We start from the raw sequence: 144,179 nt of genomic DNA, 5'->3' as shown, positions 1-144,179 counted from the left end.
TTTTTTAAAACGAAACTACACTGGAATTGTAGCATGACTATAGTTTCAATAAAAGCCCGTCCCACTCCTTTTAGGTTGGGGTTGTGTCACGGTGAACCTTGCTATTTGTTAATCTTGAGTACAAAATGCTAGCAACGTCAATGAAACTTTTAAATGAAAAGAAAAACCTTCAGGGGCAAGGTATAAACATTTGCCCCTATTAAAAGATCGAATGAAAAAAATCCTGGCAAGCATAAACAACTTTGCCACCATCGTCATGGCCGAGGTTATTGCTTCTGGGTCAAAGCTTCCATCATGGCGGAAATATCATAGATATGTCATAATTTTGGATACCTTGAGAAGAAATATCGATTCTGCACTGCCTGAAGATTTAGAAAATACCTCCTCTTGATATTTTACAGTGTTGAGCTAGACTTTCGAAGCGCCGCGCTTAGCCGCAGCAAAACTAGAAACGAACAAAACGAAGGAGATATTTGTAGAGCAAGCATAATGTATAGCGTAGCGGCGCAATTTCATCGTCGCGTAGAACACTGCTGGCTGGAACACATTTTTGCCTAGGAGAAGGGGGTGCTGAAGCATATTCCAGCACCCCAATCTAAAAAGTTGGGGGTGCTGCAGCATCCACAGCACCCCCGTTCCCGGGGGCTTGAAACTTGACTGTTATTATTCAGAAACTTAGACCATGCTTCCAGAAGAAGCATTAGGCTATGCCCATACGGAAGATTATGGAAAACAACATGGTCAGTAAAAACCATTGGCCAGAGGTTTTTTTATGGAAGTCGGCCTAGTGGCCCAAGTGCCATTTTGTTACATATTTTCAGAAGCTGTCAAAGAAACAGAAAATAAGTAGGAGAAAAACACCTTCCTTCATATTACTGTTCCACAAAATTGAGCTTAAATACATAAACTATTTGTTATTCAAAAACAGCTTCATCGTGTGTACTTAACGAAAAGTTAAAACCACAAACGTGCGACTGCAAGGCGAAATAACTTTTGACGTTTTAAGAAAACCCCGAACTGATGACTAATAAACACATAAATCTCATATTGGGTATAAACTTCTCTAAGTCATAGATGCAATTTGTATAATTATATGTTTGAGTACTATTAGGCTGACATTACAGTGCTTTTTAATCGGTTTTTTTGTTGTTGCGAAGACTATTGTTTTGTACTGCGGAAAAGAAATTGTATGAATGTTCAATCAACCAACCAAGAGATAATGAACTGACTTGTATGGGTTGTTAGTTTTTCGTTGACTGAATTGAGTGGCGATTACTTGAGTACAAAATGAGTACAAAAATTGTTTTGAGTACACCTACTTCTGAATATTCAAAACACTCTGTAAAAAGGATGACATATCACCTAACTATTGGATATTTGTCCAGATTTTATTTGAACATAGGCCCTGTGAAGTGTTGCATATTTCCAGAGTGATTCAGTCATCGGATTTCTTTTGAAAAATAAATTAGAGCTTACTTTGATCATAGCTCAATGCTTTGATTCACCTTCCCACTATAAGGGGAGAAATTCTGTTGACAATTTAAAGCTTATTTTAATCGGCGCTCTTCATAAGGGGCGGATTTAAAATGTTGACAATTTAGAGCTTAATTACTTTGATTCGCCCTCTCAACAAAGGGACGGATTTCAATTTAACGTTGAGAGCTGACTTTGATTCGCCCTCTCAATATTAGGGTCGATTTCTGTTGCCAATTTAGAGCACTCTTTGATTCACCCTCTCAATAATAAGGTGCTGATTTCTGTGGACAACTTAGAGGTTAAACTCACCGTCCCAGTTAAGGTGGCGGATTTCTGATGACAATTAAACTGAGGAGTAATTACTTTGATTCGCCCTCCAAAAATTGGGGGCGGATTTTTAAAGTTAGGGGGCCTATATTGATTCGCATTCCCAATAAGGGTGCACATTTCTGTTGACAATATAAAGCTCATTTTGACCCCCCCCCCCCCAATTTAAAAGTTAAACATATTCAGAAACAAAATCCTTTAAAGACCCATCTTAAAAACAAGAAAAAAAGATTTTATAAATCGTATTGTTTGGCTAACCAGGATTGTAAATAAAGACATTGTATACTACAGTTGTTGGCAGTTGTTGGAACAAGTATTCTGAGTCAATTTCTTTGTTGTTCCAAACAGTCAGAATACACAATAAATTGTCTTTTTGTGTGTGTGATGAAACAGGTTTTAGGGTCATTGCGTTAAAATGTTGATATTCTCTGAACGGATTGAGCAAATTCAGTATTTTTTCATCTAACAATAGCTTATGAAATTGGCTTTCCAGTCATTATTATTTTGGTACTACATATTGTTTTAAATATGAAATTTATTTTGGGGGTTTGCCTCCGCCTTTTTTTTACTCACCCATTAATAGCATTTGGTTGGCCAATTATAAAGTGTTCAGACAAGCCTACGCGAAAAGTAATCCCAAGGTTCATATAATTTCACGTCAAAGTCGTCTCGATCTTGATTATATTGTCCTAACCAATGCTAACCATGATCGCTATCCTTGCTCCAAGCATCCAAGAATGCTCCAAGTAAAATTGTTCCTTGCTCTTTGCTTCAGCCACCTGAATCACACAGCTGCATTGTACATACACAATGTACATGCTATCCTACAATCTAGCTCCATGATAATAGCATCATATGGATGGTCACACACTGGCATGGGTAACGCCTATACTGACCACGGCCTGCAAGTCACTGCTCTTAGCTAGTGGATCAGTTACAACTGACCAAAAGTAGGCTCTTATCAGTCTAAACATGCTAAAACATCAGGTAATCCGCTGCAGGGTCTGCATGCTTCATTAGGCTTGAACCTCAGAAACTGAGGTTTGAGAAAATGCATTAGATTGGGCTCAGTTCTGTAATGGTAGCGAAAATGAAACGCGTGTTCAGAGCGATTCTCAATTTCAGACGAAAATGATTGACCGATTTTCAGAAGTGATTGAACATTTTAGGAAATTGGCCGGGAAAACCTGTATTAAACAAATTCGATGGAAATATTATTTAACATTTTAATTAACATTAGATTTATAAGCTCCATGATGACTGGAAAGAAGCTGGAGTATCTCTGCGAATCTGTTTGCTACTAGAATCTGTTTGCTACGAGTGTTAAATTAATCGGGAAAACCGATACATTTCATGTGGAAATTCAATGAAGTTGAAATCGTTGTTTTTCAATGTTTTTTAATACAACCTGCCAGTAACGTGTACAGCAACGCCAGTTGCAGAGAGTTCTCGACGAACGATCCGGCAATGGCCGCTGCACTCATCATCACGCCACACGTCATCATGACGTAACCAGCCCCAAAGCGCCTGCTCACTAATCCTCCGAAAGGAGCTGTGGAGACGTAAAATATTTGATTTTGAGTTGATCAAAGGATGGAACATCCTTGTTTCTAGATGCGAATGAAGTTGGATAACAATTAAGTAGGATAACAATTGAGTAGGATACCATACAGTGAAAATTCTGTTCGGCTATGTTGCGTTTTGGGCACAATGATGATGTCTGTAGTAAATTAAGAGTAATATAATCAACTTGTCATGATAGTAAATCATGTTCTGACCAGACCACCGAAGAAATAATAATGATCGTGCAGTTTATTTTCCGCACGTATATCAGTTCACACAATGTCAACATTTATGTGTATTTGATTTTAAAATAATGACTGTGAAATAGAATGAAAATGGTATTGCTGAAGGGACCCATTTGAAACCGATGCATGGAGAAAATTAAAATCCTAATTATATTTTTAAAGTATCATATTCACATGTAGTCTGGGTTGCATTACAACCAACAATTATTACATTTAGATAGTGGCTTACAGTCATGCATTCATTCATTCATTCATTCTTCATTATTTTTACCACATCTCTTTCATTAAGTGACAAGGCATCAATACATACATGTAGTTTTGGGTATTATAAAGTTCGAGCTTGTTTTACAAAATATATTTATATACACTTTGGGCGCATTATTTTCTAATTAGAGATGGTGGAAGGGGATCCCCAAAAAGCGGAGCTTGTCGAGTAGGGATCCCCTTAACATGGATTAATACAAACATTTAATGAAAAACAAATGAAAAACAATTGAACGTATACATTTTAAATTGTACATAACACACGGAAAAACATAATATTGCTGATCAGAAAAAAAGAAATACAGAGTAGTAACCCAGTAAGAAGATTAATCTGAGCTATTATAATTTGATAGTAAATTCGATTTAAGTTTGGATTTAAATAATGGAAGGCTACGAGTGCCCTGGAGTGATTTATGTAAGGACTTCCAGTACTTAGGGCCTTCATGCCTAATTGTCTTTTTGTAAACAGTTGTTCTTGCAAATGAAAAGTGAAATTATCTACGTTGTCGGGTAAAATGGTGATGTATAGTTTCGTTTCTGCAGAACATTTGTGCAATGGGATTTGGAAGTAAATTATTGTTCAAACGATGCATGAAGGCTCCAAGCTGAAGTGAATAAATGTCATTGACCTTGAGTGTTTTATGTTTACAGAAAAGAGGATTTGAATGTTCTAGTCTGTCGACAGAATTAATAACTCTCAATGCCCGTTTTTGTAGGTTAAGAAAACTATTCAAATAACTAGCTGCACAATTCCCCCATGCTAGGATACCATAGTTCAAATAAGGCAAAATCAATGTATTATACAGCATAAACAGTACTTCCTGTGGGAAAAAGGCTTTGAGCTTACTAATGACACCTATATTTCTAGAGATAATAGAACAAATGTTGTTAACTTGAATTTTCCAAGAGAGAGTAGGATCAATATATAATCCAAAAAATTTACACAATCAGAATAGGGCAATTTTATGTTATCGATATATATATCAGGTAAATGGAACATGTTTTAGCGGAAAATAGCATGCAGGTTGTTTTCTTGATATTAAGGGATAATTTGTTTGCTTTAAACCATTCAGAAATTTTAAGTAATTCTTGGTTAACTAAATCAGCAAGTATATCAATGTTGTTATGACTAAGAAATAACTTACTGTCATCAGCAAACATAATGAAGGAAAATAGATCTGATGATTTGTTAAAATCATAAATAGAGAACAGTAAAGGTCCAAGTATTGATCCTTGAGGAACTCCATGGGATATTTGTTTAAGAGATAATGTAATTGATATGATGAGTAATTGATATACGCATGAGTAATTGATATACGCATGAAAACGCTCAGTCAATTGTAATACAGTACAACACCCATGCATGCGCTTCTTCGCAACGCCATAAATATAATACACACAGTTGAATTAAATTCCAGTTTAGAAAAATACTGTCAGTGTTACCTACGAATCCACTTGTTGCGGTTGTCAGTGACGCTATCCAGCCGATAATCCACATTTGGGAGGTCAGTTGGATTTGCAAAATCGGCAGCATTATCCCGAGACCTTTGGTAATGCCGGTCACCATGAGGTTTCTGGTCCAGAGCGCGAGGACCGCTACCCAGCCGGGCCTTCCGCCGTCCGGCCCCTCCAGACTGTTGCTCACCACCCCGCTCATAGTCCAGGGACTATTTTGGTGAAGGAACAGTGTGCGCGGTGGTTGACTTTCTTGCTCAAAGGTTTTAGAAGGGGTACCGGGTGGGCATGGACATGATATATACATAACACATCTCGCAGTTACGTGACACCGCCATCACGTGAATATTATGTATGGAAATAACTTATGAGTGAGATAGTCCTACATCTAAATTGCCATGGGATATTCAATAAGGTTGCAGACCAGTAAATAGGCCCCAAATTGCCTACGCCGGCCAGATCACGATTTGCATGCCCTCAAAATCTTCAGTATTTGAGAGCACTGTGGGCCATGAACTTGAGGGTTTGTTAAAAATATGGGTGGAAGTCGTGCACAGGACTGGGAGCTTGCAGTTGTGTGTAATTTGAATAAATTGGGACCCTAAAAGCGCTCTATTTTGCATTGGAGTGTAGCCATCGTTTTTCAAAATGGCGATGGGCTTCAGGACTATTTTTTAGGGGTGATCATCTTTGGATAGAAATTTCTCCTAAAAGTCATCAGTTGACCCCCCAAAAATTGAAAAGAAAATGAAAAATGATGAAATAAGCTTTAATTTGATGTGTGTCTTGAACACCTTGGAGAGTTGTAGGTATGTTTCCCAAATTTCCGAAGTGGGAGCATTATCATTGGGGTCTATGGAAGTTCATTTACTGGTCTGCTACCCTAAGATTAATAAGGAATAGTTAGAATCTTTTGGCCTGGGAACCAGACTACGAAAAATGTTGATTATATTTTCCCCCGTGATGTTGATGCATGTAGGTCTACATCGAGCTAATTAACATTAATAACCGAATAGATAATTAGTATGATTTAAAGGCTGTGAAGGTAACAGATGGCTAGGCGTCTGGATGCAGATGTTTCCCTCGTAATTGTGGATCTTTGTTTGAATGAATTTTGTGCATACTGGATTTAAAAAAAACCAGTGCCCCATTTTGGGGCGATGGCTTCGGAGAGAGTGAGGGCCCCGTCTCCCCCCCCCCCAAGAAATCCCTCGAGTTCGAGTCCGAAAGGGAGGCTTTTTAAAAGGTTACGAAAATTAAGAGAAATTGAAGATCAAGATGCCTCAAAGTTTTATACGCGACCGATAGGCATTCGGGCTATTTCGCAAACATGTATTATCTTCAAATCAGCAACGGCTTGTTTCATACACTTTTTCTCAAAACAAATACAGGCAAGAGTACGGAAACACTCAACATCCTAGTAATCTATCGATAATGATCTACCACTGGGATATATATACGAATGAGTTGTTATGGGCATGGTGTATTTTCATATATGGCAGACAAACGTCGCCTGCACCGTAGCGCAAACTTGCGATGCGCTTGGCAGCAATAGGATCTTCTAGACGAAATTATATAGGGCCTTATGCTAAGGCCAGATTAAAAATACAATACATTCAATGATGAGGATGAGATTGCAAGTGATGATAATGCATTCCAGTCCTTGAAGGTTGGAGGGGGACAATATTTCCTAAGAAGGCTTAGGATTAATCACGACTTTTGACGATATTGTTTTCGGTGTATTCTTTCAAGTGCAATTCTTGTGTGTTGGTCCCATGCTGCAGTGTCGCACCCAAGGGGGGGGGGGGGTCGGGGGGCTTAAGCCCCCCCCCCCAAAAAAAGGTTGTCAATTTTTAATTTTTTTTCGATTCGTATTTTTTTTCCTTTTAGTCCCACTATTCAACCTAGTCCCCAGTGCTTACTTTATTTCCAGCCTCGTTTCCAATAGTGGGCCCTGGATAGGAAACTTTCTTCCTGTATCCTGATTCAATACCGAGATTTGCTAGTAATGGATTTTTACCGTGTAGTTGGTGTTGTTATTTCCAACGTGCATTACGTGTTTTCACGATCATTGTAATTAAAACATCCACGCCTTCTCAAAAATACTCCTTTCCTTTCCAGTTTGCTTTTATTAATCTGAAATGTAATACTGCAAATTGGCGGGCCAGATCGTAACAATTTAACTTTAAAACAAAATTGTGTTTTCATGACTTACGGCGCGACGAATTGATACAAAAACCGCATACAAAAACAAACGCTAATGTAACGCACGTGTAGGCGCCAGACTATTCCTCATTTGCATACGTGTTCAAAAATCTTGCACATGCAAATGATCCAATACCAGGGTGAGAGAGCAGGTAGTGGTGGGCACGTACTGCTCGACACCCTGGGGGCGAGGTTGCCCACGATTGGACCTTGGTGATAATGTGACCTATTTTCGAGTAGTATAATAGGGGTGTAAGTGGCGCCACCAACGTCAAAATAGTCCGCCCCCAAAACAAAACCCCAATTTTTTTCTGCGGCCAAAAATTGTGGGCACAATTTTTTGACAAAAATTTAACTTCTAAAAATTTTGAACAAAAAATGTGAGCCCCCCCCCCCCAAGCCATATATCCTGGGTGCGCCACTGCCATTCTGCATTATCATAATCGGATGAATGTTGTTCACACGAGGTATGGCAAGATTGCCACACCCATAGAAATCGCAACAACACCAGACACAAACCAAAAGGCATAAAGCCAGAAAAAGGCATAAAGCCAGGAAAAGGCATAAAGCCAGGATTGCGTGCAACTAATCTTTAATTGATCAAAACACACTTGTTCAATGTACATTATGTTCTTATGCTTCTGTTTCAACTCCGATCGACTCACAGTCAATTATGAAACCCTCCAATGCAAGAAACTCTCCGAGGTTCTACCGTTGAGAATATCTTAGCATCAGCAAAGGCACCAGTGGTACAGCCTGCACGCTGCCTATCAGTAGAAAGGCTGCTGTGTAACTTCCGGTCAAGTCGTAAACCAAACCTTAAAACAGAGACAGAAGGTAAAATTGAAATCGCGAAGTTTCGTAGAATGGTTTGACATTGTTGATCTTTTATGCTATTGCATGGTGTGATGCACATTGCCAGTGATGCCACACAAGTAACACCATGAATTAAAGTACTTCCTAATAATTATTACTTATATGTTGAAACTACATACTAGACTACTGCAGTGAAGAAAGTGGCGTAAGGAAACGACATTCATTTATAAGGCTTATACGTACCAGGCAGAAATCCCAAAGCGACTAATAATAACGTCACCTTTAGCCCGATCCAGCCAAAAGCACCCGCCAATAGCTCGACACCAAGAACCTGCTTGACGAGAACATCCGTCTGGCAGGACAAGACCCCGTCACTGAACAAAATCAGCACCGCTGACGTCATCATTGGCCAAAAAGAAGTCAGCAAAGAGGAGGCAAGGTACGAGACGGAACTCATAACGATGCAAACGGCAACCAGAGTCCACGAGGACATCACTCCGCGGTCGGTGATCAGTCCCTGACTGATTTTACCAAACAGGTTCGCAATGCCCGCGATGGTCACGAAAGACCCCGCCTCCTCCAAAGTGAACCCGTTGGACTGCGCCTGCGACACGAAATACACAATCCACATGAGGTACGCGTAGATCGTGCAGCAAGATATGACGGCCACCAACCAGAAGCGCGCATTGAGAAGTAGTCCCGCCTCGAAGTTCTTAGAGACGAACTTCCTCAGCGAACTACGGTGAGAACGGAGAGTGCTCTCATGTGCTGATGACGAATTGGTGCGTTCGGTCTGGGGGAGCGTTTGGTATGCGTTTGACTGATCCAGCTCAGGCTGCCTCGTTGCTACCATAACGGCGCCACTCGCAACAAAATGCATGGTGATGGCTCCCACTAGTAACATGGTTCCTCTCCAGCCGTAGGTGTTTAAGAAAAGCTGGACCAGGGGCGCGAAGACGATCAGTCCCACGGAGTAGCCGGTCCGTGCGATGCCATTGGCTGTGGCGTAGTTCTTGGTAAAACAGCGTCCGACAGCCTCCTTTGCAACGACACTCGATATACCTATTGCAGTACCTTCAAAGATATAATATAAACAGTATACATCAAAGACAGGTTTTGGCAATGTGTATAGTTTTCATCATCTGTTGTGTAGACATGGGTCCCCTATTTGATCTACCTTGCCAAAAACTAGAAACTAATATCTCACATATATTAATGTCTCATTGTAACCCCGATATATACATTGCTTTATACATAGGTTTTCCTGCACATTTTGAAACTTAATTCATTCCAATTCATAAACGGTTAACTTCAATTTCGTCTCCAGAAGACTGGAACGCGTTTGTCGTTGGTCATTCCAATTGATCAATTTCAACATTTATCCATTCGATGTCGTCAAATTTCAATGGAATTCGTCTCACCTGATGACCATGTACATAATGTAAGGATAGAATTCGTCTTTGTTCAATCGATTTCAAGAACTGTTCGATCAAATTCATCAGACAATGCGCACGCTGGTATACCATACACAGACGTATTTGGCATGGTGTATTGCAAGACAATAAATTGTAGGTTTAACAACCAATCCAAAGAACAAGAAGAAGAACTGAATGACTGTTTTCGAAGATGTGAAAATATGAATGCAGTTTTCTTTTCATAATTAATAATTACAGGCCTACTTATTTCTTGCATAAAATGGTAAATACGCAATTTTATTTGACTGTGTATACCCTATTTCTTTCAGTTGTTGACGCTTAAAATTGTCAAAGAACTAAATAAATATTGAAAAAGATTATAATTTTGCATAATAATTGTTACATGACAAATGCTTATTGAAGGTTTAAAGACCTACGTTACACAAGGAGACTAACAGACACAAAAATAAAGTAAATATGTAGAAATGAACAGATGAAAACGTAAAAATATGGAAGATGGCCTACAATTATGAGGTGAGTTTGAATGAAATTTATATAACATTGATTGCGAAATGACAGAACCGATTCATCTATCGCACGTTCAGCAATTGCAGACGACGAAATTTAATTGTCTTTCACGAAAAAGTATGGCAAAAATGAGCGACCAAAGACGAAATTGAAAATGGGGTATGCAGGATCATGAATTTTCAAGACGAAAAACGAAAATTAAACGCGTGTTCAGAGCGAGTCTCAATTTCAGACGAAAATGATTGACCGATTATTAGAAGTGATTGAACATTTTAGGAAATTGGCCGGGAAAACCTATATTGAAGGGAAAATACAGCATTTGCAAACATCACAAAAATTAAACTACCAAATCATTTTGAAATACCTTGCTGGACTAATAGGGAATGACAGTGTAAAGCATCCTGTAAAATCATGGCACCTGGTATACTTTCATTTTCAAGAAAAGTGGTATTTTTATATCAATTTCCAACGCTGATCGGCCGATCAGCGTTGGAAAAAACTGGGTTTTTTTCAAATACTGGCCCCAATTGACCATCGCACTTGTTTGCAATCGATTACAAACCTATGAACGGGTACGAGCCAGCTAGACTTGTTCCCTGACCTTACAATTACCCAATATATGTAAACTGCTCTGTTTCTTCTTATATGGAGTCAGGGAACCAGACTACAGGAAAATGATTGTTTTTCTTGGTTTTTATAGCATTTTCGAACCCAAAACCTCAAAAAAGTCAGTGTAACTATATTTGCTATATATTTGCAACCCCTTAATTCCATCCATTTCTGAAAAATAACAGTAAAAGCAAATGATGTATATTCCCTTTAAACAAATTCGATGGAAATATTATTTAACATTTTAATTAACTGATTAGATTGATAAGCTCATTGATGACTGGAAAGAAGCTGGAGTATCTCTGGGATAGAATCTGTTTGCTACGAGTGTTAAATTAATCGGGAAAACCGATACATTTCATGTGGAAATTCAATGAAGTTGAAATCATTGTTTTTCAATGTTTTTGAATACAACCTGCCAGTAACGTGTACAGCAACGCCAGTTGCAGAGAGTTCTCGACGAACGATCCGGCAATGGCCGCTGCACTCATCATCACGCCACACGTCATCATGACGTAACCAGCCCCAAAGCGCCTGCTCACTAATCCTCCGAAAGGAGCTGTGGAGACGTAAAATATTTGATTTTGAGTTGATCAAAGGATGGAACTTCCTTGTTTCTAGATGCGAATGAAGTTGGATAACAATTAAGTAGGATAACAATTAAGTAGGATACCATACAGTGACAATTCTGTTCGGCTATATTGCGTTTTGGGCACAATGATGATGTCTGTAGTAAATTAAGAGTAATATAATCAACTTATCATAATAGTAAATTATGTTGTGACCAGACCACCGAAAAAATAATAATGATCGTGCAGTTTACTCTCCGCACGTATATCAGTTCACACAATTTCAACATTTATGTGTATTTAATTTAAAATGATGACTGTGAAATAGAATGAAAATGGTATTGCTGAAGGGACCCATTTGAAACCGATGCATGGAGAAAATTAAAATCATAATTATGTTTTTAAAGTATCATATTCACATGTAGTCTGGGTTGCATTACAACCAACAATTATTACATTTAAATAGTGGCTTACAGTCATGCAGATCAGTAATTGATATACGCATGAAAACGCTCAGTCAATTTTAATACAGTACAACAGCCATGCATGCGCTTCTTCGCAACGCCATAAATATAATACACACAGTTGAATTAAATTGCAGTTTCGAAAAAATACTGTCAGTGTTACCTACGAATCCACTTGTTGCGATCGTCAGTGACGCTATCCAGCCGATAATCCACATTTGGGAGGTCAGTTGGATTTGCAAAATCGGCAGCATTATCCCGAGACCTTTGGTAATGCCGGTCTCCATGAGGTTTTCGGTCCAGAGCGCGAGGACCGCGACCCAGCCGGGCCTTCCGCCGTCCGGCCCCTCTAGACTGTTGCTCACCACCCCGCTCATAGTCCAGGGACTATTTTGGTGAAGGAACAGGGTGCGTGGTGGTTGACTTTCTTGCTCTAAGGTTTTAGAAGAGGTACTGGGTGGGCATGGACATGATATATACATAACACAACTCGCAGTCACGTGACATCGCCATCACGTGAATATTATGGAAATAACTTATGAGTGAGATAGTCCTACATCTAAATTGCCATGGGAGATTCAATACGGTTGCAGACCAGTAAATAGGCCCCAAATTGCCTACGCCGGCCAAATCACGATTTGCATGCCCTCAAAATCTTCAGTATTTGAGAGTATTGTGGACCATGAACTTGAGGGTTTGTGAAAAAAATGGATGGAAGCCGTGCACAGGACTGGGAGCTTGCAGTTGTGTGTAATTTGGATGTAATTTGGACCCTAAAAGCGCTCTATTTTGCAATGGAGTGTAGCCATCGTTAGTCAAAATGGCGATGGGCTTCAGGACTATTTTTAGGGGTGATCATCTTCGGATGGAAATTTCTCCTAAAAGTCATCAGTTAACCCCAAAAAATTGAAAATAAAATAAAAGGTGATGAAATAAGCTTTATTTTGATGTGTGTCTCGAACACCTTGGAGAGTTGTTAGTATTTTTCCCGAATTTCTGAAGTGGGAGCATTTACCATTGGGGTCTATGGAAGTTCATTTACTGGTCTGCTACCTATAATTTCAAAATGGCGGCGTCCGCGTTGTGATGAAAGTGGGATTGAAAAGGGGCAATTGCTGTCTAAAATTGTTGATTACAAAATGAAATAAACACCAAAAAAGTTTTAATGACAATTTCTTGACACATTTTTCTGAAGTTCTTATTTTTGGTTGTGTTTTATTGAAAAACAATTCATGCAACATCATTCTTGTGGATTGTTATGTAAACACGAGAGTACACACTGCTCCATTCACCACAGTCTTAAGGTGCTTCGAATAGTTTCTTTTCATTTGTTAAATTTTCCTTTTCTGGCTTAAACAGGTCTCATTTTGTGATGTTTGTACTCTTACTATTTTGACATTTGGATCTTGAAACGGCATTTATAGTGAATTGACTTGCCAGAAACAGTAATCAGGTTCATATTTGTACAGAAATTCTTTTCTTTAATTCGTTAAAGTAGAAGTTAGGAGCAGTTATCATTTCATTCCGATTATTTCGTATTCTTTTGTTAGTGGAAGTGTTATGAGACTACTGTGGGAACTCATACTCTCAGTACCATTTGACCATGCTTAGATTAGTTTCTTTAGGCAGAAAACTGAGCGTTGTGTAATTGTCATAGTTTATCAATTTGTTGCTTTAGTTGTATCACTTTAAAGACTAGTATCGATGATATCGATATTGTGGTGCTAGTGCTGAGTAGCTATACAGTGTATGCACACTAGACACTAATTGATATGCGGTCACTGCACCATTGCCAGCCCTGGGTGGGACAGCCACAAATTCCAAGTTTGGGGTAGAGTGATTAACTCCACATGTCACTTTTGTTTCAGGGGTCAAACAAGATTTGTTATAATTAATTTCAAATCCAAGATTTTGGAGTATGTTTATCACGAAATTAGTGTTTGTGGTGCTTTCTTCTTTTGAAGAAGACATGATGAGGATGTCATCTAAATAAATGACCAAGCGAATACATGTACCTCGACTGCTCGCTGATGCTACTATAGGTTTCATAACCTTAGTAAAAATTCTAGGGGCTGATGATAAGCCAAATGGTAGGCAAATAAAGCAAACACATTTTTACCGCCCAAGAGAATCAAAGATAAGGTTGATCCTTCTCACACATTGGAATAGAAAAATAAGCATATTTCAGGTCAATTGACGTGAGAAAGTCATTAACTTGAATTAGGTTTTTCACGAGCTTGATATTTTCCATTTTGAAGTGCTCGTACGACACAAATTTGTTAAGATCTTTCAAATTAATAAATGGTCTCAATCCACCTGTCTTTTTCACTATCAGAAAAGTCTTCGACAGAAACTGGCATTCCGCCAGAGAAACTTCTCTGATTGCACCTTTGTGCAGTTCACTTATCTCAGTATTGATCACAAGTGATTCTTGATCACAGAAGGATTTCTTTTGAGGTTTTGAATAGGACAGCTCAAGAAATCAATTTTACAACCTGATATGGTGTTTAGAATCCACCTATCAGAAGTCATTTGAGACCAATCGCCCTTGTGTAATTTTAGTCTCCCGGCTTGCCAATGGAGAGGATAGTAGGTCTGATTTTACATACCCGTTTTTTTTGCGGACGAGCCTTTGCCTGTTCTCTGCTGGTTATAAGGCACATAACGGCGATAGGAAGACTGATTTTTCCTCTCGTCTGAGGTCAATTTTTTGCCTGCTTTGTAGGCTTCATCAGCTACCTGTTTCATTGTATTATTCATGTCTTTCCCAAACAACATTTCTGAGACGGGAGTATTGCGGGAACACAGTTCATAAGAGGCGTTCCCTGCAAGGGTAATGCCATCTAAAGCAAGTTCCTTTAACTTGTCAATGTTCACAACTTAGCCTGACTTTGTTGCATCACGCAATTCAGTCAACATTTTGCAGTAAGGAAGCAAACCTTTGATAACTTGTTTTTGGATTTTCTGTAAGATCACGTCCTTGGATCTAGCTGAGGCGGGGATGGTTCCCCAAAGTTCACTGTCTATTCTGGGTGCCGACACAGCTACCGCATTTGACGGTGTAACGTATTTTTCTGCAATTTTTGCATACGTCTCTTTCTTGATTGGCAAAGTTACCGCTTTTACAGCTCTTTCTGCTAGGTTGCTAAATATCTCGGGGCTAATTAGCCTCACTGTCATTGTAAATATCTTCACTTGGAAGAACGTCAAAATCAGCTTGCGCTGTAATGGCTTGGTTATCCGCCAGTACACTGGTCAGGTCAAACTCAGATTAGCTGGGTCGTATGCCACAGCTTCCTGGCTTAGTAGCTCGTCTACAAACTCTTTGTCGTATTGATCAATAGTCCACCTCAGTTTGAGGTCTCGGCTCATGAGCCGAGACCTCAAACTGGGGTGGACTACCAGCGGAGTTGCTGGGGCCGGCGTGCTTCGCACGTCCGGATAAGTCACGGGAATGAACCACTGATGCCAGCATCTCTTGCATGGCATTAACAGAAGTCGATAACTTCTGGATACCGTCGGCATTGGCCTGTAACCGAGCATCGATGTCCCGGCGAGAACTAGGCTTACCTTGGCCTGGTTGGGGTGATTTAATGTCGTCTTCGGACGAGTCAGTATTCATTATTGCAATGAACAAGGAGCTGAACTGTTCAGCTCTTTTCGCTATGCCTATCACACGAAGAAAAGAAAAGGGGTTTATATACCCATGCTACACTACCTCATTTGAATTACTATAGATTCATTGAATGTATTGTGTGATCCGCATGCCTGGCACCTGAAAGGAATGCATACCCTCTGAAGACTTGTACGAAGTGTTATGTAATAGAATTTAGATGTAGGACTACATCTTTATATATAAGAGAGAGTTTAACTCGGCCTCCGAGACGATGTTTGCTCATGAAAGGATCCGAGACCGCGGGCTCCCGCGGCGCCAAAATCGCTCCACGTCCGTGGAAAAATACGGAGGGTGTCTTCCGCCGGGTCGGACACTTCGGGTCGTCCTGATTTTCCCGTACGGACCGGCGATCCTTTTCGTCTATTTTTCGTGACTGCATTTTGCACAGGAATTTTCCGTCGTGTGCGCTTTCACGTTGACTGCCTGGCCGCCCCCTGTGCTGGCTTTTCTGCGAGTCTAGACTGTGCGAGGTCAGCGAGGTCAACGTAGGGGTTTTGTTTACGTGTTCTACTCGGCCGTTCTGCCAAAGCGTTCACCAAATTGTGGTATGGGGTGACCTTGGTAAAATATTTTTTCACCATGGTGCGTGGCCACCGAGTGCCCCTATTCTTTCATATGCTTCGCTTGCCGCCCCTGCGCCGAGTGCAACGAATACTCAGAAGGACTACACATTAAGTATGCCTTGCGCGGTCTGACCAATCGAAAGTCTACACTGCGTAGTATTTCCGGGCTATGCAAAACTGTCGATGGCAACGCGTACTGCGGCCTGCTCCACACCCTGGAAACGAGGTTGGGTCTACGTGCTCGCTATTTGCATGATTTGAAGCACAAGCATGTGAGTGACGTGTATAGTGCTCTGTTGCTTCCATCGTGTGTTAATACAGCTCCATGCTTCCACCAAGGCTGAGCGTTGTGAGTTCGCTGCCCGCCACATGTGTTGCGTTATAATTTCGGGGGCCTGTCTGGGATCAACGAAGGATCGATGCATTGCTTCAAACATCGCGATCTCAAACGCAGTCACACAAAAAATCAACGAAAATGTGTCCGATCCGGCGGAAGACACCCTCCACATTTTCCCACGGACGTGGAGCGATTTTGGCGTCGCGAAAGACCGCGGTCTCAGATCGTTTTCAGGAGCACACATTTCTCGGAGGCCGAGTAAAATTTGCTCTTATATAGATGGTTGACCCAAGTTGAATAACAGTTGACTCGCCAAGTTCCTCGCAGACAGTCTCGCAAATTGTAAGACGTTCAAGTTTACGTTTGTTGAAGAGTCCAATATACTGAAACTTAATTATGACCTTCTTAATCAGCCTTCGCCTGTGTACTACGGCAAGCCTTTCAAGTACGTTTTCTCACAAATGCCACTGCCTCACAAAATGCCAATTTAACAGACCAACGGGAACATTTACAGACTGTTGCCATGGTACATAATTATCATGGGCGTCAATCGGTGGGGGACGGGGAACCCCTCCACCCCCCCCCCCCCATTTTAAAGTGGTGGAGACTTTTTGGGTCCCCTCCCCCCCCCCCCCCCCCCCCCACTTTTCTTCCCCAAATAACAATTGTAGCTACTACATGTATAATGATTCTATTAGTACTCAGAATAGCTGATTCAATGACACCAAACTCGAAAATGATGTTTAAAAGATGATCTTTTGCTAAAAAAAAAATTGTTTTAGTGGTCAGAAATTGCCTCAGATCACACCACAGAAATTGCTTTTCTATAACTGCATGTCTTCTCAACTAAATCCCCCAATTACATTCATCTCCCCACATTTTCATCCCCAACTCTACGCCCTATCCGATCTATGATCGGGTAAATCAACGAGGTATGGATGCATTGCTTCAAATATTGTGATCTTTGAACTATGTTGGGTTGGAATAACGATGAGTGCATAAATAATAATATTGGCGGTTGTTGGCTGTTTGGCCTTGCTTATATTATGGTTGAACCATGCCAACTTGAATAAAATAGTTAAATCGACTTTTTCCTCGCAGGTCTCGCAAATTGTAAGAAGTTCAAGTTTACGTTTGTTGAAGAGTCCAATACTGTACCTTCATAATGACCTTCCTCCATGATTCAGACTATGTAATTTTATGGTAACACACTCAACATTTCTATTGCAAATGCCACCTTCACGTTTTATTCCATTATGATTTATTGTCAAAACAGTACAATCAGCCTTCGCCTGTGTACTATACGGTAAGTCTTTCAACTCAGTTTTCCCACATTAACAAACGCGACTGCCTCACAAAATGCAACAGACCAACGGGAAAATTTACAGACAGTTATACATGCCATGGTACATAATTATCATGGGCGCGGCGTCAATCGGTGGGGGACGGGGGACCCCCACCCCAACATTTAAAAGCGGGCACTGAATATCGTTTGGTTCCCTACCGCCACTTTTTCTTCCCCGAATAAAAATTGTAGCCTACAATAATATTCTTTTGCTCAGAACAGCTGATTCAATGACTCCAAACTCGAAAATGATGTTTAAAAGATGATCTTTTGTTTTACTATATCATACGTGGTCAGAAATTGCCTCAGATCGCGTCACCGTAAATTGCTTTTCTATAGCTACATGTCTTCTCAACTAAATCCCCCATTAACATTTAACTCCCCACACTTTCAACCCCAACACAAATACGCCCTACCCGATCTATGATCGGGTAAATCAGCTTGTGTATACATAATATTCACGTGATGGCGGTGTCACGTAACTGCGAGATGTGTTATGTATATATCATGTCCATGCCCACCCGGTACCCCTTCTAAAACCTTTGAGCAAGAAAGTCAACCACCGCGCACCCTGTTCCTAAACCAAAATAGTCCCGGACTATGAGCGGGGCGGTGAGCAACAGTCTGGAGGGGCCGGACGGCGGAAGGCCCGGCTGGGTCGCGGTCCTCGCGCTCTGGACCAACAACCTCATGGTGATCGGCATTACCAAAGGTCTCGGGATAATGCTGCCGATTTTGCAAATCCAACTGACCTCCCAAATGTGGATTCTCGGCTGGATAGCGTCACTGACGATCGCAACAAGTGGATTCGTAGGTAACACTGACAGTATTTTTCTAAACTGCAATTTAATTCAACTGTGTGTATTATATTTATGGCGTTGCGAAGAAGCGCATGCATGGCTGTTGTACTGTATTAAAATTGACTGAGCGTTTTCATGCGTATATCAATTACTCATCTGCATGACTGTAAGCCACTATTTAAATGTTATAATTGTTGGTTGTAATGCAACCCAGACTACATGTGAATATGATACTTTGAAAATATAATTATGATTTTAATTTTCTCCATGCATCGTTTCAAATGGGTCCCTTCAGCAATACCATTTTCATTTTATTTCACAGTCATTATTTTACAATTGAATTCACATAAATGTTGAAATTGTGTGAACTGATATACGTGCGGAAAGTAAACTGCAAGATTATTATTATTTCTTCGGTGATCTGGTCACAACATAATTTACTATTATGACAAGTTGATAATATTACTCTTAATTTACTACAGACATCATCATTGTGCCCAAAACGCAATATAGCCGAACAGAATTTTCACTGTATGGTATCCTACTTCATTGTTATCCTACTTATTATAATTGTTATCCAACTTCATTCGCATCTAGAAACAAGGATGTTCCATCCTTTGATCAACTCAAAATCAAATATTTTACGTCTCCACAGCTCCTTTCGGAGGATTAGTGAGCAGGCGCTTTGGGGCTGGTTACGCCATGATGACGTGTGGCGTGATGATGAGTGCAGCGGCCATTGCCGGATCGTTCGTCGAGAACTCTCTGCAACTGGCGTTGCTGTATACGTTACTGGCAGGTTGTATTCAAAAACATTGAAAAACAACGATTTCAACTTCATTGAATTTCAACATGAAATGTATCGGTTTTCCCGATTAATTTAACACTCGTAGCAAACAGATTCTATCGCAGAGATACTCCAGCTTCTTTCCAGTCATCATTGAGCTTATCAATCTAATGTTAATTAAAATGTTAAATAATATTTCCATCGAATTTGTTTAATATAGGTTTTCCCGGCCAATTTCCTAAAATGTTCAATCACTTCTGAAAATCGGTCAACCATTTTCGTCTGAAATTGAGAATCGCTCTGAACTCGCTCTGTTTAATTTTCGTATTTCGTCTTGAAAATTCATGATCCTGCATACCCCATTTTCAATTACGTCTTTGGCCGCTCATTTTCGCCGCTCATTTTCGCCATACTTTTTCGTGAAAGACAATTCAATTTCGTCGTCTGCAATTGCTGAACGTGCGATAGATGAATCGGTTCCGTCAATTTGCAGTCAATGTTATATAAATTTCATTCAAATTCATCTCATAATTGAAGGCCATCCTCCGTATTTTTACGTTTTCATCTGTTCATTTCTACATATTTACTTTATTTTTTGTGTGTCTGTTAGTCTCCTTGTGTAACGTAGGTCTTTCAACCTTAAATAAGCATTTTTTCATGTAACAAATATTATGCAAAACTGTAATCTTTTTCAATAATTATTTAGTACGTTGACAATTTTATGTGTCAACAACTGAAAGAAATAGGGTATACACAGTCAAATAAAATTGCGTATTTTCCATATCATGCAAGAAATAAGTAGGCCTATAATTATTTATTATGAAAAGCAAACTTCTTTCATTTTTCACATCTTCGAAAACAGTCATTCAAGTTCTTCTTCTTGTTCTTTGGATTGGTTGTTAAAACCTACAATTTATTGTCTTGCAATACACCTTGCCAAAAACGTCTGTGTGTGGTATACCAGCGTGCGCATTGTCTGATGAATTTGATCGAACATTTCTTGAAATCGATTGAACAAAGACGAATTCAATCCTTACATTATGTACATGGTCATCAGGTGACACGAATTTCATTGAAATTTGACATCGAATGGACAAATGTTCAAATTGATCAATTGGAAAGACCAACGACAAACGCGTTCCAGTCTTCAGGAGACGAAATTGAGGTTAACCGTTTATGAATTGGAATGAATTAAGTTTCAAAATGTGCACGAAAACCTATGTATAAAGCAATGTACATAATCGGGGTTACAATGAGACATTTGTATATGTGAGATATTAGTTTCTAGTTTTTGGCAATTAACGTAGATCAAGTAAAGGGCCCATGTCTTCACAACAGATGAGGAAAACTATAGACATTGCCAAAACTTGTCTTTGATGTATACTTTTTATATTATATCTTTGAAGGTACTGCCATAGGTATATCGAGTGTCGTTGCAAAGGAGGCTGTCGGACGCTGTTTTACCAAGAACTACGCCACAGCCAATGGCATCGCACGGACCGGCTTCTCCGTGGGACTGATCGTCTTCGCGCCCCTGATCCAGCTTTTCTTAGACACCTACGGCTGGAGAGGAACCATGTTACTAGTCGGAGCCATCACCATGCATTTTGTTGCGAGTGGCGCCGTTATGGTAGCAACGAGGCAGCCTGAGCTCGATCAGTCAAACGCATACCAAACGCTCCCCCAGACCGAACACACTAATTCGTCATCAGCACATGAGAGCACTCTCCGTTCTCACTGTGGTTCGCTGTGGAAGTTCGTCTCTAAGAACTTCGAGGTGGGACTACTTCTCAATTCGCACTACTGGTTGGTGGCCGTCATATCTTGCTGCACGATCTACGCGTACCTCATGTGGATTGTGTATTTCGTGTCCCAGGCGCAGTCCAACGGGTTCACTTTGGAGGAGGCGGGGTCTTTCGTGACCATCGCGGGCATTGCGAACCTGTTTGGTACAATCAGTCAGGGACTGATCACCGACCGCGGAGTGATGTCCTCGTGGACTCTGGTTGCCGTTTGCCTCGTTATGAGTTCCGTCTCGTACCTTGCCTCCTCTTTGCTGACTTCTTATTGGGCAATGATGACGTCAGCGGTGCTGATTTTGTTCATCGAGGGGGTCTTGTCCTGCCAGACGGATGTTCTCGTCAAGCAGGTTCTTGGTGTCGAGCTATTGGCGGGTGCTTTTGGCTGGATCGCGCTAAAGGTGACGCTATTATTAGTCGCTTTGGGATTTCTGCCTGGTACGTATAAGCCTAATAATCATATGAGTGTCGTTTCCTTACGCCACTTTCTTTACTGCATGGAGTAGTCTAGTATGTAGTTTCAACATACAAGTAATAATTATTAGGAAGTACTTTAATTCATGGTGTTACTTGTGTGGCATCACTGGCAATGTGCATCACACCATGCAGTACCATAAAAGATCAACAATGTCAAACCATTCTCCCGATTTCAATTTTACCTTCTGTCTCTGTTTTAAGGTTTGGTTTACGACTTGACCGGAAGTTACACAGCAGCCTTTCTACTGATAGGCAGCGTGCAGGCTGTACCACTGGTGCCTTTGCTGATGCTAAGATATTCTCAACGGTAGAACCTCGGAAAGTTTTTTACATTGGAGGGTTTCATAATTGACTGTGAGTCGATCGGAGTTGAAACAGAAGCATAAGGACATAATGTACATTGTATAAGTGTGTTTTGATCAATTAAAGATTAGTTGTACGCAATCCTGGCTTTATGCCTTTTCCTGGCTTTATGCCTTTTCCTGGCTGTATGCCTTTTCCTGGCATTATGCCTTTTGGTTTGTGTCTGGTGTTGTTGCGATTTCTATGGGTGTGCCAATCTTGCCATACCTCGTGTGAACAACATTCATCCGATTATGATAATGCAGCATGGCAGTGGCGCACCCAGGATGGCTTGGGGGGGGGGGGGGGAACTATTTTGACGTTGGTGGCGCCACTTACACCCCTATTATACTACTCGAAAATAAGCAACTTTATCACCAAGGTCCAATCGTGGGCAACCTCGTCCCCAGGGTGTCGAGCAGTACGTGCCCACCACTACCTGCTCTCTCACCCTGGTATTGGATCATTTGCATGTGCAAGATTTTTGAACACGTATGCAAATGAGGAATAGTCTGGCGCCTACACGTGCGTTACATTAGCGTTTGTTTTTTTATGCGGTGTCTGGGGTAAAAACAACATCAATTCGTCGCGCCGTAAGTCATGAAAACACAATTTTTTTAAGTTAAGATGTTACGATCTGGCCCGCCAATTTACATTTCAGATTAATAAAAGTAAACTGATAAGGAAAGGAGTATTTTTGAGAAGGCGTGGATGTTTTAATTACAAAAGAGAGTTTCCTATCCAGGGCTTATTATTGGAAACAAGGTTGGAAATAAAGTAGGCGCTGGGGACGAGATTGAAAAGTGGGACTTAAAGAAAAAAAATACAAATAGAAAAAAAATAAAAATTGACAACCTTTTGGGGGGTGGAGGCTCAAGCCCCCGAGGCCTCCCCCCTTGGGTGCGACACTGCAGCATGGGACCAACATACAAGAATTGCACTTGAAAGAATACACCGAAAACAATATCGTCAAAAGTCGTGATTAATCCAAAGCCTTCTTAGGAAATATTGTCCCCCTCCAACCTTCAAGGACTGGAATGCATTATCATCACTTGCAATCTCATCTTCATCATTGAATGTATTGTATTTTCAATCTGGCCTTAGCAAGTACAGTACAAGCTTAAACAGTAGGCCCTATATAATTTCGTCTAGAAGATCCTATTGCTGCCAAGCGCATTGCACGTTTGCGCTACGGTGCAGGCGACGTTTGTCTGCCATATATGAAAATACACCATGCCCATAACAAATCGTTCATTTATATATCCCGGTGGTAAATCATCATCGATAGATTACTAGGATGTTGAGTGTTTCCGTACTCTTGCCTGTATTTGTTTTGAAAAAAAGTGTATGAAACAAGCCGTTGCTGATTTGAAGATAATACATGTTTGCGAAATAGCCCGAATGCCTATCGGTCGCGTATAAAACTTTGAGGCATCTTGATCTTCAATTTCTCTTAACTTTCGTAACCTTTTAAAAAGCCTCCCTTTTGGACTCGAACTCGAGGGATTTCTTGGGGGGGGGAGACGGGGCCCTCACTCTCTCCGAAGCCATCGCCCCAAAATGGGGCACTGGTTTTATTTTAAATCCAGTATGCACAAAATTCATTCAAACCATGATCCACAATTACGAGGGAAACATCTGCATCCAGACGCCTAGCCATCTGTTACCTTCACAGCCTTTAAATCATACTAATTATCTATTCGGTTATTAATGTTAATTAACTCGATGTAGACCTACATGCATCAACATCACGGGGGAAAATATAATCAACATTTTTCGTAGTCTGGTTCCCAGGCCAAAAGATTCTAACTATTCCTGATGAATCTTAGGGTAGCAGACCAGTAAATAAACTTCCATAGACCCCAATGATAATGCTCCCACTTCGGAAATTTGGGAAACATACCTACAACTCTCCAAGGTGTTCAAGACACACATCAAATTAAAGCTTATTTCATCATCTTTCATTTTCTTTTCAATTTTTGGGGAGTCAACTGATGACTTTTAGGAGAAATTTCCATCCAAAGATGATCACCCCTAAAAATAGTCCTGAAGCCCATCGCCATTTTGAAAAACGATGGCTACACTCCAATGCAAAATAGAGCGCTTTGAAGGTCCCAATTTATCCAAATTACACACAACTGCAAGCTCCCAGTCCTGTGCACGGCTTCCACCCATATTTTTTACAAACCCTCAAGTTCATGGCCCACAGTGCTCTCAAATACTGAAGATTTTGAGGGCATGCAAATCGTGTTCTGGCCGGCGTAGGCAATTTGGGGCCTATTTACTGGTCTGCAACCTTATTGAATCTCCCATGGCAATTTAGATGTAGTACTATCTCACTCATAAGTTATTTCCATACATAATATTCACGTGATGGCGGTGTCACGTAACTGCGAGATGTGTTATGTATATATCACATCCATGCCCACCCGGTACCCCTTCTAAAACCTTTGAACAAGAAAGTCAACCACCATGCACCCTGTTGCTACACCAAAATAGTCCCCGGACTATGAGCGGGGCGGTGAGCAAAAGTCTGGAGGGGCCGGACGGCGGAAGGCCCGGCTGGGTAGCGGTCCTCGCACTCTGGACCAGAAACCTCATGGAGATCGGCATTACCAAAGGTCTCGGGATAATGCTGCCGACTTTGCAAATCCAACTGACCTCCCAAATGTGGATTCTCGGCTGGATAGCGTCACTGACATCCGCAACAGGTGGATTCGTAGGTAACACTGATAATATTTTTCTAAACTGCAATGTAATTCAACTGTGTGTATTATATTTATGGCGTTGCGAAGAAGCGCATGCATGGCTGTTGTACTGTATTAAAATTGACTGAGCGTTTTCATGCGTATATCAATTACTCATCTGCATGACTGTAAGCTACTATTTATATGTAATAATTGTTGGTTGTAATGCAAACCCAGACTACATTTGAATATGATACTTTAAAAATATAATTCAATCAATCAATCAATCTTGTTTATTTCATAACTTCATAATAAAAAACATATAGATTACGTAACTTAATAGATAAACAAAACATAAAAGTAAATGACAAAGATAAGTAACAAAGATAAATGAAAAGCAGAGAAGTTATAAGGAAGTTGTAAGAAGTCCAAGGACTTATGAAACACTCACTTTTAAACCCCCTCCACCCCCCCCCGAGAGAAAATCCCAAGTGTTCCCGTTACACCCAACTACCCCACCCCAACCTAAGATGTTCCATTAGCTTAATAAAGACAATAATGTATGTATAAAACAATGTACAATGTAAACACTGTGAGAGTGGTACAGTAGTAATAAACAAAATAAACAAAATCAATTTCCTTGCAAGTAGTTTCTAGGTGATGTTTTGAAAACAGTTAAAGACTTCGCTTCAGAAATGAAAGATGGCAATCCGTTCCAGAGTTTGCAGCCTTGATAGCGAATGCTGTGTTGGAGAGCTGTGGTTTTACATTTAACTTGAGTGTATTTATGTTTCGACGACCGAGTATTATAATTATAATTATGATTTTAATTTTCTCCATGCATCGGTTTTAAATGGGTCCCTTCAGCAATACCATTTTCATTTTATTTCACAGTCATTATTTTAAAATTAAATACACATAAATGTTGAAATTGTGTGAATTGATATACGTGCGGAGAGTAAACTGCACGATCATTATTATTTCTTCGGTGGTCTGGTCACAACATAATTGACTATTATGACAAGTTGATTATATTACTCTTAATTTACTACAGACATCATCATTGAGCCCAAAACCCAATACAAATGTATAGCAAAACATAATTTTCACTGTATGGTATCCTACTTCATTGTTATCCTACTTCATTGTTATCCAACTTCATTCGCATCTAGAAACAAGGATGTTCCATCTTTGATCAACTCAAAATCAAATATTTTACTTCTCCACAGCTCCTTTCGGAGGATTAGTGAGCAGGCGCTTTGGGGCTGGTTACGTCATGCTGACGTGTGGCGTTATGATGGGTGCAGCGGCCATTGCCGGATCGTTCGTCGAGAACTCTCTGCAACTGGCGTTGCTGTACACGTTACTGGCAGGTTGTATTCAAAAACATTGAAAAACAACGATTTCAACTTTATTGAATTTCCGCATGAAATGTATCGGTTTTCCCGATTAATTTAACACTCGTAGCAAACAGATTCTATCGTAGAGATACTCCAGCTTCTTTCCAGTCATCATTGAGCTTATCAATCTAATGTTAACTAAAATGTTAAATAATATTTCCATCGAATTTGTTTAATATAGGTTTTCCCGGCCAATTTCCTAAAATGTTCCATCACTTCTGAAAATCGGTCAATCATGTTCGTCTGAAATTGAGAATCGCTCTGAACACGCGTTTCATTTTCGCTCAATTTTGTCTAGAAAATTCATGATCCTGCATACATCATTTTCAATTTCGTCTTTGGTCGCTCATTTTCGCCATACTTTTTCGTGAAAGACAATTCAATTTGAATCAATTCCGTCATTTTGCAATCAATGTTATATAAATTTCATTCAAATTCATCTCATAATTGTAGGCCATCTTCCGTATTTTTACGTGTTCATTTCTACATATTTACTTTATTTTTTTTGTGTCTGTTAGTCTCCTTGTGTAACATAGGTCTTTAAACCTTAAATATGCATTTTTCATGTAACAATTATTATGCAAAATTGTAATCTTTTTCAATATTTATTTAGTTCCTTGACAATTTTATGCGTCAACAACTGAAAGAAATAGGGTATACACAGGCAAATGAAATTGCGTATTTTCCATTTCACGCAAGAAATAAGTAGGCCTATAATTATTTATTATGGAAAGCAAACTAATTTTCAAAATTAAGTTTCAAAATGTGCAAGAAAACCTATGAAAAAAGCAATGTACATAATCGGGTTACAATGAGACATTTGTATATGTGAGATATTAGTTGCTTGTTTTTGGCAATTAACGTAGATCAAGTAGGGGACCCATGTCTTCACAACAGATGAGGAAAACTATACACGTTGCTAAAACTTGTCTTTGATGTATACTTTTTTATATTATTTCTTTGAAGGTACTGCCAAAGGTATATCTAATGTCGTTGCAAAGGAGGCTGTCGGACGCTGTTTTACCAAGAACTACGCCACAGCCAATGGCATCGCACGGACCGGCTCCTCCGTGAGACTGATCGTCTTCGCGCCCCTGGTCCAGCTTTTCTTAGACACCTACGGCTGGAGAGGAACCATGTTACTAGTGGGAGCCCTCATCATGCATTCTGTTGCGAGTGGCGCCGTTATGGTAGCAACGAGGCAGCCTGAGCTCGATCAGTCAAACGCATACCAAACGCTCCCCCAGACCGAACACACTAATTCGTCATCAGCACATGAGAGCACTCTCCATTCTCACTGTGGTTCGCTGTGGAAGTTCGTCTCTAAGAACTTCGACGCGGGACTACTTCTCAATTCGCGCTACTGGTTGGTGGCCGTCATATCTTGCTGCACGATCTACGCGTACCTCATGTGGATTGTGTATTTCGTGTCCCAGGCGCAGTCCAACGGATTCACTTTGGAGGAGGCGGGGTCTTTCCTTTCGTGACCATCGCGGGCATTGCGAACCTGTTTGGTAAAATCAGTCAGGGACCGATCACCGACCGCGGAGTGATGTCCTCGTGGACTCTGGTTGCCGTTTGCCTCGCTATGAGTTCCGTCTCGTACCTTGCCTCCTCTTTGCTGACTTCTTATTGGCCAATGATGACGTCAGCGGTGCTGATTTTGTTCAGTGACGGGGTCTTGTCCTGCCAGATGGATGTTCTCATCAAGCAGGTTCTTGGTGTCGAGCTATTGGCGGGTGCTTTTGGCTGGATCGGGCTAAAGGTGACGCTATTACTAGTCACTTTGGGATTTCTGCCTGGTACGTATAAGCCTAATAAATGAGTGTCGTTTCCTTACGCCAGTTTCTTCACTGCATGGAGTAGTCTAGTATGTAGTTTCAATATACAAGTAATAATTATAAGGAAGTACTTTAATTCATGGTGTTACTTGTGTGGCATCACTGGCAATGTGCATCACACCATGCAATAGCATAAAAGATCAACAATGTCAAACCATTCTACGAGACTTCCCGATTTCAATTTTACCTTCTGTCTCTGTTTTAAGGTTTGGTTTACGACTTGACCGGAAGTTACACAGCAGCCTTTCTACTGATAGGCAGCGTGCAGGCTGTACCACTGGTGCCTTTGCTGATGCTAAGATATTCTCAACGGTAGAACCTCGGACAGGTTTTTGCGTTGGAGGGTTTCATAATTGACTGTGAGTCAATCGGAGTTGAAACAGAAGCATAAGGACATAATGTACATTGAACAAGTGTGCTTTGATCAATTAAAGATTAGTTGCACGCAATCCTGGCTTTATGCCTTTTCCTGGCTTTATGCCTTTTCCTGGCTTTATGCCTTTTGGTTTGTGTCTGGTGTTGTTGCGATTTCTATGGGTGTGGCAATCTTGCCATATCTCGTGTGAACAACATTCATCCGAGTATGATAATGCAGCGTGGCAGTGGCGCACCCAGGATATGGCTTTTGGAGGGGGGGGGGGCTCACAATATTTTGTTCAACATTTTTAGAAGGTAAAGTTTTGTCAAACAATTTTGCCCACAATTTTTGGCCGCAGAAAAAAATTGGGGTTTTGTTTTTGGGGGCGGACTATTTTGACGTTGGTGGCGCCACTTACACCCCTATTATACTACTCGAAAATATAGGCCACATTATCACCAAGGTCCAATCGTGGCAAACCTCGTCCCCGGGGTGTCGAGCAGTACGCGCCCACCACTACCTGCTCTCTCACCCTGGTATTGGATTATTTGCATGTGCAAGTTTTTTTAACACGTATGCAAATTAGGAATAGTCTGGCGCCTACTTGGGGGGGGGGGGGGACGGGGCCCTCACTCTTGTCGAAGCCCCAAAATGGGACACTGTTTTTTTGAAAATCCTGTATGCACAAAATTCATTCAAACGAAGATCCACAATTACGAGGGAAACATCTGCAGCCAGACGCCTAGCCAGCTGTCACCTTCACAGCCTTTAAATCATACTAATTATCTATTTGGTTATTAGTTTTAATTAGCTCGATGTAGACCTACATGCATCAACATCACCAGGGAAAAAATAACTAGAGGTTCGCGTTTGTTGTTACAAACGCAGAGTGGTCGGGTAGACAACTATTTTATGAAACACTGTCCAGTTAACGGGAACATGTAATAGGATTTATATGACTTAAATACATTTAAAACAGCTTTCTTGCCATGTAACTATGAAGTTTCCACCTTCTTGGTAGCAGTAAAAGAGAGAAATTTCAACATTTTAAGTTTCAAAGTTTTTATGCTAATAAAAATTTCCATATTCATGAGCCAAAGCGTGATGTCATTCAAGGCAGAATCGTAGTGTCTCCATAGCTTTGTGTATACAAATGTATATCAAAGTTTTCTTCATTTTCTTGGAGTAAATTCCACTTTTTATTATTTATCATGTAAAACAGCTTATTTGGACAATCGTAGTGGCAAATATTTCTTCAAAAAAATTGTTTGTGGGTAATTTTGAAGGACTAATTTTTGTACTGTTCATAACGCACCTTTGGCAAGGAGTACCTTGTGTGACAAAAGCAAAATAGCGCCCTCTTGTATATTGATGAAAGGATTTACTAATAATTTAAAAACTACCACTTTCTTGTCACTTCCAATGAAAACAAGTATTAATATCTTGTATGTAGTAATGTGCATGAAAACAAGATGAGCTGAATTTCCACTGCATGTTTCCTTTAGGTTTTATGAATATTTTTATGTAAGAATACCTGCTCTCTCACCCTGGTATTGGATCATTTGCATGAGCAAGATTTTTGAACACGTATGCAAATGAGAAATAGTCTGGTGCCTACACGTGCGTTACATTAGCGTTTGTTTTTGTATGCGGTGTCTGGGGTAAAAACAACATCAATTCGTCGCGCTGTAAGTCATGAAAACACTTCTTCTTCTTTTAAGTTAAAATGGTATTTTCTGGCCCGCCAATTTGCAGTATAACATTTCAGGTTAATAAAAGCAAACTTGAAAGGAAAGGAGTATTTTTGAGAAGGCGTGGATGTTTTAATTACAATGATCATGTAAACACGTAATGCACGTTGGATATAACAACACCAATTACACGGTAAAAATCCATTACTAGCAAAATGCGGTATCGAATCAGGATATGGGGGGAAAGTTTCCTATCCAGAGCTCACTATTGGAAACGAGGTTGGAAATAAAGTAAGCACTGCGGACGAGGTTGATTAGTGGGACTAAAAGAAAAAAAATTACAAATAGAAAAACAACCTGCAAATTGCACGTGAAAGAATACACCGAAAACAATATCGTCAAAGGTCGCGATTAATCCTAAGCCTTCTTAGGAAATATTGTCCCCCTCCAACCTTCAAGGACTGAAATGCATTATCACGGCAATCTCATCCTCATCATTGTATTGTAGTTTTAATCTGGCCTTAGCAAGTACAGTACAAGCTTAAACAGTAGGCCCTATATAATTACGTCTAAAAGATCCTATTGCTGCCAAGCGCATCGCACGTTTGCGCGACGGTGCAGGCGACGTTTGTCTGCCATATATGAAAATGCACCATGCCCATAACAAATCATTCATCTATATATCCCGGTGGTAGATCATCATCGATAGATTACTAGGATGATGAGTGTTTCCGTAAGTTTGCCTGTATTTGTTTTGAAAAAAAGTGGATGAAACAAGCCGTTGCTGATTTGAAGATAATACATGTTTGCGAAATAGCCCGAATGCCTATCGGTCGCGTAAAAAGTTTGAGGCATCTTGATCTTCGCAAAAAAGGCAGCACTTTCTGATTAGCATATTCAGGAGGGAATATTGACTCTACACATTTTTATGTTTTATATTGTCCTGGCCACGTGGTAAACACACCCGGGGGTAGTATGGACCATAGTACCTCCTTCAGAGGGGGTGTCAGTCTTGTGATCCTACTGGAGGGGTTGAAAATTGGCGGGAAAACCCTGTGTGCTTGTGCACATTTACATAGGCTTGTGTACAAATGCACTATATACATTGGGATTATTTCGATCACCCCTGTGACCAAAATGGAATGTCAAATGGGGTTATGTCTGTGGTTTTAACGGCTGTTTGGGGCCTGAGAGATACTCCAGACATGCCAGAGGTAAATCAGGGGTGAATGGGCTGGTTGTGAGGGTCGGGTGGCTCAAATTACATTTTGTAGAAACCACATTCCATACAGTCATTGGATAGTAAACATTAAAGGTGCGCGCTCCAGCAACTGTTAAAGAGGGTGAGTATGCTTCTAAAGCAAGAAAAACCTACAAACTAAGCCTAAATGTGAAAATCAAAATTTGACAAAGTTCGACACGTTTCTATACATGTGGAAGTGTGGCCTATGTTTACGGAGGTAGTCCAGTAAATTGGCCACATTTATGGGGCTAGCCCTAGGCCTACTGAGCGCTAGTTGCAGGCCTATTCAGCGACATGTGTATCAATACATGCAGCCTCAATAGCGAATATCAGGAAATACTAACCACCTATTGTCGAATGCCATTGAAATATGATCTTGGAAACCTCTAGTCAAAAACGTGCCGGAGTCACGTCACGGCCGGATGCACACACAAACAACTCTCACTGTAAGAGCCAGAGGCTTAGCAAGGTCATTTTTTTTATTGGGGGACGAAAGTTCGCAGGGTGAGCCAATCTCGACTAAATTTGACAGAATTTTCGGGGGAAAAAAACGAGTTTGACAGAAAATTTAGCCGAATGAATTTTTCAGCGGATTTCTCGCTGATTTTCTGTAAAATTGGTGATCTGACAGAAAAATATGGCAGATTTGGAAAAAAAATAGGCTTATAGCTGATTAATGTTGAAAAAGAGCTTCAGTTTTTTGTTTTTTTTTCCTGACGTGTATTAGTACACAGTAAAGTAATTTAGACCATTGCAAGACAGGCTAGACATGTGCAAATTAAAAAAAAAATCAAATTAAACTTTTTTTGAAGGAAATTTTATGATTCTTGTTTTGGTTATAAAATAAGGACATTTTTATAACATTTGCATTTGAGTATGAATATTTATAATGTATTTCGTGTAGTAATAAAAGGTGATTTAGCACATTTTTGTTAAATCTAGCAGATTTTTTTTTAAGCGGGGGGGGGGGGGCACGGACATCCGCTGGGTGGGGGGAGTTGTTACGCCACTGGCCAGAGCAGCAAAGGCTGTATTGGTACGAAGCAGAACTAGAGTCAAAAAGGCTCAGACATAATAGAAAAAACGGAATGTGTGAACGTCTCTGGTCAAACGCTGGTCAAAATGTCATCGCAAAACTTCTGGATCCTGGCTCTCTGCTTGCGTTATGAATGTGACCGGCTATTGGTTACCAGCGAAGCAACCAACCCCCAGTAGGCTGGTTCCAAATAGTCGACTAGCGTAGTCAACCACCGTTGACTAGACAGAGTTCGGGTCAACTATAGTCCTTGCGCGAACTTGGCCTCAGTGTGCGTGTGCAACTAGCCTTGACCAAGGCGTTGCGGGCTTATCGATTCGCCGATAAAAAAAAAAATCGCCGATAACAAAATCCCTAATCAACTTGGCAAGGCATAATTGCGTGCACATATCGATGCCCGTACGCTGCTAGTGAGAAAGTAACTTGTACCATACAGCAAGGCTATGCTTGTACATGTACAATGTACATGTACGTACGCACGTACATCACACACGTACTCGTACAACAGCCATGCACACACAGTACATGTACATGTACATGTACAAGTACATGTACATGCATGAGCTAGTCCGCGTAAATGTCCACTCAAATGGATTCATTACACGAGCCGAAAAACTCGAATTAATGTCAAATTGTTGAAAAAGTGACGAACATTTCGCTCTCGCTAAAATGACATGGAAGACGCCATGATGACTAATGCATTATGCATGCCGCGCGACGTCACAATATTCTTGTGAAGCTTACGATTGGTCAGCTTAAAAATGAATTAATCATACTATTGGGAAGGTTGTTTCATGTGATTGGTCCAAGACGAACCTACATAATCATCATGGCATACCCGCATACCTGAAGCCCGCCCATTTTTTTCCAAAACTGGACGAAAAAGTAAAGAAAGACATTAAACCCGGAAGTTGCAGACCCAACAAGGCGGTCGTTCGACAGGCCACGCGGCGCGTATATCCCCCACACGTACGTACGTACACCCACACGCAGAACATAGTAGGCCTACATTTACTGTCTTATTACACCATGCGTACAGTCCGTACTCACGTGTGTGTGCTTGCTGGTTGTGTTAGTACCGAACCGTTCGTACGGACAAGGGTCGGTGGTACACGCACGGACAAGGGTCGGTGATCCACGCACGTAACCGCGTTGATTGTGGGTGCTAGGGCCCGATTATCTCCCTTCGACAAAAAGCCGAGAGACCGCATTGAACAAGGCTAGTGTGCAACCGGCCTTGACAGCCGCGTTTAAGCACGGATTCAATTACTTCAATGGAATTTGACAATGGGTGGTTTGCATTTTCTGGTGTTCGCTATTTATTGAGGCTGCATACGGTGTACACGTACATGTCGCTTATTGAATCTCCCATGGCAATTTAGATGTAGGACTATCTCACCCATAAGTTATTTCCATACATAATATTCACGTGATGGCGGTGTCACATAACTGCGAGATGTGTTATGTATATATCATGTCCATGCCCACCCGGTACCCCTTCTAAAACCTTTGAGCAAGAAAGGCAACCACCGCGCACACTGTTCCTTCACCAAAATAGTCCCCGAACTATGAGCGGGGCGGTGAGCAACAGTCTGGAGGGGCCGGACGGCGGAAGACCCGGCTGGGTAGCGGTCCTCGCGCTCTGGACCAGAAACCTCATGGTGACCGGCATTACCAAAGGTCTCGGGATAATGCTGCCGACTTTGCAAATCCAACTGACCTCCCAAATGTGGATTATCGGCTGGATAGCGTCACTGACAACCGCAACAAGTGGATTAGTAGGTAACACTGACAGTATTTTTCTAAACTGCAATTTAATTCAACTGTGTGTATTATATTTATGGCGTTGCGAAGAAGCGCATGCATGGCTGTTGTAATGTATTAAAATTGACTGAGCGTTTTCATGCGTATATCAATTACTCATCTGCATGACTGTAAGCCACTTTTTAAATGTAATAATCGTTGGTTGTAAACCAACCCAGACTACATGTGAATATGATACTTTAAAAATATAATTATGATTTTAATTTTCTCCATGCATCAGTTTCAAATGGGTCCCTTCAGCAATACCATTTTCATTCTATTTTACAGTCATTATTTTAAAATTAAATACACATAAAATGTTGAAATTGTGTGAACTGATATACGTGCGGAGAGTAAACTGCACGATCATTATTATTTCTTCGGTTGTCTGGTCACAACATAATTTACTATTATGACAAGTTGATAATATTACTTTTAATTTACTACAGACATCATCATTGTGCCCAAAACGCAATATAGCCAAACATAATTTTCACTGTATGGTATCCTACTTAACTGTTATCCCACTTAATTGTTATCCAACTCCATTTGCATCTAGAAACAAGAATGTTCCATCCTTTGATCAACTCAAAATCAAATATTGTACGTCTCCACAGCTCCTTTCGGAGGATTAGTGAGCAGGCGCTTTGGGGCTGGTTACGTCATGATGACGTGTGGCGTGATGATGAGTGCAGCGGTCATTGCCGGATCGTTCGTCGAGAACTCTCTGCAACTGGCGTTGCTGTACACGTTACTGGCAGGTTGTATTCAAAAACATTGAAAAACAACGATTTCAACTTCATTGAATTTCCACATGAAATGTATTGGTTTTCCCGATTAATTTAACACTCGTAGCAAACAGATTCTATCGCAGAGATACTCCAGCTTCTTTCCAGTCATCATTGATCTTATCAATCTAATGTTAATTAAAATGTTAAATAATATGTCCATCGTATTTGTTTAATGTAGGTTTTCCCGGCCAATTTCCTGAAATGTTCAATAACTTCTGAAAATCGGTCAATCATTTTCGTCTGAAATTGAGAATCGCTCTGAACGCGCTTTGTTTAATTTTCGTATTTCGTCTTGAAAATTCATGATCCTGCATACATCATTTTTAATTTCGTCTTTGGTCGCTCATTTTCGCCATACTTTTTTCGTGAAAGACAATTTAATTTCGTCGTCTGCAATTGCTGAACGTGCGATAGGTGAATCAATTCCGTCATTTTGCAATCAATGTTATATAAATTTCATTCAAATTCATCTCATAATTGTAGGCCATCCTCCGTATTTTTACGTTTTCATCTGTTCATTTCTACATATTTACTTTTTTATGCCCCGCGGCGAAGCCGAAGGGGCATACTGTTTCCGCCTTGTCCTTCCGTGGGTGGGTGGGTGTGTGGGTGGGTGGGTGGGTGTGTGTGTGGGTGTGTGTGTCCGGACAAATCTTGTCAGCGCGATAACTTGAGAAATACTTAACATATGAACTTCAAATTTGGTTTGTGGATTGTCCTTGGTAATCCTAAGAAGCCTTTTGCATTTGGGGCCGAAAGGTCAAGGGTCAAGGTCACAGTGGCTGAAACAATAGAAACTTTGTCAGCGCGATAACTTGAGAAATACTTTACATTTGAACTTCAAATTTGGTTTGTGGATTGTCCTTGGCAATTCTAAGAAGCCTTTTGCATTTGGGGCCGAAAGGTAAAGGGTCAAGGTCACAGTGACTAAAACAAAAGAAATTTTGTCAGCGCGATAACTTGAGAAATACTTTACATATGAACTTCAAATTTGGTTTGTGTATTGTTCTTGGTAATCCTAAGAAGCCTATTGCATTTGGGGCCGAAAGGTCAAGGGTCAAGGTCACAGTGGCTGAAACAATAGAAATTTTGTCAGCGCGATAACTGGAGATATACTTTACATATGAACTTCAAATTTGGTTTGTGGATTGTCCTTGGCAATCCTAAGAAGCCTTTTGCATTTGGGGCCAAAAGGTCAAGGGTCAAGGTCACAGTGGCAAAAACAAAAGAAATTTTGTCAGCGTGATAACTTGAGATATACTTTACATATGAACTTCAAATTTGGTTTGTGGATTGTCCTTGGCAATCCTAAGGAGCCTATTGCATTGGGGGGTCGAAGGTCAAGGGTCAAGGTCACAGTGGCTAAAACAATAGAAATCTTGTATTTATTCTGAGATCATAGGGATTAGGGATTAATTCATATAAAACCTACAGAAGACACTAATGCTGTCAATGAACGTTCCATTTGACCAAGGTACATGTAAGTTGATGTTAGAGTGGTGTTATGTCATGGAAACAGTCACGGTTGCGGGGCATTTGTGTTTGTAAACACACCTGACTTGTTTGTGTCTGTTATTCTCCGTGTAACGTTGGTCTTTAAACCTAAATAATCATTTTTCATGTAACAATTACTATGCAAAATTGTAATCTTTTTCAATATTTGTTTAGTTCGTAGACAATTTTATGCGTCAACAACTGAAAGAAATAGGGTATACACAGGCAAATGAAATTGCGTATTTTCCATTTCACCCAAGAAATAAGTAGGCCTATTATTATTTATTATGAAAAGCAAACTGCATTCATATTTTCACATCTTCGGAAACAGTCATTCAGTTCTTCTTCTTGTTCTTTGGATTGGTTGTTAAACCTACAATTTATTGTCTTGCAATACACTATGCCAAATACGTCTGTGTATGGTATACCAGCGTGCGCATTGTCTGATGAATTTGATCGAACATTTCTTGAAATCGATTGAACAAAGACGAATTCAATCCTTACATTATGTACATGGTCATCAGGTGAGACAAATTCCATTGAAATTTGACATCGAATAGATTAATGTTCAAATTGATCAATTGGAAAGACCAACGACAAACGCGTTCCAGTCTTTTGGAGACGAAATTGAAGTTAACCGTTTATGAATTGGAATGAATTCAGTTTCTAAATGTGCAGGAAAACCTATGTATAAAGCAATGTACATATATCGGGGTTACAATAAGACATTTGTATATGTGAGATATTAGTTTCTAGTTAGTTTTACAATTAACGTAGATCAAGTAGGGGACCCATGTCTTCACAACAGATGAGGAAAACTACACACATTGCCAAAACTTGTCTTTGATGTATACTTTTTTATATTATATCTTTGAAGGTACTGCCATAGGTATATCTAATGTCGTTGCAAAGGAGGCTGTCGGACGTTGTTTTACCAAGAACTACGCCACAGCCAATGGCATCGCACGGACCGGCTTCTCCGTGGGACTGATCGTCTTCGCGCCCCTGGTCCAGCTTTTCTTAGACACCTACGGCTGGAGAGGAACCATGTTACTAGTCGGAGCCATCACCATGCATTTTGTTGCGAGTGGCGCCGTTATGGTAGCAACGAGGCAGCCTGAGCTCGATCAGTCAAACGCATACCAAACGCTCCCCCAGACCGAACACACTAATTCGTCATCAGCACATGAGAGCACTCTCCGTTCTCACTGTGGTTCGCTGAGGAAGTTCGTCTCTAAGAACTTCGAGGTGGAACTACTTATCAATGCGCGCTACTGGTTGTTGGCCGTCATATCTTGCTGCACGATCTACGCGTACCTCATGTGGATTGTGTATTTCGTGTCCCAGGCGCAGTCCAACGGGTTCACTTTGGAGGAGGCGGGGTCTTTCGTGACCATCGCAGGCATTGCGAACCTGTTTGGTAAAATCAGTCAGGGACTGATCACCGACCGCGGAGTGATGTCCTCGTGGACTCTGGTTGCCGTTTGCCTCGTTATGAGTTCCGTCTCGTACCTTGCCTCCTCTTTGCTGACTTCTTATTGGCCAATGATGACGTCAGCGGTGCTGATTTTGTTCAGTGATGGGGTCTTGTCCTGCCAGACGGATGTTCTCGTCAAGCAGGTTCTTGGTGTCGAGCTATTGGCGGGTGCTTTTGGCTGGATCGCGCTAAAGGTGACGCTATTATTAGTGGCTTTGGGATTTCTGCCTGGTACGTATAAGCCTAATAAATGAGTGTCGTTTCCTTACGCGACTTTCTTCACTGCAGTAGTCTAGTATGTAGTTTCAACGTACAAGCAATAATTATTAGGAAGTACTTTAATTCATGGTGTTACTTGTGTGGCATCACTGGCAATGTGCATCACACCATGCAATAGCATAAAAGATCAACAATGTCAAACCATTCTACGAGACTTTCCGATTTCAATTTTACCTTCTGTCTCTGTTTTAAGGTTTGGTTTACGACTTGACCGGAAGTTACACAGCAGCCTTTCTACTGATAGGCAGCGTGCAGGCTGTACCACTGGTGCCTTTGCTGATGCTAAGATATTCTCAACGGTAGAACCTCGGAAAGTTTTTTTGCATCGGAGGGTTTCAAAATTACTTTTATAACACCTCACCCACAGATAATTCTGTGTCTTGATTGGCCGAGAGCGAGTCACATGTTACTTTCTAATTTTGCTATCTTTCTGTGCACGGCCAAAAGTACTATGCGCATAGCAACCAAAGTACTATACCATTAGCAACCAAAGTACTATTTCCACGGCGCGGTATTTGTGTGCAAAGCATGCTGGTGTGCGCGTTGCGCGTTGTGCGTAGCGCGTATTATTCCAAAGAGAGCGCGCCGCAGACTTTGGTTCAAACATTTCGTGAAGGGGTAGTTTTTAAGAGAGAAATACATTTTCCACCAATTTTGTATTGAAATTGAAGTTTATTTCAACTGTGTTCAGATTTAAATAATGTAAAATATTACAATCAAGCAGAATCTGTGGGTGAAGTGTTATAAAACAAATACATGTATTGAATGCTTTATCTCGTGGTGAAGTAAAACTAGCCTCCCTCAGTGATCCATGGACCATTCTATTTTCCCTCGGCTTCGCCTCGGGAAAATAGAATGGTACATGGATCACCTCGGGAGACTAGTTTTACTACACCACTCGAAGCATTGAATATTTGTATAATATAACTGACATACAGATCCTAGTCATTTGATTGGTGGAACTCACATCACATGACATTCGTTATCGCTCCCATTCACGCCGCGGCTCAAAAAGTACTATCCGCCCATGGGGAATGGGAAATACTATAGACCGCTTGCAGACGCGTTCGATAATTGACGCGCTAAGGAGAGCGACGCCATGTTATGGGACAAAATGTGCGTGAATTGATATACGCCTGTCCCACAACATGGCGTCGCGCGCCTTCGCGCGTCGATTATCGAACGCGTCTGCAAGCGGTCTATTCAACAGTTAGGATCATGACGCGGTATTTGTGTGCAAAATGAATGTTGGTGTGCGCGTTCAGCGTTGCGCGTAGCGCGTATTGTTCCAAAGCGCCAGCGCTATAGCGTTAGGTTCAAACATTTTCGTGAAGGGTGATTTGGAAGAGAGAAATAGATTTTCCTTCAGTTTTGTATTGAAAACAAAAGTTCAAATATATCAAATGACAAGGATCTATTTGTCAGTTATATAAAACAAATATTGAGTGGCTTTAAATTGTGAAATGGGAGGAATATCATCGCTCGGTAAAATCTGGTCTTTTCCAGTTCACTCGGCTTCGCCTCGTGAAATGGAAAAGTCCAGATTTTACCTTGCGATAATATTCCTCCCATTCCACGCTGAGCCACTCAATATTTGTATACTGTGAGTCGATCGGAGTTGGAACAGAAGCATAAGGACATCATGTACATTGAACAAGTGTGTTTTGATCAATTAAAGATTAGTTGCACGCAATCCTGGCTTTATGCCTTTTCCTGGCTTTATGCCTTTTGGTTTGTGTCTGGTGTTGTTGCGATTTCTATGGGTGTGGCAATCTTGCCATACCTCGTGTGAACAACATTCATCCGAGTATGATAATGCAGCATGGCAGTGGCGCACCCAGGATATGGCTTTGGGAGGGGGGGCTCACAATTTTTTGTTCAACATTTTTAGAAGGTAAAGTTTTGTCAAACAATTTTGCTCACAATTTTTGGCCGCAGAAAAAAATTGGGGTTTTGTTTTAGGGCGGACTATTTTGACGTTGGTGGCGCCACTTACACCACTATTATACTACTCGAAAATAGGCCACATTATCACCAAGGTCCAATCGTGGGCAACCTCGTCCCCAGGGTGTCGAGCAGTCCCTTACAGAAATGTCCCATGAGCATCCCATGGGATTCCCATGGGATTCCCATGGGACCCCATGGGAAACCCATGGGGTCATCAAGAACACCATGTAAGTTAAAATGATCATCATGGGAAACCCATGGGAACACCATGGAGATTGCATGGACAACATGGGAACACCATGGGGATTTTACGAGCTCCATGGGAACACCATGGGGATTTTATGAGCTCCATGGGAACAGCATGGGGATTTTACGGACACCATGGGAACACCATGGGGATTTTATGGACATCATGGGAACACCATGTGGAATTAATGAACACCATGGGAACATCATGGGAATTTATGGACACCATGGGAACACCATGGGAACCCCATGGCGATTTTATGGACACCATGGGAACACCATGGGGATTTTATGGACACCATGGGAACACCATTGGGATTGTATGTCACCATGGGAACACCATGGGGATTTACTGGACACCATGGGAACATCATGGGGATTTTAGACACATGGGTACACCATGAGGATATGGGGATTTTAGACACATGGGTACACCATGAGGATTCGGACGCCATGGGAACACCATAATGTGGGTGATATAAATTATGGATACAATGGGAACACCATGGAGATTTAAAAGGCAGCACGGGGACACTGCCGGGTTATACTGGAGAACATGCATTTGCCATGAAAAACCATCATAGACCCAATTGCACTCCCAAGTTATAGGCAAACCTTTCTTTGATTTAATTACTTATTTGCCTAGCTGTAAATTTGAATTCAATTAAAAATATTTCCCTTGTGGCCATAGAGGTTATCAAGAATTCTATTTGTTAAGCTGACCATGGGAAACTCCTGTGGATGTTCACCAATTGAACACAATGAGATAAACACCATGGGACACCATGGGAACACCATGGGAACACCATGGGACACCATGGGACCACCATGGGACATTTTTGTGAGAATCTCTTACAATAACGAGTGTTGTAATTGCATATTTTTGAATTTTTCTGTTGATAAGTGAAGTTAAATGATGCATACAGTATTTTTTATGTGGACAATGTGTCATTCAAACTTTGGATAATATTGATTCATTTATTATTATGGTTCGAAACATTTATGAGAAAATAAATTGGGAACACTGTGATAATATGGTACAACTTGACAAGTGGTATGGGAGCAATAATGTGGACTTTAGTCATAGAGTGCACAAGCCACTCCTAATGCGTGGAATAACCCCCATCGGAGTTCTGTGAAGTGCTTTATATTTGGTGAATAGCACTTAACACACAGGGTTAAAATGTATAGGAAGTTGTTAATGAAAAATACCATGGAGCAATAATTTTTTTGAGAAATGAAAGGAAACCATACATGGGAAAAAGCCCATACAAAATTTCCCATGGGAAAAAGCCAATTGGAAAAATCCCATGCTACATGGTGTCCAATTCACCATGCAATTCCCATGGGGTCGCATGGGAAAATTTTCCATGGGAATTACATGGGACATTTCTGTAAGGGGTACGTGCCCACCACTACCTGCTCTCTCACCCTGGTATTGGATCATTTGCATGTGCAAGATTTTTGAACACGTATGCAAATGAGGAATAGTCTGGTACCTACACGTGCGTTACATTAGCGTTTGTTTTTGTATGCGGTTTCGGGGGTAAAAACAACATCAATTCGTCGCGCCGTAAGTCATGAAAACACAATTTTGTTTTAAAGTTAAAATGTTACGATCTAGCCCGCCAATTTGCAGTATCACATTTCAGATTAATAAAATAGACTGTAAAGGAAATGAGTATTTTTGAGAAGGCGTGGATGTTTTAATTACAATGATCGTGAAAACACTCAATGCACGTTGGATATAACAACACCAACTACATGGTAAAAATCCATTACTAGCAACTTGCGGTATCGAATCAGGATACAGGGAGAAAGTTTCCTATGCAGGGCTTACTATTGGAAACGAGGTTGGAAATAAAGTAAGCAATGGGGACGAGGTTGAATCGTGGGACTTCAAAAAAAAATTACTAATATTTTTTATTTTAACCTTTTTTTGGGGGGGGGGGCTCATGCTCCCCGAGCTCCCCCCCCCCCCCCCCTTGGGTGCGACACTGCAGCATGGGACCAACACACAAGAATTGCACATGAAAGAATACACCGAAAACAATATCGTCAAAAGTCGTAAGTAATCCTAAGCCTTCTTCGGAAATATTGTCCCCCTCCAACCTTCAAGGACTGAAATGCATTATCATCACTTGCAATCTCATCCTCATCATGGATCGCAAGACTTGTGGTTCGAAATCCACCTCTATGTGCCCATTTTTTATCAACTAGTACGTGTGTTCTCCAATTTAATCGTTGGGATAATTTTTAATATAAGGAAAATTTGTGTAAGGGAAAATAAATGTGTCTTCGACACTGTGTGATAAATATCCATGTCAAGGAGAGTGCGTGATATTGTGATTGGTTAACTTTTCTAGGGTCACTGATACATGTACATGATGCCGTTGCGGCGAACGGCAACCAGCACGTCTGTTGGGCTTTCTAAGTGAAAAATAACTTGGACTACATCCAAAGGATTTTCATTTTTTGCCTGCAATCTTAGGGAAAGCCATTAATTGCCACATTTTTCGACTGCTGGTTAAAGTTCGTGCATCGAAAGATACGATACCAGTGAAAGTGTGTCATATTTTAGGATGCATACCTTGCAACATAAAACTTAAAGGCGAGTGCGCAAAAATTGGAGCGCGTAGCTTTAGGGGGTCTGACGATACCTTTAATAATTATGTGCATTACCCCCAACCGCCTCGTGGTGGCGCTATCACCACATTACAACAACAATGCGGAGAGATCATCATTGATGAGCACTTCACAGTCGCTCTTGTTTTTTATCCCAGGAAAATATCTCGCTCTTCTGCTGGTAAGTTAGTTCGCGAATCGCGATGCAACTCAAATACAATATTTGAATCTTGGATTTTTTAACAAATGTGATTTGTGAAACCATAATAATAAACGTGTGATTTGGAAGTTTATTGTGCACATCCGTCATGTCCGTGGGACTCCGATGAGTGCGGAATTTGGAGTTTAGCGCAGTCGGCGTGATCGTAGAGTGTACAAATTACAATGGTGTAGGGCCCCGTTCCTAGTACAGTAGGATACCGTCATGACCGTACATATATGAGAGAACAAAATCCATTGTTTAATTTTTTTGACTAACCAAGTTTTATTAGTTGGACTTGGAGACATTTAGCCCCATAAATGTGGCCTATTTACTGGACTGCCTCCGTAAACATACAATGTAGGCCACATGTACATGATGTACAAACACGTGTCGCACTTTGCCAAATTTTGATTTTCACATTTAGGCTTAGTTTGTTGGGTTTTTTTGCTTTAGAAGCGTACTCACCCTCTTTATAGGCTAATCTGTAATCAGAAAGTGCTGCCTTTTTCAGATGTCTACTTTTCGTGAAAGTTCCAGATTCATTTGCACACGTTTGTGTATTAAAATTTCAACATGAAATTTAACAAATATTAGACATCTGAAAAAGGCAGCACTTTCTGAATAGCCTATAAAGAGGGTGAGTATGCTTCTAAAGCAAAAAAAAACCCTACAAACTAAGCCTAAATGTGAAAATCAAAATTTGGCAAAGTGCGACACGTTTTTGTACATATGGATGTGTGGCCTATGTTTACGGAGGCAGTCCAGTAAATAGGCCACATTTATGGGGCTAGGAGACATTAAGAACAAACAGGTATGTCATCATTAGACATCAATAGAGAGCAGGGTTTTGAATTTTTGAGGGAAATTTTGGGGTAGACGACGACAAAACACAAACATTTAATAAAAATGGCGATCACCGCGATGTACCATGAACGCGCAATACCACGATGAATCGCACGGCACCAACCTTAACATGCTTAAATCGCATACAAACATCGCAAATTCTAATATCTCTTCTACCCCAAGAAACTGTTCTGTGTTCAAAATTACACAAAAGGTGTCATTAGAATTGAGAGAAGTCTGCTTTAGTTAGGTTGAAAAGGTCGTTTCTGAATGATAGAAACACCCTTGACTTTAATTTGATCAAAACTAAAGAGGCGCCTTACACTATAGGATCGCTGAGTTAAGGACCCCGTTCCTACGAGAGAGTGAAAACCCAATTTTATTTAAACTTTTTGGACTCGTCAAAAAGACGTCAAAGTAGATGACGATGACACCATGTTGAATATCTGCCGGATTAATTTTGTGGAAAGAGGGCAGGGTTTTGATTTTTGAGGGAAATTATTGGGTGAAAATGACAACGGCGACTATGCAGCGACAAATGCGAGTCAATTTAAATCTAAAATGGTGACAGATATGTGAGTGTGTCAATTCGCACGGCTGCTACTTGAATTTCAGGCATGTCAGGTAAGAAAAGTTGCATTTTCTCTCAAAACTACAAAAACGAATAGGGTTAACATAATTAAGAGAAGATTGCCTTAGGTTGCAAATGTCACTTTGGAGCGACAAAATCTTGTTAAGAATAAAAAAAGTCTGAGAACTTTGTCCTAAACTCCACAATCCTCGCAGGAGTATACGTATGGGGCGATATGACCATGTAACTAGCGTAAAAGATTGTTTGTTTGTTTGGTTGTTTGTTTTTTCAAGAGAGCTTAAAATCAATTTTAAAAATGACTTTCAGCCTCATTTCATCTTTTAATTGTAATACTTTGATATTATGAAAAGTATGACTCTGTTCTTACCCTTTTTCCTCAGTTGAACTTGAGTTTGTAGTGCTGATCGATAAGCTGGCATAGGCTAGCTTGGGAAATAACTGTGGTCTCGGAGCAATACAGTCCATTCACAATTGTGGAACTGTATGCCTGTTTGCCTGTCAAATAATAAATCTAGGTATCAATTTTACGTAATGGCTATTTTCCATTAATTTACATTTTAGTGTATAAATCGAGTTTATATTGTTGATGTCCTGTAACGTGGCGCGGCCCCCAACTTGGCGCACTTTGATGTTTCTTCTCTAGTGCCTTGCTAGAGCAAAAGTTTTACCTCAAATGTCACAGTAAGTGTTACACCATCAAGCTCTACACTACTTCCAGATCTGTAAGTTTTTACAAAACTTACAGTTCTAGAAGTAGCTCTACACATTTCTTATCATAGACCTTGAGTTCACCAACCCGTTACAAAGTTAACAGATATATTTTACTTTGGTGCGGCTTGTTTTGAAGTGTGCAGCGAACCCTTTCAAATTGCACTCCAAAACACAACATGTAGTTTGACATGATGCGAGTACAGAAAATAATGTTTTATCAGAATTTATCAACCTTAAAGCTACAGTCCATCATTTGCAGCTATCCAATAAGTAACTGACGTAATTATTGTTGAAAAACATACTTGGTTGAAAGATAGTAAGGGGACTAAACTGCTGTGAAATTATTCTTTCCGACAAGCTGTCATTTTGAAGAAATCAACGAAAGAAGGCCTTTCCAACGGTGCGTCTTAAGATGCACCGTTGGAAATTTCCGTTAGTAGTTTGTTTTTTTATTCGGCGAAGTGCCCACAAGCGTTGACACGACGCACCCGCGTGCGGTTGCTATAATTTGTCGGATCAGTGCGCGACATCGCGTAGCTGCAATCGGCTCAGTGAAAACGTGTCAAGGACGCTGAATTCAGGCCCAATTCAAAAACATGATTCAGCAACTTTGGATTTGAAATCGAGATCCTAGAATGCTGTTTTTCTCGAAATATACAGCTGAGCTGAAGCTGAGCTGAAATTTCATCAAGTAAGTTGTTCAGCATCCTTCTTTAAATTTTGAGCACGTTTGTTGCTTCAAACGAACAAAATGCACAAATTACAAATGATGGACTATACCTTTAAAGAAATTCTTTAAAATGTTCGCTTGGGAATTTTTTTAGATTTGCCCAAGTGCGCCAAGTTAGGGAACACTCCGTCAATTTTGTGCCCAATTTCCGGACGCCACTGACTAAAAATAGCCACAGCGAAAAATTTTAGCATAGAAACTGACACAGAAAAACTTACCATGTACTCAAGTACACTGTGCATACCAAATGTACTACTGTTATGCCTGTTATGCCCCAACAACCGGTACAGTCCCAACTGCAGTAAAAATCGTCCCAACTATAGTTAGGAATTCCCCAACTATTGCATAGCGGCCATCTTAGAGAGCATCTACAGGTTCTCTCTGCATGTCCCAGCAAAACAATAGCATTGTCCTCTAAGATGGCTGCTACGCATAAAGTCTATTGTTGGGACCATCCCAACTGTAATTGGGACCATTGCCGTAGTTGGGGCGTAACTTCCCTGCAATATAGCATCGTTCCAACTGGTATAGTTCAGAGGCATAGGCCTACCTATTGTTGGGATCATTTCATTATTGTTGAGATCGTACAAAGTCTACACGAGCAAAGTTGTTTGAAAAACAAAAGTTTCTTGTGCAATAGATGAAAGATGTAGTCTATGTAATAGACCCTGGCCCTGGCCAAGCTGACCATGGTCTGTTATACGTAAACAGATTTGGCGATTAATTATGCAACTGGACTGCGTATGACCTCGAGAAGCTGACCAATCAGCAGGCGCCTTCTATATGCGCGTAATGCAAGCTCCCCACGTACGTAAACATGATGCCCACGATGAGTAGCATTTTTGTATAGGTTGAGGTTGTATTGCAAAAATGCGGCATCGAAATTGACCAATCACATTCTTAGTCCTGATTTTGGAATAAAATGACGTCACGCATGCTTTAATATCAGACGTTAGACAGGAGACTGGGCTCCGTGGATAACGGGTGATACTCAGACTATGAAAGATGATGCAACACCACAAATTTTATTTTTTAATGTTTTGATATAAGAAAAAAATATATATATTTTTTTCTTGCAGATCTCTGCATCCGTTATCGATAGACTACACATGTGTACTTGATGATTCTGGAAATGGCCTGACGCGGCAACTTGAGTTTATTTTTGGCTCCTCTCATCAGCCTTGGGTTTAAAGAGTATGCATGCGCCTTACTGGAAATTCATTCACTGGAATGCCAGATCTGTGATACCCATATGATGGAGTAGGCTTCTGCAGAACGCACTTTACAATCTTGTGAACTTGGTGTCAGGGTGGCAGATTGTGTTCATATGCAGAACGCATGAAGACGCTTGCTGTGGTGACATGAACGTGGTTCGCATGAACAAGAAATTGTTGGGCGCTGCCCTGGTCCTGTGTGTCGTGGTGGTGCTTGGTGCCAAGTATCTACTGGGCAGTCGAGATGGTGAGCTTTTATTTCTTTATTTTTCTGATAGCCATAATTTAACCTTAAACTCCCCAGGCATTTTTGCTAGGATGTAAACTCAATCCTGCCAAATCCTCCAACTGGCTCCATGTTAAGATAGCATATAGCTTCAATCCTGTAAATTCCTCCATGGTTTCTTGAATCTGGTCATTGGAGGGGTGACCACTGCCTCAATCCTGCAACATCCTCTGGCAAGTGGCAGTCACTGTCAATATATTGAGGCAGAGCCGCTGACATCCTGGAGCAGTGCAGAGGATTTCAAGTATGATCTAGGTCTAAATTTATGCACAGCTGAGCACACAAGGTCTGGCCCAAGACCTTGACACAGTGCATACTCTGAAATCAGCAACACACTTTTGTCATGTAACCTCAATCCTGCAAAATCCTCCATTTTGCAAAGAGCATTGTGGAGGATTTGGGAGCGGAGAGTGTGTCCTAGTAGTTAAGGCTTGTGACTTATTTTCAGAGGGTCAGGGGTTCGAATCCAGCTGCTAGCCATATGCTGTGTCCTTGGGCAAGCCACTTCACCCCACTTGCCTCTCTCCACCCAGAAGTATAAATGGGAAACTCAGTGAAATGGGAAACCTAAATGGGAAACCCAGCGGAATAGTCAGGACCTAATATTTGGAATATAAAGTATATTACATCTAGATATTTTTTGGGGTCACGGTTTTTGTGCTCCATAATTCTACAAAATCTAACTATTTCCAACATTTACAATGTACATTTGCAGTCCTTCTGATTTGAGGCGTGCGATCACACCCCCACGCCATAGCACGCCTAAAAGCCTCCCAAGAAGTGCGAATAATTTCACCCCTGAATTTCCCTGAACCACAGAATCACACACCTAGAAAATCACACACCTAGAAAAACCACACGCCTGGAAAAATCCAGGTGTGCCTTTTTCCACACGCCTGTGATTTTCAAATCAGAAGGACTGCATTTACATAAACGTAGTACAGTATATAAACAAATGAATATCATCGTTTACCACTGCTGCCTGCTTGTGTCATAAATTATTAGTTAACTGCATTAGCATACTGTGGAATACATTACCCTGATACCAAATGGAATCCATCAGAACAGCAATAAAGCACACTAGTCAATCTATCACAGCAGAGATGGAACATTCCCTAGCCTGGGCAGCAGTGATAAAATGAACAGATGTTATTGTCATCCATCAACAAGTTAAGGTTGGATACAATTTGTGTATACATGTATCTGTTTGGTATCTGGGTTATGTGCATTACTGTACATGTACTGATACATGTACATGTGTATGTTTACGTTATTATGTAGAACACTGCTGATCATATTTGTTTTAAGTGGTCCCTCTCTTTATTGTGTCACCTAAACAAAGTTTTGGGAGACTCTAACGAGTCCTAAATTCTGTAGGACTGTATATATCTGTAGACCCACATGTTAAAGTTTTGAAAAAATAATGATTAACTTTCACATGCTTTCATGGATTTTTGAAGAAGCTTGGATGCAGTGACCCTTGAGTGGGAGCACACAATTCTTCATCGGATTACTGAGGTCAAAGGTCATTTAGGGGTCATTAGAGGTCATTGTTCAAATATGCTTCAAATGTTTCTTTGTCTTCAGAATTTGATGGATTTTAATGTAACTTGGCTGGAGTGATCCTTTGGAAGGGGTTCATCACAAGTCTTCCAAAATTGAAGGTCAAAGGTCATCTAGGGTCATATGAGGTCGTCATCTAAAAATGCACAATATTTGACCTTTTTTTATAAGAACAAGCAACGTATAGGGATCCACCGCGTAAAATGGCGACACATGCGGTCCACAGACCACTTGTATTGAGACTGATGTTATTGTAAGGTTTAATTTCGTCTGTTGGACAGAACGAGATCCAGTTGTACATGTATGGTTGCCACACCTGCCATCTGTTTTAAAGGGACACTGGGTCCTGGAACAGCCCAATTGGGCTACAAAACGCGCTTTGAACGAGATGATGATAATCGGAAATAACTTTTTAAATTAGGATATAAACATCCACACAAATATCCTTTCAAAACTGGGTGTATTTGTGTTATTCCTGTATTATGCGTGCGAGAACCAATTTCGGGGTCCACTTTTGCGACCCCATAAATTCGAGCTGTTTGGATGCTAGTTGTGATTTCATTCGTACGCGTAAAGTGTTCGCCTTTTGCGGACGTTGAAGAAACCACAATTTTTTGCATTGGTGATTGGTCACCGCGCGCTGTTCCCGAGACACACAACGTGAATAGCATACATGAGAACGACACGAAAAACGTATTCGTACTCCGTCATGTCCGATGTAAACAAGCGGGTTTTTTCCGTCTTTTCTCGGGAACGGTAAGACATTAGGTTGGTTAGCCGGAGTTTACTGCCATCTGTCATATCTGTCAACTTCGGTTGCGATCATGCACTGTTTAATATTTGACACACTTTACTCAGTCCGGGATCCGTTTCTGATAAATCTGCTTTCCCCATCATCAGGTCCGAGTGAGCCCGTGGAGGATGTGTTGGATTTCAAGAAGCGAGAGACCATGGCGGACAGACTGCAGGAGATGGAACGAGAGAACCAGATGCTCAAGAAACAGCTCAGGTATGTTGATGTATTAAGAGCCCCTCCCCCGAAATGGAAGTGAATGTTTTGGAAGCAGTGATTTTTTCAGTACTTTTGCATGAGTCACCTAATGACCAATTCTATATTTAGGCGAACAAGACGCCTAGAATTTCAAATTGTTTTCCAGAACTTTGTTATCACTACAAATTGTTGGACCTCTATTTTTCCATTTCATAAATGTTTGTTTTTCATATTTTTTTTCTCCAAAAAAAAATTGTTTTCCAAATTCCATTTCAAATATAGAACTATGCAAGAAAAATGGTTCCCGCACTTTCCTTCCTGTTATGTAGTGGGTGTGAAACGGAAACAACTGAACAACATTGTTGTATTTAGAGCATTTCACCTGGAGTAACATTTACAATTGTTACAGGAGATGTCATATGATTGAAGATTATGTTAGGGAGATTTTAATTTAAATTTTCCCCGTTTGCTATTTGTCAGATGCATACTCAGTAATATACGATAACTTTTGTTAACATCACAAGCTGGCTTGGGTGGCACTTGAACCCACGACCTCCTGTTAGGAGGAATACAAGCTCATATTTGATCGGGTGCCTTGAGTACCTTTAATCTTATTCATATAATGAGTAAACCATGAATACAAATTAATGATACTAAAATAATCCTTCTGTTGATTGAATTTTGTTGGACAGCATCTCCCAAGCTCAGCTGCAGCAGACCTACGAGACCTACCAGAATGTCAACTTCAGTGCAAGCGATGGCGCACGCCGCAACCAATCGGCTGACGGGATGGGCTGCAAGAATGCGCAGCCGGCCGTGCCCAAGTGTGAGGTCATCCAAATCGCAGTGGTCTGCGCGGGCCACAACGCTAGCCGAGAGGTGACCAATTTGATCAAGTCCATTTTGTTCTACCGCAAGAATCCGCTGCACTTCCACTTCTTGTCGGACGAGGTGGCCCAGGTTATCCTTGAGACGCTGTTCCGGACGTGGGACGTGCCCGGAGGTAGGTGAAACCTGTTAGGAGAAGCTTTTTCATTTCCACCAATGAAGGTGTACATTTGTATTTGAACTAAGAAGCTGAAGGAATGGACTGTTTTGGATTTGGCCATAAGCCCAAAGCTTGTCGGACTTTTTGACAGAATTTTCGTCTTGCACTCATGGCTGTTATCAGTCAAATTTTCATTGTGAAAGGGAGTTGCCGAACATTCATAATAACAACTCACTGTTTCTTTTGTTCTTTCTTCCAGTTAAAGTTAGTTTCTACCTCGCAGAAGACTTCAAGGTAAGATTCATGAAAATATATGATCTTCAAACAGAAATGGTGTATAAACAAGTATAAACAAAATGTTAACACATTTGCAGTTTTGTCAACTTTGTTTTACAATGGCTCACTTTCATATCTCTGTTTACTGATTTGTATATGTCATAATTTTGCTTTGTTTAAAATGTTACACGGTGTGGCAAAATGGAAACACAGTCACATATTTTCATCAAGTCAAAAGATTGAAAGTAGAACTGACTAAAGAGAAATTCTGGATCCTAGCAAAAACAAAGTTTGAAAACTTGTTCCAGATGTTCACCTTTTGACCTCTTGTTCTGATGTAGCGATGGGAAATGCCCTAAGGCTGTGAGTTGTGCCTCAGTCATATACAGTTGCTAGTCATTAGTGTGCAAATTTTTCAATTGTTACCATGCCTGTATGCACTCAGTTGTTCACCTACGTGACCCAACTTTTTTTCTTGTTTTTATTTTATTTCGGCAGAGTGATGTGTCGTGGATACCCAACAAGCATTACTCCGGTCTCTTTGGTCTCATGAAGCTACTTATAACCAAGATCCTACCAGAGGATATTGAAAAGGTAATAAACACCTCAAAAAAAGAAAGTCCACACCCATTGAAGGGTTCATAATTTTTAATCTAATCGTCTTATGATGACGCCATTCATATAGACCTTTGGGGAATTTTGTTGGCTACATTTTGGTACCCTGTTTGCTACCAAAGACTGTAAATGGTCCATGATTGACAACGGTTTATGAAAAATGATGCATTTTGAAAAGTTGCAAATGTTAAGATTACGCGAGGAGAAATTGCTAAGCGTAACCACACATGCCCGTAATAGGCCCTTATCGACTGCACAGTGCCTGAACAAATCGCGGATAATTCAAATCGCGTGCTCCCATGCATGCAAGCACTGTGCGATCGGTGTTCCCTGCCGTTCGTTTTGGGCAGTGTCACATTGTCACGTAGCAATTTCCACTTGTGTACTCTTTCAATTTGCAATTTTTGAAACTGCATAATTTTTCATAAACCGTTGTCATGGTTGGACGATTCGAATCAAATTCGAATGAATTGAATGAAGCCAAGGTCTCTTCAAACCCCTTTGTCTGTATTTTTATCAAAAAGACCATAGTTTTGGACATCGATGTGACTTTTGCCACGGACATTGCTGAGCTGTGGAGGATCTTCGTTCATCTGACCGGCAAGAAGGCCATAGGTCTGGTGGAGAACCAGAGCGACTGGTATCTGGGGACAATCTGGAAGAAGCATAAACCATGGCCAGCACTGGTGAGATAAAATTATGGAATTCTTTGATGTTTTGCTGTTTGGGGCAATTTTGCCATGGTCAAAGGCAAAGCATGATCAGTACAGGTGTAATTTTTTTAATAATAGATTTTCATAATATTATTATTTCGTGATTTTGAGGGGAAAAGAAACAATATGCATCACAAACTTAACTTTAAGTAGTTATGTTAGGCCAAAAAAAAAAATATTCGGTCTCTGGTCAGACCAAAGTTCCGGAATTGACGCGGCCACGCGGCTTTTTTTTTTTTTTCTTCAAGCTTGGATTGTACAGTCAAGGTGGGGTACTATTTTGCTTTTTTGGTGTCCTCATGTACATTGGTGTCCTCCATAATTTGCCTTGGTGCTTTCGATCATTTGCCTTGGTGCAATTTCCCATTCCTTGATGCTCTTTGGTAAAAAAAATTGAGGAGGTGCAGAAATAGAGGGCGCTGTTGGAGCTACCGCAGAACATTTTGGAAAAAAAAAAGACCGGCGTGCATGATTAAAATCGACGCGCGCGCTGACCAGAGACCGACTTATTTTTTTTTTTGGCCTTAGCTGTATGACATGAATGCATTGTTTGAAATATTCTTTCATGCGTGTACATGTACGTTCTTCACATTGTGTGCTTCGTGTATATTGGGTGTTATTTTTCAAATGTTAAAAAAAAAGCTGCCGTTAATTGTATTAATTTTCATTTCCGCAATACTTTTTTAAACAGTTAATTTTTTTTCATAGTAATTATTACAAGTTGGGTTGTCCAGAAATTCAGATTTCCAATGCCTGAAGTTTTTTTTATCTTTTTTGAAGTTTCTTCACATCCAAGTGTTACGATACAAATTCCCTCATTTTGATACACTATATGCTTGTGATATCTACCCAACCCCTATCAATATTGACATGAAAGTAAAATGGATTAGTTTGTTAATGATTGATGAAATCTCTTTGCAGGGGCGAGGCTTCAACACAGGGGTCATGCTCTTTGACCTCAAGAAGCTCAGGGAGTTGAACTGGATGCACATGTGGCGACTGACAGCAGAGAAGGAACTCATGAGTCTTCTGTCTGTGTCACTCGCCGACCAGGTGAGCGAAGAACTCATTTTGCATATATGTGCTAAAACTCAGTAGGAGAATGAAGCAATACTTTTGTGTGTTCTACTGACTAGTACAATTATTTGTAAATTAATACATCGTTTGTTAATTTTGTGACGACTGCTGACTGAACTGAAATTCACAAAATACTTACAAATGGCCAGGTTTTTTTTTTAATTCTGTGAGTTTTTTTAAGGAATGCATTCACAATTTAAGGTTTTAAAATTTGATGACACTGTTCAGAATATTGAAAAAAAAGAGAACATTTTAATGTTTGTGATTTGTGTGATAATTCCATTTGAATAAAAAGTCAGAGAATTTGGTGGTAATGCTCTGTGCATACAGCTTTAGGTACATGTACTGTTATTATCTGAAGTTCATTTGGTTACATTTCAGGACATCATCAATGCAGTCATCAAGCAGCATCCTTACATCGTACACAATCTGCCATGTGCGTGGAACCTGCAGTTGAGTGACCACACACGCAGCGAGGTATGTCAATACAATCATCCAACGCTGAATCTTTTGCTTCAAATCAAATCAGCTGTCGTTGGTCAGTGTATGAACTACAGTCAACCAATCTTCTTTTAGGCTTTTGTCATGTTCTATGCGCAGTGTGGATAACAAAGATTGTGCCTTGCTGAACTTGACATTTCAATATCTCGTATGATGGTATAGCCTACTATATCAGACTCAAACTGGCCAGCCAACCCAGCAAGCTAGCTAGTCGAGGAGTCAAGAAGTCTGCACTAGTAAGCAGGAGGTGGTGGTTCGATTCCCACCTGAGCCTACTAACAGCACTTAGTATACAGTGCTATTTCAATTATGTTGGTGATTTCAAAACCCAATATTAAATATTAAACTAGAAAGCGCTCGGAGAGCACACACCTCCGCCTAGGCTAAACAAAATCTAATCAATTTGTACTTGTACCAAGGACCACCACTCCCCCATTGTATAAAATGGTCTAGTCCATTGACCTGTGTGGTTAGGTTAGGTGGGTGATAAGGCATACAGGGTCACCGGGTCAGTGCCACGCACACGCAGCTGGTCACACAGAGCGATCTGGTGTAAGTTTTCATATGATGGGTGAAAAATCCTTTAAAAAATCCTGCATCCAGACGCAGATCTGGATCACTTCCAAAATCTAATCAATATGTACTTCTACCAAGGACCACCCCTAAAAAAATTTTATGAGAATCCGTCCAGAACTTTTTGAGTTATCCTGTTCACAGACAAACACACTAACCAACCAACCAACCAACACACAAACCAACGCAGGTGAAAACATAAATTTCTATATCAAATTTTCTCACATAAAAAGCTGTGCTATGCTGAGGTCACAGACCTGAAGGTCATCCACTGGAACTCCCCAAAGAAGCTCCGCGTCAAGAACAAACACGTGGAGTTCTTCCGCAACCTGTACCTGACTTTCCTGGAGTATGACGGCAACTTGTTGAGGAGAGAGCTGTTTGGCTGCGCGGACGGAAAAGGGAACATGTCCCTGGAAGAAAAGGTGGGCTGTTGGTTGAACTTCAAGTTTATGGTGTGGTTGTGGGTAGTACAGTTCTTCCATTGGTAACGGCCAGTCCAAACGCAGAATAAATGGAAATTTGAATTTGTGATGTTGGGGCAAGTATTCATGCTGTGATGTGAATTTTGAAAAATTTGGAAGCATGTGACCTTTTGGGACTGTTGGTCTAACAGGTTTCAGGACATCAAAATTGGTTTAGATTTCCATTTCCATTTGTATTACATGTAGTAACTGGTCTAAGATTTAAGATTTTCATCTATTGTGGGTTAAGCCCGGCGCACACCTTCCCGTTTTACTGGTTTCCTGGATCACCCTATCATCGATACGGTTTTTCCACTGTTAGGCCACTACGTTACCCGCACACATGCCCGATTCTGTCCTATGATCGGTCACATGATGAACAGTCACACAATGACCAGTCACATGATGACCAGTCACGTGATGACAACCATGCGACTTTCTTTGTGAATCCGATTGGTTAACATAAATATAAATAGTGAAATCAGATCTGGTAAAATCGGATGCAAAAAAAATTGAACATGATTGATTTCATCCGGTCGCCGGTATGCGGTCAGATCGGTCCAAATTTTCAGCGCTCACCTCTGTACGATGGCTCGATGATCCAATGAACCGGTAAAATTGGAAAGATGTGCGCTAGCCTTAACACAAATGCATAACTTAATGCCACTGGAGTTACCAAACATTAGCACTGGTTCTTATTTGTGAAGGATTCTTGTTACAGAGGCGTTGCATGATGATTGTAAATTTTTGTTTCATTTTATCCTACAGTTTAGTAAATTAGACGAAGATGACCAGTGCTACGAGTTCAGAAGAGAGAAAATCCTCACCCACAGAACACACCTGTACTACTTGGACTACCAGTACACACCAGTAAGTAAACTTGTATTCAGTTGTCAAAGTGAATGTGATTAAGTATTTAGCTTATATTGAGTGACATGTGGAATCTTTTGGAAAGTTTTGGATTCTTGATGGTGTTCCTCAGCAAGGCATTTTATCAAAACCACTTTGTCTCCAGCATGAACAAATGTTCTTTGTGGAAGCACTGTTGGTCATTTTTTGCTGACATTACTCAGAAAACTTCAGGCACTACCCTAGAATTTACATAGACGTACCCCTGGTTAATCCACATTGACAGGGCTGGACCAACATGTTAAGGGTTTGGTGTAGTTTGTGTTATTGGTCTTTTAGGCAATTGGAAATAATTGCTAAATGCTTGATTGATTCAAAGTTGTCTTTTTTGTGTGCACAGAAACCGGATGGCAACGATGTGACTCTTGTAGCACAGCTGTCTATGGACAGGCTTCAGATGCTGGAATCTATATGTAAACACTGGGACGGTGAGGCAAATTTGAGATATTGTGTTATTTTTTTTTGTTAATTAAAATAAGCTTGCTGCATAAGCAAAGGCTGAATGTGTTAAGTACCTACCTCACTCAATGCAGGAGACGTGAACTTTAATAATTTCTGACGTTGGACTGTCACCGTTATTATTTGTGCAATGAAACCACAGATTGTTCTAAAGTACCTTAGGTGCTTAGACCGGAGACCTGACCTCATAACACACTTGTATACGAGGACAGGCAACTGACTTGTGCTTCTGATATCTTATTGGTTGCTCTGTGTCTTGGTTGTGCCGCCTCCCCTTTAGTTTGATTGGCCTACTTCTCCTGCACACTCGTGCATCAAACGGTACGCGCATAGATATTTAATTAGGTTGACCCCTACATCATAGGTCAACCTGACAATTGATGCACTGGTCGTTATCAGACTTTAAATGGCTGCCCACAATAGTCCGCCATTTTGAGTCAGAGTTCAGTCTACTATAAAAGCACTGTTCGTCACCAGCCTGAGGAAACATGTGGAGAGAAGACAATGAAGAAATGTTTAGAAGTGGGGGAAACCCTAGATTAATATCCTAAAAAAAGTTACGGGATCAGGTAGGGTTTGAAAACCCAATCCACTTCTCTGCTTGCGATGGACTTGAATCCTGGTCACAGAGGTGGAAGGCGAGGAAAGGACCACTGAACTAACCTGACTTCACCTTCTTTCATTCTTTCTTCTTTTCTTTTCAGGCCCCATCAGTCTGGCCCTGTACATGTCTGATGCGGAGGCCCAGCAGTTTCTGCGCTTCACTCTCAGCTCGGAAGTACTGATGAAACGCAAGAACGTGGGCTATCATATAGTCTATAAAGAAGGGGTATGGAAAAAAACTTGTTTTGTTTTTTACCTTGTAAAGGCCCGTTCATGGTTTATGTGAACAATGGCTGCTTTAGTTAATTTGAACAACCATGCAAATTTGATGTTGTAAAAGAACATTTGCCACAAAATATCCGGCGTAATGTTGAAAATTTATGTTGGCATGAACCTAACCAAATACATGATTTTGTTGCTTGTTGCAAACCTTCAAGTTACCAACAAAAAACAATTTAACAAAAAATTCATCAAGTTCTCCAAATTGGAATTTTTTTTGAGCGGCAAAAAAAATCATCAAATAATCCACTGAGGGAAACTGACTAGGTTTTCTTTTAAAAAAAACCCCAACAACAACATAACATTGATTGACAAACTGTTGCTTTTGCTTGATATGATTTTTGCTTGTAGCAATTCTACCCTGTGAATTACCTGCGCAACACAGCCCTGAAGCAGGTCAGCACGCCCTACGTCTTTTTGTCCGATATCGACTTTCTGCCTATGTACGGATTGTATGCATACCTCAGGAAGGCTGTGGATATGATGGACATGAAGACATCCAAAAAGGTCAGGTTGTTGCTTTTACCAATGAAGAAATCCAATATCTTTACCTCTATTTATTATCAAATGTTTGTTACATGTTTTCAGAACGTTTGCAGCACCATACTACCTCATCAAAACATATTTTGTTCAGTTTGTCGTACTTATTTACGATCAGAACTACTCATGGTTAAGCATGAAAATAGAAAGCTACATTGTAGTGCTCTAGCCCACATTTATTTTTGGTTTAGACAAATGAACAAGAAAAGACTCTGTTAGGATGACAAAAAATCTGACTCTTCTAAGTTTCATAATTGTTGTATTTCAGGTCGCAGTAGTTGGCCAGCAGTTTGCAGGTTTTGTACATTTTTAAAGTTTTTATAAAGGTCCTTCTATAAATTCAGGGTCCAAAATGTGACATTTTCCTGTACCTATAATCTTGGTACTTTGGGAATTTATCATTTAAGTATCATTAAGAATGACTTCAAATATTTATTTTATTTGTTGGGTAGTTTGCTGTTCATAATCACTCTTGGAGGATGACTGCATTAAGGAGTGCATCAGAATTATAAAATCATAGATGTCAGATGTAACAGGGACAGAAAAAATAGTGGACCCCAAATGTATAGAATGACCCATAGTGAAATTAACAATAAAGGTAACTGAGTAGGTTATAATTCATTCGATACAAGGCTGAATGAAGCAATTGACTGGAGAGGGGTTTGAACCTGGGACCTTCGGAACACCACACCTTTGCTCTACCAACTGAGTTATCCAGCTGTACGTATGCTGATGGTCTCCCAAGATACAGTGACAAACTGGGAGACCTCCAATAAAGAGTTCAATAGCTCAGTTGGTAAAGCACCGGTGCGATGATCTGAGGGTTGCAGGTTCAATTCCCACTTGTGTCAATGTGGCCTTTCAACTCTTGTGTGTTGTGCCCGACAGGCGTTAGTGGTGCCAGCCTTTGAGACGCTGCGCTATCGCCTGGCCTTTCCCAAATCCAAGGCGGAACTGCTGCACATGCTGGACATGGGCACCCTGTTCACATTCCGCTACCACGTCTGGCAGAAGGGCCACGCTCCCACCAACTTTGCCAAGTGGCGGACGGCCACCACTCCCTACCAGGTAAAACATTCATTGGATCTGTTGAGGTGTTTATGCTCGGTGAATGCTGTATATTCCGAGAAAACAATATTCTAGGATCTCAATTTCAAATCAAAAGTTGCTGAGTCATGTTTGGAATTGGGCCTGAATTCAGCGTCCGAGACATGTTCTCACTGAGCCGATTGTAGCTACGCGATGTCGCGCACTGAACCGACGAATTATAGCAAGTGCGAGCGTCATGTCAAAGCTTGCGCTCGCTTCGCCGAATAAAAAAACGAACTACTAACGGAAATTTACAACGATACGTCTTAATAGACAAATCATTGGAAAGACCTTCTTTCATTGATTTCTTCAAAATGACAGCTTGCCAGAAAGAATAATTTCACAGGGAGTTTAGTACCATTACTATCTTTAAACCAAGTATGCTTTTCAACAATAATTACGTCAGTTACTTTTTGGATAGCTGCAAATGATGGAATGTACCTTAAAGCACACATAAATCAATTTATGCCAACAATGCATTTTTCTAACTGTTCCTTAAAACATGTATTCTTCTGCTAGAGGGCACATTTTTATAAGACATATATCCAAAGTCGTATTGCTGTTTAATTTTAGCATTTTGTGAATTTCTTTTGCCTGAATGAAACTAGGAGTTATGGGTTACATTGATACATTTTAAGCAATTCCCAATTTCCTGGTGTTGAAAAATTGTGTCCTGTATTTTTCCTAACAAACCCCTCAAGAATGGATAACTTTGTACACCCTTCGATTGTTCCTATGTCACCCACAGGTACAATGGGAGCCTGATTTTGAGCCCTACATAGTCATGAGAAAGGACTGCCCGACCTATGACCTGAGATTTGTGGGCTTTGGCTGGAACAAAGTCTCCCAGATCATGGAGGTCGATGCGCAAGGGTGAGTGTTATCTCAATGGAGACAGCTAGGAGTTTATTTGAGTGCATCACAAATCAATCACAAGTCAATTACAAGTCAATCACAAGTCAATCACAAGTCAATCGCAAGTCAATTACAAGTCAATCACAAGTCAATCGCAAGTCAATTACAAGTCAATCACAAATCAAGCTAGTCAATTACAAGTCAATCGCTAGTCAATTACAAGTCAATCACAAGTCAATCGCTAGTCAATTACAAGTCAATCACAAGTCAATCGCTAATCAATTACAAGTCAATCACAAGTTAAGCACAAGTCAATCACAAGTCAAGCGCAAGTCAAGCGCAAGTCAATCACAAGTCAATCATAAGTCAATCGCAAGTCAATCGCAAGTCAATCACAAGTCAATTACAAGTCAATCAAAAGTCCTCCATTCCAAGGTAAAGTCACAGGGCTATTCAAGTCATCTGTGCCAAAGTAATCAAACTTGAGAATTGACGTGATTTACTTGTGACTGGGCTTGTGATGAACTTGTAAAAAAAAAGACTATAGACTACAACACTGGCACTACAGCACTGCAATACCCGTAGTGCCTTGTGTGGCCCTAGTATGGTGTAACATAATATTGTGACCCGCTCTGCAAAAATGAGTCGGATGTCGAATAGTTTGAATTCAAGCTTTTGCAACTTTGAAACTACGATCAAAATTTAGATTGTTTGTTTTTGTTTTATTTTTCGTTGTTTGATAGTTTTAGCTTAAATTTGTTTTACAACGAAATTCAGCATTGTACGAAAAAGACAAGTGCTTTTCTTGGTTAGTTACAGTGTATTTGTCATTTTTTAAACCCTTTTTTCTCCATTGAGACGTTTCTAGTTTTGTAAAAAACTTGACTGAATGAAACAAGCACAACAATGCAACCAAATGTCCTAGGGAGGTCCATGATAATCAAATGAAAGCTTATTTCATTCCCATTTCATTATTGTAGTTAACTAGTTTAACCCAATCAGACTCTTTTTTGCAAAGTGGATCACATTTTGTGGAGTGTCATGGCCTAGCGGTTAAGAACACCGGACTCATGCTATGGTGTTTCAGAGGCAACAGTGGCATGGGTTCGAGCCCGCCAGGTGGACACTTGTGCCCTTGAGCAAGGCACTTAACCATTATTGCTTCGTCCTTTGGATGGGACGTAAAGCCGTAGGTCCCGTGTGTTGTGTAATCCAATGCACGTAAAAGAACCCAGTGACACTTATCGCTAAGAGAAGGGGTTTGCCCCGGTGTTTCTGGTCTCCTGTATAAACTCCCACGCGGAGTATTTAGGAGATGAACCAACCAAGAACCAAGAACCACATTTACATATAACTTCTTGACAACACTTATCAAGATTTTTTTGTGCATTTCTTTCCCAGTTTTGAATTCATTGTTCTACCCAACGCTTTCATCATTCACATGCCGCACACGCCAAGCTTTGACATTGCAAAATTTCGTTCCAGCGACGTGTATCGGGCGTGAGTATTTCAAAACTGTTTTGGAACATTACAATTGTGGCCTAAAACTGGCTGTTCTAATATTTATCATGGCCTGATGAACAGGGGTAATAATCTTGAAGTGCTTTGATACATTTGAATGAAGCATTGTGTAGACTTCTTGCATGGTAGCTATCTTGGGGGTTAGTGGTTTTGTGTTTTGCAGGGACAGGCATGAGTACATGTTTTAGTAGACAGTCGTTCCTGTACTCCCAAAACCGCCCAGCCTGTTACCCCCTGCATTGCCCTAAAACCACTTCAGCACTGAATGGCTTTTTGGATTTATCAGAGAAGAAATAAAACTATGTGCTAATGGATTGAAATAACAAAAAACACTGAACAGTGTTCAACTCATGTGCCAGGGGACATGGGTTTAAACCCTGTTGGGAACATGGTGCTTGTGTTCTTGGGCAAGACACTTTACTTCAACTGCCTCTCTCCACCAAGGAGTATAAATGGGCACCTGTAAAGGATCTCAAGCTGCTGCAGAAAAAAAAACTGGTCTCATGGCCTGATGAACAGGAATTATCAGTGTGAAGCAATTTGAAATCTTTGCTATAAAATGCTATATAAAGCCCAGTTCATACTCGGCGCGAAAGTGAAAGCAAATGCAAATTTGTGACGTCGTGGCAGGTATTTGCGCTGCGAATTCGTAAAAGTTGAACATATTTCATCTCAGGCGAATTTCACAGCGAATGTCAAATTCGATTCGCATTTGCGTGAAGTATGAACCTGGCTTAAGAACCACATTATTTATTATTCAATTGTTGTATGCAATTAACCTGTCGTACGGTAGAATTGCATCAACGCAGCTTGTAAAATATTGGACGCGAAATGCACAAAATCTGAGACAAACAAAACGTAACGTACTAAATTCCATAGGGTTGTCTAAGGGGCCTGGCTAACTAACAAACGGAGATAGGCCAATTGGTCTATTAGCTTCATATTATTACTGCTATTATGAAATAGCCATGCTTCACCTAGTTTTGCCAACCTCTGCCTTGATCCAGTTAATGCATCAGCGGTTAATCCACTTTTAATCCGCTTCACCGGATTATACCCCAGTCTGGTGCACATTTGACTGTTCGAGTGCAGATGATTTAATATAGTTAATCAATCTTGTTAACCATTAAACTGGTTTAAGCTCCATCTCTTTAAGTGATAAGTTAAAGCTTTTTAGATGAATATTTTATGTCTCCAGCATTTTTTGAGTTGTAGATATTTCTTTCATTAAATTTTCTTCTTCTTTTTTTTCTTTTCACAGGTGTCTGCAAGTTTTAAAGGAGGAATTTCAGAAGGATCTCTCCAGGAAATACGGGTTTGCAGCTTTGAAATATGTGGCAGTGGAAACATGATATTCGGTGTCTTTAGATACAGCATTTGTATTTTTTAACATTAATGTAATCGTTGACGTGCCATTGCATTTTTGGCCAAATCTTGATCCTCAAAATTTAGTAATTCCGTCGACAAAGTAAATATTTAACTGTTTAACTGTTGTTTAAAAAAATTTGCTATGCACGGACCTTTTTCACCTCGCATTGGGAATTTCAAAACAGAGTTTGTCCTGTTCAAAAAATCAACGCATTCCAACTATACTAATCTTACTATTCACAAGATGGAATTTGCGTCGGGTGATGTAAATTCAATATTGGGTTTTCACCAACGGATTTTTATAAACACTACATACTCAGTGTTGTCCCAAGTGATTGTGAGAAAAAAATCGCTTGGTGGAACTCGAACCCACGACCTCCTGCTTACTAGTTTGGTTACCAGTTTGGTTTCGGTACCTGCTGCTATATCAGACTCGTACCAGCCAACCGACCTTGGCAAGCTCGGTGATCGAGTGGTAAGACAGTCTGCAGGATGTCGTGGGTTCGAGTCCCACCCCAGTGAATTTTTTCTCCCAATCACAGATGCTGAAATTTGTATCCTTGTGGAGACATGTCTTTGTTCTCGTGTAGTAAAGTTTTCGAGTTTGCCAAAGTGAAGTTTCAAAATGCTCTTATTTTAACCAGAATCAATTTCCTTGGCTGAAATTCAGACTTTATATCCCTTTTCTAAAACTCTTCCATTTGCGACGGATCATCCCACCTTGGAAATTCCTAGTTTTTTTTAGTAAAATCCATATATATATGTTTTGTGAATATCTTGTGGAGACGTATTCATCTATAGAAATTGCCCTGTGGAGACTTATACAATCTTTTGTACCCTATTGTGTGCACGTCTCCAGAGGGATCGGATCACTCGGGGACAAGGCTGAGTATACAGTGTTGATACAAATACATCGGTAAAGGGCAAAACCCATTGAATAAACTTATCTTGAAACTACCCCGTAGGTTACATTTCGTACACAAATATGTTCCATATAAATGGACAACTGTGACTTATTTTCAGATCATCTTCATCGTCAAGTCGGCCACAGCCTTTTTTTCAGAGGCAACCTTTTAATATTTTGCTGTTTGATGCTTTAGTATCCTTTGCTGTAGTTTCCATGGCCAAAAGTGCAGTGACATGTCGAGGCATTTGCCAACCATGCCATTTTTTAAATAAACATTTTGTATATATTTGAAGAAAGGAAAAAAAAGGCCGTCCGCCAAAAACTGACCCGTTGTACATGGTGCTTTTTAAGGTTATTTATTTTCAGGCTAATTTTTTAACCTTTGGATTTGCTTTTAAAATTAATCAAGTTCTAGAAAGGTAAAATTTGTTGTAGTACATTATTATGCTGATTGCTTGAGGGCGCCCTTTGTTTTAGTGGGACAGTTAAGAAAGGGGGTGGACATGGCTACGGCTTACGGTTACACATAATAGTATGGGAGTGGCTTTAACCACATCCATTAGCAAACAAGCCAAGACACAGCCATAGGCCGCATCTGAATTACTGGCTAAGGCTTGGAGTTACACGTGCGCCAGCAACTTCCCATATGCCCGTACTGTGTTGATGCTGACCATAGCCAAGTAATTGAGCCCAAGCCATATCCACAGTCACAGCTTAAACTGACACAATGTCACCTCTGGAGGGCCTTGCATGCAAGATGGTTATAGCTTTTATCCGAAAATCCACAGACAGAAACTTTTAATTCTTTACTTTAGAGAAAGGGGGCAAGCGGCTGTAAATAACAGCTTTATTTGTTGGTGTCATTTACAAATCCGATTCCAGTAATTTTTTTTTGTCTTTGTCTCATTAACGAGACTTGCAAAGTCTTGTGACCTGTTTACTAATTACTACTTACTAGAATAAATAAGATAATTGGAATGTAGGTAATACTGGCATAAGTATTTTATTTATTGGAAACCCAGGTGCATTTTTTTTTTGCTGAATCCTGCGAAAAATGCATTAATTGGAGTATTCAGAGGGAACAAAACAAAAATGGTAAACATGTGTTGCCAATAGCAACCATTATTATCAGTTTTGGCAGGGTCTCAATTAGAGACAGTCGGGAGACTGTTTTTCCCTTAATGAGGGAAACATGGTATTTGGTTTCATAACAATTAGTATCGGTCGCTCATTACTGTGAGTGCAATTCACATGTTTCCTCTGTCGGGTTTCAAAACAGCTGGGGGCGGGCTGACGTCATCCAATTCATTAGCACACCATTTTTCATCGATTGCTTTGCAGGGGGCGCCACCCCCCAGTTGCTCCAACCCACACTGAAAATTTGGCATCCGGAGAAAAGTACGACCATTTGAGTTACCACGATTAGCTGGAAGAACGTAAAGTCCCCTTTTTAACGATTTTGTGCGTATTTTTCACCCAAATCCTTGGGTTTTTTCGCAAGTGGCTGTTTATTGTAACGTCCCTTCGAAAGCGAATAGGTTTTTGCCTGATGTAGCCATGATATATGTTTCGAACAGCGCCCCCATGAGAAGATGATGTCCCCCCCCCCCCCCCAACCCCCTCTCTCCCCAACTATTTGATTTCACGGAGGGCGGGTGTCCGGTGAAAAAACCTGTCTACCTTTCAAAACGATGAATTTTTTTGGGCGCCCCTCCATTGTAGCCCCCCCCCCCCCCCCCCCCAGGATGAGAACCCTGGCTACGCTGCTGTTGCTATGGGTTACCATTCAGCACACCAGACTCAAGAACCATTGAGTTTTAAATAAGTACGTCTGGGAGCTAGATAAGCCAATGTAAAGAAACACAAAAAAACACGGGATGTTCGTGCCAACCTATGATACAAGCAACAATGGTCACAATCAGAATTAGAAACCTGCTTGTAAGATTTCACATCTTATGAAACGATGCATTCATTATGTTCCTAAAACTAATAAAAACTGATAATGATCCAACTCAACCCCTCTTTACATATTTTAGTTGATTGTTAAGGTAGGGAATACTTACAAAAGGATTAACGTGTGTTACCAATATAGTAACCATTTTCGTCAGTTTTGACCGAGCTTAATAAAATGTGGACGAACTTTTTGACCCTATGGGACTTATGAGGGATTTGGTACATATCTTTGGCTTCTAAAACAATTCACATTCTTGTAAGTTTAAAGGCATATGGGATCATTTGAAATTAAATTTATCCCAAAGTAACCTACTGACCTATTATGAAAAAGCTTACTGGAATATACTGGCTGATATTAACACCTTGTGAAATTATTTCGTCTGGCTTGCTGCTGTCATATGGAAGAAATCGCGTCAATCGACTGATTTTGGGGAATAAAAGAGTGCTACTGACGAAATCGTGTTTCGTGTTCAAAAGGTCGTGCATTGTTTTTTCACTGTTTACTCGAAAAGTGTTATTCATGTATCCACAATAGCTGAAACTTATGCACCCCTACAATTTTGTTGCTTCAAGCAAAAAAAAAAAAATCAACCAAAAAAACAACAACAGAAACCCAAATAATCATACTCCCGTTGATATAGGTTTTCCCGGCTATTTTAAAAACATTTTTCATTCAATTTACCAATTCTAATTTTCACATTTGTCAGAGAAGAACACTTCACATGCTTTTAGCAAAATCAATTTTAGTCATTTATCATTCAAATTCAAAGTTTGGTCAACCTATGTAAGTGAACTTGGTCAAAAATATTCGTCAATACAGATTGAATTCGTCTCGGCTATTGCCAAATGAGTTCATTATCCTTGCGTTCTGGAGCAATCCAGCACATTCGTTCGCATGATGTAATCGGACCAAATAAGTGTGCTGAACTCCGACAGAGAATAACCACCAAGAGAAAAATGTGAAGGTTACCAAGAACAACAAACCATAAAGTAAATGTAAATTAAACGAAAAGAATATGTGTTAAAATGAAGGGGGGGGGAAGAAAATGTCAAAAACCACAATGACCATTAACCCCCCTTCTAAAACTAATGCTGTGTGTACCCAAAATTCAGTCAAACCAATTTTTAAGACGATAAAACCAACAGAACGCACTTTATAATGAAACAAGGATAGAAAAACGGAAAAATTAGTGTTATCAGCGGACTATAGTCTGACGGAAAAACCTGCAAAACAGAACGACTTTCGGCTCAAGCAAAATTTTCTCAGAAAATCTGACGGTCCTGTTTCAGAGCTGGGAGCCTTCTTTGTTTTGGTGTGTGTGAAAACTTGTGGCAACCAAAACTATAGCATACAAAAATATAACAGCATAAAAACAATCAGGATTTGGTAAACGCATCGAAGCTAATCAACTGGCCTACAACCTATACCCAATAAGGAATCAAAACTCTGGCTACCCCCCCCCCCCCCCACCCCTTCCCTAACCCTGCGGCCCGGCCTTTCCGAGCCACGTTTTCTACGACTGTTGTTGAGTAAAGTTCGTGTGTTCAGAACCAATATTCCCTTGTTTGTCAGCCATATTTTAATCTCAGCGGCTTATATTGTGTGTGAGATCCAATCAAACTTTAGGTTGGACAACACCACCTGCTGACGATATTTTTTTTTAAGAAAGTAATCATTTATATGTCCTTCACCACGCTACCAAAAGGTAAAATAATTTTGTTTTCCAATTTGCAAGGTAGATTACAGCCAATACATGCATATCCTTTCCCTTGAAAGAAAGGGAAAAATCACCAACTACATTTCTCTGCTTTAATTCGTTTTCCAAAATGTTGTTGCCGTTGTGCACAGCAAGCAAGGACAAATGTTAATACGGAGAAATATGAGAAGGAGCTGGACGATCCAGGCTGTAAATTGGAAACGCCTTTTTCAATCTGTAATCGCCATCCGTCTGGTTTCGTCCGATGTATCATTGAAAAATGATATGTTTTTCCCATTTATTTTCAGGGTGAACGTACCCCCCCCCCAAAAAAAAGTTAGGAAGTAAGCTTTATGGCGAATCGCCTTGTAACAACTAAACAATTTGAAGGGCAAAACCTAATTTGATTTAAACAATTTTGTTGCGATTCTGACGATTATGACGCGAAGATGCGTTTTCTTAACATTATGCGGATTTAGGCTTAGCAGAATATTACTTGCAAATCCTTTTAGGCGAACAAAAAGTCACGCTTAAATGGAACAAATATTCTCTTGGGAGAACTGATAAATCAGATAATAAAATTTGATGTCTCTGTTGAGTTTCGAAATTAATATGTTTTTGCGTGAAAATGATGTATATATTAAAAGTTCACAAGGCTTACGGCGTTGAGTTTTTGCAAACGGTTGAGGGATTGTTCCGAGTGTATTAATTGGAAAACAGCAGTGCCCGGTTTTTTTTTTCAAGGATAACTTCCAGTGAATTTGTCTAAAAGTTGCAGCTATAATTAACGATTTATGAGAGAATTAATATTTATACATACGGAGGATTTCAAGGTGTTGCTATTACATGGACGTACATGTATCTGTTTAAGAAGTCCGAAATATCTAAAAGGATATAACGTGGGGTTTTTTGGTTTTTGTTTTTTGGGTGTTTTTTTAAATATAATTGGGATGGTCTCTTCGAATGGAAATAATCACACAATGTATACAAGCGGTGTCTTTCGTAAAGATTAAAACGAGTTGCAAACTTGTTGTGATCGTTGAAACCGATTTTCAAATCAAAACCGATTTATAGGCCTAAAAGCACCAAAATAACCGCAGTTGAAATTGAACCAAAAAAAGGTAACCGCAATATACATCAGGTGTACCTCTTGTTATGTTTCTCGTTGGTTTAGCGAAAGTTTTCCCCAGGGTTACGCAATGATAAGATCGAGAAAATGCTTCCCATTTTTTTCTCTCACGATCATCATTTTAATAATGCACATCGAGCTGTTGCTAAAATAAGCTTTGCCTTGGGTGGACAAAATCTCATCTCGAAGATAGTAACATCGGAATGAAAAAAAAAATTCGCTTGAAGACATTCCGTATAAATTGTTGAAGGAATGAATGAGTAAAGAGGGATTAACACGGCTGATCAGAAAAGCCGACCCGTCGGGACTGGTAAAAAAAAAAAGATTCGTTGCATATTAAAAGTAATGAATGTGAAAGATTTGCTGGTCTGCTCCCATGGGATCATAAAATCGTTATCACGCTGTTAATAGGCGCCTCTCAGAGGACTATACGTGGTGTCACTGTGCGGTTGCAGCCTGTTAACAAACCGAAAAAATAATACTTCTGCAACAAAACAAATCTCGCTTTGTATAATGGGCCATTCCAGCTAACGAAAGGAATTGTAATGTCCGTGACAGAGCCAAGTAACCATGTCTTATTAATGATTCATAGAAAGGATCATAAACTCCTCCTAAACTTTAATCTCCTCGAACATTACTAGATGATGGATATATAACATTTGAAAAATACCTCACCAGGTTTATTCAGTGAGCTCTTAACCACTTCGCGCCGGGATTATTTTGACATTTACCGGACCCAGGCCAAGACTGTATTTTCACGAACCTCTATGCCAGACGGGATCAGGGCGTCATCTGCGGGTAGCATGCACACACTGATATTTCCGGCTTCGCTGTCTGCGAGCGGGTCGCAGGCATATATTTCCGGCCCCGCTCGTTACGTGCTTATCCGTCATCCGTTCCGCATACCGCAAAGACTTTGCGTGTGAACACGTCATCCGAAGTTAACTGGTTAAAAGCTCTGTCATGGACACTAGCAATGCTGGAATTACCAAAAAATGACCTCAACTTCTCTCTTAGTAGAAGGGCTCCAGATTTGAACAGGACTTTTGTATTTTCTGGGCAATTTGGGTAAAATTAGCCCCAAAATTTTGCAAGTCGATGTACTTTGCAATGGAGGGGTGAGATAATTCTTCAAAACTGCTAATTGTTCGGGACGATCATCTTTGGAGGGAAATGTCATGTACGTAATTGGATTCATATCATGATCAGAAAGACGTTTCAATAAGATGTGATTCTTTTGATCTTTGTCTAGAATACTTTGGAGAGTGTTGGACTTGTCCATGGGCAATTTATTTACCAGTCTGCACCCAACCACGTGACCCAATTCGGTATTCAACTGCGCACGCGCACATCAAGACACGACGAGGGATCAGCACAAACTATGTAATGAATATTCATCACCCTCTCAATAACCAAGCACAAAAAAGTTCAAGTCAAGAATTGATGCGCATATCGCAAAAAGATTTTATTCAATCACGGTAATTTCAATTTCATAAACACCTCACATGTCATAAAGGTTAAACACGATCTTCACTGAGCGCGAAATTTATATAATTTATAACTTAATGTATTGTACATTTTAATGAAATACACCTTCCTTTTTCTTGATTTCTTTGATTTTCTATGCATACATGGTATGTATGAAAAAGGTCACAATTTACAACCCTTAAAAATACAAACTTATGTCTGGTATTGTCTTCTCGTCACTGGTCTAAGCTAATACACAAGTTTGGTTAAAATGTAATGAAGAAGAAAGGTGTTAACGAGATGATCAAGATGTAAGGTTTTGCTTAAATTAAAAATATGAAACATGGTTAGTCTTTCGAATAATGCAGCAATATTGTAAAATTAAAATATTAACTTGATAACGATATTGGACGGGGCTACTATTTTCTCAGTCTCGTGGAAAAGCTTGTAGTCAGGTCCTATGTCAATCACAAGGCCATCACAAGTTCATCACCTTTACAAGTCATAAGTCAAATCGCAAGGTCACAAATAAGTCACAGGGTTTTTTTTGACAGCTTACGACTTGAGTTTAGACTTAATGTCTAGTTAAAGACTTGAGACGGACATGCGAGGCCTTTGTTACGACTCATCTTCAACTTTTGACAAATTGCGATAACATATCAGTCATAATCGTGAACACATGGATACTATACTGCGAGCAACAGAGTACCAAATGTCACCAGTAAACCTACGGGCTATGCTTGTTCCTATGGGAAATTGATCGATCGGGTGATTTTGGGTACAGAGCGATCATGAATAACAGTAGTACACTCTAAAAAAAAAAAATTAAAAAGTGTAAATTTATGTTGTGTAAAACTGTTGTGTAAAAAAATTGTCATTTCTGCCAATTAAGCAAAATGACTTTCGCTTGTACTTCCTATTTGTGTCAAATGTGTTACACAATGAAAAGGGTAAAATAGTACCAATAATTTTGACTACAAGTCCCAGCAGCACAGGCAAAAAGTTAAAATCATGGTATTTTTACCCAAGTGATGGGTTAAAGAAACTGGATTTACCCCACCACTGTGTAACAATTCTTTCATTGTACACGTCGAAGAGTAGAATTTACCACGACATTAGTAAAATGTTAGCACTGTGTGGGGTAAACCGACGCACGTGACAAAGTTTACCCAATATTGTGCACGCGTATCACTCATGTACAAGATGGCCGCCGCCTGTGAGACCTTCAACAATTTGGGGATTTTGAAGACGTGATTTCTTTGTTCCAGGTAAGTCAGTGAAATGAATTTCAGTGCTGTTTCCTCCGAATGCGATGCTGATGTATGAGGATTAATATCGGGGAGATTGGAGAAGTGACAAGCTTATTATTTAGACATTTATTTGCAACTTGGACGTCACGGCTCTGCCAATCACGATTCCATGCACATGTTGCATGCGTTTCATGCACCGTATAGTGAGTGTTATTAGATATAGAAACACGGAGTAAAGTGACCTACATTTAGGGAATTGTTTTTGAATGCGTTGATTGAGGGAAATTCTAACACCCCTGCCCATCATTTAGCCCACGCTCCTCGTAATAGTCCTTATGCATCAGCACCATACTTGGGGAAATATCATCTTATTCATTTTACTGACTTTCCAACCCTGGCCTCATTTATTGAAATCCCTCTCGATTGCTGTCTCTAGCATGCAATTCACATTGCAGAGTTCAAAGTTGAATAAAACCGCAAGGATCAATAACAAAGGTACACAACAACTAATTTAAAAACAACCCAAGTGATGGGTAAATTTAGAACCCAACAGTGCAGGGTAAAAATTAGAACCCAATATCTGGGTAAGAAACTGACACAACATTTGGGTAAAAGGAGGGTTGGGTAAAGTTTACCCAATAATTGAGTAAAAATGGAACATGGTCGTCACATGGGTAAACTTTCTTACCCAACTTTGTTTGTGCCAACACGTAACACTTGAGCTGTTGTGTAAAAAAAAACTACACAAGTTGACGACCATGTTCCCTTTTTACTCTCGAAAAGGTAGTAATTTTACCCAATATTGAGCAACTATTTTTTAGAGTGTACTGTTGTAAGTTGCAAACTGCAGCGCTTGGGGATATACATGACGTGAATGTTGCATCACAAAGTGTGATGTAACCATAGTAGTTACAAGTTAAGGTTCTGTGTCTGCATCCTCGTTATAGCCAGGGTAGTCTTACGTTGTGTAAGACGGCCTGGAAAACCGAGTCCCAATCTTTTGTTGATGCGTATCGTCAGCCAATCAGATTCTCTGCGTAGACTTCGTGGCGTTGTCCTATATACGTAATGAATATTCAGGTTTGGAAAACAGGCTCAACTTTGTCAGCCAATTGAAGAGCGCCTTTCTGGACGGTACAGTGCGCTACCATTTTATTTAGTCGATCCATTCTGGGTCAGCTTTTGCAATTGGTCAGTCCCTATTTGGTAGTGTTCATGAATAATTAATCTTACGAGATCAAATTTGGAAAGACATGGACTCGGTTTCCCAGGGTACGGATGTTTCCTTTTGTTTTGGTTCAACCTTGGAAAAGAAAAGCCTGAAACGTGGGAAATGGCAAATCGACAAGAAAATTACGATTTTCTTTTTCGTCATTGCATTATATTTTATTGTTGTAAAGACTAAAAATATGCTCCTTCAACTGTTGCTCTGCCATTCGTTGTCCAATCGGACATTGAGTTGCATAAAAACCTATTAAATAATTATGACCCAAAAATGCCAATAATCCATGACAGTTACTTTAGTTTCTGTTTGCAAAGAGGAAATCATTCGCGATTGCATTTATGAGGGAATGATGGGAGCTTACTATTTGTTTCATATCCAACTGATGATTAATTGAATACGTTAAAGGCATTGTGATTATTTGCATTTATCCCAAAAGTATCATTTCACGGGGTGTTTAGTACCAGTACGATCTTTAATCCAAATAATCTTTTTGATAATTTTCGGTAGGTTATACATACCGAATAACAGTGTAGGTGATTTCCAACGATCAGTCAGTTGACTGATTTTTGGAAATCGGCGAAATGGTCTTTCGTGATCAAATTCTTTATGCGTGGTGTCTCACTGTTTTCTCAAAAAGTGTAATATCCACTGAGCAGAAACTTCAACGGGTTAGGTTTTGAACAGTCTTCTTTGGATTTTGAGTGTTATTATTGAAAACGAACAAAATACATGGAAAGCAAACGATCCTATTATGCATTTAGGAACTAAACGGCACCACCTACATAAAGGATCTATGCTCGGTCGTCCGTCACTGCAGTCAAACCATGACACTTCACGTTGTTTGCATAATACTCTGTCTTCAAATTTCAGTCGGTCGTTCGTCAAGATTAGGCTCATGTTGTTGACAATTTTCATGGGGGCAACGAGAAGTCGATTCCCACCAAATCCCTTTTTTAAAGTTTCATAAAAAAATCATGTGCGGGTGGAAATCTGATAATTTCAAAAACATCCCTGAAACAATAAGTGGTGTCATGATATCTACCACGCATATACAGTAAATCCCATAGCGCGTCGGTTCATCAACCTGGGTGGGTTGAAGTGCGTGGGTTTTGCGTCAACTTAATCTACTGGGGCCATTTCCACACAGCTGCCAGCACACTAGAACATTGCTAAGTACCGAAGTGTGCTTAGCCCAACATGCAATTTCCTCACTCAGGAAGTCTGGTTACCACACAGCCTGAAATTCACTCAATGTATAATTGCTTGTGGATGGTTCTCGGCCGATTTTGGCTTACTGTAAGGCCAAAAAAAAAAATACTCGGTTTCTGGTCAGCGCGCGCGTCGATTTTAATCATGCGCGTCAACCTTTTTTTTTCTTCAAATTAACACGGAAGCTACAAGAGCGCCCTCTATTGCCGCGCCTCCTCAAATTTTTGTACCGAGGAGCACCAAGGAATGGTGAAATTGCACCAAGGCAAATGATAAAGGGCACCAAGGCAAATTATGGAGGATATCAATGTATAATGAGGACACAAAAAAGCAAAATAGTACCCACCTTGTCTGTACAATACAAGCATGAAAAATAAAAAGCCACAAAAAAAACCCGCGTCGCCGCATCAATTCCGGAACTTCGGTCTGACCAGAGACCGACTTTTTTTTCCTTGGCCTAAGACCTAAATTTGCCGAGCCGTGTTTTTCTGCTAGCAGTTCAATGAGATTGCCCCTAAAGGTTTCCTCCCACAGGTCGTACTGACGTACACACGTCCTTCACTCACGCTCATGTGTGAACTCGGCCTTTTTGGGTGAAGAAATTGCGGTGTGTGTTTTTTGTTAAGACTGAAAAACCGCTGGGGACAAAAACCTGCATGTTGATCACGATGAATGATCGTTTGAATACAATTCAGACAAATTGAGACAACAAACTTTTACAATGAAAGACGTCAGATTTTTGGCTAGCTGTGGTAAACATAACATTAATTTCAGGAACTTGACGTGATATTATTGTTTGCTTTTTGTGTGTGAATATTCTGGTCTGAAATTGTAAATATTTTCTTCGTATTATAAAGGTTCTCGGTTCTTGCAAATCTGGTCAAAGTTTGTTCGCGTCTCACTCGATTCGCCATAATTTTCAACAAGGCACTTTCGTTCTCTAAAATACTTTAACAAAGAGTGCACTTGAGTTCAAATATTGATCCTCGCTTAAATTCTCAATAGTCATTGCATTTTAATAAGCATCATACTCTATAAGATATGTCGTTGCAAGAACAACTCCAAAATGTCATTTTTCATGGACTAGTTGAACAATTTATTTAAAACCACAAAAAACACGGACTTTATGAAAAGAAAACAAAGGCCGTGGTCGTTCGTCAGTCGTCGTGTCATTTTTTTTGCAGAGTTAAGGATTATTTTGCATTACTAATGTGGCAACATTGAAATGAGACAAAACGGCGGCTTGTATTCCAGACCAATGCAAAGGGCACAGTAAGGCAGAGTTGCATTAGTCTCAACTGCAGCGACTGTTTGCGACATCTAGTTTTTTTGTGATCATGATCTCTGCATGCGTCCATTACGATGTGTTTCGAAGTTAGGCCGTTTCAGTATTTTTTGGTTTCGCATTTATAATTTGCTAGGTGTTTTCTGCATGCAGACTCACAAAAAGGGAATGAACAAGGCCGGTTCATATTAATATATACTCGGTGCGAAAGAGCACGCGAATGCGACTTTGGGACGTTATGTCAAATATTCGCGCTGTGAATTCTCAAAAGTTGAAAACATTTCATTTTCCTGAAGTCAAATTCGCTTCGCATTCGCAGCTTTTAGACTTTGGACAGTTATTTAGTGAATTTATTTGCCTTTTTCATAACAGAAGTCCAAATCTTTTTTGGTAGTGTTCGTTGGTCATTTTATTTTAGCCACGTCTAATACACATTCGTCAGAGTCGGTCACATGATCTTGGCTGCGTAATAAGTCGAGGATTCGTTGGTCAGTATGGTCGGTCCGTCAGTATATTATGGTTTGGGTTTTGGGTTCTTTTATCAGTCCATACAATATAAATTCTTCGTCAGTCCGTCTTGTTCCTCTGTGTGCAACGTGATTTCTTCAGCAAACCATTCAATTCAAACTCTAAGGCAAAACTCATGACTTTTTTTCTCCAACGCAAACGCAGAAGGAGTAAATCAACCCAACTATCGACAGGTAGTGTGAACATTCCTCAATATACGCGAAAATTGTCCGCAGCACAAAACGCGGCTCGCACGATGAAATTAAAATATCCGCGGCATGAAACGCGGCTGGCAAGTAAAATTAAAAGCCACTATGTAATGAATCTTAAAATTCAAATCTTAAGCAAAACACACAACAATTTCATTCTACACTGGTATAACCCGAAACTCTGCTTATTTTCAGGAAACAATTACAAAAAAAAGTCGGTCAAAAAAGTCTTTCAAATCGTCAACTCGTCAATATATATATTTCTTTAGGATACTCTTGTTCTAATAAGCAATGTTACAAAACAGGTATAGGGAATATTTCAAAGTCAAGTAAGTCAGTCAGTCGGTCTTTTGATCGTGTATAGAAAAAAAATGATTAATGCAATCAATCCGTCACCTATAAAGCTCGCCCAAATGTTACGGTGTAAGACAGTCTTAACGGTTAATGTGGTAGTAATAAATTAATACTTAGTATACATAATCCTACTTGGTATTTACTAATTTAACAATACAGATATAATATAGGTTTTCTCATTAATTTGTACATAGCACTTGTAATTTGTATCTGATATAAAAAAAAAATACACATCGATGTTCGTCGGTGAGACCGAGAAGGATATTTGGCAAATTGTGCTTAAACTAAGTCTGAAAGGTCGGGACCAATACTCGATAACTGGGATTTTCCAGTGATGCTTCTTGTGGACCAGATCATTTCCCAACTCCCACCGCATGCTATACTGACACTGCAGTAGTTATTATTAAAAAGCGAGAATCTTACAATTCCTGGTAAGCTATAACACAATGGCTTTGCACATGCTGCCGGCGAGAAGAAATAAAGAACATCCGTTGGGCCTAAATTGGCTGTCTTTACATAATGATCGCTTCAAGGAAACCCTCAATGTTATAAAAAAAAAAAAATTAAAAAAAATTACGAATTATCGAGAAAACTCAATTACTTGGCGTTAGATTCCCCGTTAACTTATTCTATGTGTATGACAACTACAGGTTTCATTATGCTCTTTTTTGTCTTTTTAAATTCAGTTTTTTTCCCTCTCGTAGTCCAAGGCTTATCATTTCCTGCGGGATCCTCTGGCGAAATGAGAATTTAAAAAATAAATAAATATCATATCTCTGTATCCTTGTTTTACTGCTCACAGCAAGGTGTCCTGTGCAACTTCTCGAGGGACGGCTTATCACACCGACTCATCAGAAGACGAAGAAACCGAGGCGCCTTGTCCCTGGTGCCATGGCGTCATTGCTATAGCCGTTATCTGATGATGAAGCCAAGGTGCTACGATAGCCTCGTCATCAAGTCCAGTGTGAATGTCCGATGCCATCTTTGTTTTTTTTGGCGATTGCAATCAGCTCAGACACGAGCGGAAATCCGATCGTGTAGAGGTCACGCAGAGGGCAGCGATTCTGCAGATAAGGCTATTAAAGATCACATTAGTCTATCACCAATGCGACCTTTGCTCTACGTGTGTTATCGTCTAAGACAATATTTTGTTTTAAAGACTCCTTCAGCCCTTGAGAGTCCAGATTTTGCTGACAAGAGTGACCAGTGACGTCGTTTCCCCTGACCAGTAAATTGTGGTTTTTCATAATCCGTCGACTACGTCAACAATGATCGCAATCACGTCTCGTTTTTTTATCAACAGCGGAAGCAGACGGGGTATCCAACTACACGTTATCTTGGCGTTTTGGGAGGAAAATGACATTTTCCTTGACACTAGATAAGATTCGTTTGCGGTGCAAATATTTCACACAGGATTGAAGAAAAAATGAATACCCCTGCCGGATGACATGCTTATACGAGTTGAAATCTTTTCAGTTGGAATCTTCCCTTAGCTGGACTGACGCACATAATCTAAAATGAGAACATTTTTTTTTCTCCTCGGTAATGTTCACGCTACATCAAGCAGGTGCTCTAATAAGTCCCAAAGCAATTCACGGCTGCACAGTAATCCATAAGCTTTTTCCAAAAATAGCACGTCACGTACTACCCCTGGAGGAAAAGTGGGTGACATTTCGGCTGAAATCCGAAGCAGAAAGGGAAGAGAAACATAAAGGTCGAGTTCCCTGGTCGATGAAAGTCGCAAAAAAATACCGATCAGGTCTGATTTGCGGCAGGGCCTCCTTTGCAGGAGGTCACGTTCGAGGGGCCGCGCGCGGTGTTTTTCCCCCCGGAAGCGTTAAGGATAAGGGGAGCGGGGTGAGATGCTTGACAAGCTCCTTTTTGGAATTTGATCCAAGTAATCGTTGGGTTGTTCCCTAGATATCAATTCCAAGAAGAGATTTTTCAATCCGTAACGACGCTGAGCACTTCCTGTAAATCACTTGAGAAGATTGAAGTTAAAACATAGAATGTTCACTAGAAATGTTCGCCGTCAAAGACACGCACTGTAGAACTTTTCGATGTTATCGTCAGGAAGTACACTATGGAGGGTTATCGTACTTTTGCCATTTCCATTAGTTGATGTTGTCTCTTGATAAGTTCGGAGTGAACACTTAGAGAATATTCACCACAATGTTCACTGTCAAAGACACTGTAGATTTGCGAACCGTTGACGGTGATATTTTGTCAAGAAGAACACGTTCGAGAAGATAGAAGCAGAATCTTTAATTTGTACAGGCCGGGTAGTAGTATTTACAATGAAGAGCGAGATAGTTCAGCACGAATGGATAGTTTTTTTTGTTCAGATTTTGGCTTCGCTGGAGCGTTCCCGCTCGTCCTGCACCACGGTGCTGTACTCTCCGCCGATGACCACGCTCCGCGTCCGCTCCTCGCACGGGCCGTTCCGCGTGCCCTGCCGCCCGTTGATGTTGGACATGACGCGGGTGCCCACCTCCTCCGGCGCGTAACCGTAGATGATTCTCAAAACCTTTGGTTTTGTTTTTTGGGGGAAAATCACCGAAACAAAAATGATTAACCAAGATAATAACACAACGTGCCGTTTGTGCATGGTGTTGTTGAAAGAGAAACTGCACTGGGAAGATTTGACCACGTGGATGGGTTTTCATGCAAAAGATTGCAGCAACCTATACGTAGCAACGACGGTTTATGAAAGGTTAGCCTCGATTGGGATTCGATATGGCGGTTCCATGCGAAGAGTGAATACTGTACAAAGTCCACAAGCATGTTCATGCACCTGCAGCTTATGCTTAGCATTTTTTTTTTTTTACTTACGACAGGTTCTTGTGCTTAAAAACTTCATGGAATTTACCCCTCATCAGAAACTGATATTCAGCGATGATTTAAAGTCTACAGCTACAACTACAACCAGTAACAAGAAAGCAAAGCTATGGGAAAATGAGTGGCAAGACTTACTGCTGGACAGAGTGCAAGCCCAGAGTTGAAATTAAAGCTGCATGCATGCATGTCTCTAATAACTATAATACGGGCGCCACGATCAGTGACACGATTTAACATCAATTCCTATTAGTTCAAGGATGCTTTAGTGACGGGACGCGAAATAAAACTGACAGATTTGGGGCATCAAAGGGCCATGCTGGTGTCGGGAAAGGTCGGGACAGGCTTTGCGATATTAACCATCATGCAGACACGGCATTTGCACATCCATCGCTGTCAAGCTGGTGTGAATGTATTTCTACAAAAGTTGTTTATGCTTGTGAAACAGCAAACATGACATGAAGCAGCACACGAACGACCATGCACGATTGGCGTTAATCCGTTCAGAAAACCAAGTGATTTCATCCATTTTAATACAATTAGGCATTATTTCTTCCCCTGCGTTCGTCAGGTACACTTTGGGACAGATTATTCCAAGGTTTGGTAAAAGTGTGCTCGAATCACTACTCAACATCGCTTGTTTTTGGCCGCATTGTGATGATTTGGGTCAATCTATAAATTTACGGTCCAATGTGTGACAATTTCCTGTCCCCGTTACTATGTCATAATTGTCATTCAAATATAATTGAAAATGACTTCAAACAATGTTTTATTTGTTGGGTAGGTAGTTTGCTGTTCATAATCACTCTTGAAGGACGCCCGCATTAAGGAGTGCATCAGATTTTTATAATCATAGATGTCAGATGTAACTGGGGAAAATGCACCCCAAATTCACAGAATGACCCCTTGCAATAGCAATTGCATTAAATGTTGTATCATTGCTATCAACCATAACAATTTCTAAATTGGGCTTCTAGAAATTTTAGCCTTGCAAGCGACTTTCGGATTTTGTTAATTTTTTTACCGTATATTAAAATGGATTGAAGGGTGAGCAGAACATATTTCCCCAGGGCCCAAAGTAAGTGTTGGTGTGCCAGCTTTTTCAAGATTAAAAACATTCAAGCAACTTCGCTTTCTCACCTTGGGAAGAAATAGTAGACATAACGTGAGCGTGGTACAAAAGATGATGAGGCCGCCGACTATGGCGTACGTGTAGCCGCTGTTGTCAGCCAGGAGGTACGACAGCGGCACCCCCAGCCCGCTGAAAATCACCACGTTGTAGATGGACAGCCCGATGTATTTGCTGTCGTTCAGGGCCGGTATGTTCACATTTCTGGCGGGATAGGGAGTTAATAAATGATCGGCGAGGAAAGAAATGAAACCCAATTCAGATGGAAGTGAATTATGGAAGTGTACAGATATGATATTTCCAACCGTTGGTTCAACCTGAAAAAAGGCAATATACCTTAATCACGAGGAAGCCATTTTGGATCGTGTTCCCTGAATGTATTTTATAAATTGTAAACTGTTGAATCGGATGGTGCCAGACAATAATTTATGCATTCCAAGCCTCAATGTTTTTTAACAATGTGGTTTAAAATATTACGGTATGTTTACAGAGCATACTGGTATCAGTTCGTAGCTAACTTTGTTTCATTGCTTTCATATCGTTCCGCAAGTTCCAAAAATGAAGATTTTACCTCAATTTCAATATTTAGTAAGGCCGACTCGTGAATCAAGCCTATAGGCAACTTCTTGCCGAATATTGGTTAAATTTTCTTTAAATTCCATCACTACTAGGCGACTTTGTTCCCACAATTTGGTGTTATTTTACTTAAATTACTATAAGCAAAAACAATACCAAACGTGCATGAATCTCGTGTCTAATTGCATGCCCTTTCCAGACGCTACGGTATGAGAAGTTCACATGTGAGTGCGATCGATTATTTTATAGGCATTGTGAAGATACCAAAGTCGGGTAAGGAATTTGCAATTCATCAACGATAATTACGAAGAGAAACTCAGTCTACATTTACTGAGCTTTAGTCAATGTCACCGATCAAGTCAATTTCTATGCTCAACCTAACACTAAACACGATTACAAACCATCAATTAACATTTCTCAATTTGTTTTACATTTTAATAAGAATTACATTTTGGGTCGATCGTCCACATATAACAGCTCAACAGCGCAAGGAAATCTCAATGACTGTTTTATTTTCTCAATCATTAATCATTTTAAGTCACAATATTAAAAATTACCTTGTTTGCCAGACTATGAATGTGCCAAAGACAAGCAGGAGACCTTTGTAGATGTAGACGGTCCATATGAAGTACGTAGACAGGTTGCCCGAACAGTTGTGCTGCTGTAGAACCACTATGGTGTTCGGTCTCTCTGGGTCATCCTTTAGAATGACAAAGAAGAAAAGCTCAACAAAAGATCGAATAATATCAGATACTGTGGGTAAAGCGTTGACTTATTAGCAGCAGTCTGTCAATAAGTCACAGATGTGTGCTGTGGAAGAACCACTATGTTCGGTCTCTCTGGGTCGTTCTTTAGAGTGACAAATAAAAGAGGCTCACCAAACCATCGCATAATACCAAATTTGTTGGGTAAAAGTCAATGTGTCAAAGATGTGTGCTGTGAAAGAAGCACTATGTTCGGTCTCTCTATGTCGTCCTTTATAAGAGACAGTGAGAAAAAGCTTCACCAAAAAGCGAATCATGCGAGAAATTGTGGGTAAAGCTATGACTTCTTGGTGTAAGGCCGTCAATACGTCAAAGACTTGTGCTTTTGAAGAGCCACTATGATGTTCGGTCTCTTTGGGTCACCCTTTAGAGTAACAGAGACAAAAACAAGTTGACCAAAAAATCGAATTATGCGATAAACTGGAGGCTAAACTTTGACTTATTGAAAGAAGACTGCACCTACGTAAACACACCAATGGAGCGGAAGGTTCATTTCAAGAGGCTGAATAGCACATACATTTATTAAGCACAGAAAATAATATTGGCTTAGAAGAAACCAAGGTCACCAGCCAACATTTTCACGAGATGTCAATTGCATTTGACTGATCCCCACGCTGACTTTTTTGCGAAACATGTACATTTTGCAATGCAATGATTAGTTGCTGCGTAGGAGTTATATGAAATTGCGCCCAGGCCACGTCGCTTAGGAAACTGCATCCGTCCATCCATCCATTAATCCTCACTGTTGTGGACTCGGGCACGTATAAGAACAACATGGAAATGTGAAGGAAAAAAATGTCCAGACGAGAAATGCAAAATATCAAGATGGAAATGTCAATGCCCAGAGGAAAATGTAAAATGTGAAATGTCAAGCTTCTGTTCTAGATGTTGTTTTAAGCACATGCATGTATTCTGAATATCGAGTATCCGTGAAACAAAACCCACCGCATTGAAGTCGGTTGAACTATAAATACGAGCTCGCTATAATACACAGGAATATTTTAGGTTTATGACGAATATATCCACGGACTTCGGCCGGTGGTTGCCTACCTTTTCGCTGAGTACTTTGATCGTGACCGCCACGGTGTCTAAGATCTGCCATAGAGCCAGGATCGCGATGTCTATGAGCAGGAGAACGCCCACCATCGCGAACAGCCGATAATCTTTGATAACCTGATAAAATGAGATTAAAACTAGTGAAAGCAACCCCTATCGTTTATTTAATTATTCCTAATTCATGTATTTCGCTTAGTTTCGTTCTTGGCCTTCATTTTCACCCTTTACTAATATTATGGGAACATTGGGGAGTCAGGTTGGCGTAGTGGTACTTTCCTCGCCTTCCATCGCTGTGACACGGGTTCGAATCCCGCCTGGGGTAACACGTGGATTGGGTTTTTAGGGATTCCGTGGGTTTCCTCAGAATATTCTTCTAGGGTTTTCTTCCCACCTCTTAAACTGTACTTTCTTCTCATTGTTTCGTCTCTACATGTTTCTTCAGGCTTGCGAGCTACAGTGCCTAGGGACGCTTTTGTGGAATACTTGGTGTCATTACCAGAAATATATAATATTAACAATAATTATAATAATAATTTTTCAGGACAAGTCTACCAGGACGTGTCCTCTAACCGGGGAATTTGTCTTTAGTGTTTCTGTTTGATCTTATATCCCACAGGTTTGGCAGTTGTTTGTTACCGGAACGTCAATTGGGAACGTCTATTGTGTAGTCTGTCATTATTGGATTTATTATAAACACTGTACACACACATAGGCCTACTGGAATTTGTATCCTTGTGGAGTCATTTCTTTGTTCTCGTGTACTACAAGTTTAGGAAAGCGTAGTTTCGAAATGCTCCTATTTTAACCAGAATTAATTTCCTTGGTTGAAATTTGGACTTAATATCCCTTACATAAAATACTTCAATTTGCGACGGATCAACACACCTTAGAAATTCCTACTTTTTGAGTAAAATCCATATATCTATTTCGTGATAACCTTGTGGAGACGTATTCACCTATAGAAATTGCCCTGTGGAGACGTATACAATCTTTTGTTCCCTATTATGTTCACATTATGTCTCCACAGGGTGCCGTGTACCAGATCTCAGTGATTCACAAACTACACGGGTGGGACTTGAACCCCAGACCTCCTGCTTACCAGTTCAGTACAGTCTCAAAACTCTCACAATCACAGTGTTTAAAATAAAAAACGTCAGTGAAGACCAAAAATAAAAACACTGAATTTACACCACACCGACGCACATTCCATCTTATGAATAGTCAACGATACGTCCCTACATACGAAGGGCAGCTCAAAGTACCTTGTAAAGCCCTCTAGATTTATTTGAATATAGATGGCCATTAAACAGTTTGTGGTGGGTTTCCTTATTCATATAGTGACCTTTACCAATTCTGGACTGACCACATGTTACGTTTCCACAAATGAAAATGAATAAAACTGCTGCAAACGGCTTGCCGACTGGATTGACCTGATGCATACAAATCAACAAATTCAGAGCGCCTAACGTTTAGGCCTTAACAGGACCTTTCTCAAATTCAAAATGACAGTGGTACAGAAACAAACAAGCATAGGGGACAAACAAGCATGGATGGGAGGAAAAACACAAATGAGGCATTGTATAGGCGTCATGTATGGCTTTACGATAGAGGACAGACCGACGCAATGGGGCAACAAAAGATCCTTTCAGTCCTCGAGCGTTATGTCTTTTGTTGAAAACGTTCCTCGATCGTAAGGTTATGTGCTTAATCTAAGGGATATAGTGTTATATTACAGGGACAAAAGGGAAACACAAGGCATTGTCCTTGGGCGTATAGAAATTCACGTCTGTATAACCAAATGAGTGTGGCAGTTGGTGAAGATCAAAGGGAATGAAGAGAGGGGATGGGGCAGGGGAAGTAACAAAGGAGTGTGGCGGTGGTGGGGAAGATCCAAAGCACAAATCTCAGGCATACCCGTTTTTGTAATTTCTTGTTGGTAAAAATGCTGTAAACGCGCCAGGTCTTCGAGAACATAGCTCCAAAGGACAGAGTGAAACTGATGCCAAACAGCCATGCCCGAACCTGGGAACAAAGGGAAAAGACACACATAGTCAATGTACATAATAAAAAAGAAGCCCAAATGGATTTTACAGGCCTAATACCCAGGTTACACGGCTGTACAAATTCATTGCACCTGTGCACTATGTTGCGCAGTCTTTCGCCAATCTCGTTCCCTGAGCCCACTTTCGTTGAGCTGCTAAGCAGAAAAAATATTGCTAAGCAATTAACATGCTGAGCAAAAATCAGCCACGAACCTGTCACCTTCCGTAAACAGAATATGAAATCTGGTAATGAAATTTCTGTTTTGAGGCCCATTCAGAGGTAGGATGGGAATGGTCCAATGTATTTGCACTTCAAGTCAATGTTAGAATCGAGACATGGTATACAGGGTGCTAGACAATTTAGAGAAAATTGCAACATTTGGAATGCACGAATAAAGGTATTCCTTCGTATCGTAAAACTAATATAAGTGAACATAAATTGATGTATAGACAATGGAAACTAAAAACCAGTGACGGATCTAGAGGGGTGGGACTTGCACCCCCTCCCCCCCCCCCCCCCCCCCCCCCCGTTCAACTGCTGACTAATGATATGATACTAGTACAATGGGGCGGCACATAACAAATGGAATGCTACAGTTACTAAATTCATTCTCAAATTGCCTTAGAGCGCAGAAGAAACAGAAAGCATCGTAGATTTCTAAATTTTCCGGGGACCCCCCATAGCACTTCACCCAACTCCAATCCCCCACCCCCGTTTCCTGGAAGCTAGATCCCCCCCCCCCCCCGCTGCAAACAACGTTTTGTTCAGAGCTATTTCGCAGACGACTATACGGTCACTGGCACGGCATTCAACTTCAAGTTAATTCAATCATTTTGTTTCCCTTCTTCTCGAGATTCACAGAGAACTAAAAAAAAAGTTGAGTGCCTCTATTCCGATATCTGTTAATACCAACGACTTAGTCTAAGTGTTCTAAGTGCAAAAAAATAACTGCACTTCTTCCGATCGTTTTCTTTGCACGTCTCTCTCCATAAGCACTTTGTGATATTTTTAATGGTTCTCGTCTCTACAGAACGCCATGGGCGAAGAAATCCGAGCCCAATCGCCCGTTGGCCAATTTAAACGATGCTATACGAGAGAAGTTGGATTTCCCACTGAATGACATGGCGTCTCTGACCCTTTAATGAAGTTTATGACTTCATTAACACTCCATCTCTAAGGTTTTGTACTGTCTCTGAGTTTGTTTGTACGTGTCGCTGTGTTCTGCATTTGGTCTCGTTTCTTGTCACAGTCGTAATGATCTGCATGTTTTCTTACTCTTGCTTTCTACTGATGTTTCTGGGGAATCTAGTTTTTACCTCCTCCAAGGAGGTTAAATTTTCATCGGATTTTGTTTGTTGGTTTGTTGGTTGGTTTGTTTGTCTAACAAGATAACTCTAAAAGTTATGGACGGATTTGCATGACAATATTTTTAGGAGTGGTCTTTGGTACAAGGACACATCCATTGGATTTTGGAAGTGATCCGGATCTGGGTCTGGGTCTCGGTCTTTTAAAGGATTCTTCTCCATTTATGCGAGTATTTCTTGTAGGTGTACTGGCAATATGGCGGAGAATTGCTTAGCCTTGGCGGAGGTTTGCGCTCTCTGAGTGCTTTCTAGTTTCTTTGGGTTTTTTTCCGTTTCTTTAGGCAATCACAAACTTCCGCTTCTTGGTATTTCGGTGTCGTTGTTTCCCCTACGTTTTGTAACGTAGTTCTTTACAACCTTCAGCTTTAAAAAAAAAAAAATAACTCCGTGCATTCTCATTTCATCATGATAGTCTTGCTTTGTATAATTCGACATTTAATTGCTTGTCAAAAAATCTGAACCAAGAAAACCAACGTCTTGTTGAATTATGAAAACCATTAAATCATAATCCAAGCGACTGAACTGCCATTTTGTTTACACCTAACTCCGTAAGTCTGTTTGTATTCATATTCCATATCTTCTCAAGTTTGCCACTGTGTGTAATGTCAGTTATGAGTGTCATTTAAACAATGTTATGCAGACCATAGATATCTGAAGAATTTCTTCTTATGTGATGCAGACACACACACGCACGCCAAACGGGTCGTCGACGCGCGCCAGATGTGTCAGTGAGTGCGCACACGTGCAACTCGGCACGATTCGGTCCACTTGCAAGACCGCGGGCTGTTTCACGGGATGACTCGAACCAAAAGGGAAGGGTCATCGATAGGTAACTTCGTTGAGGCAAGCCCGGTAGTGCATGAGATCTGTCGTAAACATATCAGTACAGTGTATCTAGAAGGTTGTTTTTCCCCTCCATCCGCTACAGGGATGACAGATAAGAATGATCTGCATATAGCACGATACTTTCATCGGTATAGCTAACCTTAAGTTGAGCATTCCCAAATTGACACGTATACACTCTGAAACAGTTTTATATTAAAAATTCCAAAATGGTAGTCATTAATCACCATAACGACGCACACCTTTATGCACCATCACCTACAACATAATACCCCACCTATCAACGCGTTTAAAGAATAGCCCGCAAAGCTGCGGTACATTTGAAAAGACAGTTCGTTAACCTTTACACATTATTCAGCCAATATGCATGCCAACACAAGGTTTTTAACATTTTCTTTATACCAATGTTGCTCAGTTATTCATGACTGCGGGGATATGCACGTAGGGCATTAATGGAAAGCTGATAAACCCTCCATTATGCTGCAACCATCCTGGAAGATTTAACATCTACATCTCATAATTTAAAATAGAAATACATGTACCTTAATATTTCTGAAAATCCTGATTTTTGTTCTGGTTTTTTTGATTGGTGCTAGAATTGAAAACTTTTTGAAGACGCTTGGTGGCATGGCAGCAAAATACACCGGTCCTTTTGCAATTTGCTTACGTCATTTTGAACATGCGCACATTAGCTTGAACATGACCATAAACAACTGAAAATAACCGTTGTGTGTGCGACACCATGCGTCTGAAAAGTCTCCCATTATCATGGGCGTCGCCAGGATTGTTTCGGGGGGGGGGGCAAAGCACATTATTTCTAAAAAGAAATCCTTGTACGTTCTCCAGCATATTCTAAATTAATCATTGTTTTCGAGGGTGGACGGGGGACATTTGCCAACCCCACCCACATTGATACCCCTGCGGTCGCCCCTGTTGTTAAATGTGTATTAAATTAACAGCAATATGACTTCCCAACTCCTCTTCTTTTTTCCCTTCTTATTTTTTTTGGGGGGATGCCTTTCCGGGGGCACCCCCCAGCCCCATCCTGGCGACGCCCATGTCCATTATGCACACATTGCTCACTTGTGGATGGGTCGCAATCAACTACAATGGATGGGGGTTAATACAGTGTGGCTTGGCAAGGAAAATTTATTTAAACATACATAGAAAACGTGATAGAATCTCGATTTCACAAAGTCGACTCTCTTAGATTAAGTACCTGACACATTATCTGCAGTTGCCCATCACTGAGTAGTCTGGCGTCCACTCCCAGTAGGATGGCCGTCCCGTACGTCATGATGCATCCCACAATGATGAGATCGTTGAGGTTGGGACTAGACATCTTGATCAGCCTGTGGCAAGGATGGGAATCAAATTTCAAATTAGCATATCTCAGTTGAATAACCAAAAAAAAACAGAAAAACAAGCAGGCAACTTTGTATTTTTTTCTTTAATGTACGATGCGCTATCGAAATGTTACAAAAACACTGGCTCTTTACAATAACAAGAGTAGGGAAAAGAAGCTTTTGAAATTTGAAGCATCTTTACTTGTTTGTATATAGCATGTCTGAGTTAAAACAAAACAGGGGGAAACATGCAGGACATTTTGTCTTTTATTGTCTTTAAAGGATACGATGTGCTGCCAAAATGTTAAAAGTGTGAGAATTCATACTATTCATTGAAGTGATACTTTCAAAGTAGATATTCTTGGTTGCATGCTTGTCAAAATACTTGCGTTCTCAGGTTTGTTTGCTAGAGAAAAGATTGCTTGTGACCGTGCATACATAAAATAATAAATTGCTTCAACTTTCCAAAATTGATGCTTGCAGCAACATCACGGTGCTCGACTGCACCACATCGGGACGCATCAAAGAGACGTTTCGTACATTGAAAATTAGAACTTATTTAGTATGTTTACGGAGCAGTTCAGATTCGTATTTTAAGATTTAAAAAAAAAATACATCTGACTATTTTATATGTTCACATTTTTTGGAAGAAACTAATTTACAGATGGCTTCATGCATTTTGTAGGTTTTTGATATCGGTTTTCATTTTATTACTCACGCTCCGTATTTCTCCATTATTAATAGGCTTCTTTCAACTGAACAGAGCTCATACAAATGCAATCTGGCTGTATCAGTGTTGAGAGCTGTATTTTGCATTCCGTATTACGGGATCTATGGGCCTCCAGCTTCCCTACCGAATCTGTTAACAAGGACTTGTTGCCATTTCCCGACGACAATTATTTCAAGTCGATGGAAATAATAGGATCAATTTACAATTTCCGCGGATAGGATTTGTAGGGAATACGAATATTTATTAACGAACGCGCATAATACTGCGGATATTATTCATGTAAATCCTTTCGATTGAAAAACAAAATCAACACGGGAAACACTTCAGTAAGTAAGACAACCAGGATCTGGCTTGCTAGAATTAAACCCACTTTGATGGACCTAACTCGGTGATATTTAGACTAGACACAGCGGACAGTGATCCCTTTGGAATGACGTGTACTGCCTGTGCGGCAGGAACCCCAAAGGGGAAAAAAGAGGAGGATTTCTTCGGAATATCGGACGAGCTATTTACAGCTGATCCGCCGGTGGTGCACAGCTGTGTATATAGGTGAGATGCCCGAGGGCAAACTGCAACCCTGGTATCGCCTTTTTTTTCTTGTTCCGTGGCTAGATGACAAGTGCAAATGCAGAGAAAATGTGTGACGCCTGAAGTTGATCTACCGACCAGCCACTCGAAAGACACCGCCGGGACACTGAATCTTTCTTTTAGCCAGAACGTCCCGACAATCGATCTGAAACCGATGACCACTCCACGTTGCGCAGTGATGGGGACGGAACACTGCAATTACGGCCTTCCACATGTGACGGGTGCGCTCCTAAAACATCGATTTTTTTTCTTCTCCGGCCAAATCGAGGCTGATAGGCCTGTGCGCGTTCGAATCAGAAGTAAAATGCGAAGAGATCCTCAGTTTGTCTTTACGTCAAACTAACTATGGCCACAAGTCATTTTGTTTGGAGATCAACATGATGTCCTCCTTTCTGCCTATGTCAGTACATGTAACATGTCTAGTACGGTGCCCTGTTTCTACATCTTGTGCAAATTACAAATTTGAGTTGTCCAAAACAGAACGCTGCTATTATCACCGTGATGCGGGGAAGGTCGTTGTGCAGCTACTTCAAGCTCTCAGCTGGAATGATCTGCTGTTCTGATCAAAATATTCCAGACAAAAAAGGCCTGAACTTGAGGTCAACAAAATGAGAAAAAAAACCGGGATACAGCCCGTGACGATGTATTATTATGTAATGAATATGAAATCTAGGACCACAAAACATCAACAGTAACACCTTTGGAAGCGTAACAAACAAGTGGGATATAAAGGCATGTCCTTCTTTTAAAAATAGTTTTTTAAATGTCTTTTTAAAACAAAACCAAAAAAAGGGATCAGTTAAAATAATAACAATTACCAGAAATCAGCGAGCAGAATAATGTCCAGCTCAAAATACGCTATTAAAGGTACAATAGGATTTGCTTTTCGTGCTGTTTTCGTTTGAAGCAAAACAAATTGTTCAAAACTGTAAGAAGGGTGCATACCAGCTAACCTGTCGAGGCTACAGCTCATTGCTACTAGACATGTTGAAAAAAAACCAGAGAAAACGTATGCAGAAACTCAATTCCATTGTTAACGCACATAACAAAAAAAAATGTATGCCCAGGGACCACTTTCTTTTACCACCTTGATTTTTTTCTCCGACTGATATTATTCCTGGAGGAATAATTTCACAGGGTATTTTGTCCTGTCTTCCCTTTGAGCAAGGATTTTCTCGTTAAATCAGTCTATGTACGTCGCAAAATGTTCCTATGTACCTTTCATGACATTTTCTATATGCGTTAGCCCTTGTGCAGCAGGCTATTTCATCGTGAACTCTATAAATCCACGAGATACAACCACTGCCGTCCCATCCCCGGGCGGGACTATATGATCGTCATCGCCCAATCTCTTTTCAAGGATTTTTCGAAGTAGAAACGGTAATATTCCGCAGCCGCCCTGCAGTAGATTTGTATGAATAACTAATAAACCAGAATTTTTTATATCTGTGCCACGGACATGACTAGTGGCTGATGCCTTGGTGATGGCAAGGACGAACTGAAATTGAATCAGGTGTTGTTTTCCCCTTTTCGTTTCCCCAAGCTATTCCTGGACGATATTATGTTTTTTTTTCTGCAACCAAGTATAGTTATGCGCATGCGTCAGTTGGTAACGGAATGGTTCTGGGACTTAACTTCCGTTAAAAAAAACCCTCAAGAAGTCAGAAAATGTCAAATTTATTTCATCCATCAGTAGGACTTAATTAAAACACAACTAAAAAAAATTTACATGGGGGAAGATAAAACATTAACTTCCGGAGACTCAAACCCGCACTGCCTGGAAACAGCCAGTTGTGAATTTCTATACGCCCGAGGACAATGCTTTGTGTTTCCCTTTGCCCCCGTTATATAACACTCTCCCATAGACTAAGCACATAACCGTACGATCGAGGACCGTTTTCAACAAAAGACCCAACACTTTTGTTCTCCCTTTGTGTCTGTCCTCTATCCTGTACTCCGACATAGCGTAGCAGCCTGCAGTGATGCAACGCCTTTCCCCGTGGAATCCCAACCGTTTGAAGTTATTTCAAATCACATCTCTGTTCAATCACGCGATATGTTTCATCCATGCGTATTAAGCTAAATGATGTTACCAGCCTGCGGAAGAACAGTTTTCCTCCCTGGGCCTTTTATAATGCATGAAATTAATAATTAATTGTGCTTATATAGCGCTTTCCATCGTATCAACGATCTCAAAGCGCTTATTACCCCGTTCATCAGGCCAATGGGGCCCAAGAGCACAAACACCATGTTCCTGGGAGGGTTCGAACCCACGCACCATCGCACGTGAGTCAATCACCGTAACCACGGGGCCATGGCATCCTATACTTTTGTGAACAGCACGAGGCAACGCCACGTGCCATTAATGTTCCACGATCTTAATTGCGAAGCCGGTCGTTTCCAAAAAGAAAACAGATATCATTTTCGCCTATGCAAATTCAGAATCGAAGGCATTGCTGGATCTACGGGGCTTAGGGGTTAAAATCCCTGCTGGGCCGCAAAAAAAAAAAATTAGAGAAAAATCATGCAGCAAAGCTCCCTTCTTGATCCAAACCATGGATCCATCCCTGGAAGGAGAAGTACATGTTACTTGCATTGAGTATATACAAGTCCGTATCAGTAGCAAATATTTAGTTAGGGGCAAACATGTACAGGTTGGACCACATGACGATACCGACTTGCTGAGACAAGCTGTTATTCCAGGGTTTTGGACTTTCCTTGTGGTGAGGCTTAGAGTACTACACACGAAAGTAAGACAAGAGGGACATAAGAGGCGAATCAACAGTCCAAGTCAACCTAGCTGGCTCTGGAAAAGTCTGTATCAACTTTGCCGCACTAGGGCATCTAGAGCATGAATGTTTTGTCACGAAGGATGGTGACCAACATTCGCGCAGCGAGAATTCGCCTTGAGGGGGAGGGGGGATGAAGGCTATCGGCCGGGGAAAACATTTAGTTTCCAGGAGGCCTGGAGGAGGAAAATTTGAAGTGCGGGGAAATGTGTTTTGGTTTTGACACATTTGTTTTGGTTCTCAAGGGGCCACCGCATGTTCGTGAGACAAATTTTGTAAGTGTACATGACTGTACAGCTTCGTTTTGAAGAAAAAAAAACCTTTCGGCAGGTATGATGAATTGCTTTTAGTGTAATTGTGTTCGTTGAAAGCCACAAAATCGCGTAAAAATCCTACATCTAACCTGTTGAACTTTCAGCTCAGTGGTCGCCATATACAGTTTAAGAAAACAGAGAAAACGCTCGCACAATTTTGGGTCTCGTAACAGGATTCCACTGCTAACGCACGTAGGAAAATAACATGCCCGCTGGCAACCTATTTTGAAACCCCTTAAATGCTAGTTTTCTTCTAAACGATCCCTTTCCAGACAAAACTGAATGCCGCAGGATGTTTGATACCAGTCCTACCTTAAATTTGAGCAAAGTTTCAGTCATTGAATCGCTAGGTACTTTTTAGGGTAATTGTAAATAATCCTACATGGCTTTAACTGAAACTGTGCTTTACCAGTATTAATTGGATTCGGGCTTTTCTGTTTCCCATTTTTCCCTTCGTATTATTATTCGTGTTTTACGTAATTTGGTAATATTTTCGGTAACCACTAACAAACCCCTTCAGTCATGACGCCACTGGTGACAATCAATCGCCACAGTTCAACAATCGTCATAAAGGTATAGCATATACGGTTTTCGGGGTTTTTTTGAGTGCCTGGCGCCGAGTTAATATACTGAAACCTTCGGGTAATGTATTGTGGCCTTAAAGGAGACTTTTGGAAATCTGTAAATCTTTCCCTTTTTCAACCTGTTTACGAGCAAGACGTTTGAATCCTCTGGGTTGAGCTCATCGAGTACCTTGTAATCCACGCTGGCGACAGATTTTTGAACACGAATTTAGGTTTCAGTCTGTTGAAAGAACACGTGCCAGACGGTAAGCCACGTGAAGGGTGTGTTTTATTGCTTCAAGCTCCATGTAATCTGGATAAGCTTGTGGAGGGTTAAGTCGGTCAACACGGTTAACGTTGCTATTGGGAATCTAATGCGTATAGAGTCTTCATTGAGTCGACAGAGGAAAAAAAAAAGGACATCAAAAAAGACGGACTGAGGTTTTGTGTGTGTCATAATGAGTTCAACGTCCTGTGTTTGAAATCATTTCCCATAAAAAATAAATAAAAAGATTCTTTCACCAGGACGTTAAGAATCTCTAATGAGACTTGTGGATTCTCAAGTCTCCGACGACTGAACAATAACCGGTGCTAAAGAAGAAAATAAGCGGGGCAAATAAGCGCGAAGTGGCGTCCCAACGGGGTTGTCGCACAATGCCCGTCATTACGTTTTGTGAGTTCGAGTTTGATAAACCCAACATCGGGCGATGTTCTTGCGATGATCATCAGGAGCGATTGGCCCGACAAGAACGGGTCCCTTGGAGGAGAAGTGCGATAAGGTAAGAAGGCGGATGATGAGGGCAATAACTGACAAGTTAGCAACAAGGGAGCGTCATTTGCGAAGGAGATTTTTCAAGGCGAGAAAAAAACTGTCAGATTTTGCCTGACAATAATGTAACCTTGTGCGGTTGGGAATAAAGATACTGTAGAATGCCGGCGGTCAAGTTGTATTTGCAAAACTGTATCGGCTATTGTTCGTGTATCCGCTTTTGCCATAGGCCTACCCTAAGAAGCAGTTTATCCGGTTAGAAATTGATGCTGATTAATGTCAAGCCATCCACATCACTCTTTTGGTTCTTTTGATTTCTTACTTTCAACTTTAGAAATGACAAAATCTTGTACTTTTCAAGTTGTAAAGTTGTTCTTTTTTCTTGGGTCGCTGCTGAATACAATTTAAAGAGTTGCACTCCATACACTGCAAAAACTGCAGTGTTAAATTTACACTGTTGGTATCTATATAGGACCATCTGGTGTTAAATTTTACTGGTGTTGTCCTATATAGATACCGAATGGTGTTAAATTAACACTACAGTTTTTGCAGTGTACCCTTGGTGTCTCATTAGGAAGATGACCATTGCAGATCCGGCGTCTAGAATCATTTCAACTTGCTTTAAACTCTTGAATAAGAGGGTGCCTGACTATTTTTTCAATGATGCCACCGTTTGTTTCCCTTACATTTTTTTGTCATTTGAGCACAAACATAAAGCTAACTTTTTGCCAATGAATGAAAAATTATTCACCCAAGCTCAATAGGGGGGAATCCGAATTTGCAAAATCTTCATTCCTGCTACTCTTCTAAAGGATCACCCCCTAAAAATGAGACGGTTCGCCTCATGTTTGCTTAATTGGAGTACTTCAAAGCTTCGACTTAAAAAAAACCTGTATTGAACTTTTATGCTTGAACCAAATTAGGAACATACATGGACATTTCGCTTAAAATCAATATCTGATCAGTACAGGGTGAGTAAAAACAAAAGGAACCAACCCCCCCCCCAAAAAAAAATATATATATATATTTCATATTTAAAACATAAAAAATTGCACCAAACATGCTTATGACTGGAAAGCCAATTTCATAAGCTACGTTTAGATGGCAAAATTACTGAAATTACTCGATCCCTTCGAAGAATATCACCATTTAAACGCAATTCCCTTAAAACATGATTCGTCCAAAAAAGCAGCTTATCGTGTGTTCTGACTGTTTTGAACAACAAAGAAAATGGCACAGAGTACTTGTTTCAACAGCTGTCAACAACTGTAGTCCACAATATCTTTATTAACAACCCTATTAGCAAATAATATTATTTATAAACTCCACTTTCTTTTAAAAGACGGGCCTTCAAAAGGACTTTGTTGAATATTTTTTAACTTTTAAACTGAGGTTTTGTCGCTGGTGATGTTTGAAGACAATTGTGACGACGATTCTTGAAATCTCATTTTTTGGACGAAAGAGGCTCTAGGGTCATTGTGTTAAAATGGTGATATTCTTTGAACGGATTGAGCAATTTCAGTAATATTTTCATCTAAAGGTAGCCTGTGAAATTGGCTTTCCAGTCATTATCATGTTTGGTGGTACATATTTTTATAAATATGAAGTATAATTTTCGGGGTTTGGGATACGCTTTTTTTTACTCACCCTGTATATGAAAATATGGACCCTCGCTGAGCCGAGTGTGTTTCCAGCCTCGAGAACCCTTTAATCACGAATTTGGAATATGAAGACGAACCGGAAACGTATTCGATGTTTCGCAAACACCACGACCCTGCAACTGGCAACGTGCGAATTGCTTGGCTTCAGCTGGCAATTTACACACGCGCCTATGGAAGGGGCTGCAGCCCCTTCCCATAGACATAAGCGTTAACTATCGGTGTCATATGAAATTTTGACTCGTGTGAAATCTGGTCACTTTTACCTTTTTTATATATGGACTCTAAACGTCACACGTTACCTGCCACGGTCCTTTTATATACATGCGCAATGCATACACATACGGCTGTATAGCTATTACTTCCCCGGCTGGTCATACTTACCTTTCGTTCCTGTAGAAGACGTTGAATGCGAGGAAGCCGCAAGCCATGGCGATGCCGACGGAGGCGAAGGCGGTCATGCTGACGAAGAGCTCGTAGGAGACTGAGTCCTTGTGGTACTCGGTCACCGTGATGTCGTTGTCGTCTGGTGGCTTGCCGCCACTGGACGCTAAGAACAAGAAAAACAGTCCACAGTGAGTAATGCGGGACCTACATGAAGCCCAAACAACCCTGTACCAATGTATCACAAGACAAAACGGTAGCCCCAACCCGCTCGGAACTGTAGCCCAGGACCTAAAGCTAAAACCAAACTCAGTACAGAACTACCCAGGACCTAAGTTTACCCCAAACACGTACAGAACTTAGCCCAGGGCCTAAGGCTAACACAAACCCAGTACAGAACTGTAGCCCAGTACTACAACCTTAACACAGAACAGAACTGTAGCTCAGGACCTAAAGCTAAAACAAACCCATTGAGAACTTTAGCCCAGGACCTAAAGCTAACTCACTCCCAGTACAGTACTGTAGCCCAGGACCTAAAGCTAACTCAAACCGAGTACAGAACTGTAGCCCGCAGGGCCTAAAGCTAACTCAAACCGAGTACAGAACTGAAGCCCAGGACCTAAAGCTAACTCAAACCCAGTACAGAACTGTAGCTCAGGACCTAAAGCTAACTCAAACCGAGTACAGAACTGTAGCCCGCAGGGCCTAAAGCTAACTCAAACCCAAACAGAACTTAGCCCAGGGCCTAAGGCTAACACAAACCCAGTACAGAACTGTAGCCCAGGACCTAAAGCTAACTCAAACCGAGTACAGAACTGTAGCCCGCAGGGCCTAAAGCTAACTCAAACCGAGTACAGAACTGTAGACCAGGGCCTAAAGCTAACTCAAACCCAAACAGAACTGTAGCCCAGGACCTAAATCTAACCCAAATCCAGTACAAAACTGCAGCCCAGGACCTAAAGCCAACTCAAACCCAGTACAGAACTGTAGCTCAGGACCTAAAGCTAACTCAAACCGAGTACAGAACTGTAGCCCGCAGGGCCTAAAGCTAACTCAAACCCAAACAGAACTGTAGCCCAGGACCTAAAGCTAACCCAAATCCAGTACAAAACTGCAGCCCAGGACCTATAAAGCTAACTCAAACCCAGTACAGAACTGTAGCCCAGGACCTAAAGCTAACTCAAACCCAAACAGAACTGTAGCCCAGGACCTAAAGCTAACCCAAATCCAGTACAAAACTGCAGCCCAGGACCTAAAGCTAACTCAAACCCAGTACAGGACTGTAGCCCAGGACCTAAAGCTAACTGAAAACCAGTACAGAACTGTAGCCCAGGGCCTAAAGCTAACTCAAACCGAGTACAGAACTGTAGCCCAGGGCCTAAAGCTAACTCAAACCGAGTACAGAACTGTAGCCCAGGGCCTAAAGCTAACTCAAACCCAGTACAGAACTGTAGCCCAGGACCTAAAGCTAACCCAAATCCAGTACAAAACTGCAGCCCAGGACCTAAAGCTAACTCAAACCCAGTACAGAACTGTAGCTCAGGACCTAAAGCTAACTCAAACCCAGTACAGAACTGTAGCCTGGGACCTAAAGCTAACTGAAAACCAGTACAGAACTGTAGCCCAGGACCTAAAGCTGACTAAAACCCTATAGAAATGTAGCCCAGGACCTAAATAAATGCTAAACTAAACCAAGTTGGCTACAGAACTGTAGCCCAGGACCTAAAGCTGACTGAAACCAAGAACTGTAGCCCAGGACCTAAAACTGACAGAAACCCTATAGAACTGTAGCCCAGGACCTAAATAAATGCTAAACCAAACCAAGTTGGCTACAGAACTGTAGCCCAGGACCTAAAGCTGACTGAAATCCAGAACTGTAGCCCAGGACCTAAAACTGACAGAAACCCTATAGAACTGTAGCCCAGGACCTATATAAATGCTAAACCAAACCAAGTAGGCTACAGAACTGTAGCCCAGGAACTAAAGCTAACCCAAACCCGTTACAGAACTTTAGCCCAGGACTATAAAGTTAATCTTAACTCAGTACAGAAATGTAGCCCAAGACCCAAAGCTAACCCAGTACAAAACTGTAGTCATTTTGCCTAACGCTGGTTAAATTTACCCAAATTTAAGCAGCGTTAGGTAAAATGACACATTTTAACCAACTGTTCTTTACAAGGTGAACAGCCCAACAGTTGGTAAAAAAATACACAACGTTGGGCAAAATGTGCCCAACGTTTGGTGAAAGTTGGGCAAAATTTGACAAACTGTTAACCAGCGTTTTGAGAGTGCAGTGGGTGGCACGCGATGCGCGGTATCCCGCTAATTTAATTCAATTGCGTCGGCGCGGTGGGGACAAAGTCGAATGTGTAAATCTTTCCGACACAAACTGATGAGCAAATAATCATTGCTTTGTATTTTTTTAAATTGGCTGAAGATTTATTTCCGGACCAATAATCCTGTACCTATGTAAATGAATGCACTAGATTACCAGCAGGTGCAAGTGACATGATCGAAAAGCACGTCCATTTCTTGGTAAGGTCTTCAGGGATGTAAAAACGGATCAGATTTAATTTACACTTTTAATAGCCGAACTGAGGTACGGCTCTCAACCCAATTTAAATGGGCATTCGGTCATTGCGAAACCGAGTGCAGACTCCGAGTCCCATTCGATTTTGTTTGTTTTTTTTCTTTGGGGCCAATCCGCTCAGAGTCTCTCGAGACTTGGGTGCCAGATTGTTTTCTGCCGACACAGTAAATGTGTGGGACGGGGAGTAATACCTCGTGAATATGGACAGCTTTTTCCGCGTGCATATCAAAGTGGGAGAAAAAAAGGTTGTAGTCCTGTCAGATTTACCGAGTGGGTGACTCTTTCTTGGAGCCGTAGGACAGCCACATCGCGGTTCTTCGACTAACGGGGTATTTATTTATGTAGATAAACCGGCAGTGGATTTCTTCCGATAAGTAAGTGAAGAGGAACGTCCGAACTTGATGTCAAATATTCCAGCACTGTATTTCTGAGGCCGGTCAGAGTCGTAACTTGGGTGGAGTAACTTTTACCACGAAGGCGAACGTGTCGTAGACATGTCACGTGATTTGGGGGAATCTCTCATTATTTTTTTAACAGGATGATGCTCAAATAAGGGTTGAGCAGATTCCATTTTGAGGAAGAATGGGTCTTTAAGTATTTAACTGGATCAAGGCTTGACCAGCTGGCTAGCTTGCGATTTGTATTATTAATACCATTCACAAAGTGGATATCGACGTTTTCTGTTCGGTGTTATACATTTTGTTTTTCTCGTCGGTTTTAATCAAGTTTCCAGACTTAAATCTGATCAGCGTTAATAAAACGGGCGAGCGCATGGATAGCCACAAGCCAAGCAAATTTACTGTAAACATTTCGGTCAACTAATACCAACTGAAACACTCTTGGGCAAATTCGTCCCAATCGTCGGTTAATTTTTACCCGAATTATAAACCAACAATGAGGTAACTTGGTACTAATGTTGGGCAAAAAACATTGCCCACAGTATTTTAATCAACTTTTCTTAGAGTGAGAATGGAACAAGTATAATGATCGAAATTTGATCTCATCTTAGCTGGTTTCCTTATTTAATAAGGAAGCAAGCTAACAGGGTCAGCATATGAGTTAGGAGAGCTTATGCCGTGAACATTCCAGCAAAACAGTCCAGCTATTATTAGCTAACTATAGCGATGCGGTGAACCGGCAAAAGCTACTGGCCACTCGGTCGGCAAGGCGCTCGGGGGGGGGGACCAACTGTAACCCGGGAGATGAGCTTTACGGCACGCAAGGAAGCCATCCGGAAAAAGTCGACCAGGCATTAAATTCGTGGAGCCAATTAATTCACCGGCCGTCCGGCCTGCCAAGCGTGAGGGCAGGTGTTGGGCATTGGGAATTGGGGTGGGAAAGGATAGGGTTGGGAAGCCGATTAGCCGTTAAAACTTTGCAACAAGGCGGCCGCGTCAGCGGACCTAAAGCACGGATGGGATAAGGGTTGGAGTTGGGTGGGGCTACGGTGGGCTGGGGTGGTGTGGAGTAAGGATTGGGTGGGATGGGGTGGGGTTGAGTGGACGCAAGATGCAGTGTGGTTGAGGTAGAGAGAGTTGGGTGTAAGTGGTGGTAGGGTCTTGTAGGGTTTAGGTATGAGCTGGGATAGGGGTAGAAGTTAGGGTGGGTAGGATGAGGTAAAGTGGGGTTGGGAGGTGGTCTATTCGTGTGTAGGGGCGGGGTAGGATGGGTTGGGCGGTTGGGGAGCGGAGTAAGAACTGGGTGGGATCGGGTTGGTTTGATTGGTGAGCGTGGCAAACAGTGTGGTCGAGGTGGAGAAAATTGGGTAAGTGGTGGTATATGGGCTGGGTATCAGCTGGAATAAGCGTGGGGGTAAGTTGTGGTGAGAAAGGGTGGAGAAAAGTGGGTTATGAGTTGGGGTAAGATAGGTAGGGTTGGGCAGTGGAAAGCGGTCACGAAATCGTCCTGCCTCAACTTACACAGCCAGCTTGGCAACTGATACTGCCAGTTTAACTCGTATAACCGCCCTTGCTAGTATGGTCCTTTGACATTTAAAGATCACACTCCATACTTACGACTATAACGACCCGATTTAATGGTACCAAATTCCCGACCGTCAAAATTAAACATGTAGATCGTGCACTCTCGGAAACTGGTGTTGATATGCAATCCTACTCGTATCCGTGTCAATTCCATGCGGGAACAGTAATAATTCTTCTTGGAGAACTTCAACATCAATTATTCAACAGGGCTTTGATGGTGCAGCTGTCCTCCAATTATAGGACCGAATATTGAGGGGGCTGTTCCTGAACCCGCCGGGAAATGTTCTAATTAACGAAACGGGTCTCAAAATGAATAATTCAAAAAAAATGGTAAATATTCAAAGAGATCACGGGGAGATGTCGCCCTGGGTTTTTTTGGCGGGGGGGGGGTATTTTTATATCGTCTCAAAGCCGCCTTCGGTTGAAACCTGCCGGTACAGTTAAAGAGCACTTCTTGGGTCTCGTGTTTCAAACTCCCCCGATGAAAAATGAACTGTATGTATGTATTAAAATGTATTTGATGCTGATAATTGGGAAGAAGGCTTCAAGCTTTCGGTAACAGGAAAATAAAGAGGCAAAGTTCAAAAAATGACATGCAACCTTAGCGTTATTTCGACTAGGTCAACGGGATTCTATATTAGTTTTTCGATCTGATCGGTTCCCGAAGATGAGTTTTTATTAAAATCTCGTCAATTTCTAGTCAAAAAGAGTTAGACTAATTAACCTAAAGATGTTAACATTAATTTGCCATTAGCTTGGGCAGATGCATTCTTCACCCGTCGAAACGAACTACGCTCTATTAACAAAATATTAAGTTACAATCAATCTAGGATGAATAATGATCTCTATGACGAAACTTTGAGTATTTTGTTAATGATTTATTTCAGACAATTAACCTACGATGACATGAACTGATCAGCTGTCAGAGACCAGCTCGAAAATACATTACTTTTTATTATGATGAATGGTATACATATTTGTAACAAATTATTTACTTCGAATCAAGTGAATTTTTTTATTCATCCTGGTCGCAAAGTTCTCGAACGATAAAACTAGCAAACGCAAAACGTACACGTGGTATTTATTTCTGAAAAGGAATAACATATGACCTGTGGTCGTAAAACTGCCAAGTGTAACACAAACACCTTGCTGGAGTTACCTGCACTAATTGCGCACTTGTGGTTCAGAATCGTTTCTTCAACGGCCGCAATAAATTTCCCGGGTTTATTTACTGATGACAGGTTTTTTAATACCTGTCCATGGTTGTAAAAAAAAATATCTCTAATCAACGACGAAGGTTTATCGGTTATTTACTTACCGAATATCTCTTCTACTGTGTAGTACCATCTGATGGTATCTGTGACCCGGTTGTAATGGCCGATGTCGTAGTCGGTACCATCTGAACATTAAGGAGAAGGAAAAATGAATAAACTCGATTGCAGGCTCAGAGAGCTAAAACCTCCCCCAAGGCTGAACAATAATTTCTTCGCCATGTTGTCAGTACACCCAATGGAAAAACACGCATATCAACCGGGCTTTTATATTTCATTGCACATTCCCAACTCCCCCATAGTATCAAATGGTTGAGTCCATTGACCTGTTGGTTTCAATAGTGTGTGTGCTATGCGCTCACAGACTGCACGCTGGGTGACCTAAACACGTGTCCCAATTTCATGGTCTCAACACATATTCGCACAAACAAAATGGTGAAAAATTCTATAAAAAAAAAGTCGTGGATCCTAACCAAGATCTCGATCATTTCCAAAATCGAATCGATTCGTACTTGTACCGAGGACCACCCCTTAAAAAATGTTCACGAAAATCCGTCCATGACATTTTGAGTTATCTTGTTAACAGACAAACAAACACCGATGAAAACAATACCTCATTGGCGGAGGTAACAAACATAATACTCAAAGATACACGAACGCAAAGCGAATTGAATGGCACGAAGCCCTAGCTTTGCTGCAGTATGGGAAAAAATTGTCGGATTTGAGATGTCTTTGAACGTAAATTTATGAATTCATAAATTTACGTTCAAAGACATCTCAAATCCGACAATTTTATTAATTAAATCAAATTCATTAGAGTCTTTAAATGACGTTAGTTGATGTGAACTCCGCGTTTGTCTATCCCCACCTATTTTGTTTCAATCAATCAAATTATTGAATGGCAATTTGGGAGTAGTTTCTTCAAGCAGAGTTCCTCGTCAACAAATTTCATCTTTGAAGGCCTTGTGTGCCGTATATCAAGGAACATTTCTAAACAAAAATAATAAAAAGCTTCATAATGTCAAGTATGATGGGTTGCAGACGTGTGATAGATTGACAACAAACGGTCAAAGTGTAACTAGCGGTTGATGACCGGATGAAATCATCTAACAATAACCCTGAAAGCAAAGGGCAGGAAACGGCCCAATGGAAGGAAATGATGAACGAGAGCTCGGAGGCTGGCGATAAATAAGAGAGTAGATTGCAAGTAGGCGACAGGAAACCGAAATTGTATCCTGGGGAAGCTCAATCGGCATAACATCTCTCCGTAAGAATATTGGTTGATGGCTTATCACAAATAGGAGGGTTTTGGAGCAACTCAGATGTATTGGGGCAAAGTTGATTTCAAGCTCGTTCTTCATTGTAGAACCCAATTTGTATGCCTCACGTATGGAGAGATTTTCGGTGTCATAGCTAAGCTCTGCTCCGAGTCAAGTGAAATGAAATATATGGTGGTGCACGCCAATCGCAAACATTAGGGGTTATGATCTAGTGGTTAAAGTTCGTGACTCGGAGGGTCAGGGGTTCGAATCCTGCTGCTGGCCATATGTTGTATCCTTGGGCAAGCCACTTCACCCCAACTTGTCAATCCAGGAGTATAAATGGGTACCGGTATTAGCTGTAGGTAACCTGCGATGAACTGGCATCACATCCAGGGGGAATAGAAATGTCCTTAGTTGTTTCCTGTCGAGGGTTCTCATTGCAAATCCATTATGGGATCTCAAGGACCTGAAACAAGAGGTAAACGCCGGCCTGATGGGCCATATTTGGCCTTTTTGTGATACACACAAATCTCAAACATTGGGGGGAGACAGTGGTTAGGGTTCGTGACTCATGATCGAATGGTCATGGGTTCGATTCCAGCTGCTGGGTATATGTTGTGTCCTTGGGCAAGCCTTTTCATCCCCACTTGTCCACCCAGCAGTATAAATAGGTACCGGCATTAGCCGGGGAGTATAACCCTGCGATGGACTGGCATCCCATCCAGGGGGAATAGAAATGTCCTCGGTTGTTTCATGTCACTGAAACAGGAGATAAACGCCGGCCTGATGGGCTATATTGGCCATAGTTGTGGTACACACAACACAAACATCAAGGGGGAGGGTATAGTGGTTAGGGTTCACGACTCATGATCGGATGGTCATGGGTTCGAATCCAGTTGTTGGTCATATGTTGTGTCCTTGGGCAAGCCACTTCACCACCACTTGTCCACCCAGCAGTATAAATAGGTACCGGCATTAGCAGGGAGTATAACCTGCGATTGACCAGCATCCCATCCAGGGGGAATAGAAATGTCCTCAGTTGTTTCATGTCACTGTACCGGAGATAAACGCCGACCTGATGGCCCATATTGGCTTGTGACAGACTTTACTTTACACGCAAATTTCGAATGCGCTTCCAAATCGAGGGTCCTCATTGCAAATCCATTATGGGACCTCGAGAACTGTTTGTCTCATTCATAAACTCGTCCCAAAAAGGGAGCACTGACATCCTTAACGTCAGTGTTTATTTGAAATTCGTCAGTATAAGTGCAACTCACTGAGCCTCCCCGTCTTGAGCGGTATGCACAGGCTTTCGATTATGGATTGAAATTTGAGGATTTAGACATACAAAAAGGGATGGTGGAAAATGTCAAGGAATCTGCAAATGATTTAGTTGCATTATCTTTATACCATGCATTAAATGATCTTCCTCTGAGGTTGTTTTGCTCGTGATTAGTGACCATATTTAGTGCAATCCTATTGTCTTTTTGAAAGCTTTTATCATTTTACTATTATAACACATTATATTATAATGTCAAATTATGTAAGTTATGTGAATTTTCAGTTTTGTTCAGCTTGTGCTAACTTCTTGGTTTTATCGTATTTGCTGTTAACGGCTGTTTTTCTAGTTGTATTTCTTTAATAACACCAAAATATGAATTTCATGTTTCATTTAACCCACATGACCAATTAAAGAATTAAATTTGAATTTGAGTTTGAATTCATAACCTGTACTAAGATTGTTTTGAATTGCGCCCGAAATGAACACCCATGCGTGTGCGTTGTGTCAACGCTGCGCGCACCCATTTACAGATTCGCCACATTACAAACTAACTACTAACGGAAATTTCCAAAAATGCGTCACTGGACGCATGTTTGGAAATGGTCTACTTTTATTGTTTTCTTTAAAATGACAGCATGCCAAAAGAACAACTTCACAGGGAGTTTATTGCTATTACTGAAGTAAGCTTTTCAACAATAATTTCGTCAGTTGCATATTGGATAGCTGCAAATGATCTGCTCTACCTTTAACGAATACAACTGAACTTTAAATCGCTACGCGCCAACGGAGAATACAGGTTTAATGTTTGCCACTCAATACGGCGTTCATCGTAGCGAGTCCCAGCTCAGGCTGACAGAGGTGCAATTCAAGATGAAACGCGAAACACGAACAAGCGTTACAATTCACAAGGGATTGTATCTTTTGGGATATGGAGCAGAAATGAAAAGAAAACACATTCAAATAAACGATCAGTGGACCCTTGTAGTTGTAAATCTTGCTTCCTTTTGATTTTTGTTAAATGTAACGATAGATGCACAATCTCGGTTTTTAAGTCGTCTTCAACTCTGTTAATGTTAACTGGAGAAACAGACGAAACGATCCGACAGGGAAATTATCAAGGACAAAAAAAATAAAATTTCGAGAGAAAAAAATCGGACCCAGAAATTTAAGACTTTTTTGTTGGCTTAATTTCCCTTGTTGGATTAAGATAGTGCTCTGATGCCAGATTGGACGGTAAAGTATCCATTGGAGCCGACATCGACATTCACGCTGTAATTACAGAACAGGTTCGGTTTTTGCTTGCATCTGAAGATCATCCCATTTGCCCACCTGGATTGAAGTTGTCTCCGATCACATTTGACGGGAGGTATTCGGTTCAGAATACGATACACATGTCCTTTGTGAACAGGTAATCATAATATTCAGCATATTTATATACTTACTGATGATTCTCCGGATTCGAAACTCGCCTCGCCTGTCTCCGTTGGAGTCGAATGAAACCAGACCCTGCGGTTGGGAGAAGATGGGTTTAGCGTTTATTATCAGTGTGTCATGGCTGCCCCCAGGGACCGGGAAGACAGCAATTCAAGGGTATCATCGCGGGAACATGAGCCGGTGTTCGCCGGCAGGCAACACGCGCTGGACTCGGTCAGTGGATCCATCCACGGAAGCCATATGGCTTTGCTTGCTACATGTACATGAAGTTGGCAATTCCAGTGTTATGAAAGCAAGAGCAATATCCGCGACAGAGCTAATTTGGCATGATATCTAATTAATGACTCGGAGAAATGATCCAAAACTCCTAGTCTGTAATCTCCTTGACAGTTAGGCCTACCAGATGATGGATGTACAAGATTTGGAAGATTAAATTTCAGGTTTATGTAATGAGTTCTTTGAAAAAAAAAATATTTGGATAATACACCACATACTCTCTTTGATAGGTTGATAGTCCAGATGAATTGCATCCCATGGCAAAATTAATAAAGTACCAAATAATATTGAATTAGGGAACATAGGCTATGTTGTTGGGAGTATCTATGTCGTCGTTAGTCACCAATAACTGTTGTATCTTGCAGTCAGAGTGATCTATACAAAAACGGCATGGTATTTGGACACCACGTATACGTACACAGACATCAGTTACAAAAGGAACATTTAAAATGAACCTTGTTTTCCTTCATGTTCATGTGCTTGTTTTTTGTCGTATTTGTTTGCATGATTTGTCCTGGTCAAATAAATAATAACAATTAGGGAGCTTGATTGTAGTAGGAAATACAACGTAAAACACGCATGTTCCTGATTTTTTTTACTTGCCATGAGCTTTCTTACAAAAAGGGGACGGGAAGAAAATAAGTGCGATATGAAACAGAAATCTGTTAGATTGAGGTTTACCTAACCGTCAATAAGATCATTTGTATACAAAGCTTTGTACAAAGCGAATAACGAACTGGAGGAAATCAATTATTATTTTAAGGATGGATCTATAGAATGGCGGGCCATGTCCTGCTTCAGCAGCATCAAATCCTAAATCAAATTGGCAAAAATTTAGAGTATTTCAGTTTGGTATGGGCAAAAAGGGGCTTCCTAAATACTCTGCAGCTAGCCAGGCTACAGCTTCAAATATTATGCCCAAAAGTGTGACATTTTTGTGTGTGCCCCTGTTACACCTGACCTGTGTAATTTGCCATAGAGTTATCATTAAAATTGACTTCAAATTATATGTATATTTGTTTGGCATGTACTTTGGTTCACACAATCACTCCTGGAGATATGCATTAAAAAACAATGTCCTGAATTTACCAAATCTATATATCAGATGCAACAGGGACACCAAAAATAAATTGGACACCAACTTTATGGAATGACCCACTTACAGACACGCCCATGAAACTGAGCTGGTCCAGGCTCATGCAGATCGCCTGCGTCATCCGGGTCTCGTTGTAGAAGAACTGGTCGAGGGTCTTGGGCTTGATGAGCTCGATGGAGTTGTTCAGGGCCAGCGCGGCCGCCCAGACCGCGTCGTAGGCGTACGGGGTGGGCTTGATCTCCACCCGGTAGTCCGTGCCTGTCTTGTTCAGCATGATGTCGCGGTACTGGGACGGAGTCTGGCAAATTCAAAAGTCGATAAGAAGCTCAATGTTTGCTGATATCTTATGTTCCGAAAGGTTTAATTTTATCCATGCACTCTTGAAAACAACATTCAAAATAGGCTTATACTGACTGTTTTTTTCTAGCTCCAAAAGTTTAACTGAGTTGCTACGAAATCACACGCCGTTAATTTAAGCTTACTAGATTCCCATTCACTGTAGATCGTCGAGAAAATTGTTCCAAAACCTAGACTAGAAGACATCAATAATCTTGCTGGATTTTAAATTGCACCAAACTGACCCTAAATGCCTTTTTGTTTCTACAACAATCTGAGCAAAGCTTTTAAGAGTGTCAGATACCAATTAGCAGCGACATGTCTCCGAGCAATTTCTTAATAATTGTTTGGCAACTTGTTTTATTGCTATTATTGCAAAGACTTTTTACCAAACTTTTAGTGAAAAAAAGGTAAAAAGCGGAAAAAAAAATATGAATTAACTGATTCAACTTACAATTTGGCCAATGGTTTCCACGTCCTGGGTGCTGAGTGTCTGGAAGCCGACTGAGATGGCGCCCTCAACGGCGGCGCTCATCTCCTCCTTGGTGCAGCCGTACAAGTCTCCTTCCAGCCACCAGTTTGGCTCGTAATGGCCGAAGATCATCCAGACATACTTGGGCCCGTACAGACCGGATCGGTACGCCTGGAAAAGAGGTTAAAAAAGGTGTTCAGTTTGTTCAGACACCAGTCTAGGTCGACCACTCTTGAGCAAGTCATTTGGAATTTGGGATGGGCGAAAAAAAAATCATCTAGCGATTTCTCTGTTTCACAGAGCTGTAGGCTATGCCTATCTGATATTGAAAAGTGACAAAAAATAAATGCAGATTGAAATTGTGTCACTTTGAAAGACTAGATCAACCACTCTGAAGCAGGTGTATAGGAGTTGGGATAGACGAATAAAATGAAACTAGAGATTTCTTGCGTTAGTCACGTTGACAAACGCAGAGCTGTATCGGCCATTTTCTAGACTGCGTGTTAGCATGCATGACAATATGATATTTAAAAGAGACAATATATAAACTGACATTTTGTCACTTCGAAAATCTAAAGCCGATTAGCATTGCTTAGCTTATTTGGAGGGATGTCTATGCTAAGCTTGTCTGAAGTTTTAAGCTGACTAAAGATGGGCAATGGTCATGACAAAATCAGTCTCGAATGCGGCTAATCATTTTATGCTTACAACTGGACCATCAGATGGTGAGGCTGTTCATTTGCACACATTGAATGCAGTGGGAATGCGATTTCGTTTATGTTTTACGGTTTTATCACTAACAAACGACTAATGGTTGATTCTTGACGTAACAAATTACGCTTGCGCAGTTACGCCTTTGGTCAAAACTTCATCACGATACTTGTTTGTCTTGACATGCTACACATGCTGTACACATACAACACCAAATTACCCATGATATTCAGCAAACCGTTGTTCAGTTTATTCTACATCTTTGCATTTCGAACTACAATCTAACTGAACTGCAATAACAAACAACGAAGCTCTCCAACTTGGGGCATTTATAATAGTTCGCAACCGCAAAGCAACCGCTATGCAAACCCAACATGGCGAACTGTGCTCTTTCTAAAACAATTCTTATGAAAACCTTTCTTGAAAATTGTGGTTGGTTGTACATGTAGTTGTGTTTTATACGAGGTTCCTTGTTTTCCTGTCCCACACGACTAGCTGATAGTGGCCTCTGCTTGGTTTCCCTAGGGTGGGCAAGATAAGGAAGTGCTGTGGGCAGGCCATGCGCTACGGCTTTTGGTTTCAAAAACACAAAAGTGACCAGAATTTTGATTTTGACATCTTAAAAAGCTTTGTATGAAAGAGATCCGTTGTACTTCGAGTAGAAAAAAAGGAAAACGTGTATAAAATGGTCTATATTTTCTTCCCAGTCGACTTTCTCAGCATGATGAGGCCTCACGTTAGGTATTCCTTGGGTTGGCGAGATCATTTGAAAAGCGCCATTGGCCTGTGTTTTTGATGAGCATACGGGCATGTTGGTCTCAAACAAGCGAAGGCATGATAATGCCACTAGAAATCCATAGAGCAAAAGGCTTTGTCTGGGGCTGTAATGCAATTTTGAGGCGTGGGCACTAGATAGACATCAGTGCTGAGAGCCTCCATTGTGGTGGCAACCCACACGATGGAGCGGTGAGAAGCAACCCGATCGCGAACGGGTCCCATGTGGGAGTCGAACCGCGGGCATACCGGAGGTAAGGGAGACGAGAAAAAGAAAGCCAGTGCGTGTCACAATCATGTGTCAATCTGTCTATAACACACGATCTCTTTCCAACGGCAAGAAAACGCAGTCTTTGAAAAGATAACAAAATAATTACTAACTTAACGTTACAAAACGAGCAATCGATTACAATTTAAAATAGGCTTACAAGCGGAGGGCAAAAAACTATGAAGAATACATTACACAAAAATAACACGTGATCTGTTGCCCATAGCAAGGAAGACAGGATTTTGTTTGAAAAGACAAAAATACAAATAATAACTTAACATCACACAACAAGCAATCTATACTGGAAAGAATGGATGCATGTCAGGCGAAGAACACAATAAAGAATAAAATACCAAAACATTCCTAAAATATCATGGGATTTATGATGCTCACTATAACATTACACATAATCATTCACTCACCTCGCAAAACACTTTCTTGGCAAGAAATTCGTAGAAATTTCCAACGATAATCCGCACATCTTTTTCCTATAAGAAAACGAAAAATTATATAAAAAGAACACAAAAGTACTGTAATGCAAAAAAAAGGAAGTCATCTCTGAATTTATTTTAAAGAGTTTATTTGAATTCTATCCAAATCATTCAAGGGCAACTATGACGTTAACTGATGTCCCTTTTTTGGCAAATCACATTTTCGTAGAAGCTTTTACCTCGAAGAATTTGAACGGCTGCACCAAATCGTCGTCGAAATTCTCCTTGGCGATGATCTCGATGCTGCTGTTGATGAGTTTTGTGTGCATGTCCTCCATGGCCTGAAAAGAAATAATCAATTCCAGGGAGACACGAATTTATTGGAGGAGTAGTCACTTCGGAATGACGTAAAAAAACCCACTAAAGATTACTTTAATAACATTCCGATTGGGTGAAAATATGAAAACGTTGAAGTGTTGGAAAACAATACACAACATTGTATGTTTAATGCACTAGGGATGACGATGTTTTGTAATACCCTCGTTCTCTAGTTTATTTGGTTGATAAAAATAAATATCGTCTTTATAACGAGTTTTTTCATTGATAGGCCTATATGGTTCCATCCCTAAGAACCTACAGGGGAATTACGTGAACACAATGACTTGACTTGCACGAAGTGCGTCATTAATCTAACATGTAGCTACGGGCGATATATATAGAGTTCAATCAAACTGGGACACAAATTCTTCAACGTACAAGTCTATGATAATTTAATTTTTTGATAATTGACCATTTCCGCAGGAAAAAAAGGTCCCTTACTGTCTATCAAGAAAAACAAGCTCTGATTTTATTAAGAAGCACTGACGCATTTGGACTTGAACAAAGTTTCTTAAGCAGATGACATTTCAAAGCTTTGGGAATAGACATTAAAAAAATAACATTTTTAAGGAAACACGTACTTTGATTTTTTTTTTTCTACTACGTTTTGTTTACAGTATGGCGGTTAAGTTAAAACAAGCCAATCACAAGATCTCCAGTCTCAAGTGACATCACAAGAGTATATAGACCCTTTTGCATACGGCAGCCATCTTGATTTTTTTTTATAATTTCGTTTAAAAGGAAGAATACACCCAACGATCAACTCGTGTGCAGACCTACACCGGGTTATGGGGAAGTTTTTTATTGTTAGGCAAATTAGGACCGAGTTATGGGGACTTTTTGCTGTCCCACAGCGTTTTCGGTCCCCACAAATACCTCGTACAGACGAGTGTTATGTCCCCACAACTACGGAACAAGACTGTGTGGTTATTCCTGTGGAACAGACGCACTGCACTTCCAAAGATGGCTGCCATAAGATGTCTTTTCAAATCCAACAGTGACGTGACCAATGTATTCCTTTCACTGATCTCTATAAAAGAAATCTGGAAAGCACATTGGCGGTTATAGAAGTGGAGTCACCGTCCACCATCTTACCACTCCCATAACAAAGCATGTAACAAATACATCCTTTCTTATCCGTAATCTTTACCTTTTCATTGAAGGTACTCTTTTGTTCAACAGTATACAAATTAATTCGTCAAATAAATGTGTTTTATATTATATTCTGTTGAGATAAAAAAAAAATGTTTGATAAACTTTTAGTCTTGTTTATTTCATTATAAATGTACGATGGGAGTGGTTATACTGGTTCCCGTATCATATTCGAATTGTGAGATTCGCAACCAGTGCGTAGCTTCAAACGTGTGTACACAGCACGCAATGGCCCACGAGCTATCCAGATTTATTAACATGGAGATCAGTGATTCCTTTGCCCAGGTTCACCATCGATCCCCTGTTACTCGTGACCTTCGTTGACCTGTATCAGACCTTAGTGACAAGGAGGCCATTTTCCATCGTGTTTCCTGAATCTATTTTATAAATTTTAAACTGTTGAATATGATGGCGCCAGACTATTTTATGATTGGAGTGCGTGACAAGCATTGATCTACATTAGCAAGACAACCTCACTATCAATTTCTTTTTCAAACGTGATTTAAAACATTAGGGTGTGTTTAATCATAAATTTTGAATTATCCATCAGAACATACTGGTATTAATTGGTAATGACCTTTTACTGCATTGCTTTTATTTCTATTCGCAAGTTCCAAAAAAATGAGGAATTTACCTCGCCTTCAATTTAATATGGCCGACTAGTTAATAAGGTATATTGCCTTGGTTGCAGCTCTTTATTAGTTTGAAGGACACAACAAACATGATGGGTGATAAACCGGGGGCGTGACAGCCGCAAGAGCAGACAACAGGATAATACTCTTGCCGTCAATGTCTCCATCTTACCATGGTGGACTCGGTTCGCCCCAGCGTGGCCACCCGCTGCCACCCCCACTGTTTGATCATGAGCAGGCGGGGGTCGTTGTAGCCTGTGTTGGACATGATGGTGCGGTACAGGAACGGGTACCGCGTCCTGTCGCCCAGATGAGGCTCGTGAGATCCGTAAGAGATCTTGGGAAATAAAAAACAAAGCCAAAACAAAAAAATGAAGAGGAATGAGGTTGAAGAGGGGTTTGGTTCTTAGCAATTACGTGCCACACCTGGCATATTATCTGGCATTTTGGGTAGTCGCGTTTGGAGTCGCTATATTTTAGGCTTTGAAGGGGTTGGACATTTCCCCCAGTGGCGTGGCGACAGGGTTGGGGGCACGAACACTTCCCAAAATAAAACTCAAAGAAAAAAAAACACGAGGATCTATGATAAAAAAAAGACTAGATAGTGTTAGTAAAACTTGAAAGTAGAAACTGCCGGGAGGGCATTAAAAGCGACTATGAACAGCGCCCCTGGCGTCCAATGATGTCCAACAGTCCTCTCTCGCAATTTGAATTTTCCGCGGCTTGAAAACTGAGGTAGGGGAATGGTAAAACTCACGAACGAATATTCTCGCCACGTAACTGAATTTCGCTTGAAATCAATTGAAATGCTTCGTAATCCAGTTTTTTTTTTACTGCAACCTCTTTTAGATGTACAACTTAACAATCACGTTTTTTATTATTTCCTCCATGTTTTTTCTGCTATCGGAGATTTATCGTGTTCATTATCCCGGCGCTCTCTCGAAAGAGGCGAGCGCTGACGCGCGCGTGTAAACTACCCAAGGAATTCCGCACGCCAAGCACGGACTGAATCGAACGAGGACGAAAAACAGCAAGCACTCACGCCGTTGTTATTTCACGCCGGCGAGTGATGAGAATGCCCCCACGAATGCGGCTGCGATTCCTGCAACTGGGAAATCTGAGTGTCCTGCTTTTTACCTCTCATTCTTGCTTCTATCTCCCGTATTTTTCTTTTTTTCTGATTAGAATCGAGTGTTTTAGTATTTGCTCAAAGCGTATAGATCTTTGGGGATGTATACCATTACCCTAGTGCCCTACATCCCGAAGCAATATGTTCGGGTTGGACACCAAAAACAAATGATAGTAGGAGTAACGTCAGATCGAGAGAGACAATCGCTCGTCTCTCCTCCTTAAAAGGTAACGTTGAATCCGTTCAGATGAAACTTCCACTATAAAGTCCCCAAGGTTTCTGGGCAGAATCTATTAGCTCTCCTTCATTCCACCTTCCGGCTATAAAACTATAGGCTATAAGTGTATGTCCTTACAAATCTCTTCAAGATGGAGTGCTTGGTTTTTTTGTTCCAGTCAAAGCTATTATGTTCGGCTTAGGGGTGGTTAGTACATTCTCTCTTATTTTGTCTCCCGAGAGATCGACGCGAGAGATCGCGCTGTTGTCAAACCGCGCTGAGAACGATTGATTGTTGACAAGTTATTACGATATTCATGTATTCCCGCTTGGACTACGGACTCTGGTGCAAAACGCGGGTTAACGTCATTAAACCCGCTGAATAATTTAATCGATTGCAAAATTACAAAGCCTGCAAATGACAATTTTTGAAGGTATTACATTGCTTTAGAGAAACATGCCAAGCCCCACCACACCAACAACTTGGCTAACCCGAGGTTGGTCAAATTTTACTTGAGGTAAATGAGATACAATATTTATCAGATTAAAAAAAAAATGCCCTACATTATTATTATAGGCTACTTCCCCGAGGTTGGTCAAATTTTACGAGTTAATGAGATACCATATTTATCGGATGAAAAAAAACTTGCCCATCATTTTCTTTCACCAGATTTTAATCGTGTTATGCATGACTAGAAACATGATTTATATCGATTCCCCTTCTTATCAAAGATACAGATTAACTAAGCTTTCGCATGGAAAGTTGTGACCTGCCATACACAAGGAAAGGTACCAGTAACAAACTAGAGTTTGCCATTAATAAAATTCAGCCAGGGTCTATTCACAAGGGAAATCTATACGGTTTCAAACAATAAACAATATAGCCAAACAATACAAGTAGCTATAATTACTTCTACACTGAATAAATACATAGGCCTACTTCAGTTGCAATTGCTCCGTAATGTTTAGCACCAGTAGGTAAATATTATTCGGGCAAGCCAGCCTTTTTTTTCCCCTTTTTGTTATACTAATGACATCAGGTGTCTGGTACGTGAGGCTACAAACATTATCGACTTGTTGACATTAAACTTGGATTGCAGGAAGTGTTTAATGGGAGGGAAATATAAAACCAAAACAAAATGCATCGTGTATTTTTTTCTGCAAGAGTACAGGTGCGAGACAGCAGATGATTAACGTGGTAAAATAATTTCCCCACCAATGCGTGCATATGCGCGCATCTGTGCAATCTGAGGCGATTAGTTTATTATTGGAAAATGGCCAAGTCTGTACGGATTGTACTTTGTGCTGGTAGTCACTAGTGAACCGCATAGAATAATTTCTGATAATTAGTCCCGAATACCAGCTGTGTCCATGATGTGATTGGCCCTATTGTTGGTTTGATGTTAATAACAGAAAATGCACCCATTTACTGCAGAGGATTATATTCGATCCTGCTCATATTTACTAGGTTTTGGGGAAATATGTCATCATCATGTAAAAGATATATTGTAATAAAGTGATTTTTTTTGTTTAATGGTGGGGACATAAAGCACCGCATGTAAACGACAGAAGACACACTGCAAAAACTCTGTTTGGCAATTAAACACTTTTCTAAACACTTTCTTGCTATCACTTTGTAAACATGGTTTAAAACTAAACATGTTTAGCGTAAGGATGGATGGTGTTTAGCCATTAAACGTTGCTGTTTAGGAATTGGACAGATAATGTTTAGCTTATAATCCTGTTTACAAAGTGATATAAAAATGTTGTTAAATTGCTAATACTTCTTGTAAAATCCAGTTTGTTTAAAAAAAACTGTGAGGAATATCACATATCAGGGAAAGGTCCACCGGACGACAATAAATATACTTTTTATACGCTTTTTAGGTTTTCTGTAACTGACGGATGGTTTGGTATTCATGTGCACGGGTAAATCCTGTCAATGCGCCGTGAAATATTGATAGGGATATCTACTTTCGTGCAAGATGTATTGCGACGAAGTACAAGATAGGAATTAACCATATTAATGTTTAACTATCGTTTAACTATCGTTTAACTATCGTTTAACTATCGTTTAACTATCGTTCTGTAAGTATTCAAAAAGTAAAAAGTAATGTCTTTTTTTTTCATTGAAATCTACGAATTAGGACCTTAAATTCGTGTTCCATTTGACGGTAATTTTTTTTGTAAACTAAAGTTGAGAAAAATGTTCTTTATCAACAAAAAGTAAGTTTTCCAATAGTCATTTGTACTTCTATAGTCTTTCTAACAAGTCGCTGTAAAGGTTTTCACCCGCATAGAGCTGATTTGCCGATGCAGCTGCTTTGCTTCAAAACGTGCCCCTTTTAACGTTTTCGTACTGCTTTTTTTATATGAAGACATCTGTGCGTATAGTACAAACAGCGATTTCCAGATAGTGTGCGGATTACAAAATCGACAGACGAGCATCTTAACCCAAATCTCGCTCGTATAAATAAAATATGATTCCGAGCCCCATTCTGCGCCGAGTACTTTAGGGACTGGCAAAAGGGCACAGACTTGTTCATGTTTTTCGACAATGGGGTGTTAATGCAGTTTTATTACCTTTGGGAAAGAAAGGTGGTGTCAAACGTCGGCACTCGGGATAGTGCGTCATTATGCATATTAACAGAACGACAGGAAAAGCCGGACACCGATAACCCTTAATTGTGCCAATAGATGCTACAGTTTGCACCCTTTCATGTTCAATCATACACTAATATCATATATACTGCTCGCCGATGATTTCTGTTTGAAATTGGGCCGCCCTCGGGCCTTGCAAGATATGCGCATCCACCCTTTGCGTGTGTCAGGTTTGGTTGGCAGGCAAGCATCTCGGGAATTGGGCAAAATAGGATTCCAAGTTTTGTAAAGTGTTGATCGGTATTAGTTACTGGGGAAATAACGGCTTAGCGCCCTGTGGGAGTGCTGCCTCACAAAGAAAGGTAATTACGGAATGAGGATTGGAGCCACGAAGAGCCAGGCTCCAGGGGCACTGGCTGAAATGAAATCGAGTTTTCTGTTTAATTGGACATTCTGGTCAAAGCGGCCGATCTGGTTCGGCCAAAATCAAATCTCACTTTTTTTTATACAGGAGCTGTGAATGCAGGCATCTGCATCAAAGAAACGAAGGGTAAACAGCAAGTGATGAATTGCATTGGAATTGCATTATAATGGCTGAAGACTTATCTAGGCCAACGCTCTGTCTCTTTGGACCAATTCCGTTTAAAAAAAAGGACGAGGAATCAGTCAACATGCATCAGAATGAGAAACAAAACAGAACGGGTACGTGATCTTGTTAACCTCTTATTTCGATTGAATGCTAGAAACTAGTCAGTCAGAGGTCGCAAAGCAATTTCAGATATTTGCTTGTATGAAATTTGTTTCACTCTATAACGAGGTTGCTGTGAAGTCAAGAGGAAGTGTAGCGCAGCCAATTGTTATTGTCTGGAGAGATGTGTAATGTTCACACAGAAAAAAACACTAAACAAATAAAGCCACCATAACCAGTCCGTCAATTGACACTAATTGGACAGAAGGCACATACATAGGGTGACCCAAAAAAATTCAACCCTAAAACATTTGCAAAAAGAGATCGGTGGATTGTTACGTTTTTGGTATCAGATTAAAGCTGAGAGCTCTTTCTTTCAAATACTGAAAACATCACGAAAATAGCACTTTGGGTTGTTGAGAAAATGCTAATTATGTAAAAGTATTCATTTTTCAAAATTACCAAAGTGAGGGATTTTCACTGTAGGCCTACCCATTTGAGCATGTCCTGATCCTTACAAACAACAAAGCACATAATATGACAAGAGTACAAATGAATTTGATAAAATACCTTTTTTCCAACTGAACAGGTATCTCATCCTTTCAGCATCATAAACATGTCAAAATACAAATTACACAAGGATAATTGCACAATAGGCTTACAGTAAAATGCTTCACTGTTTGAAGTACTTGTACAGGATGAGAAAATGACGAAACGCCAAAATGTGAAAAACATGGCCCTTCTAGGTTTACACTGTCAAATTCCCGAAGGTTTTCCTTATTTGTGACGTGTTTTTCCCCCATATTCTTAGCTTGCTCTGACTGGAAAAGTGGAAAGATCGTTTTCAAGGTTGTCCCCGATTTCGATAATGGACGTGAAACCCTGAATAATCCCCGCTTAGCTTATTGCAGCTTAGCACATAAATTAACTTACATTCACTGCTTAGCAGATTCATGATGTTCAGCGCTGGTTCCCGACCTACCTACCTGGACCAGGTGCCAGAAGCTGGTGGTCAGCGACACAATCTCGGTGATTTCGTTGCGCAGCGGACCGATGATCATGATAGGGTCGTTCGTCCGGTTGGAGACGTTAATCAGCAGCTCTTGAAGCAACTCGTTCACCGTCCAACCCTCGTTATTCTGCAGACAAGAAAAACAAAGGATGCTCATCTTAGATTGTACTTCAAGGCCAGCCTCGACTCCATGGGCGCGTGCGCGTTCCTTCACTAACCCCTGGCCGTGATGAACACATAGATATAGAATAAAAAGACGTCGAAACCTTATGTTTGAAAGGATTGACTCTTCAAAAAAAACAACTTTGGGCATTTTCAACATGGCGTCGCGCATTAGATACATCGACTGCAGTTCTAATTTAATGTGCCAATATTTGACACATTTAAATGACACAATTCCAGGGGTTAAGATCGCGCAAGGCATGATGGGAAACAACATGGCGCAGCAAGATTATACCCATAGAAACGAGGTTGCTTCAAGGCATATAGAATCATTTGTATTTATTGCAAAGTTCACGTTCCGAATTATTTTCAAAAAGCTTACAAGTGAATTAAAGATGCTTATAGTACCAAACAAGCAGTACGAACTGCTTGCTAAAATTTAATGAAAGAAATAACGTGACTTTTTTTTCCATTTTTTTGAAATTAAAGAATGCTGTTGACGAAATCGTGTTTCGTGATCGGAGTTTTGTGCATGGTTTTTCACTGTTGTCTCAAAAAGTGGAATATTCAACACGTTCGGTTTCCAACTACTCTTTTGTGAAGTTTGAGTGGTGTTTGTATTGGAAACAAACAAACTGTGAAGGCAATGACCATATATGACCTTAAGTCGTAGAAACAGTGAAATTTATAATTATAGATGCAACTGCCTCCTCATTACTATCAATCCTGAATGGCAGTTATTATCTTTTCCTGGCAGGCTATTCCGCCGACCACGATTAAGACATGACTGAGATGGTATACCGCGCGGAGGTTGTATCACAGGCCGACGCCAATAGGCTTTCAAAAACAAAATCCACGCATGAAATGCGCGTGGGCGTACGTTGGATCACCTGAGTATACTTAGAGTGATGGTTGGCAGTTAGATTTGCCGGATTGTCATTATATACACCAATCCAAATTGAAAAATTATCATTGATGGCTCTGGTATAAGGACGCGTCCATGCCTTGACGCCCATCACACGTGTGTTTCGTATGGGTGAGTACACGTCACTGACGGGGAGTGCATTGTGTGATATACCAAAACAGCAAGCTTTGGAGCGTCCCAGTAATGGTGGACAGCCAGCCCGTTAATCACAAAAAAGCGGGCAAATGGGATTGGTCAATAAGGCTATAAATAACGTATATAGTCAGTATAAAACCCCGCGGAGGCAGTGCTGGAGGCAGTGGTGGATCCAGGCGGGTTCTACCCGATATTCCCCAATACCTGTGTTCCCCAATATGTTCCTCAACCCTATTAAACGTTGGTAGTCGACATGTTGGAGTCCACACAAATATACACGTATACACTCTCTATTATAAAAACTAAAACTTTGTTAGAGAGACCAAAGACATAAAACTGTGAATCAAAGATAACGATATTGCATGTTTTGTTTCAGGAACTTAAGTTGTTATTTAGTAGTATGTAAAAAAAAATATATAGAACTGGTCATACGAAAGAAGGTTGGTTAGCTAGCCACGCTCACCGCCCCTTAAAACACGTCTTTAAAGCTATAGTCCATCATTTGTAATTAGTGTATTTTGTTCGTTTGAAGCAACAAAAGTTTTCAAAATCTAATGAAGGATACCGAGCAACTAACCTGATGAAGTTTTAGCTAAGCTTCAGCTGTACATTCCGAGAAAAGCAGCATTCTAAGATCTCAATTTCAAATCAAAAGTTACTGAATCATGTTTTGAATTGTTTTGAATTGCAGCTATACGCGGCGTCGCGCACTGATCCGACGAATTGTAACAACCGCGCGCGCGTGTGCGTCGTTCCAATACTTGTGCGCGCTGCGCTGAATAACAAAACGAACTACTAATTTAAATTTTCCTACGGTGCTTCTTAAGAATCACCGTTGGAAATGCCTTCTTTCGTTGATTACTTCAAAATGACAGCTTCCCAGAAAGAATAATTTCACAGGGAGTTTAGTTCCCTTATTATCTTTCAACCAAGTTTGTTTTTCAACAGTAATTACGCCAGTTACTTTTCGGATGGCTGCAAATGATGGACTATAGCTTTAAAGGCACGTGGGGACATTGGTTATAACGCTGAAACGGAACAACCGATTTCATGAGAAAAATCTCGCTCCGATTGAAGATAGGAGTGGTGCCAAATACCCTGTTAAATTATTCCGACTGAAATGGTATCGCTCGAAAGCAAACAAGCACTGAAGCGTAAAATGTAAAAACAAAGTGTGCCCGGGAGCACTTTTTTGAACATGTTACGAAACCACAAACAAATTTACATCTGTTTTCTCAACATGTGGTCACTGAGCTAAATCTTCCAAAGGTTAGTTGTTATGCGTCCTTCTTAAGATTATGAGCAATTTTGTTCAAACGAAATTGTCTTTTTTTGTGACCCACGTACTTCCTTTAAGGCGTATGGGTGAGAGGAATTTGTCTTTCATGTTTGGCACTGGGGCGAGCAATATTTTTACCATTTTCAGAATTCTTCACGCAGTTTAGAAGGGGGTAATGAAACTGTAACTAACAACTCGTGAGGGTCTGAAGATGTGTGGGTCTGAAAAGAACCGGTTGGTTAGGGTTATAGGGTTAGAGTTCACATCCAACTGGTTCTTTTGAAAACCACACATCTTCTCAAAAGAGATTCGTCCACGTGGTGTTACTGCAAACACTCACTAGTTTACACTACCGTCATGGTAACCTTCAAATCTTATTTACAACGGACAAGAAAGTCTGACCGCACCAAATGCGTCCATGTTATACGTTATAGACACACCCATGTTTAAAGCCTATAAAGAGCGCCCTCCTTGGAAGTTGTAACCCCAACACTCACTTCTTTCTCGAAAACAATATTGAACATATCCCTTTGTGTTTGATATGGATTGACACCACTGCACAAACCCAAATGAGGGAAAATCCTGATAAATTTAAGACTGCTTGCTTCAGGTACTATTAAAGCATTGCATTCAACATTACACCATTCTGGGAGCTGGGTACGAAATACGAAGAAGAAGAAAAAAATACAAATCTTTCAGTTTATTGCATATATAAACACTGTTTACGCTACCTCTTCAAAATGACCCTTTTCATTCATTTCAATCAATTTCGTTGATGAGGAACTATCATGACTGGCGCCAATGGCTAAATTGTATAAAAGGCAATTAACGAAAGAGCGAAGGTACCAGCAGAAATATGGCAGACAAAGGCGTTTCATAATTAACTCCTTATAGATATAGCTTCTGATAATTTATTCAAGCTAGTTTGGTTTCAGATAATTAAAAAAGGAGATGTTTTATGTAGAGGTAGTATACACAAATGCAAATCGATGGACACTATTATGTAAATGTAAATAACAGTTTAAAAAAATCTATAATACTGTGATTATTTGCATTTAATCTGATTGAAAATAACAAAACACAAACGCAGCGTAATCAGTTTCACAATCAGCCTGCAGGCGTTTCAACTCAAAACAGGACAGTCGCAAAATAATTAAGTTCTACGTAGAACACAATATCCATCTAGTCTGCCGCCAGTACAGCCTCACACCATGCAACACTGCAATTTGCAATATCACAAATTTACGGCAAAATGAGACAGTAACACTAACTTACAAGAATGTCATCCGCTTTGGCTTTCAGTTTTTGCAGTATCAAAGATATTTGATTACCTATTAACTTAAACAGACACTTGCGTCACAAATTGATCCTTTTTTTTTTTTGAGAACAACAGGCGTATGGCTCTGCCGCTCTTCAAGCCGATTTTACGATTAGCTACAGCAATGAAGATTAAAATAACTTGCATTTCATTTGCGTGAGCGTTTACCTTTCTGCATTTATTGAACGTGACGGACGACGGGGTTTTTTTTTAGGGTGGTGGGGGTTGCGAAGCACTCAACAAGACAACCATCCGTGCGGCTTCCTTTTTTTCCCCGGCTTAATTAATTGCTGTTGTCAATTGGTAAATGACTAGCGGTTGATTTTTTCTATCTCTCTCTCTGTCTCTTATCAGCGACGTAGTCGGACATCTTCAGCGAAGTGTGAATTCAATATTACGAGGAGGGAGAGAGGCGAGCGGGAACATTATTTGATTTGCGCGACCACGGTCAATCACCGATCACTGCCGATGAACGATGAACTGAACATTACAAATACTTACACTGCTGCAAAAGAGAGGGAGAGAGAAAACAAGGGAATTCGCGGTGTTATTCACGGTAAAAAAAAAAAGGGGGTAAACACTGTTTGGCAATGTTATTTGCTCAAAAATGGTTCGAAGTTACATCATTATTGGTTTTCGGGTAAAAAATGACAAACTATTGGGACGAATTTGCCCAAGACTGTGGGCAGTTGGTTATGTTGATCAACAATGGAAAAAATACCGACCCTTTTACCCAAATATCTTTATCACAGTGTGTGGTATCTATTCGACGAATTTACAATACCAAGACCAAAATGTTATTACAGTGTTTTATATTACAATGTCTTGTTTGGTCATTAAATGATTGCATAATTAGCAGTGAATGAACTGCGTTTACACTGAATTGGTCAGGTTTTTTTGCAAAACAAGTTAATTATGCTAAGACGGGTGTGTGAAATTGAATTTTGATAGAGGGCCTTCATGGCCTAATTTACGATTCCGCTTGAAAAATTACCAAAATAGAATTTGATTTTTTTTTTGTGCTTTGGATAATCTTTTGCGTTCCTTTTATCGGGAGGGGAAACTACTAATGGTTAATCCGTTTAAGGTCTTAAACTGCATGCTTTAATTAGGTTGGGGCTTCTTGTTCTCGAAAATACAGCACATGCGTTATGAGCACTTAACCACAGCGTAAGTGTAAACAACCTGTAAATATATCAATTTCATTTCCTTCCATTTCGATGCGAAACGGTGGTAAAAGATATGTACAAGTTTAATGATGTGCACCCATGCAGACACAATGAATTATGCAGGTTGATAATAATGGAAGCGGCGTCACGCGAACAGACAATTCGAGAAAAGGGAGTGGAGCTGACTCGCGCAAGCAAACGGACTCCCGCCGAATAGCAATCATCACCATTACCGTACCACCACTTGGGCATGACAAATTCGGACGCCAGAAATTGATAGAAGGCTATTCCACTGCCCTAGTTTTGGTTTCCATATGGTAAGATTGAATCTATACACAACCTATATCTTCTATTATACTCCAAGGGTTTCGCGTCCCAAACAAGGCCTCTTTTTTCCCCCTTGGCTTTGTCAGTCTATCGGCCAATCCGGGCTCACATTTGATCTTTTCCCTACCTTCCGCTCTTTCGATCCCGGGTAGGTCGATGGGAAAGGTGATGCCAAAAGTAATTCCCGGCCCCGGCCAAAGAGGGATGTGTCCTCATTTCGCCTGATTTAGCAGCCCACGGATTGGGTCGTACCCGGCTATTTATTATATGAGTTCCTACTGTGACAAGGCCAAATAGAGATATATCAGTCCGAAATTAGTAATCCGAGTAGCCACATGTCTACTTTTGCAATTTGCCAATTCCACAATACCTGTAATGAAGACTGCAAATAATCAGCCAAACAGGCGTCAGTTTTAGGCAAACAATGCGGGTATCTATAGTGTACAAAGGTACTTGGTAAAATTGATAGCACCGTCGCGGATGGACGATAGACAGTGGACGCCGGGAACACACAAAAGGTGTAATTATTTCTCAATACGCCAATTAAGCAAAAGTGGAATAGTATTCACATTGGAATGGCTTTTACGACTAAAGCTTTGTCACCAATACTGACATTGTGAATGATGAATGTGGGCATTTAATACCATTTTATGAGAAAAGCAGACTACGACAAGCCTTTTTAACGAGGACTCGACTAAATTTTAATGACATTTCTGTGTTGCATTTTTAACATCGCAGATCTTGAAGTTATTATTTTTCGACTTCCTATACTCAATGGGCTCACCAGTACATTCTTAAAATGATGGTCTTAATGGGCATAGCAGGCTGGTACCATTTTCCACTTTTGTTTTCTTTCAGTGAAATTAAAGTCAAAACTGCATGGCTTATTACACTTAAAACAAATATGAAGAAATGGTGGAATAATTTTGCATAGGCCGTCACAGTGGCAAATTATTTAACAAAATTATCATTGATAAGCCTACGACCAGCAAAACAATAAGCCAGTTGTCGCATCGCTGATAATTTCAAACCTGTCAATAAAGTCATCAAGAAAGTTAATATCTCGCGCTCTTAACCACTAGCCTTTTTGGTTTTGTTCAGCCAAAACAAACAAGCTGCCGGAGCAGTTTACGCAAATCTGTCTGGTTATTGACCAAAACTACAGGGATATTGAATACACGATAAGAAAAGGCCGTGTGTAGAAAGTAGGCTTATATAGATATCATTACGCATGAGTGGGTCATCGCAGCGGCATCAAAAACACGAGGCTGTCAACAACGTTCCCAGACCAAAAAAAAAAATTAAATGAACGACAGCATGCAGGGAGCCCTCGATGCAACCGCTAGAGGTTTGGTATGGAGACATTGATTGCTTGCTATGCGCAAAAATTAAGGGGGAACAATAAATTTATCAATTTTCAAATAGATTTGTGTTTCAAAATTAGCTCGTAGGTGACGATTCGCCAGAGCATGTTTTACTCCTTAAAGCAGTCGACAACCTTATTTTGTTTTGTTTTTCAACGACGTATTACCATTGATTTCAATGGATGTCTAGCATATCAACAATTCGACATGGCGTTGCTATTTTTGAAGTTGAAACTTCTGGGCACTCCTCTTTCGTGCCCGATTTCACGGTGCTCGCAAAGCAAAATATTGCTTGAATAAAACTTGTGGTGAGCCAGAAATTATCTAGGAGCCAGGCTCACAAGTAGCAAACATCATGTGATATTTTAAATGGGAACCTGTTTAGTCAGTAATTTCTGCACTTCGCAAATTTGCTATGCTTCATGAAATCCGCAAGGGTGGGATTTCAGCATGACGCTGTCAACAACTGACCCATCCTTAAAAGTCGAACATTCTGGAGACGCGACTCGCTATCCGTACAGTTCTCACAACACGGCTGTGAAAATGACTGGAAAACCCAGCCCATTTCTACGTGGTAATTTCTGCTTGTTCGTCAGTGGCTGAAGGCCCTTATTCCCTCTCTATCGTCTGACCTTTTGGCGTCTTGTTTTTTATCAATTCCTCAGGTAGCCACTCTGCCTGTGATATACGGCCTTGACGGCGAGCGCATAACGAGATCTATCAAAAATACGAGTCAATCCGGCGTGATGTTATCTGCACGTTTCTTCCCTTGGTGACGTCGAACGCCGGAAAAAAAAAACGAATCGGGCGTTTGCAATCAATCGTCAATAGTTTCTGGCCAAACAAAACAAAAAACAATTCCACGGGCTGGTCTTTTTGACGTTTCTTAATCGTTAATCTAAACCACTTGGATCGTTCAAAATTAATTGAGGTATAGTTTGTTTCTTTAACTCAAATTTAAACGGTGGCACTGACGACATTGGTAGGTGAAACTTCGGTGATGTGTGTAATTGTGTGAGCGTTTTTGTTTTCATTGAGCCAAAAGTGTAAAGTATTTCTACGGGTTACCGGGTCAAATCTGTATTGATTTGTTCTAATGGTTGTGTACGGGAGGAGTTTTGGTCGGACTGTTTTGATTTTACAGGTAACTTTACGGTAAGTCAACCGTGCCAGGCAATGATTTGCTCTCTCTTCTATCTTCACAGAATTCTGCGGAGGGAAATTAATATCCGGCAGCAGGAACTCCTCGTATTATTCTGTTCGTTCAAGCGCCGAGGGATTCTTATGCCACATGCATTATACGGTATAATCTGACTGCGGTACGACTTTTGAAGACTGTAATACCGCAGATTAGGATACGATTTGATTTGCATTCGTGAATAATTTTGTCTCTCTAAAAACAAATTTCTCTTGGAGAGTGGAGAAAGGTGTTTTGTTTTCGCCGGTGGATTTGGTACTGACATTTCGTTATCCTGTAAATTGTCTGTGGAGCACTGTGCGACTTTTCGACTGCTGATCCATCACTGCGGAAACAGCAACCAAAGTCCAGATGGCATATTAAAGCAGATTCTTGTAAACAACGGAAATTGTATCGATTCAGTACTAAAAAACAAAAGGTCCCTCAGTTGTCAAACAAAGAAATTGATACTGGTAAACACTCTAATAAATGAATTTAATATAACTGACCTCCGGGCTAATACATTGTGTGAAATAGTTTTCTTTCTAGAAATTTTATCAGATTTGACCACTTTTTGGAAAGGGCTGCTTTATTTTGACAAATTCAAACATTTTGTTGCAAATAAGGATCTTTACGTTACAGTGACGTCGATGTAAAATAAAAAAGTAAAAAAAACACAAAAAAGGTTGTAATATTGATTTCCTTTCAACCGATTTATTTATTTCAAAAAGGAATTTCCATTGGCGTTTCCAGGCTCCTTATTACTCCCGATTTCACAAAAATCAGACAACATCTACCGATCGTTTACTTCACAGTCTGAACTAGGAGATTTGATTTGCGTGATTGGCGGGACACGCACAAGATTGCACTTTTCAAACAGAAGAAGCACTTTCAAGTGGACAAGAACTTTCAATTGGAAAAGGAATGTCTGAATCTGATCATTATATACCGACAGGAGACGGAAATCAAATCAGGTCTCGCTCCGATAAGGGAAGGTACTTCGAGTTCGAGCTAAACCACATTCGAAATTTGATTTCCTTTTTTTCTTCTTCTTCATGTCGTCGTTCTCGCACAGAATATGTGCCGAAAATTGAGAGCTGAAAGCGACGCCACATAGACGCGCAGAAAACGAGTTTAGGGAATTCCGGCATGTATACAATTTCGACAGAGAGAAAGCTAAAATGGAGAACGGGAAGTGCTGTACAGGGCGAGTTAAAAAAAAAACACGAAACGCAAATGTTGGGAACATTGTTTTAGGAAAATTCTGCCTTTAGCACTTTCAGCTTTCTTTTAGTACAAGAATCATTCAGATCACTTATGCTTTTCAAGTTACGGAATTTTAAACACAACCACCGTTTTAAGGTTCTGTCCACGGATCACCAAAAAGGTGTGCGTTCTTTCAGCAAAACGAAAACAATTCACACACATCCCTAAGTGATTTGTTTTCGTTTTGCTGAAAGAACACTGAACTTTTTGCGATCCGTGGAGAGAACCTTAAAACGGTGGTTGTGTTTAAAATTCTGAAAACCTAAAAAGTACATGAGTGATTTGAATAATTCTTGTACTAAAAGAAAGCTTATGAATTGGGCTTTCATATTCTAGATTTTGAAACTGCTACATGCAGAACTTCCCTAAAACAATGGTCCCAACATTTGGGTTTCTTTTTTTTTTACTCACCCTGTCGTCGAGCTATCACAAGTCCATCACAACCCCGGTCACAAGTAATCACAAGTCCTTTCAAAAGTCCAGGGTAAGCAATAGCAAAACGATCATGCTTTTGGCACAGTTCATTAGAACTTCCTGTGACTTGACTGTATGACTTGTGAATGACTTGTGACGGACCTTTGAGTACTCGTGAGGACTTGGCTACAACACTGACAAACGGGATAGGGAGAGGGGTGAGAAAATAGAAGCGATGGGGGGATAAAATGGGGGGAAAAGTGGCAACTTACCAAGGTGTCCAGTTCGATCATTTTAAGGTTGAAATCGCTCAGGACGTCCGGGTCGGCGTTAACGTGTTCCAGGGCCAGCCTGGCCGATTCGCGGCAGTCCTTGCCGATGCTGGCCATGGACTGGTTCTCGTAGGTCGGGAACAAGCCCAGCAGGTAGAGATTCTCCTTGCCGGACGCTCCTTGCAAGACCGCCGTGGCAAACAGGAGTCTGATCACATTCTCCACCGTAATTTTCCGCAGGTAACATCCCATCGTGTCGAGACTTCAAGCAACAATGTAACCAAACCAATGGTCAAAATATAGCTGGCGGCTTGTGTGCAGACCGCTTTCTATAAAGCCGGCTTGATGCGATTGCAGTTGCTCGTGGGTAGAATCAACGCGAAGGTGGGAATCACTGACTGTCAATACGTCGGAAACTGTTGAGATTGTTCCAGATGGAAGAGTTTTACAAAGTGAGCTGACGGGGACGTAAGTGAAGCAACCCGTTGCAACTAAGCGCCAATTAGTTTCTCCACTCGCCTTGGTACGCTTATCACGGGGAGGAGCGATTCCGACGCTGTCGCATTAAGGGCAAGACTCGACAAAAACCACTTCCTTATCCCCGTCCAATTAGCCAGTAATCAAGAACCGTTCGTCCTGAGGGTGGCCTGCAGTGTGCGCGTCTCCTCACACCGTGTGACTGGACTGCTCCCTGCCTGCCCGTATGATTGCTGACTCCGTGTAGCCACTGTGTGCATGTGCTCCTGGGCTCCCCGAGCGCCAAAGCTCAATCGAATCTGCAACAGAACAGAACAGATCAGCGCATCAGTGATGAGCTTGGCGCGTGGTCACGCCCATCAGGTACGTGCGTTCTGATTGGCTGCCAGCGTCATAAGCTATTAATATTTAATACGCGCGTCATCCTGTGGTATAGGATTGCTCGCGCGTAACAACAGATATACCAAAAAAAGTAAGTACGGCATATTGCAGGATTTACGACAACCTTTGTACTAGGTTAAAATTGACAGGGATGTCATCATGAACCATAAACAGACCTACTTTGCACAGTGATTTTAATTACAAAAACATAAGATCACTTTATATCTTTGCTCTTGAAGGTTGAATGAAGAGGGTTTTGCCGGTGTCATATGAAAATCAGACTCGTATGAAAATTGGACTCTTTTTCCCTTTTATTGGTTAAACCCTCTCACGTGACCGGTCCCTCTCCTAATTATCTATGCATGAGTATGCACAATACCACCAATGAGTCCGTATTTCATCAAACTTAAATTCATGCTACACCGGCATCCCTTCTCTTGCTCAATCAAAGCTCAAGGCTGTCTACGATTTTTTCTTTTTTTTTCTGCTTACAGCCATTCATCGATATTTTCTTTCATAGCACATCACCGCCTCCTCTGACCGACAAAATAAATTCAGGTTAATCAAACGATCCTTGCATGTCCGCCGAGCATCCCTCGGGAGAACAGAAATCAGGGAGGGACGATTGATTTTTACTTCGGAAACAGAGTCTACCAAAGAAATGATTGTGAATTACATACCATGTACATTAACTCCGGAGACAAAATAGATTAAATGATTTGTTTAATGTTGGTTTAATAATTGTTATCAGCGAATGTAATATTGATGATAATTATGTTACCTATTTTGTCTTTGAAAGGGGATCGTGGATGAACGATGGCCCCGAAATGACATAGTGTTTTGTGGTAAACAGCGTACTTGCTTGCTCAAGAACTATGCAGCCAGTCAAATTGCAATATGTGAACAGGAGCCCAATTTAATAGAGCTTCTTGTAGCTATAAAAAAAAATGCAAATTTATAGTAACCTGTATTTTTGGTAAGCAATTTGTGTGTGCTTAGCAAGTATCTGTGGGAAGCAGCTGAACGACATTGACCCGGCTACGTTTCAACGACTTCTCTAGTCATTTCAGCTCAATATGGCGATATGCATCGTTAAGCCTGCCCACATAATAATTTATGCCAAGTGCACGGTCCGCAGACTTTCCTGTAAGTCATGGTCGACGGTTGCGGTTGACGGGTTCATTAACTAACGCAGTTAGTGCGGCTATTGGTCAATGTCATCTGCATGTCAGGTCCGTTTGAGTTATTACCAGCAACGAAAACCCAGAAGCACTGAGAGTTAGGCGGGGTCCAAAGTACTTGGCTATACGGCATGACGTGTTACACACGCACCTACGGAAGCGGCTGCAGCCCCTTCCCATATAAAGCGTATTACTGCCGGTCATAGCCAAGGTACTCGAGTTCATTAATCGCATGCTCTTTTTAGCTGCGGGATAGCAGCTCAACAAATCATCATATCTCACCGTTAGTCCGTTAGTTAGTTAGTAACAAACATTGACATTGTCTATTGCTCCTAATATATTTTGACCGGTTTCAACCAAACTTTGTCAAAAGTATCGGTAGACCATGAGCAAACTGGGGTCAAAGGTCATCATAGGGTTACTGGGGTCAAAAATATGATTTTTTTTTTAACTCAAAACATACTCCTTCCAGAAATTACATGGTACAATCACGTGACTCACACTGCAAAAACTGCAGTGTTAAATTTACACCATTGGTTTCTATATAGGACCATCTGGTGTTAAATTTTACTGGTGTTGTCCTATATAGATACCGAATGGTGTTAAATTAACACTTCAGTTTTTGCAGTGCATACATGAACACAAATTCGTTTGCCCGCAGCTTCCGGGATATTTCCGATCGAGCTTGTTTCTTCAACAATTTTGTTTCTGTGTTTTCATATCCTTCTGTGTAATTCAGTGCTTTTGCGATTCGAAGTCTTACTCGGTGCAAAATATAGAAATTTTCCCTCTTTCTTTATAAAAAAAAGAATTTCACTGAACGAACTGCGATGACATACTTGCATGTCCATTGCTACATATTATAACCTTGTAAATTTGCTCTTCCTCCCATAATTGTCCTTTGACACAGAGATTGCCGAACTGGTCAATTTAACGTTGTAGAACAGCTATATTTAGGCACTGGCATGTGCCACTTCAAAAGCAAAATCGCACTCAGTGGTATAATAAACCGAGGTTTATTTTATTACTGTAGGAGGTCGTGCACTATTAAATTAGTGCAGGACTTCCAAGTTTAACCATAATTGATATTGCAGTTCGACTCTGCTAAATTTTTATTGTGAAATGTGTAAGTTATTCACAGATGATTTTATTTCACATGACAATTGAGGCCAAGCTAAGGTAAATATAAATCAAATATTAAAACTGGCCATTCAAATAATACAAGTAACAAAATATCAAAAGAGAGTCAAGCTGGTATAGGTACAAGCCGGAAGGGGGACTTCGTTATATATACCAATGAGGGGGAGAAGGAAAGGAGAAATCAGTATAATTATTACGATTATATTTTTTATGCATATTCGCCATGAACAAGGCTAAAAGCCACCAAAGATACAAGGCTGCAAGAGTAATAAAAAGAAAATTGATAAGACAGTTTAACCATTCATATTGGTCGAGAGCCCGTCACGTAACCGGTTTAAACGGGTGATAAAGACCGGCTGGCCAGTCTTAACACTTTTCCCAGTGTCACATGAAATTTGGACTCCTATGACATCCAGTGCCATTTACCGTTTTATTGGTTGAACGTTCACAGTCCTCAAGTAGGCACGCGCAATACTGCCAGTGAGTCAGTATTTCATAGTCCTAAATTCACAACACACCGCCACAGCTGCATTCTGCGTCACAGGCGCGTCACAGGCGCGTCACAGGCGCGTCACAGGCGCGTCACAGGCGCGCAAATCTCCATATAAAGAGTTATTTACGGCTTACTCGCGAGCTGGAAATCCCGTTTTATAGCTGGTGGGGTGTTTTAAAAAATATGAAGTGAAGTTGGTGAACAAAATCGTTGGACATTTAAAATGTTTGACTTGCTTGACTTTTCGAACGAATAGTTTTGATTTTTTGACCGAAAAGGTATATATAAATGGGAATAAAATGTGCTTAGTCGGTATTAAACACTCTGTTTAAGACCGGTTAGAGTCTGGATGCTGATAAATACCCGAACCGAAGGGTATTTATCAGCATCCAGACTCCAACCGGTCTTAAACAGAGTGTTTAAACCTCTCAATCACACATGTATTCCCTTAGTAAGTGTACATGTACTCAGGAAAGGTAAAGGTAAGAATTTATGTTCCTCTTGAAACAGGTCAGGGAAACATGGAAGAAAACAAGCAAATAACCAAAATAGAGGGTGTATAAGAATACAAAAAAAAGCATTTTTTAAGTACAATGACAAGGAGACAGCGGATTACCAACAAGGTCAATACCAGAAATATACCCCAGTGCAATCTGGGCACGTCTCCATCATCCCAGTGCATCATCATCCTATTGCATTCCCCAAATGTCATTCGCAAAGAGTTATAAATCATACCAAAACAAGACACCCAAAGTTGCCTGGAGACGTTCCTGAATTGAAAGCTGATTCAAAATAGGCAAACATAGTGTGCAACGGACATTTTAAAATATTTATTTTAGCACTTACGGCTATGAATAACACGCACTTTACCAAAATGATGAGCCAGCTGTCATGACAGTATTTGTTTGTATATCTTTGCAGAGTTGACGGGCAAAGTGCAAATTGCACTTTGTTCCTTTTCTCTTGGGTACGATGCCTGTGTGTTATCATCTGCAGTGTACCCACTATCTGATAGATGTGTTGGTATTAAACTGGCATTCACCTACCGTGTTTTTGCCGGGGAATTGTACACGGTAGCACGTAGCGAGGCCTAATTTATAGTCTCCGTTCCCCGTCTATTATGTGCGCAGTAATGCGACAGAATACACGGTTAGTACACGTAGGAGGACACTTTGGCTTCTAGGACTTGCCGTAGTTTTGTCAAAAAAGCCCGATTGTATACTGGGTTCGCGATCGCTGGGAGTAAAAACAATTGAGAAATGATAGCGGTATCAGCCTATCTTGGTAGGCCGGGTCTGTTGCATCAAATTTGAGCGAAATCACCCCATGCGCATATCTTGTATCTAGTAGAATGGAAGATTATAACGAGTTATGTATTTGAAGTCAAGGCCAGTTCTGGTTACACTAATTTACGCTCGTGTTGTTTATATCTTCATGTTTACTGTATGACTACAATATACTAGTAATTCGCCTACTAAACGAATTATTATTATTTATTATTTATTAAATGGGATTTCTAAAGCCCCATTCCATCCCGAACGTATGACCTTCGCCGTGGGGTCTTCGTAGCGAGAGGTTGTCAACCATTCGAATTCTACGGGTGCAGTGTCTGTTTCAAAATGCGTACCGGACCAACCAGCTTTTCAAATATGCTTTTCTGAAGGAACAAAATCCTAGGAAGCTTTAAAGAGATCGGAAGATACGAACAGACCAACTACAGTGTTAGTATTAATCTGAATTATCAGGAGAAATTGAAGAAAAACAATAAACCGTCGTTGCTTTCCTGTTTTTATCGATGTTCTGATAAAGGTACCTGTAAACAAGACCTTTTTGCAATATGCTATTGTCAAATGCTCTCCATTCTGATTTAATGCGCTACATCTCCATCTCAAATGCTGGGGGCATGGTTTAACACGAGCAAATGATAGCCAGCACTCGGAGGCATAGGCATACTCAGATTGAGAACTATCACGTCACAGAGGTTCTTTTTTTTTTTTTAGATAATCAATTCAACTGGGTGACAGCTCACTGTGAATTTTGCTCTTGGCATGTTAAGTATACTGGTCAGCGGGCACGCACTGCTGACCATAATTCTACCGGACGTGTGAGCCCACAAATTTTGAATTCTTAATGATAAGTCACACACACAAAAAGGATTAGATCAGCCCTATGGCCAAGTCATCTCTCAGTGTCATTTTGATACTTGGACAAGATATCACCAAGCACTGCATGCATGAAGGGGATTGTGACAGTTCAAGCTGAACAGTGTCTAATGGGCCCACAGGGATAACGGTCGAGTTGCACGACCGACACATCATCAGCCGTAGAGCGGACAGTTAAACCCAGTCGGATATCCGGACTTAACTTGTACAAAGTGCAAGCCCGGATTTCCGAAAGTGCATGAGCTTTTTGTACAGGCCTCCGGTGCGGTTTCACTAGCGTGGGTTTAAAGGCTTTTTACAGGGCAGGAATTGATACAGTACAATGCAACTTCTGTATTCGGAGTAATTTGTCGTGAACCATCCGATCCACGATCGGCGCCTGTAGGCGTGTAAGAAAAGTGACCGGGCAAGATTACAAAATGAGGGCTCGACACAGTCAAAACCTGAAGAGAAATACGGGTTTTTTTTCTTAATCATAAATGAAAATAATATACAAGGACCTTTCTTGTATCTCGGGTCAACTTTATCTGGGGCGATCTTTAAGACTGATTTTTGGAACTGAAACATCAACACCAAAATAACAGTCAATACGCAAATATGTGATATAGTTATACACTGTAATAACTTGTGTTGATTAACTTGTTCCCACGGCCCGTGTGTAGTAATACAATTTGGTTACTGGAATGGATACATACGATGCTATCGAAGACCATCAATGATGGTTTATTATACATATAGCAGTTAGAAACTAAATGGCATTACATTTACAACATTAAAAAAAATACAATTATAAAGCACAAATAGATATTAAAAGTATTTAGACTTTGAGCTTTAAAAAAGCCTCCTCTGTATTCCGTACGAGGATAGAATCTCGGCCTTACTTGAAATACATTTCTACAGAGAAAAAAATGAAATGGACTTAAATTGTACATTATTGTTTAAATAAGAAATATAAAATCACTGGGCAAGAAATGGTATAATTTATACATTGGTGTTTATTCATTTAGTATAGTTGTCAAATAGGGCAGAGGACTACATCTGAGAGTTCAAACAATCCCTATTCAATATTTAAAGCATAGCAGACGAACAAACTTCACGCAATCATTTTGCCTTTGACGCATGTTGATTTTGATATAATCATAAATACAAAAAGCCAATAGAACACGGTATATACACCGCGTCCCAAAATACCAGCACAATTTATTTTTTTGCGAGGCTCTAGCGTCACCGCGAAAAACACGTACCGCCATTATTGTTATACCATTTTAAAGCTTGAAATCTTAACTTTGTCCCTGATAAGTATTGGTTTGATTTTCGAAAGCATTTTGAAATGATTGGTGTTCAAATAAAGGCATGTCAAAGAGAAACTCAACCGATTTCAAGGAAAATCAATCATGCGCAATAATTCTAATGAGGAAATGGTATATCATGTTCAAGATTTGACGATCTCGTTGCCTTTTACTTTCTGTGTTTCCTATATTCTTTTCGATTTAAGTAGACTACGCCTTAAAAAAATTAACAATATTGTTCTTTGTTTCAAGTTTATTATGAGGGTTTTTTTTATTCACGTGCAAGCATGTACCTATTTAAAAAAACGCGCTCAAAATGTGACTTGAGTTTGCATCTGATGTGCCGCATCATCGATTTTCCTTGAAATCGGTTGAGTTTGTTTTCCACATGCCTTTATTTGAGCACGAATAATTTTAAAACTCTTTTCAATATCAAACCAATACTCGCCAGGGATAAAGTTAAGTTCCAAGCTTTAAAACGGTATAAAACTAATGACGGTACGTGTTTCCGCGCCCTCGCTAGAGCTTCGCAAAAAAAGTTGCGGGTATTTTTGTCACGCGCTGTATATGTGCCATCACCGCGGTTTATCATAGGTTGAATCTGTGACGGCACGGACGACCCTGGGATTACTTCAAGGTAGACGGTCCATTCTATACTAATGGGGTGCTGAGTGGGAAATGAGTGTGAGCGGATATGAACAGGCAGCTACGCGTGTAATGACTTACAAGATAAGCACACCTATAAAATGATCCATCAATAGCGTCCCAATGCAGTAATTATATAAATCCACAGGCGCACGATCAGGCACACCATATACAGGGTGGTCCAACAAAAAACGTTTACACTTTTTCAGATGTAGATTTCTTGGAATTGGGAAGATATTTTAAAATTATTTCACGATATCTCTAAACTACAGCATTTTCGGTGGTGAAAACGGCGCTGAAATAAAGCCATGTTAAGAAATGACGATGGTTTAAAGAAAGATGGTCAAAAAACCAGTTGGTACCAACGCAAGTCTATGTGATATGGTCAACACAATAGCACCGCACGCACAACGAATTGCAAGAATTGAAATTAGGTTTACATGACTGCCGTACACGTGGACAAACTAGTTTTGGACTATTATTTTTGTAAATGCCCGGTATTTCTGAACTTTAGTTTTATTTTCCACGCCGTTTTCACCATATACGACCAAGATCTTGTAGTTTAGGAATATCTTAAAACAATTTCAACATGTCTATTCAATTATAAAAACAAAAATTCCTCTGAAAAAGTGAACACTTTTTTTTACCACGCTGCACAGCATTGAGTCTTTTGCGGCAGAGCGCGACCCCAAATTGGTACAGCGCCAAAACATCAAACCGTACAAGTAGGGCATAGTAAAATAGGCACGGCACATAATTAAAGAGGTTGTGGAATGCTCGAAGACATTTCCGTCATTTTTCGGGTATATGTAGCCTAAGGTGTGATGAAATAAAAACGACTATTGTTTCTGTCATGAAATGAGTACAAAAGGTACTTTTTGAGAGCTGTTTTTCAGGTCCAGTTTCGACCCGAACGTGCAATCATGTAAAAGTCGTCGTTGCGGGCAGCAAACAAAACACAGTAAATCGTGACGTAATAAACAAGACTCGTGTATGCTACTGTGCATCGGGAGTCCTGTTTATTACGTCACGATTTACTGTGTTTTGTTTGCTGCCCGCAACGACGACTTTTACACAAATAGCACGTTCGGGTCGAAACAGGCATGACAGGACTTGAAAAACAGCTCTCAAAAGTACCTTTTGTACTCATTTCATGACAGAAACAATAGTCGTTTTTATTTCATCACACCTTAGGCTACATATACCCGAAAAATGACGGAAATGTCTTCCACAACCTCTTTAATGATGCGCGTACGTGATACTTGTACGGCTGGGAAAAAGCTGCTTGTTAAATCACCACATTGTGTGGTTATCTCACCACATCTACTTAATTACACACATCTGAACATTTTTATTTGAAATGCATAGTGTGCCAGATGAAATAACCAAGCACAATTGTACGAGCGCTGCACATCACGCATAATCTTTGGGCGAGTGCTTACCGACCGTTAGTGTGTTAGTGTGTTTGTCTGTGATCTGGTACACGGTACCCTCTGGAGACATGTGCACAACAGGGAACAAAACATTGAATACGTCTCCACAGGGCAATTTTTATAGGTGAATACGTCTCCACAAGCTAGGTTATTACGAAATAGAACCATGGATTTTACTTAAAAACTCGGAATTTTCAAGGTGTGTTGGTCGCAAATTTAAGTATAAGGGATATTAAGTCCGAATTTCAGCCCAGGAAATTAATTCTGGTTAAAAAACGAGCATTTTGAAACTTCACTTTTACACTCGAAAACTTACACGAGAACAAAGAAATTACTCCACTAGGATACAAATTCCAGTATGTGTGAGAAGAATTGTCCTTGTTCAAGTACAAATCGATTAGATTTTGGAAGTGATCCGGATCTGCGTCTGATGCAGGATTTTTCACCCATTTTTCATCCATCATATGGAAAACTTTCACCAGATCGCTCTGTGTCACCAACTCCGTGTGCGAGGCGGTGACCTGGTAACCCTGTATACCTTATCACCCACCTAATCTATTCACACAGGTCAATGGACTAGGCCATTTTACACAATGAGTGAGTGGAAAAGTAGACCAACACAGGCATATACATGTAGAGCGGTGGTCCTTGGTACAAGTACAAATCGATTAGATATTGTTTAGCGCAGCCTTGGCGGAGGTGTGCGCTCTCTGAGTGCTTACTAGTCTACGTATGTTAATGGACCGATTCGTCGCACAAAGACAATTCAAAAGTCTCGGGTAACCGTTACAACACCGACACATTTTGACAGCAAACATAATTTACGCCTCGGACGTAACTTCTCCGCTATTCGTAATACGAACCTCCTACTAACATTGCGTCTATCGTGAGTGGTACAAATGAAATTACGATTTGTGCAACCATAATTTATGATAATTGGCCAGACACACGGAATAAGGACGGTATCCTCTATCATCATCACGTAGACCTTAGTCAACCATCATCACATTTGCCAAAAGACATCTCTTTACTAGATGGAGCCATCTTCCCCCAGTAGATCCCAAGGCGCCACTATCACTCGTCGAAGACCCTCACTCTGAAGTACTTTCAACAGGCTTGTATCATCATAGAGAAGCTGCACGTAGGTTTTCCGACATGACCCTACAGTGAGCCATATTTGGGCTGCCGCAATGTACTGCTGTCTTTGCACCTTTCAGCTGGTGGCGATGATAGTGGCCAGCTGCACGTATTCTTCGTCTCTGAATAGTTAGGGACATCCATGGAAAATAAAATAGTAAAATAAATTTGGGGGCTCATTGTCCTTACTCGCAACAGAAGCTACAGGCATGTTAAGGCGCCTTAAGCAGCCACCATATACGACCCATATGTCTTACCACGGAGCACAGCCAGATCAAAATCGAAAGTGTTGATTTTTGCGGAGGGAAGAAACCTGGAGAACCCAGAGAATAACCTTCGTGGCCCGGGAGAGACTCAAAGAACAACTCTACTCACATATGACCCAGGCCGGGAATCGAACCAGTAGAGGCGAGCGCCTTATCCGTACATCGCCACCCCATCCTTTCCCGTAACGTTATCTTGTGCCAAACAAGCAAACACAAACAGAAACACACCCTACCACGACTCATTCGGTCATAAGAAATCTAAACTTTACCTTTTCATACAAAAGCTTTCCCAAAACCTGACAGCGTATAACGGATATGTTTGGGCAGCATTCAGCTTGATTCAAAAAGCCGGATTGGTAAAAAGCCAACAATCCAAACACATCTGAAACTATAATCGAGAGTGGCAAACAGACTACACCAAAAAAAGGAAACCATAAAAAGGTGGTATCAAGCTATCCCGCGAGTATTGTAAGCATTTAAAGCAACGTTCTGACTCGATTACCATCACCATTTTCGTCAGGATTCCGTGTGCTCATACAAGATTGCTCAACGGTCTAGGGTGAGCAAACAATATTACTGAATCCCTCAAATATTTTTCTTTTAATTTACGTCTTTCTCTCTTACGCCGGATGCGGGCCTGCCTCGGATCGCCCTCCCTCTTGCCCGACTGTGTAATGTAGGCCAATCTTCTCATCTCCGGCATTAGTGCTAATGGACTCGCCAAATTTGCCGGAGCAATACGCGCATTATTCGGACTGTGGAGGGTCCGTGCGTGGAATTGGAAGGGGGAAAAAAGGACAAGCCATCAGCCTTGGCAAATACGCGTCCAGTGCTTGGGTGAAACGTGATCTGTCATGCTTGGGCTTTTTAAGTCCTTAAGACAAAGCTAGAGCAGGGTAGAAGGAAAATTTCTAAGCGTGGTGGGTGATCGACGCCGTCAGATGACGTCATCACTACCCTCCGGAAAATCCAATATTAGTTGTACACGAAGAGCGTGATATTTGTGATCGGTTCGCGAGGGCTCCTTTGGAAATCAGGTGTGTTTTTAATGCCATGGACTATACCCTCGTCAAAGATTACAATCAATTAAAATAAAAATAATGAAAGTCTTTGGTGTGTGTGTAGAGATTCAAACGTTCATAGGCCGTATCGTATCGGAAGATATTCGCATTTTAGACGACAACTTAGACGGTAACCCTGTGTTGTCAGATTTTTTGTGCAAACAGTCAAACTGGACACCAATCACTACATTGACTGAAAAAAATCAGTGTGAATGCAACTTCAGTCGACTGCCACAACCAAATATTACAAAATCGGCATGTTTGACCGTAGACTAGCGACTGGCTTTCCAATCAATTCTATGTAAACTAGTCGGTGCACCTTTTAGTGTTATTCTAACTTTGCTGTAAAGGAAGAATCTTGGTCGCCGATGATTTCCAGAGGGAAGACAAATTATCGCGAAAATAGAACTGTAAAAACAATACATGATACATAGAAACTCTGATGCCTTAGTGGCGACATCTTGGAGCCTGACTGAAGATTTAGGACAGAGGACATGGATTTAACTGGGGGAGAAATCACAAAGGAAAGGAATTAAGTAAAATGTTCAGGGTTTTTTTTCTTCTTCTTCTGTCGAACTACGAAGTAAATCGTAATATATATTCAGAATTTGATTGCATGCTGTTTGTATTGGGACTCCACTTCCAAAAACCAGGCCGGTATTGTCCAATACTGACTAACTTTCGCCTTCCAAATCACGATTTCTATGTCCTAGAGTTCTCTCTGAATGTAGATTTTTTTGTGGCAATGCAAACATGCAAGGGTTTGCAAATACGAAATGGTCGAATCTGAACGGGAATTGGGGCTCGAATTGCGGAGAATGTGATGAAAACATCATTTTTTTTCCAAAATGGTTTAGAGGGATTGCATGTTAGGTGATCATCGTTGAAGGGAATCATCAAAAAGTCACTTGATTTGAAACCCCCCCCCCCCCCAAAAAGTACAGTGTGGTTCGACAAGCTTTAATTTGGCGTTTTTCTTGCATGGATGTCATGGGGAATCTGACATTTTCATCTAAAATTTGAGGTATAAAGGAAAAGTACACACATTATGGCGCCAAAAATTTGAACAAAAATGCAAGAGGACTTTAATACATCCCTAGTTTTGATTACGGTGGAGAGTTCTGAGTATTTCCGAGTAACAGGTGAAATGTAAAAGTGGGAAATTCTATCTTTGGTTCAAATACGGCAATTCGCAATGCCATCGCGAATAAACCACATGCTGTGCGTATTAAGGACCTTGCCCTTGAGCTATCGCAGACCCAAGACATGATAAGGATGCGTAAAGATACCAAACCGATAGTTGGCAATGCCTTTTATTTTCTTGTTCTTTTTTTTTCTTCTTTTTCTTCTTTTTTTGTTTTTCTTTTTCTTCTTTTTTTTCCTTTACACTTCCAGTCACTCGTAACGGGCCAACAAGATATGTACGGGTCATTAGTCACAAACAGCCCTAATCCCGCCTTACCTTGACTATTATCTCAAAATTTGATTTTGCACGTCGTTTTTTTTCCAAGTATTTGTTTCTGTTATTATTATTTTTTTGTGGTAATTTCTAGTCACTCGTCACGGGACAACAAGGTGAGTACGGGTCACGAATCACCCAGAGGCTTGATCCCGTGTAACCTTGAATATCTCAAAGTTTGATTTTGCACGTTGCTTTTTTTTCAAGGATTTGTTTCTGTTACTTTATTTTATTTTTTTTGTGGTAAATTTCTAGTCACTCGTAGTGGGACAACAAAGTGAGTACGGGTCACGAATCACGGAAAGGCTTGATCCCCCGTAACCTTGAATATCTCAAAGATTGATTTCGCACGTCGTTTATTTTTTCTTCTTCAAGGATTAGATTTTGATTGGAGTAGCTATTATGTCAAGAAGAAAATCTTATCTCACGCAGAGGGAGGCTAAAGGGCAAATTGTACGCGGCTGCATACGGTCAAGCGATGTTATTTAAATGCTACTCATAATATAGTGGGCATATCGGGAGACGAGAGAGCCTAGAAAGATTAACGTGTTTTGGAAGAAAATTTGGGAACTTAAAACGTTATACTGGGGAGCACGCCACCTTCGTGATTAAATCGCGTTGAGTACGATTACATTTTACAACGCTCCTAGCGAGCAAAAATATGGGGGAATGTTATTTACCGACAAGCTATAACACGTCAATTGACAGATGTCAAATAGCCAAAAGGTCAGAAAAAATTAAAGTAACGAAGCGAACGGCATGACTGTCGGATCCAGACTGATACTTGTATTGAAATGAAAACGACCATAATTGCTACGCGACGTAAGTTTCTTTCTCTCCTTCAGAAATATGAAGTGCCCCCTGGGGCGGCAACAATACAATCGCTGCTTGTTTAAAACGTGCCTTATCAAAGAGTCATAGATGCACAAGCCATCAAGTTAAAATAGTTTCGAAATAATGTAATAATACGGGGAACCGTCCACGTATTAAAAGTACTATCACCGCGCTTTAATTTGTCCGGGTGAAATATACAAAAGGATAAGATAAATATTATACTGCCTAGTTTAAATATACCGGACAAATTAAACATATACTGCTGGTATATAATGGCAGGAATATAACCGAATATAACAACATACACAGGTAAGTATAGGAGCAACCTGGAGTGTGGTTATCCAAATATGAAACTGAAGGGCCCACCACTTGTGGGGTCGATATTAGCCACCAGAAACGCGCGGGCGAACAAACAAACATGAGATCTCGGCACAAACACGAATAATCTCGGACTGTCTAATGGAAGGCCCGTGGACGGATAGCACACACGTCCGATCCACTTTCCCGACTAAAAATAGTCCGGCATATATCATTCCGCAGAGCATCACCTAGACTGATCCTTACACCAGGAGGAAATATTATACACTCTAAAAGAATCTGGGTCTAATTTGATCCGGAATCCGGGTACTATTTGACCTGTCGATTTGACACTCTTCCGGGTCAAAACGGTCAAAATGACACTCTTCAGGGTCAAAATGACACTCTTCAGGGTCAAAATGACTCTTCTGGGTCAAGCAACACTCTTCTGGGTCAAACTGACACTCTTCTATGTCAAAATGACACTCTTCAGGGTCCAAATGATTCTTTTCAGGGTAAAAATGACACTTTCAGGATCCAAACGACACTCTTCCGGGTCAAAACAACACTCTTCTATGTCAAAATGACACTCTTCAGGGTCCAAATGATTCTTTTCAGAGTAAAAATGACATTTTTCAGGGGCAAAATGACACTCTTCAGGGTCAAACAACACTCTTCTCGGTCAAAATGGCACGTTTCAGGATAAAAAACGACACTTTTCCGAGTCAAAAATGACGCTTTTCCGGGTCAAAACGACACTTTAAGGGTAAAAACAACACATTTCCAGGTCAAAATGACACTTCTCTGACTCATTTTCCGGGTTATTTTGGCCCGGAGAACTTGGCAAAAGTGTCATTTTGACCCAGAAAAATGTGATTTTTACCCTGAAAAAGTAATAGTTTCCGATAAAACCCCACTTCCGGATTAAATTTGACCCGGTACTTTTTAGAGGATACGCTTGCGGCAATACTGCTTCCTCTAATGATTTTTTTTATTGGGGGGGGGGGGGAAGGGGGAGGAGGGGTGTCATCAGAACGAAGGTGAAATCGTTGCATGATTGAAAATAGATACATCGGTGTTGTTGGATAATTTATAACCCGAGAGTGATAGCAGAGCATGAAAATCAAAGTCCACGAAAATGAATTGCTGTCCAAATAAGAGTTTGATGTAATAATTCATTTTGCGTAAGTCTCTCCCTCCTAATGAACAAATAATAAAGGGACACATAAATTACTAGACTATGACTTGTCTGTTTGGTGCAACTGAAAATAAGGCAAAACACTTCTCGCCAGATTTGGAAATTGTACGCTTAACGGCTATCTCGTCGAAATTTAAAACGTTCGGCTGTTTTCCATTTTAAATTGTGAATTGTCCAAACCCAGTAAAAACATGTAAGTAAGGATTTAAGTAGTAGTTTAGGACTAACATAGACGAAAAACAGTGACTTCAACATTCGTATAAAAAGCTATAAATATCATGACTTTAAATCTACGTTGCCAATATGGTTACACTCATATTTTAATAATAATATCTCAAAAACAAGGCGGTTGTGGTACATTAGAATACAGACTTTGTTATGTTAAATACCGCACAGCCGCAGGCAAGCACGCATGCGGATTAGGTCTCGGGTTTCGAGATCCGACTTCTTCCGGGGGACGGAACATTGTAAGACAATCCGTGTAGTGTCCCTCCAAGATGTCCCCAGAAGATTTCCAGAAAGCAGAAGAATTAGTCAGACAGATTTTCTCTGCTGTACCGTAAATGTGGGCAGTTTGGGTATCAGAAGTCTCCATATTGTGCATCTCGAATGTCTTGTTATCTCACGCTCAAGATTTTTTGTCTAGTCCGAGAAGAGTGTGGCAGAAAAAAACATGAACAGGAGAACGAATATTAGAAATCAACCATCAATCAATTTTGAAAATGAGGCATGCAGTTTTTGCCGGAGGGACACTGCTCTACAATTCGATTCTCGATAGACTCGATTCACGTAACTTTCCTTTCTCTCGTTGAATGTTACACCTTATCGACGGTATTTTATTCGCTTTTTTTTTACCCCCTCCCCCAGCTAAAATTTGATTTACAGAATACGGCCGTTGGTTTAGGCCCACTGGCCAAGTCTCTCTCCCCATCTCGTGCCGTGGAACGGCGAACCCGGAGTACATGATGGATTTCAATGTGTCATTATGGTCGACGCTCTCTCCGGTCGGGAAGTAATGAAAAAAAACACGAGTATGTGAC

General features: G+C 40.6%; 7 protein-coding genes across 8 annotated transcripts in view; 4 read left to right on the top strand and 3 right to left on the bottom strand.

Moving 5' to 3' along the window:
• Positions 1–5,790, bottom strand: part of LOC119729090 (monocarboxylate transporter 12-like) — a 9,618-nt gene extending 3,828 nt beyond the window's left edge. The window contains exons 1-2 of the mRNA XM_038201596.1: positions 5,319–5,790; positions 3,212–3,355 (exon numbers count right to left, since the gene is read on the bottom strand). Of these exons, the coding sequence (XP_038057524.1) occupies positions 3,212–3,355; positions 5,319–5,637 (463 nt within the window). The 5' untranslated portion in view covers positions 5,638–5,790. The remainder of the gene's footprint in view (positions 1–3,211; positions 3,356–5,318) is intronic.
• Positions 5,791–7,948: 2,158 nt separating this feature from the next.
• Positions 7,949–12,597, bottom strand: LOC119727095 (monocarboxylate transporter 12-like). Its single transcript, XM_038198961.1, has 4 exons — positions 12,100–12,597; positions 11,319–11,462; positions 8,595–9,425; positions 7,949–8,353 (listed from the first exon to the last, which is right to left on the bottom strand). Exons 1-4 carry the CDS (start codon positions 12,416–12,418, stop codon positions 8,244–8,246), a joined length of 1,404 nt encoding a protein of 467 aa, XP_038054889.1. The 5' UTR covers positions 12,419–12,597; the 3' UTR covers positions 7,949–8,243.
• Positions 12,598–18,307: 5,710 nt separating this feature from the next.
• Positions 18,308–22,164, top strand: LOC119728153 (monocarboxylate transporter 12-like). Its single transcript, XM_038200226.1, has 4 exons — positions 18,308–18,671; positions 19,313–19,456; positions 20,851–21,681; positions 21,922–22,164. The coding sequence occupies exons 1-4, from the start codon at positions 18,458–18,460 to the stop codon at positions 22,029–22,031; spliced, it is 1,299 nt and encodes a 432-aa protein (XP_038056154.1). The 5' UTR covers positions 18,308–18,457; the 3' UTR covers positions 22,032–22,164.
• A 2,135-nt stretch (positions 22,165–24,299) lies between these two features.
• Positions 24,300–28,922, top strand: LOC119727899 (monocarboxylate transporter 11-like). The gene is made up of 5 exons (XM_038199977.1): positions 24,300–24,785; positions 25,979–26,122; positions 27,116–27,451; positions 27,586–27,951; positions 28,197–28,922. Exons 1-5 carry the CDS (start codon positions 24,467–24,469, stop codon positions 28,304–28,306), a joined length of 1,275 nt encoding a protein of 424 aa, XP_038055905.1. The 5' UTR covers positions 24,300–24,466; the 3' UTR covers positions 28,307–28,922.
• A 2,340-nt stretch (positions 28,923–31,262) lies between these two features.
• Positions 31,263–63,059, top strand: LOC119728151 (LARGE xylosyl- and glucuronyltransferase 1-like). Of its 2 annotated transcripts, none has more exons than XM_038200224.1 (18): positions 31,263–31,382; positions 47,138–47,519; positions 50,022–50,130; positions 50,805–51,115; positions 51,360–51,394; positions 51,875–51,970; positions 52,516–52,677; positions 53,626–53,757; positions 54,163–54,258; positions 55,089–55,280; positions 56,088–56,189; positions 56,569–56,656; positions 57,392–57,516; positions 57,921–58,076; positions 58,998–59,177; positions 59,947–60,071; positions 61,455–61,553; positions 62,836–63,059. In XM_038200224.1, the coding sequence occupies exons 2-18, from the start codon at positions 47,420–47,422 to the stop codon at positions 62,924–62,926; spliced, it is 2,199 nt and encodes a 732-aa protein (XP_038056152.1). In that variant the 5' UTR covers positions 31,263–31,382; positions 47,138–47,419; the 3' UTR covers positions 62,927–63,059. The 2 variants fall into 2 exon arrangements, with proteins under 2 accessions (XP_038056152.1, XP_038056151.1); XM_038200223.1 differs by lacking the exon at positions 31,263–31,382 and adding an exon at positions 43,055–43,161.
• On the top strand, positions 33,520–38,620 carry LOC119728152 (monocarboxylate transporter 12-like). Its single transcript, XM_038200225.1, has 4 exons — positions 33,520–34,100; positions 34,739–34,882; positions 37,284–38,114; positions 38,356–38,620. The coding sequence occupies exons 1-4, from the start codon at positions 33,782–33,784 to the stop codon at positions 38,463–38,465; spliced, it is 1,404 nt and encodes a 467-aa protein (XP_038056153.1). The 5' UTR covers positions 33,520–33,781; the 3' UTR covers positions 38,466–38,620.
• An 11,699-nt stretch (positions 63,060–74,758) lies between the features above and the next one.
• Positions 74,759–128,456, bottom strand: LOC119728806 (gamma-aminobutyric acid type B receptor subunit 2-like). The gene is made up of 16 exons (XM_038201206.1): positions 127,687–128,456; positions 117,853–118,005; positions 112,405–112,569; positions 110,310–110,411; positions 110,062–110,127; positions 107,869–108,057; positions 107,146–107,376; positions 105,715–105,778; positions 101,776–101,856; positions 95,886–96,051; positions 87,964–88,096; positions 84,409–84,516; positions 82,489–82,611; positions 81,232–81,374; positions 80,110–80,302; positions 74,759–78,661 (listed from the first exon to the last, which is right to left on the bottom strand). The coding sequence occupies exons 1-16, from the start codon at positions 127,936–127,938 to the stop codon at positions 78,476–78,478; spliced, it is 2,355 nt and encodes a 784-aa protein (XP_038057134.1). The 5' UTR covers positions 127,939–128,456; the 3' UTR covers positions 74,759–78,475.
• Positions 128,457–144,179: the final 15,723 nt, after the last annotated feature.

This window comes from Patiria miniata, unplaced genomic scaffold (genome assembly GCF_015706575.1).
Source record: "Patiria miniata isolate m_02_andy unplaced genomic scaffold, ASM1570657v1 HiC_scaffold_20, whole genome shotgun sequence".
Classification (NCBI taxonomy): Eukaryota; Metazoa; Echinodermata; class Asteroidea; order Valvatida; family Asterinidae; genus Patiria; species Patiria miniata.
This window is presented reverse-complemented; position numbering and strand designations above follow the sequence as displayed.

Excerpts from the sequence above, each read along its gene's own strand:
- LOC119727095 (XM_038198961.1), bottom strand. The coding sequence starts at position 12,418 with ATGTATATATCATGTCCATGCCCACCCAGTACCTCTTCTAAAACCTTA. Across the intron at positions 9,426-11,318 it reads GCTGTACACGTTACTGGCAG|GTACTGCAATAGGTATATCG; the intron begins GTTGTATTCAAA and ends ATATCTTTGAAG. Across the intron at positions 8,354-8,594 it reads CGCTTTGGGATTTCTGCCTG|GTTTGGTTTACGACTTGACC; the intron begins GTACGTATAAGC and ends CTCTGTTTTAAG.
- LOC119727899 (XM_038199977.1), top strand. The coding sequence starts at position 24,467 with ATGTATATATCACATCCATGCCCACCCGGTACCCCTTCTAAAACCTTT. Across the intron at positions 24,786-25,978 it reads CGCAACAGGTGGATTCGTAG|CTCCTTTCGGAGGATTAGTG; the intron begins GTAACACTGATA and ends ACTTCTCCACAG. Across the intron at positions 27,452-27,585 it reads CACTCTCCATTCTCACTGTG|GCGCAGTCCAACGGATTCAC; the intron begins GTTCGCTGTGGA and ends TTCGTGTCCCAG.
- LOC119728151 (XM_038200224.1), top strand. The coding sequence starts at position 47,420 with ATGAACGTGGTTCGCATGAACAAGAAATTGTTGGGCGCTGCCCTGGTC. Across the intron at positions 47,520-50,021 it reads TCTACTGGGCAGTCGAGATG|GTCCGAGTGAGCCCGTGGAG; the intron begins GTGAGCTTTTAT and ends CCCCATCATCAG. Across the intron at positions 61,554-62,835 it reads TCCAGCGACGTGTATCGGGC|GTGTCTGCAAGTTTTAAAGG; the intron begins GTGAGTATTTCA and ends TTCTTTTCACAG.
- LOC119728153 (XM_038200226.1), top strand. The coding sequence starts at position 18,458 with ATGAGCGGGGCGGTGAGCAACAGTCTGGAGGGGCCGGACGGCGGAAGG. Across the intron at positions 18,672-19,312 it reads CGCAACAAGTGGATTCGTAG|CTCCTTTCGGAGGATTAGTG; the intron begins GTAACACTGACA and ends ACGTCTCCACAG. Across the intron at positions 19,457-20,850 it reads GCTGTATACGTTACTGGCAG|GTACTGCCATAGGTATATCG; the intron begins GTTGTATTCAAA and ends ATATCTTTGAAG.
- LOC119728806 (XM_038201206.1), bottom strand. The coding sequence starts at position 127,938 with ATGGGATGTTACCTGCGGAAAATTACGGTGGAGAATGTGATCAGACTC. Across the intron at positions 110,128-110,309 it reads AGCCGTTCAAATTCTTCGAG|GAAAAAGATGTGCGGATTAT; the intron begins GTAAAAGCTTCT and ends GTTTTCTTATAG. Across the intron at positions 96,052-101,775 it reads CACAGTAGAAGAGATATTCG|CGTCCAGTGGCGGCAAGCCA; the intron begins GTAAGTAAATAA and ends TCTTGTTCTTAG.
- LOC119728152 (XM_038200225.1), top strand. The coding sequence starts at position 33,782 with ATGTATATATCATGTCCATGCCCACCCGGTACCCCTTCTAAAACCTTT. Across the intron at positions 34,101-34,738 it reads CGCAACAAGTGGATTAGTAG|CTCCTTTCGGAGGATTAGTG; the intron begins GTAACACTGACA and ends ACGTCTCCACAG. Across the intron at positions 34,883-37,283 it reads GCTGTACACGTTACTGGCAG|GTACTGCCATAGGTATATCT; the intron begins GTTGTATTCAAA and ends ATATCTTTGAAG.